We start from the raw sequence: 123662 nt of genomic DNA, 5'->3' as shown, positions 1-123662 counted from the left end.
CGGCAGACCAAGCCAGGAAGCACAACAATAATCAGGCACCTCCCCTACGAAGAGGTAGCCTGATATAGCACATGATCACGAGAGCTTCGTGGGTCAAGTCCTCCAGTACCATAGAAAGCCTGACCTGGAGACCGAACTGAGAAAAGCACGCAAGCGCAGACATAACATGGAGGAGACAGGGACCTAGGTACGAGAGGTGCGCGTGCACACCCGGCGGGACCCCCGGAGTGACCGCGGCTCCGGAAGAGATGACGTCGGGACCGAGGTCCCGCCCCCAGGTGAGCGCGGCGTGACACACAGAATCCTGTACGCAACAGTCCAGTGAGGACACGCAACATGGAGGGGAGGAAGAAGGGCTTGTGAGAGAACAGGACCTAGTGGTGAATATAGCGTCGTATATGTTATCTGATGCTGAGGTTAGTTTGTTATCCAAGGGATAACAAACAAGGGATGACGTTTTGTCCCATGAATTCACCAGATTGGTTTGAACTCGAAAGTGATCTCTTTGCCTTGTTTAGGAGACTTAGGTTGACCTCCTTTTTTTCTGATAAACAGCAGTTATCCACTATGACTGAGAATGCATTATCCAATTGTTTTACTTTACAGGGTGTCGGATTGTTTGGTAAAAGTAGCTTTCAGCCCCCTGTGAAAAATAATTTTGTGGAGGCCTATATTCAATTAGTTGAGAAGGATTTTTCCTTATTGAAGTAAGAGTCTCAGAGATTAAGTAAGGGAAATCTTAGTATTGCTGAAAAGCAGGCTTTGACACATTTATCCAATAACTCTGCAGTTACCATCAAAAGTGCAGATAAAGGTGGGGCAGTGGTTATAATGGACACCATCAAATATAAAGCTGAGATTTTACATCAATTATCAGATACTGCTGTCTATACGAAATTACCTGGTGATCCCACGATACAGTTTCAGAGAGAGTTGCAATTTCTGTTGAATGAGGCTTTGTGTGATACACTCATTGACCAGAAACTCTTTGATTTCCTATTGGTAAAATTTCCTGTTACACCAATATTGTACACATTACCGAAGATTCACAAGAATTTATTGAACCTCCCTGGACGCCCTATAGTGTCAGAGAGGGGTTCAATGTTTAACAATATCTCTATCTTTTTGGATAGGGTTTTGAGATAATTTGCTACTACAGCTAAGTCGTTTGTTTTGGATACTAATGACTTTTTGAACAAAATTTGTGATTTTGAAGTTACCTCTGACACGGTTCTGGCCTCATTTGATGTAGTCTCTCTTTATACATCCATCAATCACGATAGGGGTCTATATGCCGTTGATGTGGTGCTATCGGGCTCTGACATGGCGACTGGTTGTACACAACTGGTCCTTTCCCTGCTGGGTTTCATTCTCAGAAAGAATTTTTTTCTTTTTGGGGATGACTACTACCTGCAGGACAGGGGTACCGCCATGGGGTCCAATGAGGCCCCCACTTATGCTAACATCTATATGGCGGTATTCGAGGAACAGTATGTGTACCTTTCCAACTACTGGCGCCATGTTCGGGCCTGGTGGCGCTACATCGACGACATTTTTTGCATCTGGGAGGGTGGCGTTGATGAACTATTGAGCTTCCAGAGGAACTAAATGGTATATTTCCTGAATTAAAATTCACTTTGACACACTCGATGGACAGGGTCCAATTTTGGATACCATGGTATATAAACAAGAGGGAGTATTATGTACTGATCTTTTTGTTAAAGAAACGGATAGGAACAGTCTTCTCCTGTTTAATAGTAACCACCCAAGGAGAATTGTTGAATCTTTACCTTGGAGTCAAATGTTGCGTGTTAGGAGAATTGTGAAGGATGAAGATAAAATTGATTCTAGACCTGAGGAAATGTGTGAAAAAAATTATTAAAAGGGGTTATCCAAACAAGGATGTTAAACACTATAAAGAGAGAGCTTTGGCGTTGACACAAAATGAGGTTTGCCACAAATGTGACAGAGGGACCTCTAAACGGGTCCCGTTTGTTTCTACTTTTTGCCCGGTGAGTAATAGGATTGGCAGTATCTTAAACAGGCATTGGAATCTTTTACAAAAGGGTTTACCACAAATCATTGAGTTTAATAATAGACCTATTCTTTAATACAGACGGGGCCGTAATCTGAAAGACAAACTTGTTAAATCTGATATGGGTCCCACTAAGAGTCTGGTACAGCAGACTCTTTGTCCACCAAGATTGGGAAATTTTCCATGTTTGGGATGTGCATGTTGTGGTAATATGCTAAAGGGGGATAGCTTTAGTCACCCAAGGTCCGGAAAAAAATACTTTATAAGACAGATACACTTGTTCGTCTCAGGGCTGTGGAGTCGGTAAGCCACAGTTGCGACTCCGACTCCTGGATTTTATCAGGCTCCGACTCCGGCTCCGACTCCTTCATAAATGGCCAATTCATAACAACAAATTTACTGTTGTAAAATATTAAACATCGTGCTTATTCAGTTTCTCACCATCATATAAGTAATCAGACCACTTAGAGCAAAAACTACATTTATTAGAATACAATTAGAATATAGCAAATAACTTTTCTAAACTGTAAGTAAATATGCAATAAACACTTTTATGCAGTTAATAAGAAGAAATCTATAAATTTGTCCTCAGAAAAAGTATTGCCTCTGTCAGATCCTCCTTCATGGATGCCCTCAAATCTGATCTAATTATTTTGAGAGCAGAGAACAACCTCTCTACACTAACTTGTGTTGGTGGCAAAGCAGTAACCACTCGGGCAACATCTCTGACAATGTCAGGATACAGAGGAATCGCTTGTTGCACTGTTATTTTTGATGAACAGTCAAATTTCTCAATTTCTTTTAGTGCACATGAAAAATTCTGCTGAAATGTACTGGCTGTGTTCCTTGATGGGGATGACTCTTCTATGAGGGAACGCTTTGCACGGTCCTTGTGATCCAAATATTTTTTTAAATTAAATTCTTCATCAGTTGATGATGAGGGTTAAGATGTGGCAGGACGACCAAATTCTTCTTGTTCCTCCTGACTGTTCTGCAACCCTTTCATCCTTACTGCTATTTCAAACAGAGCTTCTTTTCCTTTACTTAGCTGTTGATCATCTAGAAGAATCCGATGCATTGGGTCTACATAAACAGCTGCCAAAAGAATGTTATTTTGTAATAGTAGCTCCTCTCTCCGTTTCATTGATGTAGCAATGCCACTTGCAATTAACCCTCCTCTTTGGGACAGGCGAAACATCAGGTTCTTCCACTCCTTTAAGAAAATACCTGGAGTTAAGTCCTCTGCTTGTAATTTTTTAGTCACTGTAAATGGGTGCTCTAGCAATTTTTCCAGCTCAGTCACCTGATTCCACTGACTTTCATTTAGCGTCAGTTGAGGGTTAGCCATGTCTACAAGAAAGGTTTTCAGTTCAACCAAGCGCTGAATCATTAAGTAAGTACTGCCCCATCGTGTGGCTTGATCAATAATTGCCCCTTTTCCAGCACGTCTCTTCAAAATTGAGTCAACTTTAGGGGTTCTGGCAACAGTAGCCAATTTTCTCACCTTGCCAATCAGTGCAGCAGCATGTCCTTCTTGCAGACTGTCTCTTATAGCCAGCTGTAGCGTATGCACAACACAGCGCATGTGATGAATGAAAGAACATATTGACACAGTTTCAACAAGATCATCTAAACTATCATGTTGCTGTTCATCTGAAGCAACTTCAGTTTGCTCCTCAGTTACAATACTGTGTTCCTCTATTTCAAACATTTCTGTGTCTGTGGACCCAGAATGTTCTTCTAGCTGCTGGTCACCATCATTACTCTCATTCATTAGCTTAATAGTACTTATCATATTTGAAGCATTGTCAGTTACGACAGAAAGAACTTGCTCTTTTTTAAGTTCATAGTCTTGCAGAACCTTTTCCACCAAGACCTGGAGAAACTCACTGGTGTGATGAGCTTTGGTGTCTTTTACTGCCAATGTCTTGGTAACTATTTCATTTTTGTCACAAACAAATCAGACATTGATGGCAAAATAGTTCACTCTGTGACGTGTGCAGGCATCCATTTTAAGAAACAGAAAGCATCCCTTGAGAGTTTTTTTTAAGTTCTTCCTTTTGTTTAAAAGCTTCTTCGATTACTAATTTTCTAATACTCTCTCTCTCCAGAGAAACACCAAGCTTGCGGGCCATTTCCCCATTCAGACACATAAAAGCTGGTCGTGAAAATAATGAAATAGGCACACTATCCTTTACAACAAGCTCTATGATCTGTTTTTTAAATGTATCTACTGTCATTGTCACAGTAACTTTGTCACTGACAAAATATCTTGCAACTGATGGCTGCAAAGTTCTCTGCTCCTTTGTTTGGCTGGAAGAGCTGGGCACTGGTTCATTGGTTTGGATGCAGTCTTTCTCATCCACTGCTTTCAGTACTTCTGGATGAAAGCGCTGTAAATGTCTCTTTAGATTAGAAGCTCTGGTAGGAGCATTTTTATCTTTGCCTGAATATGCACTCATCTTGGCTTCACAGCATTTGTTTTCGTCTGGATCATTTGTCATACACTGACAGACATAATGTTTTCTATCTTGAGTGATGGTGAAATGTTCAAATACAGCTGATTTAATGTGATGCTTCTTTGACATTCTCAGGTTTTTAATTCTGCATTCACAATCCAAATGACAATTGTTTTTCCTAAAAACAATTGTACAAAATTATTGCCAGGTCGTACAACTGATATAGTGGTCAGTAATACTGTTATTATTCCTCATGTACTCACAGTTAACTGATGCAAAGTTTGTTGAAAGGATAATACTTCTTACAGTCTTCCTCTTCTGAGTAGCAGGCAGCTGTGAGATGCTTGGAAGACGCACACCTAGTATGATCTAGTCTAGAGGAGGAGCTTTACTACTAAGAATTTGCAACACATTTTCACTTTCAGTTTCATACATTGTAAGTAGGGGGGTTGGGGCAGCATGAGGTTAACCAAGTATAAGATTAGATAAGGGCAGTGGAGAACAGTGACACACAAGAAGTAAGAAATGTCTCTATCTCCAGCAGAACTGCTTATCACTGTTGTTCATAGTTTGATAGAACATATATATTTGAGTAACATTTATAAAATTCATATGAAAGTTCAATTATGAAATATTAATACATTTTTTTTAAAGCTGGAGTCGGAGTCGGTACATTTCTACCGACTCCGACTCCAACCAAAACTAACTCCGACTCCACGACTCCGACTCCACAGCCCTGGTTCGTCTAATTTTGTTATCTACCTAATTATTTGTCCCTGCGGGCTGTTATATGTGGGGGAGACTTCCATGGAGATTAGGGCAAGAATCAGTAAGCACAAAAGTACTATTAGAACTAGATTGATGGATTTACCTGTACCCAAACATTTTATTGAATGCAAACATTTGGTTAATCAACTGCGCTTTAGAGTGATTGATGGAGTTCCGCCATTGAGGCGTGGAGGGGATAGGGTTAAACTTTTGAAACAAAAAGAACTTAGGTGGATAGCCACGCTGGATACACTACAGCCGAGAGGCTTGAATGTAGATTATAACCTACTGTGACGTCTGCCTGCGGTCTTGGCTGCAGCCAGACAACACCCCGAGAAACACTGATACCCTTTACCCCTATACAGGGATCTGGATTTATAGCAGAGCCCAGGAGGCGCTGTCTGAATAGGAGCAATGACCAGAGCAGGACGGTCGCCAGAAAGGTGTTCCAATACAGGACACAGAGGCAATGATATCCGAGACTAAACAAGTCGGGCAGAAATGGTATAAAGACAGTAGCAGAGTCAGAATCCAGGCCGAAGTCAGAGTCATAAACCAGGAGAGTCGCAGAGGTACAGAATCGTTAGGCAGAAGCAGAGTCAGAATCCAGGCCGAAGTCAGAGTCATAAACCAGGAGGGCGGCAGAGGTACAGAATCGTTAGGCAGAAGCAGGGACAGAAGTCCAGGCAAAAGTCAGAGTCAGTCAAACAGTAATTCACATAGTAACACACAGGGGAACCAAGAATATATCCGGCGGCCTGCAAGAGCAGTCCCAAGGTATTTGAGGGATCAGGTCATCCCTCACAGGCTCCTGGGCTGATGATGTCATCCGGACCGCCCCCAGGACCAGGCTGGATGGTGATGCACCAGCCCCTTCATGACTGACCGAGGAGCGAAGCCTGCGTCCAGCGGACGCCTGCGCAGGAGCCTCATAACTATCGCCGCCATCACTCGGGGTTGAAGCACAGCGCCTCCCAGAGACCGAGGCCGGAACCGCAGGCCACGAGTCAGACGGTGATGGGACAGTCCGGCGCCTCCTAGTGGCCGAGGCCGGGACAGCAGGCCCTGAGTCTGACGGTGATGTGACAGTACCCCCCCTCTAAGAGGGGCCTCTGGACCCTCAAAACCCGGTTTGTCAGGGTGGAGGAGGTGAAACCTTCTAATCAACCCCTTTGCATGAATGTCACTAGCGGGGACCCAGGACCTCTCCTCTGGGCCGTAGCCCTTCCAATGCACTAAATATTGCACAGAGTTTCTCACTAGACGGGAATCAAAGATGCCCTGGACTTCGTACTCCAAGGCACCCTTGACCAAAACTGGAGGAGGAGGGGACTGGACGGGACGAATTGGGGAGCGGTACACCTTGAGGAGGGACTTATGGAAAACATTAGGAATCTTAAACGACTGCGGGAGTTTCAACCGAAACGCTACCGGGTTAATTACCTCTAATATTTCATATGGGCCAATGAATCTGGGACCCAGTTTGGCAGACGGTACCTTAAGTTTGATGTTTCTTGTAGAGAGCCAAACCTTGTCACCCACTCCCAGGTGCGGCCCCTGGGATCGTCGTCTATTAGCCGCCGAAGCCTGCCTAATCTGAGCCCCTTTCAAATTTGAGTTTACTTCGGACCAAATTGTCTTCAGACGATGTATATTTTGCTCAACCCCTGGGAGTTCCGACATCTTGGCCGAAAATGATCCAAAGCGCAGATGTAGTCCAAGGTTACAGAAAAAGGGGGTAGTTTTGATGGAGTCTTGGTATCTATTATTGAGAGCGAACTCCGCCAATGGCAAATGTTCCACCCAATCTGACTGATGTGCTGAGACATAGCAGCGGAGGTATTGTTCCAGCGCTTGGTTGGCACGCTCAGTTTGACCATTGGTTTCGGGATGGTATGCCGAGGAGAAGGACAACTCAACACCAATACGTTTACAGAACGCCCTCCAGAACTTCGAGACAAACTGGGTACCCCTGTCGGACACAATATTTTCCGGAACGCCGTGCAAACGTACAACATGAAGAACAAACAACTTACTTAAAGTTTCAGAGTTAGGCAAGCCAGACAGGGGAACAAAGTGACACTGCTTACTGAACCTGTCCACCACCACCCAGATACAAGTTTTCCCATCGGAGGGTGGCAGGTCTGTAATGAAGTCCATGGAGATGTGGGTCCATGGACTCTCAGGGGTGGGCAAGGACTGAAGCCAGCCGGTAGGGCGATTATGGGGGGACTTGGAGCGGGCACAGACTTCACACGCTGAGACGTAGTCCTTACAGTCCTTGGCCACCGTCGGCCACCAAAAGTTCCTGGTTACCAACCAAGTGGTATTATTGAGACCAGGATGGCCTGCCAGGACGGAGTTGTGTGATTCTTTTAACACTTGTAAGCGAAAGGTAGCTGGAACGAATAATTTTTTGGGGGGTGTAGTGTCAGGAGCTCGTTCTGATGACCTACGGATCTCCTCCAGGAGGTCCAGAGATACTGCCGACACGACAATCCCATTAGCCAATATTGGAACTGGTAACAACAGTTTGGCCGCATTTGCGGGCAATACCTGGCCCCCAGAGCTGTCCAGGGGGTGATGATCCAGGAATGTGGATTTCCAACAGCCAGCATTTTCCTTGAAGCTTCCAGGCTGCAGCATGCTTGAGCCTGAGAGTGATCTTCCAGGCTGTGCAATGTAACAGGTGTTTGGGCCAAGAATCAGCTCAATCAGGAGGAAGAGGAAAAAAAAAAGGTAAGGAAAACTGCTTTTATATGTGTTAAGTATAGACACAAAAAGCAGTTTTATTTTTTGGGCCGGATATAATGTGACGTCTGCCTGCGGTCTGGGCTGCAGCCAGACAACACCCCGAGAAACACTGATACCCTTTAACCCTATACAGGGATCTGGATTTACAGCAGAGCCCAGGAGGCGCTGTCTGAATAGGAGCAATGACCAGAGCAGGACGGTCGCCAGAAAGGTGTTCCAATACAGGACACAGAGGCAATGATATCCGAGACTAAACAAGTCGGGCAGAAATGGTATAAAAACAGTAGACAATAGCAGAGTCAGAATCCAGGCCAAAGTCAGAGTCATAAACCAGGAGAGTCGCAGAGGTGCAGAATCATTAGGCAGAAGCAGAGTCAGAATCCAGGCCGAAGTCAGAGTCATAAACCAGGAGGGCGGCAGAGGTACAGAATCGTTAGGCAGAAGCAGGGTCAGAAGTCCAGGCAAAAGTCAGTCAGTCAAACAGTAATTCACACAGTAACACACAGGGGAACCAAGAATATATCCGGCGGCCTGCAAGAGCAGTCCCAAGGTATTTGAGGGATCAGGTCATCCCTCACAGGCTCCTGGGCTGATGATGTCATCCGGACCGCCCCCAGGACCAGGCTGGATGGTGATGCACCAGCCCCTTCATGACTGACCGAGAAGCGAAGCCTGCGTCCAGCGGATGCCTGCGCAGGAGCCTCATAACTATCGCCGCCATCACTCGGGGTTGAAGCACAGCGCCTCCCAGAGACCGAGGCCGGAACCACAGGCCACGAGTCAGACGGTGATGGGACAGTCCGGCGCCTCCTAGTGGTCGAGGCCGGGACAGCAGGCCCTGAGTCTGACGGTGATGTGACAGTCCGGCGCCTCCTAGTGGCCGAGGCCGGGACAGCAGGCCCTGAGTCTGACGGTGACGTGACACCTACATATTTGTATATGTTGAATCCCCTTTGTCCTCTATGTAGTTTGACATCTTCCTCTTTTTGGTCAAGTGTATTTTTTTATATACTGATTTTAATGCTATTTTTTATTGTTATAGGTGGTGTGAAGAGTGACCGGAGGTCATAGGGACTGAGCAGTCCCAGAAGCACTTATATCTTATGTGGTGTATTGCTCTGTTCGATCCCTGTGTCCTCTGTTGTTTTCTCTGTATACCACTATTATTTGAAAAGTCGCTCTAATAAAAATTATAAAAAAATTTTTTTGCAACATGGATACTTTATATATTTAAATAGCCCTTATGTTGCCATGGATTTGGCTATATCCTGTTTATTTGACTTGGCGATCTGACCTCTGGCGGTGGTTGCGGGTCGGCGGTGGGATGTTTTGTTTTCATGGGAGGTCATGTGACCTGTCATGTTGCATGCTCCCCTCGCTGATTGGCCCCTGCGATTGGCCGATATGGCTGAGTCAGATACTGGGCTTACATGTGGACTTGTGCGCGTGCGCCATTGGGGGGCGATGCCTCTGCTGATGACGTCCCGACGGTGATGTCGCGCGCAGGCGCGGGATCTCTGACGGTGACGCGTCGCAAGACTTCGCCCGGACCCAGCCATCCTTCATGGTCGTGCGGCGCAATTCCTCTGTGAGGCATTATGGTGGCAATGGATTGGTCAATGTGGCGTATACTATCTGTGTTGCATGTGGAGATTGGCTATGATTTTGACGCAAACGCTATATAGCATTTTCATTGGCTTAGTGATTTCCTATACAAAAGAGTGATTATGATTGGTGAATTATCACCATGGTGATGGATACACAATAAGATGATTGGCCTTTAATATATGGCCCATGTTTAGGGATATTAGTGCTTATGTGTATAAGAGTAATTTTGTATTTTTGTACCTTTGTAAACTTTTTTATGTGATGTATTTTTTATTTTATATCTCTGATGTTTTGTTTGACCTTTTTTTATGTATATTCATATGGGGGCGTAGCCAGAATGGTGATTGCTCTTTCCACACTATATATGGCCGCTCCTTGTGTCATGAGTTTGTACTTGATAAAGGTCTCATAGAGGTCGAAACGTTGTATCTGATGATGGCAAAATAAAGCTACAGAATTTTTCACCTGGAGACGGATGCTGTTCCTTTTTCTTACGTTTGTACACAGTGTTGGACTCGACGGGCCCCGGGGCCTTTGGAACGTGCATCTATGCATCTGTGTGCTGTCGGCTGTTTTTCTTATTTCCTCCATGGTGCTGTCCGGAGCGACGTAACGGAAAATTGTGTTAAAGTGTTACTTCTGTTTCAGTAATAACACACTTTGACATCATCATGAAGAAGATTCTTCTGTTTCAACCTAGATGCAAGAAGTTCAGCTTTATCTTTTGACAATGAAAGGTCTCTGATAAGATCATTTAATTCATGTTGAGTAAAGCGTTCTGGCTGCTCAGTTGCTCCATCAGATACATACTCATCTTGACTTGAGGTCTCCATGTCTTTGCCAGTAGCTTCAGCTTCATATTCTACTTTGTTTTCATCTAATCCAGACAACGGTGGTACAGGAACTGGCAAGGTACCATCATGTTCCATACCTGGAACTGGCCTAATCGCAGATTCAAGCTCAGGGAAAGTAATCTTATGTTTGTTCTTTGTAGAAAAGCCCTTCAGTTTGACAAAACAAAAGTAGCAGTCATCACCATGATTTGTGGGTTCTCTCCAAATCATGGGAAGAGCAAATGGCATAGCTACTACTTTCCTCATATTCAAACAGTCACAGAAACCATTTGAACAACTTGAACACATCACGAGGAGCCCATCTTTTGTCTTGATTACCAAGAGGACACTTAAAGTACATCTGCTACATCTTTTTAATATCATGAGTGATTGAACGTACTTGGCCTTTTGGTGTAAAAGAACCACACACATAGAATCTGTTCGGATGATTGATACACTGTCGGGGCAGTTTTCTCCTTTAAATCAGGTCAAGTAGTAGAGTAAGTTCAGTTCATTGGTGGTGACAAACTAAAAAAAAAAAATGCAATGAGTCGACAGGCTATATGTATATATTTCCCCAGAGATGACAGATTTTACTGGAGGTAATCTGGTATACAACTAAAAACAGTTGTATATGTGATATGCTTAGTTTTGCTCTATTTTTTGAATCAGTGCAAACTCCATAAAACAGACATATTTCCTTTGCTGATGATTTTTTGTGTTGACCAGTGGAGAGCTGTCACACAATCTGGACATGGGCACTGAAAGAAAACACAATTTTCGCTTAGTAAAACAAAGTTTTCTCTCCTTCTGTAAGTACACATGAAGGAGAGAAGATTTTATACGGTATAGCTATACATTTTACTGAAAGTAATATATTTAACTCCTTACGGCCTACTTCCTTTAAATGTATGACTAATTGTAGATTATTTTGCGATCTCATCAGCTGCATTCGCCGTCATGACAGATCAACTCTTTAATGTGACAGTCAAGACAAATGCAATTTTATAGTCTGCAAAATTCCTGAAGGCAGCACTCATACATTAAAATGGCAAGAAAAAAGGAGGAAAGAGCACCTTGTGCGGATCAACAAAAGGCGGGTGTGAGGTTAAAAAGGGGCTCACGTATAGTGGATGTGCAGATGAGGCACAGCACTGATTAAAGCTGGATGAGGGCTCTGATACCTGCTGGTCCACCTGCAGGATCCCAATGAGGTCCAGAAACAGAATTGTAAAGGAAAGGATATAGTCAGGTGATTCAATGTGAGCTCCCCAGAGTCATCTAATATCCCATCAAGAGTGAAAACGTGAATATTAAAAATGTTTTAAAAAATGTATTGCTACGCGTTTCGAAGTAGAACTTGCGCCTTCATCAGGCTAAACATATACCATATTCAATGAATCCAAGCCATTATATACACCCTTGTGAGTGTCAGCAGACAAATCAGATGTTGACACATTCAGGTGGTAACTAGATTATGCAAATGGTCTTAAATGACCTTCACAGTGATTGTTACATGATATTAACCCCTTAGTGAAAAAGGACATGTCTAGTGTCATAATAATACAATAAAAAAGTGTAAATACTTATACCGTATATACTCGTGTATAAGCAGAGGTGCCTAATTTTTCCACGAAAAACTGCAAAAACATTGATCCGAGTATAAGCCGGGTACATTCTCCCCTCATCCCCATCCTTGTCTGCATGACTCCTCATTCCCATCCTTGTCTGCATGACCCCCATGAAAGAATAAAAAAAAAAAAAAAAAATCATCCTACTTACCGTCTCTGCGCGCCCTTGCAGCATCTTGTTCCGATGCCAGCAGCTCCTGCGGCGATCACGTGTCCCCACTCATTAAGGGAATGAATATTCACCTCTCTCCTTGCCTATGGCAGTGGAGAGCGATGAATATTCATTACCTTAATGAGCGGGCACCCGTGATAGCCCGGCAGCTGCTGGAAGTCGGACTATAAGAGAAGTGAATATTCATTGCTAGTGAAGTGAATATTAATTTCTCTTTAGCAGCGGCACAGTTACAGCTGCCCGCTCCTGTGACCTGAAGATCCCCCCCAACGCTGTCTTCTGTCACAATGACTCATGTATAAGCCGAGGGGGGCATTTTCAGCACAAAAAAAGTGCTGAAAAACTCTGCTTATACACGAGTATATACGGTATTTAAGTATATAACCCCTTTACGACATGTGCAGTAGATATGCCACGAATAACACCACTAAAAAGCTCCGGCAAGTGTCCAGGGCTGTAGAGCGGCGTTGGAAGAAAACAAATTTTCAAGACGACTTCACTGCATTTAAACAGGCAACACTCACTTTCAAATCTGCCCTCAACAGGCCTACTTCACAACCCTTGTATTTTCCCTATCCTACAACCCGGTATTCAAAATTTTTTACTCCCTTCTCTGCTCACCACTGCCCCTCCAACCTCCCACACACTTCAAAAAAAAAAAAAAAAAGATCGACCAATCTAGGCAAGTTTTTATTGTTCAACCACCTCAACTCCTTTGCATACCAGACCAATGCCCAACTCCCATAACCTCACTCTCCAAATCGCACCTCACCACCTGTGCATTCGACCCCATCGCATCTCCTCCCCAACCTCACCACCACCCTTATCCCATCCCTAACCCACCTCTTCAACCTATCACTAACTTCTGGTACCTTCCCTTCGGCTTTCAAACATGCCACAATCAAGCTTATCCTTAAAAACCCAACCATCGACCCAACCGCTATGTCCAGTTATTCACCCAATATCGTTGCTCCCATTCACTTCCAAACTCCTGGAGCAGCATGTCCATGCTGAACTTTCATCCCACCTCTCATCTAACTTGCTCAACAATCTGCAATCTGGTTTCCGCCCCATCACTCCACTGAGACAGTCCTGACCAAAATTATTAACGACCTACTGACAGCCAAAGCTAACGGACAATACTCCATACTCCTTCTAGACCTGTCCTCTGCTTTCGACACAATTGACCACTGCCTCTTACTACAGATTCTCTCCTCCTTTGGCATCATAGACCTCACCCTATCCTGGATCTCCTCATACCTTTCCAACCACACATTCAGCGTCTCCAACTCCCACACTACCTCCTAATCCCACTCTCTCTCTGTTGGAGTCCCCCAAGGCTCTGTTCTAGGACCCCTACTCTTCTCAATCTATGCACTTGGCCTGGGACAACTCACAAAGTTCCATGGATTCCAGTACCACCTTTATGCTGATGACACTCATATCTACCTCTGGCCCAGATGTCACCTCTCTGCTGTCCAGAATCCCAGAGTGTCTATCAGCCATATCCTCCTCCTTCTCTCACTTCCTCAAACTCAATGTGGACAAATCTGAACTCATCATTACTCCATCTCACAGATCTTCCTTACCTGACATATCACAATTAGCGACATCACGCTTTCCCCCATACCAGAAGTCCGCTGCCTCGGCATAACCCTTGACTCTGCCATGTCCTTCAAACCGCACATCCAAGTTCTTTCCACCTCCTGTCACCTCCAGCTCAAAAATATTTCCAGAATCCATCCCTTCCTCAACCCTCAATCTACTAAAATGCTTGTGCATACCCTCATCATTTCCTGCCTCAACTACTGCAAAATCCTTTTCTGTGGCCTCCCTGCTAACACCCTCACACCTCTCCAGTCCATCCTTAACTCTGCTGCCTGACTAATTCATCTCTCTCCTCGCTTCTCCCCTCTGCAGATCTCTTCACTGGCTCCCATTCCCTCAGCGTATCAAGTTCAAATTATGAATACTGACCTACAAGGCCATTTATAACCTGTCTCCTCCATATATCTCTGAACTAATCTCCCAATATCTTCCCTCACATATTCTCTGGTCCTCCCAAGACCTCCTTCTCTCCTCCACACTTATTCGCTCCTCACCCAACCACCTCCAAGACATCTCCCAAATATCCCCCATCTTCTGGAACTCTTTGCCCCAACACGTCCGACTACCAACCACATTCAGATCCTTCAGACAGAACCTGAAAATCCACCTCTTCAAGAGAGCTTACAGCCTGCAATGACCCCACTGCCTCCTCACCACTACCAGAGCTACTTCCTCACCATCACTAGAGCTGCTGCAACCCCCCAACATACTGTCTCTTTCCCTACCACCCTGTAGATTGTAAGCCCGCAAGGGCAGGGTCACCTCCCCCTGTATCAGTCTGTGATTGTTAGTTTACTGTGTTGTGAGTTCATTTTCCCCTTCACCATTGAGGTCTGATGAACTCCCTCTTCTGGTGAAGGAAGGTAGTGAGGCTGATTACCAAGCACCTGAGCTGGATGATGATGACTGGAATTGCTGACTGGATATAAGGCAGCTGATGCCCTTCTGCCTTGCTGGTGATTTCCCTGAGGGATTCTAGGAGACCAGTCTGATTCCTGCTCCTCAAAAGCTAAGTTTTCTGCTCTGCTTTTTGCATTTGTGTTTTGGTTTTGTTTTGCCTTGTTTTTCTGGATTTCTGCCATTCCCTGCTGGGGTGAGCTGAATTCCTTTTTGCTCTGTCTTCAGAAAATACCTGAGTACTGATATAGTCTTTTTGAAGCTGAGCGTCTTCAGGGCTTTTTTCCCTATCAGTCTGTTGGCTCTTGTTTTGATAGGGTTTTGGCGGCTTGCAGACAGCAGCTTTTCTATCCTGTCCTATTTAGTTAGCTTTGGCCCCATCATTTGCTCAGCCTATCTTTCTATCTGTGTGAGTGCTGTTTCATCTTGCTTCACCGTCATTGTATGTTGGGGGCTGCCTATTGCTTTGGGGTCTGCTCTGGGGCAGTTTAGATTTCCCTTTCTGTCCTTAGGCTATTTAGTTCTCCGGCTGTGATCGAGGGGTCTAGGGCACCGTAGGAACCCCCCATGGCTACTGTTGTTGCTGTTAGGTTCAGGGGTTTGCAATCCGATAGCTGCCAACTTCTCTGGTTTTCTGGACTTAGCTAGTATTTCTGTTTTTGCCTCCTACGGTGACTCATTCATAACATTACTGTAAGTGATATCTGTAATTTGTATGTAACCCCTTCTCATGTTCAGTACCATGGAATCAATGGTGCTATATAACCAAATAATAAATATACGGCACATGTTGTGTCTCCCCCTTTGATGTGGGCTCCGGCACTGAGCTCGCATTCTTCCTGGCACATGACAGCTGATTTGATCAGCTGACATGTGCCCATAACAGCCGCAGGTGGAATCGCGATCCACCCGCGGCTGTTAACATGCTAAATGCCAATGTCAATCTCTGACGGTGGTATTTAAATTGCACGCACTAGCAGCGCGTCACAAGCCCTACCCATTGGCTCCCCTGTTATATGATCGCAGGGCACCGATGAGTTGGCATGACAACCTGGGGTCTGCAGGAAACCCCTGTGGTTGTCATGACTGATCTGCTACGAGACCAATCATTCCTGGTACACAGAGCAGAGCTTCATCTCCGTGTAGCACAAACGATCAAAAGATCGCAGCTTCAAGTCTCCTATGGAGTCTACTGAAGCATGTAAAATGTGAAGAAATGTAAAAAAAAAAAAAAAAATTAAAAAAAAAATAATAAAAGTTCAAATCACCCCCCATTCAAAATAAAATTAAAAAAATATAAAAAATACACGTTTGATATTTCCGCATTCATTAAAATATAAAAAGAATTAATCAGATCTGTAAACGGCGTAATGAGGAAAAAATTAAAAACGACAGAATAAAATGAACTAACAGACGATCAAAACATCGTATCTACCCAAAATGGCATTGATGAAAACGTCAGCTCGGCTTGCAAAAAATAAGCCCTCAACCAGCCCTAGATCTCGAAAAATGGAAACACTACATATCTCGGGAAATGGCACAATTTTTTTTTTGAAACACACTTTGGACTTTTTCACCAATCAAAAAAGAACATACACAGGTTTGGTATCTGCAAACTGGCAATGACCTGGAGACTCATAATGCCAGGTCAGTTTTACCATTTTGTGAACATGGTAAAGAAAAAACACAACCAAATAAACAATTGTGGAATTGCACTTTTTTTTGCAATTTCACCACACTTGGAACTTTTTCCAGTACATTGTAAGATCAATGGTGTCGTTCACAAGTACAACTCATGCTGTAAAAACAAGCCCTCAGATGGCCATATTGATGGAAAAATAAAGTTATGGCTCTGGGAAGAAGAGAAGCTAAAACAGAAACGCAAAAACAGAAAATGGCCTGGAGTGACAAGGTTAATACTACTGCTTTTACTTTAGTATTAAAAATATGATTAGGCTAACACTATTTAGAAAATCACACTTAAAAATATGATGCCAAGGAGAGCCCAACTTGAATCCTTGTACAAATGTAAGCAAGAACTCAAGTAATACATACACCTTGTTTGAAAATTTTATAACATTGTTTTTACAAAATTGCGCATCAAAATTTTGAATGTGACTCCTCAAAAACAAAATATCAAATAATCTTGTGACATATCAAATTAAAACCTTTACCGTTCTAAACAAAACAATGCCTGGCTAACCTGCACAAAGAACAGAAGGATCAGCTGCCCCGACATCAATTATCAGGTAGACCTCATTCATACTAGACGGTCAGCAGATATCAACAGGTTTGGCCATTTTAGTTTAATGTGTATGACGACCTTAAAAATTCCAAATGGAGCTGGTTCCTTTTGCCACAGTTTCATTTTTAAATGCCAGTCAAACATGAAAGCGGTATTTAAAGGAAATCTGTCACCCTATTTTTCGCCTATCAGCTGCCAGCACCGACATCAGGGGCTTATCTACAGCATTCTGTAATGTTGTAGATAAGCCCCCCAATGTAACCTGAAAGATAAGAAAAAAAAATTAGATTATACTCACCCAGGGGCGGTCCTGGTCCGATGGCTGTCGCGGTCCGGCGCCTCCCATCTTCTAACGGTGACGTCTTCTTCTTTCCTTCCCATCACGGCTCCTGCGCAGGCACACTGCTCTGCCCTGTTGAGAGCAGAGCAGAGTCCTGCAGTGCGCCGGACCTCTCCCGGCGCCTGCGCACTGCAGGACTCTGCTCTGCCCTGAACAGGGCAGAGCAGTGCGCCTGTGCAGGAGCCACGACGTGAAGGAATGAAGACGTCACCATTAGAAGATGGGAGGCGCTGGGCCGTGATGCCCATCGGACCCGAATCGGACCGCCCATGGGTGAGTATAATCTAAGGCTATGTGCACAAGTAGTTGGAAGTGCTACGGATTTTTCAGCGTCGATTATGAAAAATCCACAGGTCGTAATACTTGTGGATTAGCCTGCGGTTTAGCCCTGCAGTTTCACACCTCACTTTCATGATCTCAGTGCGGGTTTGACTCGCACATGTGGGGTTAATGTCTGGAACCAGTGCTGATGACTGGCATTTCTGGGGTTAAAGGTTGTGATCCCAGTGCAGGCTTACCTGCACACCTGGGGCTTATGATTGTGGCCTCTCCCTGGTTCTGGGAAAGGCTTCTTATAGCCTCAGGAAGCTCCTATCCCCGTCAGTTATACTTTTGCCCTTGGCATAGTGTGGTGACCCCTGAGTGTGTTTGCGCTGTGTTCTTGTTTATCTGATACTCTGTGTACGACTCGGTCTGTTCTCTGGATACTGCTTGTTGGATTCTGCTTGGTACCTTCTATCTCTGTTTGGCTTTGATCACTGCCTGGCCCCGACTCTCCGTTCTGTCTCATCCCTGGTACTTTACTGTTATCTCTGTGTATGACCCGGTTTGTTTGACTTTGAGAATTCCTGTATTAGTGTTCTGCCTATCTCTGACAGCAGGACGCTAAGCCCCGCCCCCTTGCGGTCACATTACCGTAGGTCCTTCACTGCTGACTGACTTTAGCTTCTCCAGTAGTGATGGGCAGTCTGGCTCTATTTGGTGATCTGGCTCACTCGGCTCCACTCTCCAAAAAGAGCCGGCTCTTTTTGGCTCAAAAAGCGGCTCTTCTTGCATAAAGTGCTACTTTCCCCACTTTTATCACTCCAATCTCTTAACTATAAAGCCTGGGCCTCATTATACAGCTATACAGGTGTCTAGTGAAGGCTTTTTAGTAATTTTCTCAGAGTGTAAGCTCCTGGGATCAGGCTCACTCCTATCCGTATTGCTGATTTGTGTTATCCTCTAATATCTGATATTTGTCCATGTGTTCTACATTAGTCAGTGCTGTGACATCTGCCAGCACTGATTATTCCAAGGCTATGTGCACACGTTGTGGATTTGCTGCGGATCCACAAGTGATTTACAGTACAATGTTATTCTATGGGGAGAAAACCCGCTGCGGAATCTGCACAATGTATTGACATGCTGCGGAAAATAAATTGCTGCGTTTCCGCTTGGATTTTTCCGCAGCATGTCAATACTTTGTGCAGATTCCGCAGCGTTTTTACACCCATTCCATTATAGGAATCCACAGGTGTAAAAACGCAGGCGAAATCCGCACAAAATCCACAATAAATCTGCATAAAAACCTCACGGATTTAGACCTGCGGATTCTGCCAAGAGATGAAGATTCCGCACAGAAAATTCCACACAGCAATCCGCAACATGTGCATATACCTTTATAAGTAAATCCTTGGAGACATGTTCCAGGTTCTTACAGAGTAACTCTGATATCTGCACCATACATGGCACCCCTTACCTACCAATTCTGGTATGCATGGTGCTCTCACCCCCCTATCCTGGTATGCATGGTCCTCTCACCCCCCTATCCTGGTATGCATGGTCCTCTCACCCCCCCATCCTGGTATGCATGGTCCTCTCACCTCCCCTATCCTGGTATGCATGGTCCTCTCATCTTCCCTATCCTGGTATGCATGGTCCTCTCATCCCCCAATCCTGGTATGCATGGTCCCCTCACCCCCCCAATCCTGGTATGCATGGTCCCCTCACCCCCCCAATCCTGGTATGCATGGTCCCCTCATCCCCCAATCCTGGTATGCATGGTCCCCTGTTATGAGCTCATTTTCTCTTTCACCTTTGATGTCCGATGAACTCCCTCTGCTGGTGAAAGGAGGTAGTGAAATTGATTTGGATGGGAAAAACCTGTCATCTGAACAGGTGGAGTGTGATTGGACATCCGGAATCTCTGAGTGGATATAAGGCCGCCGACGCCCTGCTAGGTTGCTGGTGATCCTCTCTGCTCTGAGCTCTGGCCTCCAGTTTAGTCCTGTCTACTAAAGCTAAGTTTTTGCTCAGCTATTGTTCCATGAGATTTTGTCTGGTTTACTTAGTGTTTGTGTTCAGCCAGCCCTGGTTGAGACTGGCTGAACTCCATTTTTGTCTCTGATCAGTTGATCTCTTTGCTCTGTTTTCAGAATATACCTGAGTGCTGATATAGTGATTTTGAAGTCTAGTGACTTCAGGGCCTTTTCTATCAGACGTGTTGGACATTATTTTTGGCAGGGTTTTTGCGTGATTGCAGACAGTTGCTTTTCTTTCCTGTCCTATCTAGTTAGTGAGGGCCCCATCGTTTGCTCAGCCTTTCTGTCTGTGTTTGTGTTTTCATCTGTTTTCACCGTCAATACATGTTGGGGGCTGTCTATTGCTTTGGGGTCTGCTCTGGGGCAGTTTAGATTTCCCCTTTCTTTCTTTAGGTTTATTTAGTTCTCCGGCTGTGATCGAGGTGTCTAGGACCACCGTAGGAACACCCAACGGCTACTGTTAGTTGTTGTGCATAGGATCAGGGGTCTGCAATCCACTAGCTACCAACCTCTCCGGTTTTCTGGACTTAGCTTGTATTTTTGTTTTTTCCTCCTCCGGTGACTCATTCATAACAGAATCACCAGCCATACCACAGATTCTAGGGTACTCAATAGCAGGAAAGAATTGTAAAAAAAAAAAAAAAGTTTCAGAATTTTTTTTGTATATTTTTTCCTCTTTTTCTCTGGGGCCGTAGGAGGAATTTTCTTAATGGAGATTAAGCAATTGTCTGATCGTGTGGAGCAGCTGGCTGCTGAAGTGCGGGGAATTTCCGCCTATCTTGCTCATTCACATGCTGCTGAACCAAAGATTCCTACTCCTGATGTGTTTTTTGGGGATCAGTCTAAATTTTTGAATTTGAAGAATAATTGTAAATTATTTCTTGCCTTGAAGCCTAACTCATCGGGGAGCTCTGCGCAGCAGGTTAAAATTGTCATCTCTTTGCTGCACGGCGATCCCCAGGATTGGGCGGTTTCTTTGACACCTGATGATCCTATTCTAACTAATGTGGACACATTTTTTCAAGCCTTGGGGTTGTTGTATGATGAACCTAATGCTATTGATCAAGCTGAGAAAGCCCTGTTGGCATTGAGCCAGGGTCAGGATTCTGCAGAGTTATACTGTAAAAAATTCCGAAAGTGGGCGGTCCTTACTACCTGGAATGATGGTGCCTTGGCAGCTCTCTTTCGGAAGGGTTTGTCAGAAACTGTAAAAGATACTATGGTGGGATTTCCTGTTCCCTCTGGTCTTGACGATTCTATGTCATTAGCCATTCAGGTTGATCGGTGTTTACGTGAACGTAAAAGTACACGAGAAACGTTGCCACCTGTTGAACAAATGTCTGAACCTATGCAATGTGATAGAGTTTTGTCTAGGGCGCAACGTCAGGAGTTCAGAAGGCGTAATAAGCTGTGTTTTTCTGTGGAGATGCCTCTCATATGATTTCTGTCTGCCCTAAATGAGAGAAACGTTTTGCACACATATTTGCTGTGGGTGGTGTTCAACCTAAGTTTCTTCTGGCAATTACTCTGATCTGCTCCCTGTCCACATTTTCCGCTAAGGCTTTTGTGGATTCGGGAGCGGCTCTGAACCTGATGGACTTGGATTTTGCTAAACGTTGTGGGTTTCCTATGACACCTCTGCGGACGCCTATCCCTTTGAGGGGTATTGATGCTACTCCTTTGGCGAAGAATAAACCTCAGTTTTGGACCCAGGTGGTAATGCGGGTCGCCCCAGACCATCAAGAAAATTGCAGATTTTTGGTGTTGCATAATTTGCATGATACTATTGTTCTGGGATTTCCCTGGTTGCAAATCCATAATCCAGTTTTGGATTAGAAATCTGTGTCTGTGGTGAGTTGGGGTTGTCGGTGTGCTCTTAGTGACGTTCCTGTTTTCTCCACCTCTCCCCAGTCGCATGACGTTCCTGACTATTTGGCTGATTTTTATGATGTATTTAGTGAGAATAAGTCTGCGTCTTTGCCTCCTCATAGGAGTTATGACTGTGCAATTGAGTTAAGCCCTGGGTGTGAATTTCCCAAGGGTCAACTTTTCAATTTATCTGTACCCGAGCACGAGGCTATGCGATCTTATATTAAGGAGTCGTTGGAGAAGGGTCATATTAGACCATCCTCTTCACCCTTGGGTGCTGGGTTTTCTTTCGTGGCCAAGAAAGATGGTTCATTAAGGCCTTGTATTGACTATCGTTCCCTCAACAAAATTACTGTTAAATATCAGTATCCGTTACGCCTGATTTCTGATCTATTCTCTAGAGTTAAAGGTGCTTGCTGGTTTACCAAGCTTGACCTCAGGAGGGGCGTATAATCTTATTCGCATTAAGACAGCGTTTAATACTCCAGAGGGACATTTTGAGTACCTGCTGATGCCTTTTGGGCTCACTAATGCCCCTTCTGTCTTCCAGTGCTTCATGAATGATATTTTCCGGGACTTTGTGGATACATTTTTGATCATCTATCTGGATGATATTTTGATCTTTTCCAGGGATTGGGACTCTCATGTGGAACATGTTCGGACTGTGTTCCGGATTTTGAGGGAGAATTCCCTGTATGTTAAGGGATCGAAATGCCTTTTTGGTGTACAGAGGATTTCATTTTTGGGATTTAGTTTGTCTCCGTCAACTATTGAAATGGACCCGGCCAAGGTACAGGCCATTTATGATTGGGTTCAGCCCACTTCTTTGAAGGCCCTCCAGAAGTTTTTGGGTTTTGCTAATTTTTATCGTAAATTTATAGCTAATTTTTCTGGTATTGCCAAATCATTGACTGATTTGACTAAGAAGGGTGCTGATGTGCTGAATTGGTCTCCAGAGGCTGTTTCTTCCTTTCAGGAGCTGAAGCGGAGGTTCACTTCTGCTCCGGTTTTGCGGCAACCTGATGCCTCACTCCCATTTCAGGTAGAGGTGGACGCTTCTGAGATTGGTGCAGGAGCTGTTTTGTCCCAAAAAGATCCGGTAACATCTAAAATGAATCCCTGTGCTTTCTTTTCCCGAAAGTTCTCCCCATCCGAACGCAACTATGATGTGGGGAATCGGGAACTGTTAGCCATGAAATGGGTATTTGAGGAGTGGAGACATTGGTTGGAGGGAGCTAAACATCAAGTTGTGGTCCTTAGTGACCACAAGAATTTGATTTACCTTGAGTTGGCCAAACGCTTGAATCCTAGACAGGCTAGGTGGGCCTTGTTTTTCACACGTTTTGATTTTGTGGTCTCTTTTCTTCCGGGCACTAAGAATTTCAAGGCAGACGCCCTCTCTAGGAGTTTTTTTGCCGATTCTCCTATTGTGACCAAGCCTGCTACCATCTTAGGCGAGGGGGTAGTTCTTTCTGCCATCTCGCCCGATTTGAGACGTGCTCTGGAAGAGTTTCAGGAGGACAAACCTGAGCGTTGTCCCATTGGAAAATTGTATGTTCCTGACCAGTGGAGAAAGAGAGTAATGTCTGAAGTTCATTGCTCCGCATTGGCTGGTCATCCAGGTATTTTTGGTACTAGAGATTTGGTGAGTCGGTCTTTTTGGTGGCCCGCCTTGTCTCGTGATGTCAGGAATTTTGTGCAGTCCTGTGGGACTTGCTCCCGATCTAAGCCTTGTTCTCGTTCTAGTGGGTTGTTGATGCCTTTGCCTGTGCCCAGGAGGCCATGGACCCATATTTCAATGGATTTTATTTCTGATATGCCTGTGTCTCAGAGAATGACTGTTATTTGGGTGATTTGTGATAGATTCTCTAAGATGGTCCATCTTGTACCACTCCCTAAGTTGCCATCTTCCTCAGAGTTGGTGCCCTTGTTTTTGCAACAGGTGGTTCGCTTGCATGGGATTCCTGAGAATATTGTGTCTGACAGAGTTCAGTTTGTTTCTAGATTTTGGAGGACTTTTTGTTCCAAGCTGGGAATCCAGTTGTCCTTCTCCTCTGCGTTTCACCCTCAGACCAATGCGCAGACGGAGAGAACAAACCAGACTTTGGAGTCTTATTTGAGATGTTTTATTTCTGCTGATCAGGATGATTGTATTTCATTTTTGCCCTTGGCCGAATTTGCTTTAAATAATAGAGCTAGTTCTGCCACCTTGATGTCACCTTTTTTTTGTAACTTTGGGTTTCATCCTCGATTCTCTTCAGGGCAGGTGGAGTCTTCTGCCACGTGTTGACTGTGGTGAAGAGAATGCACCAGATCTGGGACCAAGTGGTGGATAAGTTGTCTCTCTCCCAGGAAAAGGCCCAGCGGTTTTCCAACTGGCATAGGACCATTGGTCCCTGGTTTAAGGTGGGTGATATGGTTTGGTTGTCATCAAAGAATATCTCTATGAAGGTGGCTTCTCCAAAGTTTAAACCTAGATTTATTGGACCTTACAAGATTTTGGAGATTCTTAATCCGGTCTCTTTTCGATTGGCTCTTCCTGTTACATTCAAGATCCATAATGTGTTTCATAAGTCTGTTAAAGAGGTTTATTGAGCCAGTAGATCCTGTGGTGGCACCTCCTGACCCTGTATTGGTTGAAGGTAATGTGGAATATGAGGTTGAGAAGATACTGGATTCTCGTCTGGCTAGACGGAGACTCCAGTATTTGGTTAAGTAGAAGGGTTATGGCCAGGAGGATAATTGTTGGGTCTCTGCATCCGATATTCATGCCGAAAGATTGGTTTGTGCTTTTCATCGGGCCCATCCTGATTGCCCTGGTGGCGTGGATGAGGGTTCGGTGACCCCTCCTCAAGGGGGAGGTACTGTTATGAGCTCATTTTCTCCTTCACCTTTGATGTCCGATGAACTCCCTCTGCTGGTGAAAGGAGGTAGTGAAATTGATTTGTATGGGAAAAACCAGTCATCTGAACAGGTGGTGTGATTGGACATCAGGAATCTGAGTGGATATAAGGCCGCCAACGCCCTGCTGGGTTGCTGGTGATCCTCTCTGCTCTGAGCTCTGGCCTCCAGTTTAGTCCTGTCTACTAAAGCTAAGTTTTTGCTCTGCTATTGTTCCATGAGATTTTGTCTGGTTTACTTAGTGTTTGTGTTCAGCCAGCCCTGGTTGGGACTGGCTGAACTCCACTTTTGTCTCTGATCAGTTGATCTCTTTGCTATGTTTTCAGAATATACCTGAGTGCTGATATAGTGATTTTGAAGTCTAGTGACTTCAGGGCCTTTTCTATCAGACGTGTTGGACATTATCTTTGGCAGGGTTTTTGCGTGATTGCAGACAGTTGCTTTTTCTTTCCTGTCCTATCTAGTTAGTGAGGGCCCCATCGTTTGCTCAGCCTGTCTTTCTGTCTGTGTTTTCATCTGTTTCACCGTCAATACATGTTGGGGGCTGTCTACTGCTTTGGGGTCTGCTCTGGGGCAGTTTAGATTTCCCCTTTCTTTAGGTTTATTTAGTTCTCCGGCTGTGATCGAGGTGTCTAGGACCACCGTAGGAACACCCCACGGCTACTGTTAGTTGTGAATAGGATCAGGGGTCTGCAATCCGCTAGCTACCAACCTCTCCAGTTTTCTGGACTTAGCTTGTATTTTTGTTTTTTCCTCCTCCGGTGACTCATTCATAACAGTCCCCTCATCCCCCAATCCTGGTATGCATGGTCCCCTCACCCCCCAATCCTGGTATGAATGGTCCTCTCACCTCCCCCTATCCTGGTATGCATGGTCCCCTCACCCCCCAATCCTGGTATGCATGGTACCCCTCATCCCCCAATCCTGGTATGCATGGTCCCCTCACCCCCCAATCCTGGTATGCATGTTCCCCTCACCCCCCTATCCTGGTATGCATGTTCCCCTCACCCCCCTATCCTGGTATGCATGCTACCACTCACCCCCCAATCCTGGTATGCATGGTCCTCTAAACCCCCTATCCAGGTATGCATGGCGCCACAACCCGCCCTCTACTGACTTCACGGTGAATACTCGATCGGTAATCTTTTGTGCCGTGATGTGAGGAGAGGGTGGGTTGTTGGGCCGGAATTTGCGCCTGCACATTCCTGTTTCTGGCGCCATTTTCTTGAAGACACACTGCAGTGTCTTCCACAAAATGGCGCCAGAAAGCGCGTAATGCGCATGCGCCGATTCCGGCCCAAAGCCCACCCTCTCCTGTCATCACCGCCAGACGCAAGACCCCGCCGGCAACACCGAATCGGTAAGGTGTTGTGCCGGAGATCGCGGTATGCGTTCAGTGCTTACACATACCGCGATCTCCTGGGGGGAGTGCGTCTACCGTGATCTCGTGAGGGTTGCGTCACTCTGTCTGGAGCCAGACTGCGCAGGTGCGTCGCACTTGTGCAGTCTATAAAGGCTTCAGACAGAGTGATGCTTAGAGCGTTATATTATACATATATACCCCAGATCTGTCCACAGAGTTTCTCCGCCTCAGATTTATGATTACTTTCCCACTGTAGAGCAGCAGGAACTACAGAAAATAATGAGAGGGATAAGATGGCTGTCAGTGCCTGACCTCAGTGCCTCTGCTCATCCTGCAGATACCGGACATCCACTGTTATGTCAGACAGTGACAGTCTGTGTGACTGCACATTGTGATCTATCACAGATCATGTGTGTGCACTCACTACACTGAGCAGCCAATCACTGTACAGCTATGTGTTCATGTGGGAGGAGCCCAGTCGCAAGTCAAAGCCTTGCCAGTCATCCCCCACTTGTACTCTCTGCTCTAAGTCTCCTCCTCAGCTCCTCCCAGCCCCCAGCCAGGCAGGAAGAAGATAGGCAAACAGCAGGGGGAAAAAATTTTGGCTCAGCTCCCAGTGGTGAGCCGACTCCCGTCGGTCACATGAAAGAGCCGGCTCTTTGTCTCGGTTCATTCACGAACGACATCACTATTCTCCAGGTCCCGTTTGCCTGAACTATCCGGCCGTGTCTGACCCCGGGCCCCTCTGCAGTGTGGATGAGTCTTTGCTCAGCGGTGGCTGCACACCGGCCTTAACAGGACCGTGACACTCATAATGGTGAAGGTGTGAATCCGCACAAAGAATTGACATGCTGCGGATTGTAACCCGCTGAAAAATCTGCAGCATGTGCACAGCGTTTTTGGAATTACCATTGAAAACAATGGTACTGTACAACGCAGCAGAATGTGCAAAGTGTGCACATAGCCTAACTCTTTTTTCTTATCTTTCAGGTTACATTGGGGGCTTATCTACAGCATTACAGAATGCTGTAGATAAGCCCCTGATGGTGGTGCCGGCAGCTGATAGGCGAAAAATAGGGTGACAGATTCCCTTTAAAAGGCATCCTGCCCCTGCGTCTCCTGTGATGTATCTGCTCCTGCCCCAGCATCTCCCATCTGATTATTATGCTCTTGCCATGTCTCCTGTGATCTATATTCTCAAGCCCCAGTAACTTCTGTGATGACATATACACTCCTGCCCTATTGTAGCCTTGTGATGTATATACAGCAGTTTCTTGTGTGATGCATATAAAGCAGTGTCTCCTGTGATGTTTGTCCAGCAGTCTCAGTGTCTCCTATGTGTTGTATATACAGCATACCTCCCTCTGCTTGAGTTTGGATACGTAAGAAGTGATGAATTTCACATTGTGAGGAGACCTGCAGTGTAATATACATCTGTGTAGGAACAACTTACTGCTGTGGGTTCTTACAAAACTTATGTGCACCAGACTGTGATAATGCAGTATCATCATGATCATCAATCCCACCTTTCATCAAGAAGCAGCTCCAGCCATTGAACGACTGCAGACTTTTCATTTTAGACCTAAGAAACCCTTTAAATCAGGGGTCTCAAACTCGAGGCCCGCGGGACAATAGTTTGCAGCCCTCACCTTGGCCGGGATCACACATACGAGAAACATGGCCGAGTCTCGCATGTGAAATCCCAGTCACACGTAGTACCGCTCATTAAGGTCATGAATATGGATGCTACTCCACTCATAGGCGTGGCGCCCATATTCATGAGCTTAATGAGCGGTACCAGGTGACATGTGACTGAGCGCTCATGCAGGAAGATGTCGGCGCTGGACCATCGGAGCTGCAGCAGGAAGGGAGTATGATGTTGGCTAGACAGTCACAGCAGCCTGCTGTCAGCAGGCAAGGCGTATGAGTCACACTCACAACACATGCAGCATGAGCAGTCAAGCAGGGACCGGACCATGTCACAGACTCAGGTGCGCCGGGTTCAGAATGAGCGTTGGGGCGGTGCGGTATATTGCTCTCGGAGGCGAGACATCAGCCGGCCTTATTGCAAACTTGCGCCATTACCCTGGGCTCAGAAGCGGAGGAGGCCGCGGAAATTGCTGCTCAGCGGGACAGGAAAAAAAAGCAGAAAAGACGCATCAGCTAACACTGAAACAGTGACACCAAGTGGAATTATCTATTACACAGCCCCAAACATGTCTTTTTCAAAGCCTGCAGTGAAGAGAAAGGTTGGTGACGAGCACAGACAATTTCAGGAAAAGTGGGAAGTGCAATATTGCTTTGTTGAGCACAGGGGCATCCCGAATGTCTTATTTGCACAGAGAAAGTTGCAGTGCACAAAGAATACAATTTGAAACGTCATTACATAACTAGACATGCTGAGGAGTTTGCAAAATTCCAGGGAGATGAATGAGCCAACCGGGTTGCTAATCTTAAAAGATGTCTACTGAGGCAACAAGATTTCTTTAAGAAAGCAACTAAAGAGAATGATGCAGCAGTCGAAGCTAGCTACGTGGTTAGTGAGATGATTGCTAAAGCAGGAAAGCCATTCAAAGGTTAATTTGTAAAAAAAAGTGCATATTACAGGCTGCAAGTATTGCCTGTCCAGAAAAGAAAGGTCAGTTTAGCAACATCAGCCTTTCTGCCAACACCGTAGCAGAGCGCATGTCTGACCTGTCAAGTGACATTTATGATCAACTGTGTGAGAAAGCAAAATGTTTCAGTGTATACTCAGTCGATCTTGATGAGACCACAGACATCACCGACACTGCACAGCTCGCAATCTATGTCCGTGGTGTTGATGACAATTTTGAAGTCATAGAGGAGTTGCTCACAGCGATTCCAATGCATGGCCAGGACCACCGCTCAGGAGATATTTCACCAGCTGTGTGATGCCATTAAGAATGCCGGTTTAGCTTGGAGGTTTGTTGGAATAACTACTGATGGAGCGCCATCAATGGCAGGGAGGAAAAATGGACTGGTGACACTTGTTAAAAAAAAAACTGGAAGAGGAAGGTGTGGAGGACAACATTGCTCTGCACTGCATTATCCATCAGCAGGCTCTTTGCAGCAAATGCCTGAAGTTTGACAATGTGATGTCTTTCGTTGTGAAATGCATCAACCAAAATAGATCCAGGGGCTTAAACCACAGGTTTTGTGCTTTTTTAGAGGAAATGGAGTCAGAATATGGGGATGTGCCCTACTTCACCGAGGTACGTTGGCTCAGCAGGAAAAACATATTGAAGAGATTTTTTTGAGTTGAGAGCGGAAGTGAAAGCCTTCATGGAGAAAGATGTTCCTGTGCTGTTCCTGTGCTAAGTGATCCAAAATGGCTCATGGACTTAGCTTTTTTGTTGATATCACACATGAGCTTAATGTACTGAACAAAAAGTTACAAGGCCAGGGGCAACTTGTCAGTGCTGCCTATGACAAAGTGAGAGCATTCTCTACAAATTTATGTTATGGAAAACCCAGCTTTCTCAGACAAACCTTTGCCATTTCCCATCATGAAAGGCACTCATGGAAGCAGGCACACCATTCAGTGGTGAGAAGTTTATGGATATCATTTTGACGCTACAGGAGGAATTTGATCACAGATTTGCAGACTTCAACTCGCACAGAGCCACATTTCAAATTTTTGTGGACCCCTTCTCCTTTAATGTGCAAGATGCCCCTCTTGTACTTCAAATGGAGCTCATTGACCTGCAGTGCAACTCTGAACTCAAAGCCAAGTTCAGGGAGGTGAGTGGAAAAGCAGACAAGCTAGGGCAATTTTTGAGAGAATTGCTCCCCAGCTTCCCTGAGCTTTCCCGAATGTTCAAGCGGACCATGTGTCTTTTTGGGAGCACATACTTGTGCGAAAAGCTCTTCTCTACCTTGAACTTCAATAAGTCCAAGTACAGGTCCAGACTTACTGATGAGCATCTTCAAGCCCTACTGAGGATCTCAACTGCTTCCTCCCTTAAGCCAAATGTGGCTCGGCTATGCGAGAGTAAGCGCTGTCAGATCTCTAGCAGTAAGTAGGCAGAAAAAGCCATGTTCAAAACAGTTTATGTTCAATGTTCCATTCATGTTCAGAAAGCTAAATGTTAAAGAACTGTTAATACAGCCATCTGAATAATAATAATTACACTTCTCTAGTCAGCAACTATATGTGGTTTCTTCAGTCTTCTATATCTGCTGTATTATCATTCATTTTATTTATTACTGATTTTTTTTTCTTATGATTTTGTTCATTTATTTTTTAACACAAAATAAGATGAATAAAGACATTTGATAACATTGGAATGTTTTTGTAAGAGCTTTTCTTGTGGAAAACCTGATGCGGCCCAGCCTCACCCAGATTCTACCTCCAGTGGTCCCCGGTTAAATTGAGTTTGAGACCCCTGCTTTAAATGTTTGACCTAATATAGCAGGATCATCTTTAGTTTGATAATTTTGTGTGGCCCCTGAATGTTGTAAATATCCAAATAGCCTTTGGAAAAGAAAAAAAAAAATTCCCACTCCTGGTATTGACTATCAAATTAACATTATTTGGCATCACCATGTGCAGAATTGCATAAACTATCTAAAATATTTATCCCCCAGAAAGAGAACTACAAAACTACATGCCAGTAGTGCAGTCAGTGGTGGGATTTCGCCAATAAAGAGATCAAAATGTCATATACACCACAAAATGGTATGAATAATAATAAACCATCACTGGAACTATATATTGAAAAAAAAAAAATGAAACGCTAAAGCAAAATGGCAACACAAGCGTTAGCTACTAAAGCATTACAAAAAATAAAAAGGTTGGTATTGCCATTATCACATGGGCCTGGAAATTTTTTGCATCCAGGTCATGTTTAAGCCTATGAATGCCTTACAAATAAAACCGGAAAAAAACTGTAGCGTGTTGTTTCTTTCCACCACATCCATCTTTCTGGACACACAGCTATGACCACAAAAAAGTATTGGCTTGAATAACAAAAAAAAAACAAACAACATTTAAGTGCTCAGTTCACAAGGAGTTAAACGTGTCGCAAACCTTGTAGTCACATTTGTGCAAAATCTGAGTGAAAAAGAACCGGGGAGGCCACAGGGTGAGGCCGCTGCCTACCGACACTCGGCGGAGAGTGCGCTGAGCAGCACGTCACACCGCCTCAGCTGTATCCCTCACAACAGGCACCGGGCGCCAACATCAGGCACCGCTCAGTTCCCGCCTCTCACACTCCGGAAGTCTCGCGAGAAGAGTCAGCCGCGCGAAACCCAGGCCACGCCCCTGGATTAAGCGCGCCACTCAGTCCCGGCAGACTGGGTTTTGTGTACTGCTCGTGCCTCAGTGACACCGCGCTGCTATAACATGGTATCCGACGGCAAAAGTCAGCCCGGACAGAGCAGAAACCTGCCATGGTACGGAGCGCGGTATTACCGGACGTCATGTTGTGTGTGCTGGGACAGCGTACTTATGGTGGGGAGCCATGTCACGTGTTACATGTAATGTCACTATCGGCGGGGCTAGAGGCAGGCGGGCAGCCATGGGCATCCTCCGGTGTGACAGGAGCCTTATGTCACTCACCAGGGGGCTGTAGTGGAACCACGGTCTATACCCAGCACAGTCCGGCTCTTGTAGTTGCATGTCCCTATGTGCCAGGTACTACTTTATATGGCACTACTGATGTGACCCAGAGGGTCCTTGTGTAACCACCTGTATGCTGTGGTTGCTGTTGACCTTGATATGTAAAGTCTTCAAAATGGTTTTTCCGGGCTGCTGATAAGTTTGCACCCAATTGGGACACTGCACTGTGATGTCCCCACACAGCTGGCTTTGGCCACCTTGTTATGATGTGCCCGCCCAGCCGCCTTTGGGCACTGTTATGATGTGCCCGCCCAGCCGCCTTTGGGCACTGTTATGATGTGCCCGCCCAGCCGCCTTTGGGCACTGTTATGATGTGCCCGCCCAGCCGCCTTTGGGCACTGTTATGATGTGCCCGCCCAGCCGCCTTTGGGCACTGTTATGATGTGCCCGCCCAGCCGCCTTTGGGCACTGTTATGATGTGCCCGCCCAGCCGCCTTTGGGCACTGTTATGATGTGCCCGCCCAGCCGCCTTCGGGCACAGTATTCTTTTCCAACAGTGTGCGATCAATAGAAAGGAAAGTTATTCTCCCAACTCTTTTCCCCGCTGTTTCTGACTCCGCTGGTACGCTGTAGTGATGTCATCATGGCTGCTGCTTTTTTTGGACTCCCAGGCACAATAATGGAAGAGGCAGCTGAATACTCTTTCATTACTGTATTCACCAGTGTCTCCATCTGGAGGATGTGGCTACCAGTGAAAGTGAGACACTGGCCAAAGGTCAGCCCTTTGCCACAGGATGCCACTGTTTCCTGCCCTTTGGTTTCTTGGTCCTTGGGCTGCATGTGGCACGTTGGCCGCACTTTTGCCTGGGTCTTTTATAGACCTTAGACATTGTTTTCCAGTCATACCTTTCATTTGACAGTAAGGGGCACTCCATGTGTCCATTCCCTCTGCCTCGGGTCGAGTGATCTGCACAAAATCATGGGTTTGTCTGATATTGATTTGAGTCTCGTATCAATATTGCCAGCGCAAGTCTGAGTCAATTAAAAAAAAAAAATCAGATAGCACTTGGATGACCTCAATATGTCCTGTTTTCATGGATTGTTTGATAGGAGACATTTTAGAAACTTTTTCCCATCCAAGAAAAACTGGTGAAACTGACCAACAAAACTGCCTGGAGAAAAAAAAAACTTTGAAAACAATGCCTTTATTTTATCACTACTAAAACAGTTTTTATAGTATAAATACAATAGCAATATGGAACAATAAAACAAAGAATAGAACAATAATGAGAAAGCCCCACTGTTGTGAATTCCCTTTCTGGGCTCCCTCTGGTGGTTACTGGAGGTAGTGAAGCTGGTCAGATTGACAGAGGCTTGCCACCTGATAATGATGATGTTGATTGGAGATCTGGGGTTTCTGACTGGATTATTTAAGACAGCTGACTTCCTTCAATCCCTGCTGGTGATTTTCTTCCTGTGTTTCTGAGGTCTGATGTCTCCTGCTCTGTTCCTGCATGGTTCAGCTAAGTGGTTCATCTGCTAATCTTTTTGCATTTGATCTGGTTTTGTCTATCTCTGCCTTGTGCGGTTCAGCTTGCTCCTGCTGGGGCTGTGCTGAATCACCACCCATATGTTACTGCTTGTGTCAGTTTGTTCTGTTCCCTGTTATATTGGTCTCTTTTTGCTTTGCTTTCAGTATATACCAGAGTGCTGATATAGTGGGGGCGAAGTCGTGCGACTTCAGTGTTTTTTGTGCATCAGACGTGTTGGATTTTTCAGGGTTTTTGCGTGATTGCAGACAGTCTTTCCTGTACTGTCTAGTCAGTGTGGGCCCCGTCATTTGCTCAGTCTATTTTCCTGCCTGCGTTTGTGTTTTCATCTTGTCTCACCGACAATATATGTTTGGGGCTGTCTATAGTCCTTTGGGGTCTGCTCCGGGGCAGTTTAGATTTCACCTTTCTTGCTTTAGGCTGAGTTAGTTCTCAGGCTGTGCCGAGGCATCTAGGGCATCATAGGTACGCTCCACGGCTACTTCTAGTTGTGTGGATAGGATCAGGGGTCTGTAATCTGCTTAGTTACCAACCTCTCTGGTTTTCTGGTCTCTTAGCCTGGTCCTGCTATCCTCCTCGGTGACCCATTCATAACACCCCACTGCCATATGACCAGTATGAGCATTTTGCTAATAATTGGGGGTATCACTAGCACTAGGTATACAGGGGTAACTAGGCAAAATGTATCCTCCATCTAACAGGCGTGTAACTGTTACCCCACAATTGCGCTGCCTGTCACCTGGAGGATTCATGTTATTTTCGTTGGTAATACTCCAGCGCTGGTTTTCTAAACTAGCCCCCTGAGGAACTTTCACATGTCTGAGGGAAAACATATTGGACACAATTCATCAGATTTATGTGGAGAGTATTTACTTTATATGGTACGTATTTCTATGGGACACAGTTTATTGGGATTTTTTTTTTTTTTTTGATTTTCTGTATTCTGCAATATTGAGCAATACAAAATCACTATTATACTGGGGCAAAGTTTATTATATATACTATTGACTGTAGGACATCACATTCTTAATGTAAAAAAAAATTGGCATACAGACCAGCAGTCATGAGATTTAATATTTTTGTTAGGGCTTCACTGGGGACAATTAGGGATAGATTACTTTGAGTGGTGTCGCTGTATATCATTTAGCCTGCCAACCTTCATAGTCTGGCAGGATCATGGGATTGAGTTTAGTAGGGATAGATTTTACCACTCTTCCTATTATTTTTTTTTTTTTTAAAACATTGAGTGAGCCATATATAATATATTGGAATTCTCTATACTGATCCCCAGTACTTGGGCACATCTACCTGGATATATCTATTGATGCCCCTAATTATGTGTTAAAGCTCATACTCACTGGCGAGAAATACGGACGAGTGCAATCCAATAAAATATTGGATTGCACTCGGACCAACGTTCAATAGGTGACAGCTCATTTGCAATTTTTTTTTTTTTTTTTTTTCAGCTGAAATCGGACTGAGAAAAAAATCGCAGCATGCTGCGTATTGCTGTGATTCTCGGACGAGACTCACCAATGCAAGTCAATGGGTTCGAGAAGAAACTCGGACAGCACTCGCACCATGCGAGTGCTGTCCGATTTTTACGCATTGGTGTCCTTTAGAAAGCCAGCGACTCATGCGGCTATACAGTAAAATCACACTGACATGTTAGAATACAAAAGATAGAATAGGTGTGTGGTTGTGTATATGTATATATATATATATGTGTATGTGTATATATATATATATATATATATATATATATTGTGTAGTGACCACTATGTGCGCTAGGGGGCGCTGTGTGGGTGTCCCTGGACGGGCCTACTGGCATATCCCTTGTGGTAATGGGTATAGGATGCTGAATGACCGTTATGTATCCCAAGGTAGGTGGCGTTGGGATGGAAGCTTGAATATGTGTGTTGATCAGCAGAGGCACTGCTGAGCTGTTATTACACTGTGTCAGCAAGAGCTTTCCAGGTAGCTGGTGAGACGGGCAGAACCAGCTACCTACAAACCCACCCAGGGGCATGTCAAAAAATGCCCATACTAAGCTGTATGTGTGTGAATCTGATATAGGACCTGCATTGAGGTCATAGCTTTGTGATCCAGTGGGCATGGCTACGGACCATATTAGGTAACAGTAGATCACATGAGAGAGCGCATGGATTTGACTGGGCCATGTGTAAGGTCCTGGCAGGCCTAGGTGGAGGAAGGTGTGCTACCTTCCTAAAGACCACGTGCTGAGGCTGCTGACTCAGTGAGGCCTGTGGATATTGGCTGTATGTGAGGACGGATAAGCCCACTGTGTTTGCTGAGGCTCCAGGAATGAGCCTGAAATCATGGACACTTATGTTTTCTTTTGCCTGAGCTAAAGGCGATTCCTTGTGTTATGTGCTGGTTTATGGGTTATGAAGCAATAAAACCTATGAACTTTTAAAGGAACGTGCCTCCTGATTGACTCCCGTGGCTCCTGAGCGAGTCGAATCCCTACAATTGGTGACAGACTGCGGGCAGTGGTTCCAAGAAGCATATGTTGCCGTACTGGCGGCTCTGAGCCAGGAGAGCAGACTATCTTGAAAACCGTGAGTAATACTGACCAGGGTCAGAGAAAGTGACACTATTGATATTTGTGGGATACCTCTGAGGAGAAGACAGGAGTCTGTGGTATGCTGACCGGGGTCAGGGAAAGACTATTTGAGAAGTCGCTATAGGGTGCTTCTGTGGATGAGAGGTACCCGAGAACCTGTGTGGCTGACACCAGCAGGTAACGGACAGGAATCCGTGTTGCACTGACCAGGGTCAATGAGAGACTGTGCATGTTTGTTTTTTTTTTTGTTTTTTTTTTCTTCTCTTTCCTGTAAAGCTGAAGAGGTGTTGCTTTGACTCGGCGGGGTCACGAAGTTTTTCAAGGTAGCTTGCGTGGCTCAGTGGGGTCACGAAGGTGGCTAGCGGTAACTCGGTGGGGTTACGAAGATTGCGGTGGATCGGCGGGTCCACGAAGACGGCGCAGCAGGAGCTGCAGTGACACCAGCAGCTGCTTTTGAGCGGCAGCCGGAGGTGCCGGTGATTTGTGACAGCAGGAACTGTGGCGGTGCCAAAAGGAACTGGTGTGGTGTTTGCTTAAAGGGCTAGTACCAGCCCAAAAAGACATAAACTGTACTGTATGAACTGTGGCATAAGAAGCCCTGTAGAGCGGACATGGGGAAATCCTGAAAGGGGGTGGTATCACACAATGGAGTAGTTTCCCAAAAGGGGGAGGGAACCCAAATTGGCATGGTGGCAAAAAACGGTGAAGGCGCCATTGGACTGTAGCCGAGAGCAGTGAAGTTCCTGCTGTACTGTGGGTAGCTCGGTCAGTGAACCGACACTACAGTGCCCCTTCGGCCTGGATGGAGAACGGGTGATGGGATTGTTAGACCCGGGGAGTCGGGTGTCTGCAAAGAACCACACCTGGACGTTCTGTGTCGCCTGGGACGGGGACGAGAGTGAATGGCTTTGGTGTGGACGATAAAGAACTATTGACACGACTGAGGGTTCCACGTACCGTTTAGTGACAGTAGTCCCGGACTTACACTGTACTATGGTAATAGGGCAGGACTTAGAAGCCCTGTGGGACTGGTGGACAAAATAATGTGTATGGGAGGTAATGGTGTGGAACGTCCGCCCCCTAAAGTTGACAGTCCGGAGTTAAGCATGGTCAGAGAGAACAGTGCGTCGGCCCAACCTACGGACATGTCACCTGACGTGTACCACAGGGGGACGGATAGTGGTGTGGTAATTAAAAAGAGGACCTGACACCCGAACAGAGAGCAACATGAGCGTTTCCCATATGGTGGGGTGTGACACAGGTACTGGGCATGACTGTAATATGTTATTGCCAGTAGCAACCACTAGGGCTGAAGACAATGTTTGTCAGACAGAAGCACGAACCCAGTGTAATGACAGTGCTCCACAAGGTGAAGCCAGCTGGACACTGGTAGTCATACCAGAATATATGACCATTGAAGAGGAAAAGCTCTCGAAGTGGACCGCTATCACCAGACAGCTAGAGGGTCAAGTTGACAAACTGACCAAGGAAGTGGGCACGTTGAAAGAGCGAGTTGACAGTTTTCACCAGGTAGAAGCGCACATACGAAACTCTGAGAGAGAGCGCGAAGAGATCTGTCAACAGCTGGCGAAAGAATGTTTAAAGGTGGCGAGCATGGAAGTCGCCAATTCCACGCAGTTGGAGCGGCTGCACCACCTAGAGTCCGAACTCTCGGCAGTCAAGGCACTGAGACAAATGGCCGAGCGCAGAGTGGATGAGCTGGAGAAAGAGGTCTTGGAGCTCAGAGGTCACCTGACCACTTGGCAAGGTGGGAATGAGACCCTCAGAGAAGATGTGGGAGTGCTTCAAGAAACTGTAGGAGGTCTTCTGCGCAAGAAGAAGTTGATGGGCGAAGACTTTCAGCGGCCGTGCCTGACTGATAGCAAGGCAGAACTGCCAAAGCCCATCTTGGAAAAGGGTCCTGAAGACTGTAAATCTCAGGAAGATTGTGAGCCAAGAGCTGAACAAGACAGTCACCCGGTCGTGGCAGATATCTTGATGGAGGTGTCCATGGTAAACCGTCTGTCCATGAAAAGAGTGAGGCTTCGCTCTTCAAGTATGTGATGGAGGTTCCCGAAGACATACGAGAAGCGTGTGCCAGTGAAGGGGCGCATGAGGCCTTTAAAAAGGCAATAAAAGCCTATAGTGTGAACTGGGCCCCTGAGACGAACCAGTTGGTGATACTTGCAGAAAGGGAAGTTGCAGAGAAGCAGGTGACTGTCCTGAGGGAGATGCACCTACAATGTCTCCGTACGAAACAGATGGTCGTGTTAAGGAATAAGAAAGCCGCTTGACGGCTGGAGCTTGCGAGGGAAGCTCAAAGTCGGCTGGGCTTTGTGGAAGACATAATTCCGGTACCCAGAAATCTGGTGGGGAAAGTCGTTGGCAGACTTGGAAAGGTGATGCAGGAGATGGTAAATCGATCCAGTGTGGAGAGTGAGGATCCCACCTGCTGGGGAAATCCAAGAAGCTGTTGAAGATGACATGGTTTCAGTCATTGTGATTGGCTCGATGGAAAGCATTGGGAAGCTTCGCATGCTCCTGGAATATCGGGTAGCGTACCAGAAGGAGAGTAGCTAAGACAGGACCGACTGCAGATGAATAAGCAGATACAGCTGATTTAATGTGATGCTTCTTTGACATTCTCAGGTTTTTAATTCTGCATTCACAATCCAAATGACAATTGTTTTTCCTAAAAACAATTGTACAAAATTATTGCCAGGTCGTACAACTGATATAGTGGTCAGTAATACTGTTATTATTCCTCATGTACTCAGTTAACTGATGCAAAGTTTGTTGAAAGGATAATACTTCTTACAGTCTTCCTCTTCTGAGTAGCAGGCAGCTGTGAGATGCTTGGAAGATGCACACCTAGTATGATCTAGTCTAGAGGAGGAGCTTTACTACTAAGAATTTGCAACATATTTTCAGTTTCATACATTGCAAGTAGGGGGGTTGGGGCAGCATGAGGTTAACCAAGTATAAGATTAGATAAGGGCAGTGGTGAACAGTGACACACAAGAAGTAAAGGGGGTTTTACACTAAGCGATATCGCTAGCAATATCGCTAAAACGTCACTGGTTTTGTGACGTTATAGCGATATTGCTAGCGATATCGCTATGTGTGATACTTACCAGCGACCGGCTCCCCCGCTGTCCATCGCTGATCACGCGAGAATGTCCGGCTCCATTTCTCGTCGGGCGCTTCCTGCTGAGACTTCCTGCTGTGACGACGAGCGACGCTGGAGGCGGGCGGGAGGACGCCAGGATCGCTGCGTGTGAATGGTAAGTATCGTGCGCTGCGTCGCTGCTGAATCGCTGTGAGGTCTTTCTGTATGAAAGCTCACTAGCGATCATTTAGCGATGCACCAGCGATCCTGACCGGGTGGGATCGCTGGTCGGATCGCTGGTGCATCGCTAAATGTAAAAGGGCCTTTAGAAATGTCTCTATCTCCAGCAGAACTGCTTATCACTGTTGTTCATAGTTTGATAGAACATATATATTTGAGTAACATTTATAAAATTCATATGAAAGTTCAATTATGAAATATTAATACATTTTTTTTAAAGCTGGAGTCGGTACATTTCTACCGACTCCGACTCCAACCAAAACTAACTCCGACTCCACAGCCCTGCTTTTTATTACATTCCAGAGGTTTTCAATGGAGTTCAAGTCTGGAGAATGGGCTGCCCATGACAGGGTTTTGATGTGGTGGTCTCTTAATTTTTTCCGGTTTGTATGTCCCTACCTAATAATGTTATTAGTGTGTGTAAAATTTGGGAGCTGTAGGTGTTAAAGGATTAATTCACGGAAAATAATTGCGTGGGCTCCCGTGCAATTTTCTCCACCAGAGAGGGAAAGCCTGTGACTGAGAGCAGATATTAATAGCCTAGAAAGGGACCATTGTTATTGCCCCCTAAAAACATCTGCCCCCAGAAAACGAAAAAAAATACTGTGAAGTCAGCTCACCACTGTGTAGACTCCTTGTTAGACAGCTGGCACTCAGCACGGTTCCATGGAAGCAAACATATGTAACCGGAGGGAAGGATCCAGCAAGAAAATAGCAGTCTAAAAAAATAACTTTTAAAAACATGGACAGCACATTGTTGTCAGATCAAGATCTTGACGAAGACTGCAAAGTCGAAACGTGTTGATCTGACAACAGTGTGTTTTTTTTTGCCTGACAACTTTGTGCCGTCCATGTTGGATTAAACGTTATTTTTTAGACTATTTACTCGCTGGATCCTTCCCTCCTGTTACATATGCCCCCAGAAAAGGCACAGCTGTAAGATGCGCCCATTCCGGCACTTAGCCTCACTCTTCCCCTGGCCCTGTAGCGGTGGCATATGGGGTAATAAGGGGTTAATGTCACCTTGCTATTGAAAGGTGATATTAGGCCTGGTTAACAATGGAGAGATGTCAAAGACACCTATCCATTATTAATCCACTAGTATGAAAGGGTTAAAAATAACACATTAAGAATAAAGACTTTTACTGAAATAAACACATTAAACACATTTTTTCCATCTTTATTACACTCCCAATCCAATCGAAGCCCTTGTTCTGTAAAAAATCCAAAATAAAAAAGCAATATCCCATATCTGTCCGCCGTACAGTCAAGTCCCACTCTGCAATCCATCTGAAGGGGTTAAATAGTTAACAACTGGAAGCGGTGCTACTGCTGCCGTACCGGCTGTAAACCACGGAGGAATGAATGAAAAGCAGCCTGCGCAGCTTCTCCGCCTGACCGGACATGAACTTATTATCGTGGCAAAGTTTCTGAACATTTTTCCATGAAGTCAGTTCACCGCGGGTCAGGCTTGATGTCACCTTACAATAGCAAGGTGACATTAACCCCTTATTAGCTCATATGCCACCTCTACACGGCAGTGGGATGAGAGAGGCTAAGTGCCAGAATTGGTACATCTTACAGATGCGCCTTTTCTGGGGTGGCTGGGGGCAGATGTTTTTAGCTGGGGTGGCAATAAACATGGTCCCTCTTTAGGCTATTAATATCTGCCCTCAGTCACTGGCTTTCCCTTTGTGGCGGAGAAAATTGCGCGGGAGCCCACGCAATATTTTTTCTGTGATTATATTTTCATTTAACACCTACAGCTCCAAAATTGTACACAAACACACTAATAAAATTAGTAGTCACTGTCATATAAATCTCCATGATATGCAATGGTTTACTATATGTAAATCATGTCTCCTATCCTGTCGGCTTTTGCAATTATTTTACAAAAGCCGACAAATGAATTGACGGCTATTCTATCTCTCTCAAATAAATATATATATTACTGTTCAAAAGTTTAGGGTCACTTAGAAATTTCCTTATTTTTGAAAGAAAAGCACAGTTTTTTTCCAATGAAGCTAACAGTAACTGATTCAGAAATATACGCTATACATTGTTAATGTGGTAAGTGACTATTATAGCTGCAAACATCTGGTTTGTAATGCAATATCTTCATAGGTGTATAGAGGCTCATTTCCAACAACCATCACTCCAGTGTTCTTATGGTACTTTGTGTTTGCTAACTGTGTAAGAAGGCTAATGGATAGTTAGAATTCCCTTGAAAACCCTTGTGCGAGTATGTTATCACAGCTGAAAACAGTTTGGCTGATTAGAGAGGCTATAAAGCTGACCTTCCTTTGAGCTAGTTGAGAATCTGGAGCATTACATTTGTTGGTTCCATTAAACTCTCAAAATGGCCAGAAAAAAGAACCTTCATGTGAAACTCGACAGTCTATTCTTGTTCTTAGAAATGAAGGCTATTCCATGCGAGATATTGCCAAGAAACTGAAGATTTCCTACAATGGTGTGTGCTACTCCCTTCAAAGGAGAGCACAAACAGACTCTAACCAGAGTAGAAAGAGAAGTGGGAAGCCCCGCTGCACAACTGAGCAACAAGACAAGTACACTAGAGTCTGTAGTTTGAGAAATCGACGCCTCACAGGTCCTCATCTGGCAGCTTCATTAAATAGTACATGCAAAAACGCCAGTGTCAACGTCTACAGTGAAGAGGCGACTCCAGGATGCTGGCCTTCACGGCAGATTGGCAAAGAAAAAGCTATCACACCATTTTGCAATGCCATACACTGTGGACAGCGCTTGATTAGAGCTAATTTCATCCTACAACAGGACAATTACCCAAAGCACACCTCCAAATTATGCAAGAACTATTTAGGGAAGAAGCAGGCAGCTGGTATTCTATCTGTAACGGAGTGGCCAGCGCAGTCACCAGATCTTAATCCCCTTGAGCTGTTGTGGGAGCAGCTTGACCGTATGGTATGCAAAAAGTGTCCATCAAGCCAAACCAACTTGTGGGACGGGCTTCTGGGAGCATGGGGCGAAATTTCCTCAGCAAATTAACTGCTTGCCAAAGGTCTGCAATGCTGTAATTGCTGTAAAGGGAGCATTCTTTGACGAAAGCAAAGTTTAAAGGAGAAAATTTTTATTTCAAATAAAAAAATCTTTTTTTCGAACCTTGTCAATGTCTGGACTAGATTCTAAATTCTAAATATAATATTATATATTGCCTAATAGAGGCGGCATTTCCAATAAATTCAGAAATCATACGAAAGAAACAAAGCGGAAACTATTTGCCATAAAAACAATAGAATTTTATTATAAATCAATTAAAAAGCATTCAAGTGCAAGGCAGTATTTTTTGGGGCAATAAATGCAAAAAGACAAAGGCCTATAAATCTGGTACAATCAATTTCATGAAAAAATATATGCACATATAGTAATTCAATAATCTCTATATGGAGCTTTCCTTATATATAAAGCAAGCTTCCCGGAGGGATAGTTCCTAAAATGTGCAGATAACAAGGATTATATAAAAAATTCTTTACATGCAAAATCCGCAAAAAGCCGTAATCAATATAGTAATTTAATAGTACATATGTGGAGCTTTCTTTATATATAAAACAAGCTTCCCGAAGGGATAGTTCCTAAAAATGTGCAGATAACAAGAATTATATAAAAAATTCTTTACAAGCAAAGTCCGCAAAAAGTGGCAAATATATATATAATCTCTCAAGAAAAAAAGGCAGCACTACCAAAATAATACAACAGGTGCAAAACCTATTCAGCAGTGTCCAAACAGCCAAAATGACAAAAGGAAAAAAAATAGGCAGCACTCAAATTAAATGTGAAAAAAGTGGATACTTTACTGATCCTCAGATGGCAACGTTTCAACGGTGACCCGTCTTTGTCAAGCCTTGACAAAGACGGGTCACCGTTGAAACGTTGCCATCTGAGGATCAGTTAAGTATCCACTTTTTTCACATTTAATTTGAGTGCTGCCTTTTTTTTCCATATATATACTATTCAAAATAAGTGCTGTACAAAGATAAGTAAAGTGCGCCAAAAAAATAAGTTAGTATTTAAATTGCCTGCATGAATAATGGCATACAGCAGTAGAGCAAATCCTCAATCCCTAATAAATGTAAATACTTAATCCTGAGCATAATGCAGCAAGCAAATAGGCTAAGAGGAGAGGCATAATGCAGTCATAAAAGCCAAAAAGCTGCTTACAAACAGTATAAAGTAAACCAAGGGGAAAGGAAAGGGTTAAGAGCTGCCGCTGCTAGATACTATACCTGGATGGCCGAAGCACCCCTTAAAGCTTGTTTTATATATAAAGAAAGCTCCACGTATGGACTATTGAATTACTATAGTAAGGCTTTTTGCGGATTTTGCATGTAAAGAATTTTTGATATAATCCTTGTTATCTGCACATTTTAGGAACTATCCCTCCGGGAAGCTTGCTTTATATATAAGGAAAGCTCCATATATAGATTATTGAATTACTATATGTGCATATATTTTTTCATGAAATTGCACTTAGGGGCTCTGTATATGGAGTCCACAAACTTACAGAAAATTCTGCGCTCCAGGATGCCTCCTGTCTAACAGTACTTGGCCATACACCGAGAGACTTGAGGGATGTAGCGCTATTTGCCAATAGCGCTCTGTCCTTTCAGAGTCTCGCTGTATGGCTATGCAGTGCTGTCTAGCTACATATGGGGTATTTCTACATTCATCAAAAATTGCGGGACAAATTTTGGTGCCATTTTTACCCATTTCCCAGTGTAAAAATGTAAAATCTGGGGCTAAAACAAAATTTTGTTGGTAAAAATATAATTTTTTTTCTCCATTACCCAAATGTTATAAAATTCAGTGACACACCTGTGGTGTCAATATGACCACTGCACCCTCTTGATTAATTTATTGAGAGGTGTAGTTTGTAAAATGAAGTCTGTTATTAGGAAGTTCCTCTGTTCTGGCACCTCAGGGGCTCTGCCATTGTGACATAGCACCCTCAAACCAGTCCAACAAAATGTGAACTCCAATATGGCGCTCTTCCCTTCTGAGCTTTGCACTGTGCCTCAAAAGTAGTTTTCGACCACATATGGGGTATCTGCGTACTCGGGAGAAATTGCACAACAAATTTTTGGGTCTGTCTGCTGCTATAATAGTCAATATAAAAAAATTGGGGCTAAAATAACATTTTTGTTGAGAAAAATTTAGATTTTTTTTTTTTTTATTTTTTTTTTTTTTTATTTTCATGGATCTACATGATTAACTGTGAAGCATCTGGGGGGTTTAAGGTGCTCACCACACACCTATATAAGTTTGAGGTGTCTATTTTCCAAAATGGGGCTCCCCAAACGCAACATGGCATCTGCTAATTATTCCAGCAAATTTTCCATTCAAAGAGTCAAATAATGCTCCTTCCTTCCTTCCTGATCTGTTCCGTGCGGCCAAAAAGTGGTTTCCCCACACATATGAGGTATCGGCATGCTCCGGAAAAATTGCATAACAAATATTGCGGCCCATTTTTTCTTGCTGCCCTTAATTTTTTCCTTCCACATTCCAAAAATCCTGTGAAGTGCCTGAATGTGGTTTTGAGCACCTTGGGGGATGCAGTTTTTAGCATGGTGTATCTTTTGATTATTTTAGGTCATACAAGCCCCTCAGTCACTTCAAATGTGAGGTGGTCCCTAAAAAAATGGTTATGTAAATTTTGCTGGAAAAATGAGGAATCAATCGCTGGTTAATTTCTAACCCTTATAACGTCCTGACAAAAAAAAATTGTTTTGACATGTAGGAAATGTTATGTATTAACTGTTTTGTGTGATATAACTGATTTAAGGGCATAAGTTTGAAAAGTGCAAAATTGAAAAAAAAAAAATTTTTTGCCAAATTTGTCACGAAAAAAAAAGCATTCTCAGTACCATGGGATCCGTTGCAGGATTCCAGGGTTATCACTTCATAAAGTGACAGTGGTAAAAATTGTAAAATTTGGCCTGGTCATAAAGGTGTAAACAGCCTTGGTGGTGAAGGGGTTAAAAGGGTTGTCCACACAATTTTTCTGTCCAGTGGATTCTACTGCATGAAGATAACAAACTAAGCAGTTATTTTCTTTTCTGTGCTCCAGTTACACATCTGCGGCTGCATCTCTGACTTACCAAGTATGACTAATAGTTCAGCCCGGCTCCAGTTTCTCATATGACCTCTTGGGAAAAATGAATTGTCCACCCCAGGTCTAGATGTAGATGCACACAATGGTAATGCCGGAGGTCATATTTTTAGTGCGGTGCATAGTCCTATTTAGTTGTCCCATGGATTACTTAGAACTGATCCATAGGCTATATCATCCTGGAATAATTTTAAATACATGCGTATTAGAAAATGTTATGGTTTCCTTTTTTTATAAATCCCAGTGGATTGACCATATACAGCATCTAACATCGTAAAATATGTATCCCCACAGGGTGGAAAAGTATCGACCCCACACACTCGATGATTTGATCTCCCATCAAGATATCCTCAGCACAAGTAAGTTGTATGTGTTAGATCAGGTTATGTTTACAGTTTTTCTCAGAAATTTTCCTGCATACAAAATACCTTCTATTGTTTTTAAAGGGAAACTGTCACCCCCCCCCCCAGGCTTTTTTAACTAAAAGAGCCACCTTGTGCAGCACTAATGCTGCATTCTGTCAAGGTGGCTCTTCTAGTTGGGGTCCCTTCCACCGCTGAAAGAATCGTTTTTATAATTTGTCACTCATACCTCTAGATTGTCCGGGGGGTAGGTCTTTTCCCCCCCTGGACACAGACGCCTCACAGCCATCAGTCATTTCCTCCACTCTTCTGGACGCCGCCTCCTCAGCGTTAAGTTATTTACCCGGTGCCTGCGCTGTAATCTTGTTTCTTGGGCATGCGCAGTTAGCGCTGCCCATCCACTGACATCACATGATGTCTTCGGCCCGAGATCCCATCCTGCTATGTGAATAATTCAGAAGAGACTGATGAAGGCAGACGCCGAAATGCGTGTCGGGGTCGGGTGCATCCTGGGGATCCTGCACACTTAAGGCACAAGGTACTGGGCATAATGGCCGGACACGCTTATCTATAACCAGGAAAATTGATATATGCTATATCTATCATTGAGCTAATATCCTTAGTATTCGGCATGTCTGATTTCAACTATGTGTATTGTTGCTTAGTACTATATGTGCATATGTAAGGCACAAGTAAATGGACATGCTTATTTATAGCTACGAATATTGTTCTATCTGCCATTGAGCACATACTCCTATTACTGGGCATGTCTGATTTCAACCATATGTATTGATTGCTAGCATTATAGTTGCTATTCAGCATATACCTCCAATATTGATTTCTTTGATTATAACACATGTTAATTCATCACACACGGCTGCACTTTTTAGCTACTCTTTTGATTGCATTTGGTATTTGCACCTGTAGCTTTACCTCAAAAAAATCCCTTTTTTCTTGTCTTTATTCTTTTTTTTTTTCTTTTTGCAATTTCGCACTTTATATAAATATTTTTCTTTTTGCACTAAATGATATTTGAGCCTATTTTATGAATTTTCTTTTGCACAAGCACTTTATATATGTTTGCACATTATATTTAAATATTAACCAATATATTAACTATCCTTTGGCTAGTCAATACTTTTTTTGTGATTACATTATATCTTACAAAGCCATACTATGTGCAATAGATTAGGTGCCATTTGATCCCCAGTGTTGCCCTTCTTTTGGTATTTTGTTCCCACCCTCCTTTTTAGTGATTTTTTTTTTTTTAATTTTCGATAAATATTGTGTTCAATTATATTGGAAGTTTCTTTCGTTTTTTTTCTCGTCGTGCAATTATTTATTTTCCGTTTTGTCCTTTGTCGTTCATTTTGTCCATTTGTGCACTACCTAGGTTATACATATTTCCACATTAATGTACATTTTGTTTTGATATGCACTTTGACCTTGGTACTTTTGGTTTTGCTACGTCGTTTAATCTACCTCGTCACCAGCAGCTTCATGTAACGAAGTCTGCCAAGATGCTCCAGTGCTGGTGGATGGGACCGAGGGACCAGATATGAGGGAAGGTGCAGGTGGGTCGGGTCTGTCGAAGTGGTCCCGGTTGGCGGACTCCTGTGGGATCTCTCCAGAAGGGTTCAACTCTGCAGGCTCCCGAGTGCTGCAGACGGTGCTGTGGTACAAAGAAAAAAAAATGCAATTAATATATTGCTATTGCTTGGCCCTGGCTGAAATAAAAAAAAAGGTTACACATGTAAACATTTTTACTTAGTAATTGAGGTGCGGAATATTTACCTTCTACTCACCGTAGTCGACCGGAGGAGCGACAAGGCTCTAGCATACTTATACTTCGAGCTCCTGCGTCCTCCCGATCCACTCGGGGCCTGCATCTCTTTGTTGAATTCCCTGAATGACCACCACCGCTTGATGACGCTGTCGCCTGTAAAGTGAAAGCGCAAATTGGTTAGTATACAACACATTACATCCTGCAACATAACTTACTGAACTGTGAATACTTATGTGCTTGATTTTGAGCCCGAGCATCAAGGTCCTCCCAATCTTCAACAACTTTGTGGCTGTGAGGGACTGGCGGAACACACCTAATTAAACGTAGAGACTAGGTGTGTTCGCAGTCCGGGGTCCACCGTGCAGAGGTGTTAACTGCTGCTAGACAATAATGGACAGTGTATGGTAGGGAATAGCCGAACTCACACGAGTTCTAGTCACCCGGTGTGTACTGAGGCGTACTCTGTTACTTCACAGAGGCTGCCCTAACAGGCGTAGGAGCCGTAACCTGTTCCGCATCACAGACTACGGCTAGGAGAGCGCTAGTGTGACGTCACAGGATGCTGCCACAAGACATGGGGTCCGCGCCCCTCTAGACCCACTCGCACACGGAACCACTACTGCATCGCCAGGGGTAGACCCTTAAGGAACGCTGTGCCCTGTTAACAGTCACATGGTGAAGCGGACAGTTGCTTACCGCACTGAGTGTGTACAACGCCGCACTGGCGGACGCCACTAACCAGCCTAAACTTAGAGCTGGAAAGCGCACTATCTGCGCACAGCGCCGTTCTGACGGATGCTGCGGTACCGAGGTGCCGTGTGCTGAATGGCAACCTCAGGCGCTAATATGTGAGAGGAGCTGAGAGCACTGCGGCGCTAGGCAGTGCCAGTACTCGGTGCTGACTTTAAAACCCTAAACCCTACAAACATGCGTATCAAAGGGAGGGGAATTATAATGAGTCATTCACCAGTCTCAAACATCCATCATCATACATACCGCTTTAGCAACAAGTCTCTATATTAGCACATGGCCGGGCGGCCATGCAAACCTTTTATAGTTGCAGCCTTCCGGGACCTTCCTGGTGGTCCAATCGGAGCAGCAACAGGACCTGAGCACGTGACCTCCGACCTCCAACGAGAGGTCGTCCCACGGGCATGCTCAGTAGGAGCAAAGCAGGACTTAGTCCCAGGAGTGTCTGCTCGCCGCTGACTCAAGCATGGTACAATAGCTGAGCGTGGAAGAGCAACCAGACGCCTAGCATTAGCCTGGGCAACACGCTGGGACCGACGTCTCTGCTGAGCAGGCTCCTCTGCGGCTGGAGAGGAATGGTAAACCGCAGAAGGCAAGGCTCGGGCTTCCTCCTGTGCAGGGGCAGGAACCCGACGCCTAAATTGGCACACTTCCTCCCAGAGCCGATGAGTCACAACAACATCAGCGTGGCGGCGGTCCCCCATGTTCCACAGCGGCTCTCGGACTACATCGATAAGGAGGTCGATGTCTAGACCTGCCTCCTCACTGTCCGAGTCGGGAGCACGCTGTGAAGCCTGTTAAAAAAGACCAAAAACATTACACTCAAATCATCCACAGGAAGTTGAAAAATACAAGCAAAAGGTAATTACTCTCTGCTGACTGCCCCGACTCTCACGCCGACGACCCCGGGAGGCTCTTTGAGGACCTCAACGTAGAGCCCCAGAATTGGTAGAATATAAAAAAAAAAAATGCTTGCATGTAGGCTTATGTGATGTGTGTACTGTGATGATCTGTTTGTGTTGGGTGTACTGTGATGTCTGTGATCTGTTTCTGCGATGCATGTAAGAAACTTACACTCTGAGAGCCCGTTCCGGGTCTTTCTCCACCCCGTCTGTCTCCTTCTGGAAGCACCTCTGATGCTGCAGCTTCCTGTTAACCCTATATGCATAAATTCTTGTGTACAAAAAATGTTAACATCACAAAAAAGAGAGAAAAAAAAATATTTACCTCAGTTCGTTGACGATGTGAGGGAGGGCTCCCAGAAGAAGACATGTTTACTGAGACTGGCTGGCCTGGCTGGATTGCTGGACACTGCAGCTACTGCTGGCTGGACTCCCGCTGGCTTTCTTGCTGGGACATGGATGAGTGAAGCCCGACCTGACAGGTTTATATACCTTTCCTAATTGGGGGCTGGCTAATTGGATCCTAAATCGGAGCATGCTCAATTAAAAAAAAACGGAATTTTCCGTACACAAAAAGCGTTACTTTGTCCTACATCTCCGGCCGCTGAATAAACAATTTTCGACGGATCCAGTGAACGACGGGTAAAACGTGAGGCCATCCGTCACTAATGCAAGTCAATGAGAAAAAAACGAATCCGGCAGCATCAGTCGCCGGATTCGTTTTTTTCAAACTTAGACGGCTTGCGACTGATAGCAAAAAATCTGATATGTGAAAGGGGCCTTAAGGAAAACAACCACCAGGAAGAAAATTTGTCAAAATCGCTGATCGGCTTACAATTTAATCTCTTTCCGATATCGGGCGTATATTTACACCAATGTCGGACTCCCTCCCTTTGATGTGGGTTCCAGTGCTGAGCCCTCATCTTGCCCGGGACATGTCGGCTGTTTTGAACAGCTGACATGTGCCTGCAATAGCCGCGGGGGGAATCGCGATCCACCTGTGGCTTATGCTGCTGTCATGCTGACAGCAGCATTTAAATGGCGCTTCCGGCAATCACACCGGTGACCCGTGTCGCGTGATCGTGTGTCTGTATGACAACCCAAGGTCTCCTGGAGACCCCTATGGTTGTCAGTGCCAGATTGCTGTGAGCGTCACCCAGTGGTCGGTGCTCATAGCAATTTTAGTACATAGAAGGCGATCTGACTATCTCCTCTATGTAGCAGAGCCGATCAGGCTATGGCAGCCTCAAGTCTCCTATGGAAGCTATTGAAGCATGCCAAAAGTTAAAAAAAAAGTGTGTGTATGTATGTGTGTATATATATATATATATATATATATATATATATATATATATATATATATATATATATATATATATATATATATATATATATATATGTGTGTATATATATGTATATATATGTATATATATATATATATATGTATATATGTGTGTGTGTATATATATGTATATATGTGTGTGTGTGTATATATATATGTATATATGTGTATGTATGTGTATATATATATATTTTGAAGTCATCCCCCTTTCGTCCCATTCAAAATAAAACAAAAATAAAATCTATATTATATATTATATATCTATATATTATATATCTATATTATATCTATATATTATATATCTATATATATGTATATATGTATATGTATATATATATATATATATGTATGTATGTATATATGTATGTATGTGTATATATATATTTTGAAGTCATCCCCCTTTCGTCCCATTCAAAATAAAACAAAAATAAAATCAAAACTATCAATAAAAAAAAGATTAACCTGATCGCTAAATGGCGTAGCAAGAAAAAAAGTCAAAACGCCAGAGTTACGTTTTTTTTGGGCGCCGTGACATTGCATTAAAATGCAATACCAGGTGATCAAAAGATCATAACTGTACTAAAATGGTATCATTAAAAACGTTAGGTCGACACGCAAAAAATAATCCCTCATCCAAACCGAGATAACGATAAATGGAGACGCTACGAGTATCGAAAAATGGCGCAATTATTTTTTTTTCTATTTTATTTTTTTTTTTTAGCCACGTTTGGAATCTTTTTTTTTTTTTTTTTTTTTTTTTTTTTTTTAACCACTTGGACAAAAAAGAACCTAGACATAGTGACCTGGAGAATCATAATGGCAGGTCAGTTTTAGCATTTAGTGAACCTAGCAAAAAAAACCAAACAAAAAACTAGTGTGGATTGCATTTTTTTTTTTTTTTTTTTTTTTTTTTTTTGCAATTTCATCGCATTTGGAATTTTTTTCCTGTTTTCTAGTAGGCGACATGGTAAAACCAATGGTGTCGTTCAAAAGTACAACTCGTCCCGCAAAAAATAAGCCTTAATATGGCCATATTGACAAAAAATAAAGTTATGGGTCTGGGAAGGAGGGGAGCGAAAACGCAAAACCAAAAAAAGCTTCGAGGGTTAAGGGTTTAATGTGCATGGGGCCTCCTGATTCTCTGGTGATGTTGGGTGAAGAGAGATCTGGTCTCTTAAATTTCAATGACATCCTTTTCTGTGGCACAAAGATATAGGTGCCTGGCATTGGCTATTATAGAGAGCACAGGAGCTCTTGGGTAGGTGGCGCATTCATGTCATGATATGTGCATTGCCACCCTTTAGGGTGTGTTCATGTTACTTTTGCTTAAGGCCTCTTTCACGCATCCTGATATTTTCAGTACTGGAAAAACCAGTACCAGTGCTGTCCGTGACTGTCATCCGTGTGCACCTTCAGGGTGACACGTACTGGAGTAGAATCCAGAATAGAAATGACGGATGTTTAGGTAATAGATGTGAATAGATAGATGTCTCTGAGATGTATAATTAGTGCCGTGCGTGTGTAGTTTACTGTACATGTATTTAGGAATGAAAATATGGGGGTCCCCATATTTTAATAACCAGCCAAAGAAAAGCATACATCTGTAAACTGGTCTTGCTATGCTGGATAAGGCCCAATAACCATGGAGCTTCTTAGCCTATTAAAACCAGCTTACAAAGTGGCTTTTTTTCATTTTTTTTTTTTTTGCGAAATACATGTATTGTAAACTACACACGCATGGCACTAATTGTATATCTCACGGACAGCTTTCTATCTAAAACCTAAACATCTGTCATTTCTATTCTAGTACGTGTTATATGGACGTGCACACTTTGTGTGGGACGTATTGACGTCTTTGCTGTCGGAAAAAACGGGCATGTGCACAGCCTCGTAGATTGTAATGGGTGTGCATGTGTAAGGGTAAGTTCACACAGGACTTTTTTGCTGTTTTTTTTTTTTCATTGTTTTTTATGGTAATTTTCAGCTGCTTTTTCCATTACGAGCAAAGCCTATGAGATTTCAGAAATCTCATGCACACACATTGTTTTTTTGTGTGATCAGGATTTTGTGCTTCGCTGCATTTTTTGGACATAGAACATGTCACTTCTTTTAGCGTTTTTGCTGTGTTTTTTCAGCGTTTTTTCACCCATTGACTTGAATGGTGTTGAAAAAACGCAGAAAAAACGCAGGTGTCATTATTTGCAGTGTTTTTGCTGCAAAAAAAGTCATGGACATTAGCATGGACAAAGAGACAAAAAAAGCAACAAAAACGCACCAAGACTTGCGTTTTTGCCGCAGCTTCTTTCCTGCCAAGAAGATCAGGTTTTGCTGCAGAAAAAAAAGCATCAAAAAAGTCCTGTGTGAACTTAATCTTAGTGTCTCTAGTATGTGGGAAAGCTATCACCACATGTACTGTAAACACTGACATGGCCTAAGACATACTTGCACTTAGCAGTGTGATGCAAAAGTATTTTCCAAGGGCTTTTATCGTTTACAAGCATAAATACCTACAAAAATGGTGTGAAGAAATGGATTGGGATTGGAAGGTCATGGGAGAATTATCAAGCTAAATTTGACAACTTTTTCATGATTTGGAGCATATTTGTATTTTAGATATTTTTTTGCGCCTTGTCAAATAGGTTATGGTCTAGTGTGCAATACTGTGGACCAGAAATTCTGATTTGATCTCAACTTTGTGGCACAAAGTAATTGTTCTAATATAAGGTGGAAAATTAGATCATACAGTGTAAATGTTCTCCAACTTTAGTAAACATCATAAACTAGTGTGGTAAATGTTACGATAGTCTAATCTAAGTTTGTCCTTTTACCCCCCACCGATCTGTAAAACAAAAGCATGGAAGTACTTAGTTGAATCCGGTGCCTCTTTCACTGTGATATTTCCTCAAAAAAGTGCATTCTATGAACTCTTATACTTTCAGTCCATACTATACCATACCTTGTCCTCTGAGGAGAACAGTACACAGCAGGTCTTGAGTTGATGGCTCCTGTTTCAGCAATCAGTGGGCATCTTAGAAGTTTCAATCACTTAGGGTCCGGGTTAAGACGGCCACAAGTTAACTGAAATTGGAGGAACAGTTGAAGTGAAGTTTTTAATTGTAGTGTAGTGACTTGCACAACAATGAGGACCATTTAACCTGGGTTGTGATATTTTGGCCAAAATATTGCCAAATACCTCATGCATTTCTTATATCTTTTGATCAGGGCTGTGGAGTCGTGGAGTCGGAGTTAGTTTTGGTTGTAGTCGGAGTAGGAGTCGGTAGAAATGTTCCGACTCCAGCTTTAAAAAAAAATAATGTATTAATATTTCATAATTTAACTTTCATATGAATTTTATAAATGTTACTCAAATATATATGTTCTATAAAACTATGAACAACAGTGATAAGCAGTTCTGCTGGAGATAGAGACATTTCTTACTTCTTGTGTGTCACTGTTCTCCACTGCCCTTATCTAATCTTATACTTTTTTAACCTCATGCTGCCCCAACCCCCCTACTTACAATGTATGAAATGGAAAGTGAAAATGTGTTGCAAATTCTTAGTAGTAAAGCTCCTCCTCTAGACTAGATCATACTAGGTGTGCGTCTTCCAAGCATCTCACAGCTGCCTGCTACTCAGAAGAGGAAGACTGTAAGAAGTATTATCCTTTCAACAAACTTTGCATCAGTTAACTGAGTACATGAGGAATAATAACAGTATTACTGACCACTATATCAGTTGTACGACCTGGCAATAATTTTGTACAATTGTTTTTAGGAAAAACAATTGTCATTTGGATTGTGAATGCAGAATTAAAAACCTGAGAATGTCAAAGAAGCATCACATTAAATCAGCTGTATTTGAACATTTCACCATCACTCAAGATAGAAAACATTATGTCTGTCAGTGTATGACAAATGATCCAGACGAAAACAAATGCTGTGAAGCCAAGATGAGTGCATATTCAGGCAAAGATAAAAATGCTCCTACCAGAGCTTCTAATCTAAAGAGACATTTACAGCGCCTTCATCCAGAAGTACTGAAAGCAGTGGATGAGAGAGACTGCATTCAAACCAATGAACCAGTGCCCAGCTCTTCCAGCCAAACAAAGGAGCAGAGAACTTTGCAGCCATCAGTTGCAAGATATTTTGTCAGTGACAAAGTTACTGTGACAATGACAGTAGATACATTTAAAAAAACAGATCATAGAGCTTGTAGAAAAGGATAGTGTGCCTATTTCATTATTTTCACGACCAGCTTTTATGTGTCTGAATGGGGAAATGGCCCGCAAGCTTGGTGTTTCTCTGGAGAGAGAGTATTAGAAAATTAGTAATCGAAGAAGCTTTTAAATAAAAGGAAGAACTTAAAAAAACTCTCAAGGGACGCTTTCTGTTTCTTAAAATGGATGTCTGCACACGTCACAGAGTGAACTATTTTGCCATCAATGTCCGATTTGTTTGTGACAAAAATGAAATAGTTACCAAGACATTGGCAGTAAAAGACACCAAAGCTCTTCACACCAGTGAGTTTCTCCAGGTCTTGGTGGAAAAGGTTCTGCAAGACTATGAACTTAAAAAAGAGCAAGTTCTTTCTGTCGTAACTGACAATGCTTCAAATATGATAAGTACTATTAAGCTAATGAATGAGCGTAATGATGGTGACCAGCAGCTAGAAGAACATTCTGGGTCCACAGAAACAAATGTTTGAAATAGAGGAACACAGTATTGTAACTGAGGAGCAAACTGAAGTTGCTTCAGATGAACAGCAACATGATAGTTTAGATGATCATGTTGAAACTGTGTCAATATGTTCTTTCATTCATCACATGCGCTGTGTTGTGCATACGCTACAGCTGGCTATAAGAGACAGTCTGCAAGAAGGACATGCTGCTGCACTGATTGGCAAGGTGAGAAAATTGGCTACTGTTGCCAGAACCCCTAAAGTTGACTCAATTTTGAAGAGACGTGCTGGAAAAGGGGCAATTATTGATCAAGCCACACGATGGGGCAGTACTTACTTAATGATTCAGCGCTTGGTTGAACTGAAAACCTTTCTTGTAGACATGGCTAACCCTCAACTGACGCTAAATGAAAGTCAGTGGAATCAGGTGACTGAGCTGGAAAAATTGCTAGAGCACCCATTTACAGTGACTAAAAAAATTACTAGCAGACGACTTAACTCCAAGTATTTTCTTAAAGGAGTGGAAGAACCTGATGTTTCGCCTGTCCCACATAGGAGGGATAATTGCAAGTGGCATTGCTACATCAATGAAACGGAGAGAGGAGCTACTATTACAAAATAACATTCTTTTGGCAGCTGTTTACATAGACCCAATGCATCGGATTCTTCTAGATGATCAACAGCTAAGTAAAGGAAAAGAAGCTCTGCTTGAAATAGCAGTAAGGATGAAAGGGTTGCAGAACAGTCAGGAGGAACAAGAATTTGGTCGTCCTGCCACATCTTCACCCTCATCATCAACTGATGAAGAATTTAATTTCGAAAAATATTTGGATCACAAGGACCGTGCAAAGCGTTCCCGCATAGAAGAAGAGTCATCCCCATCAAGGAACACAGCCAGTACATTTCAGCAGAATTTTTCATGTGCACTAAAAGAAATTGAGAAATTTGACCGTTCATCAAAAATAACAGTGCAACAAGCGATTCCTCTGTATCCTGACATTGTCAGAGATGTTGCCCGAGTGGTTACTGCTTTGCCACCAACACAAGTTAGTGTAGAGAGGTTGTTCTCTGCTCTCAAAATAATTAGATCAGATTTGAGGGCATCCATGAAGGAGGATCTGACAGAGGCAATACTTTTTCTGAGGACAAATTTATAGATTTCTTCTTATTAACTGCATAAAAGTGTTTATTGCATATATACTTAGTTTAGAAAAGTTTATAAAAGTTATTTGCTATATTCTAATTGTATTCTAATAAATGTAGTTTTTGCTCTAAGTGGTCTGATTACTTTCATGATGGTGAGAAACTGAATAAGCATGATGTTTAATATTTTACAACAGTAAATTTGTTATTATGAATTGGCCATTTATGAAGGAGCCGGAGCCGGAGCCTGATAAAATCCAGGAGTCGGAGTCGCAACTGTGGCTTACCGACTCCACAGCCCTGCTTTTGATACCTATTTTTTCATATCTTTTGCATTGCGTGGCTGTGCCCTTTAGTGTTAGCTGAGGGAATTTGCTATGCCTGTCGTGTGGGGTGCATATGTATATATGCAGCACCATGGAACCAAATGCCCTTTATAAATATATAATAATAATAATATGCAATCGGGCACAAGTTTGGGCGCTCATTGTCAAAATTACTGTTATTTATTTAGACCTAAATTTAACAATAAAATATATATTTTCATCTTTTACATTTTAAACATTGCAAAAAGGAAAATGGGCCGATACAAAAGCTTGGGCATCCTGCATGGTTAGTACCTAGTAGCACCCACTTTTGAAATTAGCACAGCTTGAAATCGCTTTTTGCAGCCAGCCAAGAGCCTTTTTTTTTTTAGGGATTTTCATCCATTCTTTCTTGGAAAATTCTTCCAGTTCTGTGAGATTCCTGGTCATCTTGCATGCACTGCTATTTTGAGGTCTGGCCACAGATTTTCAGTGATGTTCAGATCATAGGACTGTAAAGGCCATTGTAAAACCTTCAGCATGTGCCTTTTGTGGTAGTCTATTGTGGATTTTGACATGTGTTTAGGATAATTATCAATTTGTAGAAGCCATCCTTTTTTCAACTTCAGCTTTTTTTTTTTTTTTTTTTACAGATAATGTTATGATTGCCTCAAGAATTTGTTGAAATTCAATTGAATCCATTCTTCCCTCTAACCATGAAATGATCCCCGTGCCATTTGCTGCAACACAATCCTAAAGCATGATTGATCCACCCCTATGCTTAATAGTTGGTGAGATGTTCTTTTCCTGAAATTCTGTGCCTTTTTTTTATCCACACATACCTTTGATCATTGTGGCCAAAGAGCTCTATTTAACCTTATAACCTTATCAGTCCACAGGACTTGTTTCTAAAATGCATCAGGCTTGTTTGGATGTTCTTTTGCATACTTCGGATTCTGAATTTTATGGTGAGGACACAGGAGAGGTGTTCTTCTGATGGCTCTTCCATGAAGGCCTTATTTGTGTAGCTGTCTCTGAACGGTAGAACAATGTATCGCGACTCCAAGGTCTGCTGAATCTTTCTGAAGGGCTTTTGCAGTCAAGCGAGGGTTCTGGCTTGCCTCTCTGGCGATCCTACAAGCAGCTTTCACGGAAAATTTTCTTGATCTTCCAGAACTTATCTTGACCTCAACTGTTCCTTTTAACTGCCATTTCGTAACAACATTTAGTTAAAAGAAAAAAGGGTTTGGTACCGTGCACAAAAAACAGAGGTATGGTATAATAAATTAACATTTAAATAAACAAACTGAGCTCAGAGAATGAATCTTTAATTGGAAAAATTAGTGGTGTCAAAGTTTTAGGCTATATGCACACGATGCGGATTTGTTTTTCTGCGCGGAAATGCACCAAAAATGCAAAGGATTGAGTCACTCTAAATCTGCAGCAAAAACGCAGGTGTAAAAAGGGTTGCGGATTTGGTGTAAAAAAAAAAAAAAGCCAATTTGTAAAAGGAAATGATGTCAGAAGGAGAATGAGTGTATGGGCAGATAATCTAGAATAGAGCCTATCTTGGTTGAAGCACATCAACAATGGAGGTTGGACCTGAAAATGACATCCTTTTTTTTTTTTTTTTTTTTTTTTTTTTTTTTTTTTTATACTATATCTTTATTTAGCTAACAAATCCACATAGAAATCTGCACAAAAAATGCACGGCATTTCCACAGCATTTTCTGCCAAGAGATGCAGAAATTTCCGCAAGCAAATCCACAACGTGCGCACATAGCCTTATAGTCCTAATATCCAAGTAAGATCGGTGGCATGTTCTCATTGTCTCTGGAGTAGTTTCCTCAGATTCTATAGCAAGTCAAAAATCCTTGGTCCATTTACATGTTACACGGATTACATCTTAATAATCAGGACTGAGTCTGAACAAGAACTTCTAAAATTCAGTTTGTTTATTTAAATGTCAATTTATTTTTGCCATGCCTCTGTTTTTTTGTGTGCATATATTTTTCTTCAGAAACCTTTTTATACCATGCATGAAGAAGAGACCTATAAGAAGTATCTAAAGCTTGCTTTGTAACATCATTTATTTTATTTTTGTTAGCCATTAAAAGTTGTCATAACTACAAGATTAATTTGTTTTTCCCACTGAGGGCATTCTTTTAATAACATTTCAAATTGAGGAAAAGGCAGCCTGAAAACGCTTTGCTGTTTTATAACCTTCTCCTATTTTCTAGGCCTACACCGGTTTCATTTTCAGATTGCTAGACGGCTGCTTAAAAGAACCCATAGCTGCTGTTTTTTTGGAGCAAGGTTAGAGGAGGCTGGGTTTTTATAAAGCCGGGAAATTTGCGTCACTTGGCCTTTCCTAACCATGATGGTGAAAAAGTCATTACCCTAATGTGCTACTTATGGTCTGAAACCTTGGTCAAAGTTATCTGAGCACACAAATCACCAAACTGCTGCATTGGTCCATTTTCAAAACTAAAAAATGATTATATATTTTTCTGCCCCCCTCAATCCTGCTGGTGCCACTGTTGTTCACTGCATAGAAAAAAAACACAAACACTCCCACTTGCGTTCCTTCCCTCTCCCCTGCTGCACCGTATTGTCTTCTGAAGCCGGCAGCTGAAATCACTGCAATGCACCCAATCATGTATACGCAGTCTTCAGTTGCTGGCCTGCGTTTGACCAACAGTGTGTGTTGCTGGCAAGTTTGTGCTCTGCAATACATTTCAGATGGATGTGCTTCTGAGGATGCACATCCAGCTGAAGTAGGGAAAGCGTCGCCAGGCTCCTCACCCTCACGGGCCCGATCCACTGATGCGAAGCTTAGCTAGTGCTGAGGCGATGGCACGCCTGCCAGCAGGGAGGGCTCTGCATGCCACAACTGGTGTACAGTATCAGCTGTATGACACCCACCCCCTCAGCCAGTACCATCATCAAGCCCTACATATTAAGGTAGTTTGCAGTAAGTCACATTCCACTATTACGTGTTTGTACGGTGGACGTCAGGAAGGGGTTAAAAAAATCATCCTCCCCATTTTCGCCTACCAGCAGCAATCCCACAACTCAGGAAGGAGCCGCCTCCACTTTCACATGCTGTGCTCCAGCATGATGTCATTAAGGGGTGCCAGGGCACTCCTCTTTTTGACTGCACTCTGCTGTCCTAAGGGTTTCTCTGTGCCACACGGATCACAGAGAACAGCCTCAGGGGCCACATGCGGCTCCAGAGCTACAGGTTTGTGACCCCCTGCTATAATGTATTAGTATTGTGACCTTGTGTTGGTAAATGCAGCTGCCTATTTTTCTGAAATTTTTGGAATTATATGTCGTTATCGGTGAGTTTGTGGTTACTGTACTTGCTAAGCAACAACCGTTTATTTTTTTATATCCACCTTTAGTTCAAAGGTTTATAAGTGAAGACAAGCTGCCTCACCTTTTATTCTATGGACCTCCTGGAACTGGCAAAACTTCCACAATACTGGCTTGTGCAAAGCAGCTTTATAAAGATAAAGAGTTCAACTCAATGGTATTAGAGGTAAGACTATTTCATTGAACCCTGAGAGAATCGGGAATGCATTGTCTCTTGCTGCCCCTTTCTCTGTTCCTTTACCAACAGGTAGGAAATAGTTGAGGAAGTAAAGGTGGCTAGGAATTTAGGAGGCAGCAATCATGCTGTCCTCGAATTTTGCATTACAAGAAGAGGAAGAAAAGTAAGGACTGACTTGCAGGTTAGACTTCACAAAGGCAGATTTTAACCCCTCAACAACCGCTGATACGCCTTTTACGGCGGTATTTAACGGTACGTATGCCTCAGTGACGCTTTTTAACGGTGCTGAGAAATAAGTGTATGGTGCCTCCCTCAGTGTCGGAATTTCTCCGGGGTCTCTGCTACGGGGGTAGCTGAGACCCCAGAGAACATGATTCGGGACGGTTATACCCACCCCAGTGTTGCGATCACCGTTATTAACGGAATAAAGGCGATCGCTAAAAATTTAGATTTACCATTTAATTTCTCTCTCCTCTGATGTGATCGCACATCATAGGAGGGAGAAAAGGGGGTCCCCCGATTCATCCCCCCCAGTAGCTCCAGTGTCCCTGGATCCTCCTGCATCCCCTCCGTGATGTCCCCCGGCTGGCGGCGTCTTCCAGGAAGAAAATGGCGGGAGCACGCTTGGGCGCCCGCCAAGATCTGCTGGCCGGCAACGATAGGAAATTTTTCCTGTTGGTTCATTTTGATCACTGTGATAGACCCTATCACAGTGATCAAAATATAAAAAATAGTAAATCAAACCCCCCCTTTATCACCCCCTTAGTTAGGTAAAAATAATAAAATAAAAAAATGTATTTATTTCCATTTTTCCGTTCGGGTTAGGGTTGGTCTAGTGTTAGGATTATGGTTAGGGTTTGAGTTAAAATTGGGGGGTTTCCACTGTTTAAGTACATCAGAGGGTCTCCAAACGCGCCACCATTGATTCCAGCCAATTTTGCGTTCAAAAAGTCAAACGGTGTTCCCTCAATTCTGAACCCTGCCATGCGCCCAAACAGTGGCTTTCCTCTACATACGGGGTTTCGGCATACATAGTAACATAGTTTTGAAGGCTGAAGGAAGACCTTATGTCCATCTAGTTCAGCCTATTTTTAGTGCAGCTGTTCTGCATTGTTGGTCCTGGGGAAGGCAAAAAACCCACAGAGTAGAAGCCAAGTTTCTCCATTGGGAAAAAAAATTCCTTCCCCTAAGCTGGGTCAACCATCTACCTATAATATTATGTTATTCGTAACCTTCTATACTGTGACTCACAAAAGCATCCATTCCTTTCTTAAATTCATTCAGTGAGTTGGCCATCACCACTTCCTCAGGAAGAGAATTCCAGAGCCTCACTGCTCTTACCGTGAAGAACCCTCTTCTATGCTGGTGCAGAAATTCTTTCCTCCAAGCGAAGAGAATGCCCCCTTGTTCTTGTCACAGTCCTTGGTACAAACAGTTCATTGGAGAGATCTCTGTATTTTGCCCTCTGATATACTTGTACATATATACGGTATTAGGTCTCCCCTAAGTCTTCTCTTTTCTAGAGTAAATAGACCTAATTTTGATAACCTTTCTGGGTATTGTAGTGAACCAACTCCATTTATCATTTTAGTAGCCCGCCTTTGAACCCTTTCAAGTTCAGTAATGTCTTTCTTGAGCACCGGCGTCCAAAATTGCACACAATACTCCCAAGTGTGGTCTGACGAGTGATTTGTACAGAGGGAGAATTATGTTTTCATCTCATGTCCCCAGACCTCTTCTAATGCATCCCATGACCCTATTTGCTTTGGTGGCAGCTGCCTGACACTGGGCACTCCAATTTAGCTTCTAATTGACTAAGATGCCTAAGTCTTTTTCCATGTCTGATTTCCCCAGCAGTTTCCCATTTAGTAAGTAATTGTAGCATCTGTTTCTCCTTCCCATGTGCATAACCTTACACTTATCTGTGTTAAACCTCATTTGCCATTTTTCAGCCCAATTCTCCAATTTACTCAAATCTGTCTGTAGTTGCAAACTGTCCTCCTTTGTGTTAACTACCTTACATAGTTTTGTATCATCTGCAAATACTGATATTTTACTGTGTAAGCCATCCACTAGATCATTAATAAATATATTAAATAGCAGGGGGCCCAAAACAGAACCCTGTGGTACCCCACTAGTAACCCTGGCCCAATCTGAGTATGCACCATTAATAACCACTCTTTGTTTTCTATCACTAAGCCAGCTACCTACCCATCTACACACATTTTCCCCTAGCCCAAGCTTTCTCATCTTACTTACCAATCTTTTATGTGGGACAGTGTCAAATGCTTTAGAGAAGTCGAGATAAATGACATCCAATGATTCTCCTTGGTCCATTTGAGAGCTTACATCCTCATAGAAGCTGATCAGGTTAGTTTGACAGGAGCGATCCTTCATAAATCCATGTTGATATGGAGTTAAACATTTAATAACATTGAGATATTCCATAATGGTATCCCTTAGAAACCCTTCAAAAATTTTACCCACAACAGATGTTCAGCTTACCGGCCTATAGTTTCCAGGTTCCTTTTTACACCCCTTTTTGAATATTGGTACCACATTTGCTTGCCGCCAATCAAAAGGAACAGACCCTGTTTCTACTCAGGAAAAATTGTACAACAAATTTTGTGGTCCATTTTCTCCTGATACGCTTGTGAAAATAAAAAATTTGGTTCCAAAGTAAAATGTTCATTTTTTTTCCTTCCACATTGTTTTAGTTCTTGTGAAGCACTTGAAGGGTTAAACTTCTTGAATGTGGTTTTGTGCACCTTGAGGGGTGCAGTTTTTAGAATGGTGTCACTTTTGGGTATTTTGTGTTATATTGACCCCCCAAACTAAATTCAAATGAGAGGTGGTCCCTAAAAAAATGGTTTTGTAAATTTTGTTGGAAAAATGAGAAATCGCTGGTCAACTTTCAACCCTTGTAATGTCCTAACAAAAAAAAAATTGTTTTCAAAATTGTGCTGATGTACGGCTACTTTCACACTAGAGTTTTTTTGCCCTGCGTTTGGAGCGCACATGAAACGCATGTCAAAAGCGCCTGCAAACGCTGGTAAACGCTGCGTTATTTTGTAGCTTTATTGTGCGCATTAGAACAAAAAATCGCAGCGTTTTTATGCATTTGTAAGCGTTTTTCATGCGTTTGCATTTTTTATGCGCAATAAACTGGGGAAAAAATCCTTGAAAAATTCTTGCAACACACTCCACCAATGGGACACAAGTGGGCGTGTCTATGGAAATTCTTTATATAGACCCTGTTTACACCTGAATTCTTCACATTTGCTTGCATTTGCCTTGAGAAACATGGATCTGCGCTGGAAGAGCTTTTACTTTGACTTGGATCTGGACATGAGGACGGCTCAGGCTTATGCCGTTACTTGCCATGAACAGAGGGAGAGAGGCAGCGAAGACGGCAGCAGCGGCGTATGTGGATACATCCCATTATGGATCTCCGGGAGAGCCGTGGAGCGTACCACACCCTCTACAGCGAGCTCCAGGCAAACCCGGAGAAATTTGCGGATTATACCCGGATGACCCAAGAAACCTTTCACTATTTGCTTGGTTGGGTAAAAGAAGTCATCCGGAGACAGGACACGCATCTCCAGCTTGCGATTACTCCTGAGGAACGGCTCCTGGTCACATTAAGGTACGTAGTTTTGCTAAACCAATGTCTGCTGAATTTTCTTGCTTGTGACATGTACTCTTCCAAATCTGGCAGAATTACAGTTCTGCCATGTCGGTAACTACAAGCTGCGTTAATTTTTGGATGGCATGTATTGAAACAAAGGCTGCAGAATTTTTTTTTTTTTTTTTTTTAAATGTAACGTGTGTAAAAAAATTACATAAACACAAATATTAATTTTTGTTTTCTTTGTGTCACAGATTCCTGGCTACTGGAGAGACCCTCTCGTCACTGCACTTCCAGTACCGGATTGGAATCTCCACGTTGTCTGGAATTGTAGCGGACACCTGCCGTGCTCTCTGGAACGTTCTTTGTCCCGATTTCATGCCCATGCAGAAAAGTGGTTGGATATCGCTGAAAGATTCTGGACTGTCTGCAATTTCCCTAACTGTTTGGGAGCGGTGGATGGGAAACACATCAGGATTATCAAGCCCAAAAGGACTGGCTCTGAGTTCTTTAACTACAAAAAGCACTTTTCTACTGTACTGATGGCCATTGCGGATGCAGACTGTACGTTTATTGCAGTGGACATTGGGGCATTTGGCCGTGGGAATGACTCCCAGGCTTTTAAGACATCGGACATGGGCAGGAGGTTGTATGGCAGCAACTTCAATTTCCCCATGCCACGGCCTCTTCCCAACACCGAAGGTCCGCCACAGCCATTTGTAATGGTTGGTGATGAAGCGTTCCAGATGTGCCAACACCTCCTCAAACCCTACTCCAGCTGGGACTTGGACCTACAAAAAAGAATTTTCAATTACAGGCTGACCAGAGCCAGGAGAACAGTAGTGTGCCTTCGGTATACTTGTATCTAGATGGCGCATTCTTGGCACAGCTATTAATCTGAAACTGGGAACAGTGGATGAGGTGGTCAAGGCCTGTGTTGTTCTACATAACTTTGTACTTTCTCGAGAGCACCCGAACTTTGATCTTGATGATGATCGTAATCCATTGCCTGAATTTGCACAGCACCCTCTCAGGTCATCTGTTGAAGTTGGCCAAATGAGGGATCAATTTGCGGCATACTTCAACTCAGATGTAGGATGGGTGGAATGGCAAGAGCAAATGGTTTAAAAAATTTGTCTTGCATGTTGTTCGTATGTTAATAAAAAAAAAAACGTTTTGATACCTGTACTGAGTGCATTCTCTGTTTTTACACTCCCAATAACATTACCAAGTAGCCAGGTGTATCAGTGAATTTATGATGCTGTGTTTTGTGCATCATGAATTCACTAATACTCCTGTGTTGGTGACTATATTATGTGGTTATTTGCAAGGTATATCTATAGTTCCTTGCATTTTTTAAATGAGAACAATAGATATACCTTGCACTCAACACCATCCTCTATAGCAAGGGTTTTAAAAAATTACTCCTAATGTCAACCAGCATATCATGTTTAAATTTTTTTTTTTTAACTCCAATGTAATTACTAAAGACATGCTATGTTGGTTTGGTTTGAACACTGTATTTAGGGAAACCAACTCTATTCAGTTTGCAATATACCAGATATCTCGATTACTGACGTTTCTTGTGTCAGGCTTGGAGATTGGTTTCGCTGACAAAACATATCTACATCTTCACCAACTCCACAAGGTTCAACAACAGATCATGTTGTAATGAAATCCATTGCTCAGTTGCTAAAAATTTTTCAAACAGAGGATACCATACAACATGATCTTTTGTTGGACCTTGAGGACTGGAGTTGGGGAACCCTGCTGGATACACTCTGTGCAATATTCCTAGAATGTAGAGACTGTTCTGGAAAAGGAAAGTCATGTAGATTTGGTTTGTTGACAACACATATCTCCAAGACTGACACAAGAAACAAGTCTCACACAAGAAACCGTAATGGAGATATATGTTTTTGCAAAAACCCTAAGTGTATGGCGCAGTGTGTGTAGTCGGCGATAGACACAGTAAACCCATACCAATTTTTATAAAGCACAAGTGCACATTTATTTTGAAACCAAAAATAAACAAGAAAATTTTTTTTATGAATGACGTTTGGGGGAAGATTGGGAGACTTTGGGTGTGTGGAGAGACGAGGAACGACTGGAGGTAGAGGATGGGGTTCTAGGAGAAGGGGCGACAAAAGTACTCGGGGAAGGGAGCTCTGGAATGGACATTGAGGCAGGTTGAGACACAATAGGAGGAGACGGTGGATGGACAAACAAAGTTTTTTTTTTTTTTTTTTCGTTTTTTTCTTTTTTGGCACAGGCATATCCTGCCCCGACCTACTTGCAGCCTGTGACCGCCTTTCTTTTGTAGACCGCCTGGTGACTGTGGCGTTGCCCTGTAAAATAGGGAATGCGGATCACCCCTTTGCTGCTCTGTGGTGGCAGTGACGGTGCCCCTAGAAGGGGAGCATGTTGGGTCAGTACTACGTGAAGGAGGCTGCGTATCAGGTATCTCAGCCAAAGTTCTTGGGGGACTACGAGGAGGAGAATTGGTGGCAGTGTTCCTTTGATGAGAATTGGTGGCAGTGTTCCTTTGATGAGGAGTGGTGGCGGTGCTCCTTTGATGAGGAGTGGTGGCGGTGCTCCTTTGATGAGGAGTGGTGGCGGTGCTCCTTTGATGAGGAGTGGTGGCGGTGCTCCTTTGATGAGGAGTGGTGGCGGTGCTCCTTTGATGAGGAGTGGTGGCGGTGCTCCTTTGATGAGGAGTGGTGGCGGTGCTCCTTTGATGAGGAGTGGTGGCGGTGCTCCTTTGATGAGGAGTGGTGGCGGTGCTCCTTTGATGAGGAGTGGTGGCGGTGCTCCTTTGATGAGGAGTGCTGGTGTCGGTGGCCCAAGCAGGTTCTGTGGTGGTTTGGCTGCAAGCTGGTGGTGCGGTGGTGGTGCTCCATACAGGAGCAGCGCTTGCCATAGTGGTGGTGGTGAAGGAGTGTCCGGCAGTGCCTAGACTTGAGGTGGTGTAGTGATGTCCGGCTTCGCTGGGAATGCAGGTGGCCGTGCAGTGGTATGCAGCAGAAGTCGGTAGTGTGGTTAAGCGAGTCAGCGGTGGAACTGTTGGAAGTGACACCACTGACTGCTGAACATACCGATTCTGCTGCATAGCCTGCAAGTAAGTAGTGTTGCAGGCCTGTAACACACTCAGCTGTTGCTCAGGACTAAGGTGTTCCACCATGCCCTGTTCAATTTTACTGAAAAAATGGGGCGCTGGTCTGTTGAGGTCGGCCTCCAGACGGTCAAGGCACTGGTCGACAGAGTGGAATCGGTGTTCCATGTGGTTAAAACCACGCTCCATCAGGGAAAAACCGCTTTCGGTTCTGGCGGCCAGCGCCTTGAGGCTGGCCTTAAAGGCCTCGCTCAAGTGCATGAACTCGGGCATGACATTCCTGTCCAAGGCCCTCTGCCGCTGGCGGGTAGTGCCCCCATAACCAGTGACAGAGATCTGGGACAGGGGAACACCTGATGGACCAGCTTCCTGGTCACCAGCTGTCTGTGTTGCTGACCTGCAAGATGCTTCCTGGCTTTCGGATGGCTGGGATGGGTCCGAGGTCGATCGATGAAGAACCGCTTCCGGGACAGGGTCAGGTTGCAGGGTGCTGCTCCAAGTGCTGTGGAAAGAAAGGGAAAACATTAGTATCATGCATGTACAATAAGTATCACCTGTGGAATAGAAAAGCACATATTAAGAACAGACGAAAAAAAAAAAACTTGCGCTCTGCTGGCGAGGACCGGTCTCATGAAAGCCAACTCGCGATGGTAGCGGTACTTTCTTCTGCGCCTTGCTGCAGAACCACTCCGAACCTGTCCCTCAGCACGAACATCAGTGTTGAAGCGGTCCTTCATCGAGCGCCAACGTGTGTGGATTTTTTTTCACTGTTGGTAAAAAAAAAAAAAAAAAAAATTAAAAATGCACTAGTTTAACGTCATTCTCACCACACACACCTGATTGAACTTTGAAAACACTCACTGCTGCAGCACCAATAAAATTCTAGACACAATACAGTCGCTGTTGAGACGGAGGACACTGTTATGTTTCCTGCTACAATATATGTATCAGCAAAAACAACAGTATCATCAGGAACAAGAGTGAAAACAGGATCAAGACAGCAGTTGAAAAATCAATCACAGTTCTCAACAAGGCATTGGTGCTTTTCATGCAAGAATATATCTTGCCAAAAAAACACCACCACCGTCAGGTCCACAAAACAATGCAGCAGTTGAAGACACAAATCAATCACAGTTCTCAACAAGGCATTGGTGCTTTTCATGCAAGAATATATCTTGCCCAAAACACATCAGCACCATCAGGTGCAAAAATCAATCCAGCAGTTCAAGACACAAATCAATCACAGTTTTCCACCAGGCATTGGTGTGTTTAATGCAAGAAAATATCTTGCAAAAAACACATCAGCACCATCAGGTCCAAAAATAAATGCTGTATCACAGAGCATCTTTATACTTACTGAACGCCCTTTTTGAAGCTGCAGAGGTGCTGTCCCAGCCATCCTTCATCGCTGCGGCCACCTCATTCCAGAGCTGCCGGGTCACCACTGTGTCTTTGTACTGCTGGTCACGGCTGTCCCACAACGGGATGCGCTCCTCAACGAGGCAGATGAGGTGCTCGTTATCTATGTAGACTTCTTTGTCATCCCGCTGTGGAACCTAGAAAAAAAAAAAATAGAATGTTTAGAAGTTTGGAAAAGATACCAAAAGAAACAGAAAAGAAGCAAGAGAAAGAAAGACAAAAAATATATATATATACTCACATTGCGTCTCCTCGCCACGACTTGACTACGCTGCTCCTGCTCAGAATCCTCAGACGGCTCCCACTCAGACTGCTCCCACTCAGACTGCTCCCGCACTCCATCTTCACTGCCCGTGTCCGATGTCTGTAAAGAAAGAAAAAATGAAAACACATTTCTAGAGGCAGCTATACTTACCAAAAGGCAGCAAGATTCTCACCTCACGATCAGCTTGGGCCAGTTCTTGCCGAGATGGCGAATAGACCGATCCGGAAGAAGACATGCTGAAAAGAAAACAAAAAATACATTAGTACATAATAAATTGTACAGGACACACAGACATTATTTTTATGAATACTAACATTTTGGCTCCTGAAGCTTGAATCCACAGGTAGAAGGCTCTTGTAGAATGCTTATCTGGTCTCTGCAAGGCTGTATGTAGAGTAATTGTCTGACCCTGAAGACAAAAGTTTGTCCAGCTCCACGATGTAGTGAAAAATATTCTTTATTCACTCAGTAGAAATGAGGTTTAAAAGCCAGCATGAGGTACAAGGCATGCGATCGATCTACGCGTTTCGAGTGGCTAGGCACTCTTAATCATGATGATTAGTTCATGATTAAGAGTGCCTAGCCACTCGAAACGCGTAGATCGATCGCATGCCTTGTAACCAGGGCTGTGGAGTCGGTAAGCCACAGTTGCGACTCCGACTCCTGGATTTTATCAGGCTCCGACTCCGACTCCGGCTCCGACTCCTTCATAAATGGCCAATTCATAACAACAAATTTACTGTTGTAAAATATTAAACATCGTGCTTATTCAGTTTCTCACCATCATATAAGTAATCAGACCACTTAGAGCAAAAACTACATTTATTAGAATACAATTAGAATATAGCAAATAACTTTTCTAAACTGTAAGTAAATATGCAATAAACACTTTTATGCAGTTAATAAGAAGAAATCTATAAATTTGTCCTCAGAAAAAGTATTGCCTCGGTCAGATCCTCCTTCATGGATGCCCTCAAATCTGATCTAATTATTTTGAGAGCAGAGAACAACCTCTCTACACTAACTTGTGTTGGTGGCAAAGCAGTAACCACTCGGGCAACATCTCTGACAATGTCAGGATACAGAGGAATCGCTTGTTGCACTGTTATTTTTGATGAACGGTCAAATTTCTCAATTTCTTTTAGTGCACATGAAAAATTCTGCTGAAATGTACTGGCTGTGTTCCTTGATGGGGATGACTCTTCTATGCGGGAACGCTTTGCACGGTCCTTGTGATCCAAATATTTTTCGAAATTAAATTCTTCATCAGTTGATGATGAGGGTGAAGATGTGGCAGGACGACCAAATTCTTCTTGTTCCTCCTGACTGTTCTGCAACCCTTTCATCCTTACTGCTATTTCAAACAGAGCTTCTTTTCCTTTACTTAGCTGTTGATCATCTAGAAGAATCCGATGCATTGGGTCTACATAAACAGCTGCCAAAAGAATGTTATTTTGTAATAGTAGCTCCTCTCTCCGTTTCATTGATGTAGCAATGCCACTTGCAATTAACCCTCCTCTTTGGGACAGGCGAAACATCAGGTTCTTCCACTCCTTTAAGAAAATACCTGGAGTTAAGTCCTCTGCTTGTAATTTTTTTAGTCACTGTAAATGGGTGCTCTAGCAATTTTTCCAGCTCAGTCACCTGATTCCACTGACTTTCATTTAGCGTCAGTTGAGGGTTAGCCATGTCTACAAGAAAGGTTTTCAGTTCAACCAAGCGCTGAATCATTAAGTAAGTACTGCCCCATCGTGTGGCTTGATCAATAATTGCCCCTTTTCCAGCACGTCTCTTCAAAATTGAGTCAACTTTAGGGGTTCTGGCAACAGTTGCCAATTTTCTCACCTTGCCAATCAGTGCAGCAGCATGTCCTTCTTGCAGACTGTCTCTTATAGCCAGCTGTAGCGTATGCACAACACGGCGCATGTGATGAATGAAAGAACATATTGACACAGTTTCAACAAGATCATCTAAACTATCATGTTGCTGTTCATCTGAAGCAACTTCAGTTTGCTCCTCAGTTACAATACTGTGTTCCTCTATTTCAAACATTTCTGTGTCTGTGGACCCAGAATGTTCTTCTAGCTGCTGGTCACCATCATTACTCTCATTCATTAGCTTAATAGTACTTATCATATTTGAAGCATTGTCAGTTACGACAGAACTTGCTCTTTTTTAAGTTCATAGTCTTGCAGAACCTTTTCCACCAAGACCTGGAGAAACTCACTGGTGTGATGAGCTTTGGTGTCTTTTACTGCCAATGTCTTGGTAACTATTTCATTTTTGTCACAAACAAATCGGACATTGATGGCAAAATAGTTCACTCTGTGACGTGTGCAGGCATCCATTTTAAGAAACAGAAAGCGTCCCTTGAGAGTTTTTTTAAGTTCTTCCTTTTGTTTAAAAGCGTCTTCGATTACTAATTTTCTAATACTCTCTCTCTCCAGAGAAACACCAAGCTTGCGGGCCATTTCCCCATTCAGACACATAAAAGCTGGTCGTGAAAATAATAGGCACACTATCCTTTACAACAAGCTCTATGATCTGTTTTTTAAATGTATCTACTGTCATTGTCACAGTAACTTTGTCACTGACAAAATATCTTGCAACTGATGGCTGCAAAGTTCTCTGCTCCTTTGTTTGGCTGGAAGAGCTGGGCACTGGTTCATTGGTTTGGATGCAGTCTTTCTCATCCACTGCTTTCAGTACTTCTGGATGAAAGCGCTGTAAATGTCTCTTTAGATTAGAAGCTCTGGTAGGAGCATTTTTATCTTTGCTTGAATATGCACTCATCTTGGCTTCACAGCATTTGTTTTCGTCTGGATCATTTGTCATACACTGACAGACATAATGTTTTCTATCTTGAGTGATGGTGAAATGTTCAAATACAGCTGATTTAATGTGATGCTTCTTTGACATTCTCAGGTTTTTAATTCTGCATTCACAATCCAAATGACAATTGTTTTTCCTAAAAACAATTGTACAAAATTATTGCCAAGTCGTACAACTGATATAGTGGTCAGTAATACTGTTATTATTCCTCATGTACTCACAGTTAACTGATGCAAAGTTTGTTGAAAGGATAATACTTCTTACAGTCTTCGCTTCTGAGTAGCAGGCAGCTGTGAGATGCTTGGAAGACGCACACCTAGTATGATCTAGTCTAGAGGAGGAGCTTTACTACTAAGAATTTGCAACACATTTTCACTTTCAGTTTCATACATTGTAAGTAGGGGGGTTGGGGCAGCATGAGGTTAACCAAGTATAAGATTAGATAAGGGCAGTGGAGAACAGTGACACACAAGAAGTAAGAAATGTCTCTATCTCCAGCAGAACTGCTTATCACTGTTGTTCATAGTTTGATAGAACATATATATTTGAGTAACATTTATAAAATTCATATGAAAGTTCAATTATGAAATATTAATACATTTTTTTTTAAAGCTGGAGTCTGAGTCGGTACATTTCTACCGACTCCGACTCCAACCAAAACTAACTCCGACTCCACAGCCCTGCTTGTAACTCATGCTGGCTTTTAAACCTCATTTCTACTGAGTGAATAAAGAATATTTTTCACTACATCGTGGAGCTGGACAAAGTTTTTTCTCATTGCCTTGGATTGTGCGCTTTGACACAGCGGTCTCGTGCTCCGATGTTGGAATGCTGTGTCTGGTGAGCTGGATTTGTATCCTGATTTATTGACCCTGAAGACACCTTTTATGTACAGTCCTCCCAAAACAATGTTGCTTGTTTAGGGGGAGTTCTAGACAAGTGTGTAGACATTGTTTACTCAAATTGCGTGCGCGCACAAGGCGCTGACGTGCGCGGTGTCAAGCGCTCGTCAGCGACCACATAGACTGTAATGCTATTTTTGGGCGCACACGTGCGAGCGCAATTTTTTTAACGATGCCGCCGGGAAAAAAAATTCAACATGTAGCGTACGGCGCGTCTGGGGGCACACCTGTAAAATGCGCAGCGCACGCTAAACGCTGAAGAGTGCGTCCATTCGCAAGACCCTGCGATCACCATGTTAAAGATAGGGGGACATTGCGCGTGCGCACGATGCGCTGCGCGATCGAACGCTAGTGTGAAACCAGCCTAAAGTTGACATGTGGGAAATGTTATTTATTGACTGTTTTGTGTGACACCACGCTCTGATTTAAGGTACAAAAATTAAAAGTTTGAAAATTGCCAAATTTTGTCAAATTTCCGTTTTTTGTTTTTTTTTGTTTTTTTTCCATAAGTAAACGCAAGTTAAAACGAAGAAATTTTACTATTAACATGAAGTACAATATGTCACAGAAAAACAGTCTCAGAATCAGTGGGATCCATTGAAGCGTTATAGAGCTATAAGCTCATAAAGGGACAGTGGTCAGAATTGTTAAAATTGGCTTGGTCATTAAGTACCAAATTGGCTGTGTCACTAAGGGGTAAATGGACTCAGAAAGAAGGTAGGGAAGGTCCAATGGCTGGATGTTCGAAAGGACAGAAATGTCCAAGAAGGATGGCCGATTTTGCGAAATTAAATTCTCGCTGCACAATTGGTAACAATCCAGAAAAGGAAAAATTGGAAGCATTTAAAGAGACCAGTATGGATGAAAATTGAATGAAAAAAAAACTTGTTGAAATGGAAAAAGAAATGTATATTAAGTGGAAAGGAATAGGGGGCATATCTGAAAAAGAGTTTAATGTTGTCTGCAGGGAATGCAGGGCAAGTGTTAAAAGAGCTTAAGCCAGTAATGAAGTTAGGCTTGAAAGGAAGAATAAAAGCAATAAAGGATTTTGGTGGTGTGTCAGAAGCAAAAGTCAAAGATGCTGTAGGATTTTTACAGGATGAAAATTCCTAGTTTGCATCTGTGACAAAGTTTGTGCTACGAGGAATGGTTAAAGGATCTGGGAATGTATAGAAAGCTAAGAGGAGACTTTATAGCTGTGTACAAATATCTGAAGGGCTGTCACAGTGTAGAGGGATCATCCTTATTCTCATTTGCACATGGAAGCATGAGAAGAAATGGAATGAAATTGAAAGGGAGAAGATACAGATTAGATATTAGAAAAAAGTTTTTACAGGGTGATAAACAGGCTGTCACAAGAGGTGGTGAGTTCTCCTTCAATGGAAGTCTTCAAACAGAAGCTGGACAGACACCAGTCTTAGATGGTTTAATGAATCGTACACTGAGCAGAGGGTTGGACACGATGACCCTGGAGGTCCCTTCCAACTATAACATTCTATACAGCCAAAACGTCCCGCTGTCCAGTGCTGATGGTGAGGCACTGTACCATTATGGAGATGAATTGACGGAAAGGTTTGCTACTATAGGAATGTAGATAAGGGAAAGCTAATAACATAACTATGGTAAATTACAACGAACCCTGTGTAAATATACACAAGATTATGTAGAAGTGGGTTATAATTGGTGATCAACATGGATTTTCCAAACTTTTCAAATAAGTTGTTTAGGGTCACAGAACATGTCTTTTGCTGCACTGGACTTGAAGATACTGGGCTCTGTGTGATGCACCGATATTGATAAATAGCCTCCATTTTAGTTTTGTTATGACAGCTTCCGTGTGTACTTGTCTAAACGTTTAACTTTGCAAATTTTTTTTTATTACTAGCTGAATGCATCTGATGATCGTGGTATAGATATTGTCAGAGGCCCAATATTGAGCTTTGCCAGCACAAGAACAATATTTAAGTAAGTGGATTTACAATTTGTTATATCCCTGGCGTTGTTGATTATTTTTTTTTTTGTATACTCTTACAGATGTCCCTAGTAAACAGACAACTCCCTTTCCGCCTCTTTATTTTTTAACTCTTAATTCACACAGGCCAAGCACTTGCTGTAATTGACTGTTGGTGAAATCTGCCAGGAGTGCCAGAAAAAAAGCGGGCAGAAAAAAAGCAGCCCCCTGGGAGCTAGACAGGCTTACCTACATAGTTTTCAGCTACATTTGTTCTTTGCAACAGACCATGGATGAAGTCTGGAGCACATATACTGATGAAGACTCAATAGAAATGGCACATACTTTACTAGGCCATAAGACTCTAATGGTGGTACATTTTGATGTGTTTTGCAGAAAAATGAAACTACGAGATCAACCCATAAAAAAAAAAAATTCTGTATGTAATGTATTTAGTGTGGCAATATTTATGTAGTGCATTCATGATCTAACTGCAGAAGATAAACTGCCATTTTTGTGATGAGCACCATGGTTAGTTGTTAAAATGTTTTGCCAGCCCTGGGGACATTTTCATGTAGCACAGCATCTTGCTGAATTCCAGCAGTGTGTAGTGTACATACCGTTAGGATTCTGCTCTTCTAGTTGGTTTGAGCAGTTCTCACATCACTGCAAATATGCAACTTTTCACATGCCGATTGGCTTCTGTCAGTGGGTCAATAGACCATTATATACCCTGTTAGTATTTGGCACTGATTGAACATTCAAAGACGCAAACTGCTCGAACGTACTGACAAGCATAGCCGAATCATATTGGGTATGTGCACACTTTGTGCAGAAATTGCTGCATCTCTTCGTCAGCCACATTTTTTTTAACAAGTCTTTTGGGGCAGATTTTTCTCCACTCATTAGTATGAGTGAAATCTGCTGCAAAAACACTGAAACAATTGACCATACTCCAGGTTTGTATCTGCTCCTAATCTACAAGTCACAAATAAGCAATGTGTGCATGAGACTTCAGGATTCTTATTCACTTTGCTGGCAACAGGAATCCCTCAAGGTTTTGACAGATTTGCTCAGAAAAAAACAAATCTGCAATCTGTCCACAGGTCCTAACAGGGGGTGCAGGGTTTTTTTTTTTATACTTACCAAGTTTGCTTGTGCCTGTTGGACCTTACACTGTCACTTTAGTTGGCATTTTGGCCTCTGCAGTGCCAGGATGTTTTTCTGTATTTTGTTACTCTAGTGCTCAATTTAAGCCATGTTTATATTATTTTGGTGTTACATCTGCCTATTTGTGTTGCAGAAAAGGTTTTAAACTTGTGATCTTGGATGAAGCAGATGCAATGACTCAAGATGCACAGAATGCTTTGAGGCGAGGTAAAGTGGCACACTACTCATCTGCCATATTCCTGGAAGCATTACAAAATTACCAGGTCTTCTGAAAATCCTAGATAGACATAACAATCTGCCACGTCTTTATGCTACAGCAGCTGAATTTATGCAGGCAACCTGTCTGTCGTGCTTATTTCTACTGCTGCCTGCTGGCTATGAGTAATGTAGTTGGGTTTAGAAAGGAGATCTTGTCATTGCTTTTATAGGTTTTAATGTTGGCTTGGCACTACTGATTTTGGAAAAGTATAGAGTTGACCTATTGAGCCACATGGATTCTCTGAAAAACAATATACCTTTTACAGGGCCTCCCATTATTACTCTAAGTGCCACATGTGACACTACAGCTTTGATATGTTGGACATCTATCGTTCGTTTTTATATAGTGGATATTGTACCCCACTGCTGAATGACCAAGTGTGGAAGCACCCAAAATGACTGGTAAGCAATGAAGGATGCAGGCGACCACTCCGTGCCCTATACCTGCTCATCCATTGTTTACTGAAGTGTAAATGTAGATCAGTTATCACAATTAACTATATCTTTTGATAAGTAGCATCTTTTAGAATATTCATGTAGCAAATGGAAAAAAAACCCACTGCCATATATTTTACCGCAAAACAGCTTTCAACTTAATATTAGCTACAAGTTTTGCGGGTGAAACTGTATAGTTGCACAGTCCACAAGCCATTTGAAAACCAAACCTGCATGTTGACAGTTTTCGGCTGTACCTCAGCTGCCAGTTAAGTGTGCATCTTTTTCTTGTTGAGACTGATTGGCTTCGAGCAGCCGACTGTCAGACAGGTCCTTGATCACAATGTCTTCCTAAATGTGCCTTCATCTGGATGTCAGGTACGGTACATCTCTCCCAATCTCTCGACATGGGAGCCCTGTACCCTTTTTAGTACACAAGATACCTGCAAGTTTATAAAAGTAAATTGCAAGGAATAAAGTAAATCCTCTGTTCTCAAGAACCTGCCAGTCAGAACAGTAATGGTGTTGAGACTGCATCAGGCTTCAATACCATGTAGATGCACGCAAATCAAGATGGTGGTTTCAGCATCCAATAATGATTTGGTTTGCCATTTTATTATGGCATCACAAAAACAGTAGCAACACTTCATCCACTAGTCCTCATCCTATTTAACCCCTTCATGACATTAATGTCCTATATCTTGTCCCTGACTTTCATGCAGACTCTCACACACAGCTCGCATATTTCCTGGCAGATGATACCTGATTTAATCGGCCATCATGTGTCTTTAACAGCCACCTGAATTATATTGGGTTTTTTTTTTGGCTGCTGCTATATTGCAATAAGAGGCGATTGCCCAGCACTATATCCCGAAAAATAAAAGCTTTACAGTATCTGCGTAATCATAATGATCTGGAGAATCATATTGCCAGGTCAATTTTACTGTTAAATGAACATAGGGTAAAAATAAATCGTGAAGTTGCACTTGTTTTGCGATTTTAATGCACTTGGAAATTTTTTCCTGCTTTCCAGTGCATGACATGATAAAATGAATGATGTCCTTCAAAAGTACAACTCATTTTGCAAAATAGTCAATCATACAGCCATGTGAACAGAAAAATCATATTGTCTTAGGAAAAGTATAACCTGATTGGTTAAAACTGCAGTGATAGTTACCGAAGCATCGACATTGGACAACATAAACTGGTTCCTCACGTCTGATTGGCTGCAGTCAGTATGTGCCCTCATCCATTCATGGCTTAGAAAAAAATATGTGGCTACGCTGTTGTACATAAATCTCATCCACGGCACCATTTATATATTTGCGTAATTGAGCGCTACATTAGAGCCCATTTCAGTCTCGAGACACTAAATAAAAATCCGCCACAAAGAGCATAATTATTGAACTTGAAGGAAACCTAACAGTTCCAAAAGAAATTGTGTCTCAGGTGCACATCCAGTGCTGACTGAAGATAAAGGAAAGGTAATCTGGAAGCTCCCTGTAGCTATTAAATAAAGTGGATCCCACCTTCAACGTGGACTTTGTCGTATGAATGTTACATAAAATATTGCCAGTGATCGATTGTGGGTCTGTTAATAACCATTATTAATTGTACAGTGGTGTGAAAGTGTTTGCTCCTTCCTGATTTCCCATTCTTTTGCATGTTTGTCACACTTAAATGTTTCAGATCACCAAACAAATTTAAATAATTAGACAAAGATAACTCAAGTTAACACAATATGTAGTTTTTAAATGAAGGTCTTTATTATTATAGGAAAAAGAAATCCAAACCTACAGGTCCCTGTGTGAAAAGGTGACTGCCCCCTCCCTCTTAAAACATAAATTAACTGTGGTTTATCACATCCTTAGGAAGCTGAGTTCAAATTCCATAGCCACACCCAGGCCTGATTACTGCCACAGCTGTTCTCAATAAATAAATCTCTTAAATAGGACCAGCTGGAGAAGTGAAGAAGACCAAAATATACTCAAAAGCTAGACATTATGCCGAGATCCAAAGGTTTTCTGGAACAAATGAGAAACAAAGTAATAGAGCTCTATCTGTCTGGAAAAGGTTATACCGTATTTTTCGCTTTGTAAGACGCACTTTTTTTCCCCCAAATTTGGGGGGAAAAAGGGGGTGCGTCTTACAATGCAAACATACCTTTTATTGTGCTGCCGCTGCGGGTGTCCGTTACTTGCCGCCACAGCGCTGGGTCCTCTGGGTGCTGCCGCCGCGCTGGGTCCTTTGGGTGCTGCCGCCGCCACGCCATGTCCCCCCGGTTTCTGCCTCCGCCGGGCTCTGTCCTGTGCTGCGTGGGGGGCTCTGCCGTTCCATCCATGCCTGTGCGGTGGCTTGCTTCCTGGAAAATGGCCGCCGCGCAAGCGCAGATGGAGATCTCGGCACTGAAATCTCGGGAGATGAGATGCCTGGAGCAGGCACCGGGAGACACAGAGATGCCTGGAGTTTTGTGTGAAATGATCAATGTTTTGCTTTTTGCTTCATTCTCGTTTGTGTTTTTTCATTTAAGACAAATTAAATGAAGATAATACCAAAGAATTTGTGTTTGCAATCATTTTCAGGAAGAAACTGAGTATTATCTGACAGAATTGCAGGGGTGTCAATACTTTTGGCCACAACTGTAGCTGAATTACAACAATTCTGCAAAGATCAGTGGGCCAAAATTCCTCCAGAGCATTGTAAAAGACTCACTGCCCGTTACTGCAAACTCTTGATTGCAGTTGTTGCTGCTAAGGGTGTTATTTTTTTTTTTTTGTTTTTTTTACATTTTTTAACATTGAATACAAAAACCCATTAATTTTTTTTTTTGTTCAGTATTTACTAGTCACACAAGGAGACTTAAGATACCATATTTTTCGGACTATAAGAGGCAGCGGGACCATAAGACGCACCTAGGTTTTAGAAGAAAAAAAAACTGAAGCAAAAAAATGTGGTCAATTCTGTACTTAATATCCGTTGTCCTGGTAAATATGGTCCCCTCTTCACCATCCTGATACACATGGCCACTCATCCCTATCCTGATATGCATGGCTCCCTCATCCTAATCCTGGTATGCATGGCCCCCTCATCCCCATCCTGATATGCATGCATCCTCATCCCTAGCCAGGTATGCATGGCTCCTCATCCCTATTTTGGCAGGAATGGTCCCTCTCATCCTTATCCTGGCAGGAATGATCGAACTCATCATCATACTGGTATGTATGGCCCCATCCCTATCGTGGAATTCAGGGCCCCATCCCTAACCTGGTATGATTGGCCCCCATCCCAGTCCTGGTATGCATGGCCCCATCAGAAAAGATAAAAAAAAAAAAAAACATTACACTTATCTTCCTCCGTTCCCTCGCAGTATCCTGCTCCGTTGCCAGCAGCTGCTTAATGCTTGTAAGCAGTGCATGACAGGGACGTCATGCGCTGCTCACAAGCAGAGCAAAGCGTCTGGAATACTCATCGGGACTGTTTATCACGGAGAGCAGTGAGTCTTCAGTAGCGCACGCAGTGTCAGCCATCGATTTCCTGCTGCTACCGGCGGTCATGTGTGCTGATACTTAAGAAAAATGAATGTTCAGAATATTCATTTCTCAAGTATTGGCACACATGACCGCCGGCAGCAGCAGGAAGGCTTCGGATGACACTGCATGCTACTGAAGAGCAATGAATACTCACTGCTCTCTGCCATGAACAGTCCCGGTGAGTATTCTGACAGCGCATGACATCACTGCCATGTGCTGCTTAGAAGCATTAATCAGCTGCTGGCAATGGAGCAGGACACTGCGAGGGAGAGGAGGAAGGTACCGTATACACTCGCGTATAAGCCGAGATTTTCAGCCCATTTTTTTTGCCATATACCGGGGGTCGGCCGGGGAGGGGGAGCGGAGGGTGTCGGAGATCACTCACCTCTCCTGGCATGTCTCTGCAGCCCCCCGTGCTTGTTCCATGTTATCGGCGCTCTGTTCTTCCTGCTTTCAGCGGTCATGTGGTACTGCTCATTAAACTCATGAATATGTGCATATACATGAGTTTAATGAGCGGTACCACGTGACCACAGAAAGCAGGAAGAACAGCGCGCCGACAACATGGAACAAGCACGGGGCTACAGAAACATACCAGGAGAGGTATGATGAGGGGAGCCATATTCACCTGTCCCCCGTTCCACTGCTGCGCGTCGCTCTGCTGTTTTGCGTCCTCTGGCAGTGACATTCAGGTCAGAGGGCGCCATGACGTAGTTAGCACGCGCCCTCTGCCTGAACAGTCACTGCAGAGATGGCAACACTGATGAGCAGCAGCGACAAGGTGAGTATATAGGCTTTTTTTGTTGTTAGTTTTTTTTTTTTTTAATTGAGGCAGCGGAAGCAGCTAAATGACTGGATTACCTTAGCTACCTGTGCAATATGAGAATGCATTGGGGCCACTCACTGTGCAGCATTATAAGGGGCCACCAATCACTGTGCAGCATTATAAGGGGCCACCAATCACTGTGCAGTATTATAAGGGGCCACCAATCACTGTGCAGCATTATAAGGGGCCACCAATCACTGTGCAGCATTATAAGGGGCCACCAATCACTGTGCAGCATTATAAGGGGCCACCAATCACTGTGCAGCTTTATAAGGGGCCACCAATCACTGTGCAGCTTTATAAGGGGCCACCAATCACTGTGCAGCTTTATAAGGGGCCACCAATCACTGTGCAGCTTTATAAGGGGCCACCAATCACTGTGCAGCATTATAAGGGGCCACCAATCACTGTGCAGCATTATAAGGGGCCACCAATCACTGTGCAGCATTATAAGGGGCCACCAATCACTGTGCAGCTTTATAAGGGACCACCAATCACTGTGCAGCATTATAAGGGGCCACCAATCACTGTGCAGCTTTATAAGGGGCCACCAATCACTGTGCAGCTTTATAAGGGGCCACCAATCACTGTGCAGCATTATAAGGGGCCACCAATCACTGTGCAGCATTATAAGGGGCCACCAATCACTGTGCAGCTTTATAAGGGGCCACCAATCACTGTGCAGCATTATAAGGGGCCACTCACTGTGCAGCATTATACGGGGCCACTCACTGTGCAGCATTATAAGGGGCCACTCACTGTGCAGCATTATAAGGGGCCACTCACTGTGCAGCATTATAAATATTATACTGATGTCTCAGTTTTACTTTTATTGGTATCTATTTTTATTTTTGAAATTTACCAGTAGCTTCGGCATTTCCCACCCTAGGCTTATACGCGAGTCAATAAGTTTTCCCAGTTTTTTGTGGCAAAATTGGGGGGGGGTCGGCTTATACACGAGTATATACGGTAAGTGTAATGGTTTTTGTTTGTTTTTTTTAAATCTTTTCGGATGGGGCCATGCATACCAGAACCAGGATAGGACCACTCATACCAAGAGCGGGATATACCAAAATAAGGATGGAACAAGTTATACCAGGATGCCAAATAGAAATTAATATTAATTGCCCTCCACACCCATGGGCGTGGAATGCAGTGAATATTCATTTCTCTTTAGCAGCGGGCACAGGAGTCGCTTGCTCCTGCATCTGACCCGCTGCTCCTCCGATGCTGCTTCCCCACCACAGCCACACCCAGTACATCCGGACTATGAGTATGAGACGCACCCCCCATTTTCCTCCACATTTTGGGAGGAAAAAAGTGCGCCTTATGGTGCGAAAAATATGGTATATGATCCTTTGATTGCATAGATTATACACTACTTATGTAGTGCATTAGCCTCTGCCAACATCTATTAGACTCTTGATCTATGTCACACCAGAGGCCATTTTTAGGTCTCTCATTGACATTGCAACCATTGGTTTCCCGCGATTGTGCTGTTGAAGGTCGATGTAGTGATAGTGAGATCGATCTCTTATCTTGAGTTAGATAAACCGTTGCAGAGGGCTAATTCACTGCTGCTGTGTCTGATTGCAGTGGGGAGTGAATACTATAAGACATGATTCACACAATCGTGTGAGTGTTAACATTCGAGAGGAATGGACCAAAGTTTTTCGTTTTTTTAACAGCTTTGTATTTCTCATAAGCTGTTTAGTTTACCAATAAATATATAATCTGCATATTAATGTAACTTATGTAATATAAAAGCCTGTTCAATATTTTTTTTCTCCCTTTTAGTGATTGAGAAGTTCACAGAAAATACCCGATTTTGCATGATTTGCAATTACTTGTCAAAGATCATCCCAGCTTTACAGTCCCGATGCACAAGGTTTCGCTTTGGTCCCTTGAGTTCAGAGATGATGGTGCCCAGACTGGAATACGTAGTTCAGCAAGAAAAGTATATCATTTAATGTATTTATTGATCAAGTGTTCTCTAAACTTCTAAAACCACATTACAAAATGTACCTTTTTTTCCTTCTGAAATAGTGTTGATATTGCTCCAGATGGGATGAAGGCGTTAGTGACCCTGTCTAGTGGAGATATGCGTAGAGCTCTGAATATATTACAGGTAAGATATAAATTGTGTTACATTTTTTCTGTTAAATAGGCATTCATGTTTGGTTTCTTTACATAGGTCAAAAATTCATTGTTGGTTAATATTGAGATCTTTTTAAGGCCAGGTTCAAATGACTGTATCTTACATTCCGTAAGTGGACCACAATGCCTGGACTGACCGTGGGTCTCCTGACCAAGGCATATAAGAAATTATAAATTTGGGTCAGGAGACTCGTAAACATTCGGGGCATTGTGGTCCATATACGGACCGTACAATCCACCCAAGTGAAGGAGAGGGTTCATCCTATGTGACAACTTCAGTGGTCTTTGTCAAACCTTGACAAAAACCATTGAGGTTGAACTGTTGTATGTCTGGTGAACAAGCACCTTGGGTGAAGCTGAAGTGCTGTCCATTCAGTTTATGTATGAAAATCAATGTTATCCTCAGACCCATAGACTTGAATAACATGTGGATGAGTGCTATACGCCAAAACGACTGATGGCACTTGTCCAATTTTTACTGCGCACAAGCCTTTAGTTTGCTGCTTGTACCCTTACTGTGGATATGTAATTGGGGGGAGTGTGCTGCTTCTTGCTCATACTACTGAATTCAGCATAGGTCATGTCATGTTCTGTAATCTTATAGGGTATAATTTTGCTTGTTTGCTTTAATATTTTTCCTATGTTTGTTTGCCTGTGTTCTTCAGAGTACAAATATGGCTTATGGAAAAGTGACAGAGGATACAGTATATACATGTACTGGTCATCCGCTGAAAGTGGACATTGCCAATATTCTGGATTGGATGCTAAACAAGGATTTCACCACTGCATATAAACGTATCCTTTCTTCTAAATGTATTCACATAAGGACAAATGTTGTCCTGATGGTATTTACTGGCTGGATCTTCTTCCTCCAGCAAGAACGCCTGCTTCCCCGAGATCTTTGAATCCCCTAGGATTTTACTGTAGCAGCTCCCGTATTAATGTCTTCTTTCATACAAGCCCTTTCAAAGAAATTGTCCAGTTTAAAAGGAATATCCTGAAATATTCTTCACATTGTAATTTAGACAATTTACGAATACACTTTTATTATTTATTTATATAACACTATTAATTCCATGGTTCTGTACATGAGACAGAGTTACATCAAAATGTAAATATCACAGTAAACAAACTAACAATGACAGACTGGTACAGAGGGAACAGGAATCTGCCCTTGCAGGCTTAGGGTACCGTTACACTAAGCGACGCACCAGCGTTCCCGACACGATCTGGTAGGGATCGCTGGTGCGTCACTAAAATGGTCGCTAGTAAGCTGTCAAATTCGCCCAAAGATGCAGCAAAGATCTCGGCGGGAACGCTTGTGCATCGCTTAGTGTCACACAGCGATTCTGATGACTCCCGCCTGCGTCCATGATTTCTGAGTCGCTAACGAGGTCGCTCGTCGGTTTCAAACACAGCGATGCATTCTGGCCAGCGGGACACCAGCGATCAAAAAATGGCCCAGGACATTCGAGCACGATCAGCGACATTGCAGCGGGGGCCTGGTCGCTGCTAAGTGTCACACGTAACGAGATCGCTGGCGAGGTCGCTTTTGTGTCACAAAATTGGTGACGCATCAGCGATCTCGCTAGCAATATCGCTTAGTGTGAAGTACCCCTTACATTCTACAGGATTATGGGGAAGGAGACAGTAGGTCGGGGGTTGCAGTAGCTCCGATGGTATTGAGGTGGCCGCGTGGTCATTACAGGTTGTAAGCTCTTTTGAAGAGATGGGTTTTCAGGTCCCGTCTGAAGGATCCAAATGTGGTGGATAACCGGACGTGTTGGGGCACAAAATTCCAGAGGATGTAGGATATTCGAGAGATATTTTGGAGGCGATTATCCAAGGTGCCTCAATCTTCTGATTTCTTCTTCAGTCTGGGTAGCTCCTACATCTTTGGTTCAACAAAAGACAGCGTTTCCTGTGGCAGTATGTCATCATTCCTCTGTGAGAAAGGGTGTGGCTGTCTGACTTACTTTAAGAGCTAGACCTGTCCTTTTTTTCTTTGTATACTTTAACAAAAATATAGGCTGGCTTAGATATTGTCTCCATGTCTGTATAGGCACTTGTTCCACATAAAAATTACAACTTGTTGGTAGCGATCCCATGTGCCAGCCATGAAAACACTAGTGAAGAGGTCATATTGAAATTAGGTTGGAAATGCATTACCAAGTCCCAAATGCACTCCAGTCTGAATTTATATTCTCTGCTAGATTTCTCACTTCTTCCACCAAAATGCAATCAAACCACATCATATCTGCCACAAAATTACACAAAAAAAACCTACAGCTTTTCACTCAAAAAACAACGTTTCACACGGCTCCATCGATAAGGAAGAAATATGGATCTTGGAAACACAAATCAAATTTTATAGAAGTTTGGTATCTGTCATTGTACTAACTGAATGAATAATGTTACCAGTTCATTTTTACTGTTGACTAAATGTGGTATAAACAAAACCTATAGAATAATAGCAAATTTTTTTTTTCACCATTCAACTGCACTTAAGTGACTCCAAATTCATTAAGTGACGTGTGCCTCTTTGTGAACTTGAACTTCATGAACTCCATTTACTGTGTCAAGACTTGCGTAGTGTGAGATTGAGCTATACCAGTCTTGATGATTCGGCCACCTATATATTGTAGAAAAAGGCACATAAAAACAAATTAGTAGCATAGTAGCACCACAGTTAACTGATTTTTTTTTTCCTATTGAAAATGTGAGACTCCTTAAAGTATTTTATGCAGATATCATGGAACTGAAAACCCTCAAAGGCCTGGCGCTTCACGACATTCTCACTGAAGTGCATGTCTATGTTCATAGAGGTAAAGAAGAAAAAAAAGCTAAATAATTTGGTTCTACTTAAAAGCTCTATCTTGCGTAATGATCATGAATTAAGCCTGTAATAAGTTGTAATATGTTTTATAAACACACACTGAAATAAGTATTTGATCCCTTGCTGGTTTTGTAAGTTTTCCCACTGACAAAGACATGAACAGTCTATAATTTTAAGCATAGATTACTTTTAACATTGAGAGAGAGAATATAAGAAAAAAAATAAAATCCAGAATATCACATTGTATAAATTACATGAATGTATTTGCATTTTGCAGTGAGAAATAAGTATTTGATCCCTTTGGCAAACAAGACTATTATAATACTTGCTGGCAAAACCCTTGTTGGCTAGCACAGCAGTCAGATGTTTTTTGTAGTTGATGATGAGGTTTGCGCACATGTCAGGAGGAATTTTGGTTCACTCCTCTTTGCAGATCATCTCTAAATCATTAAGATTTTGAGTCTGTCTCTGGGCAATTCGGAGCTTCAACTCCCTCCATAGGTTTTCTGTGGAATTAAGGTCTGGACACTGGCTAGGCCACGCCATGACCTTAATGTGCATCTTTTTCAGCCACTCCTTTGTTGCCTTCGCTGTATGTTTTGGGTTATTGTCTTGCTGGAAGACCCAGCCACGACCCCTTTTTAATGTCCTGGCGGAGGGAAGGAGGTTGGCACTCAGGATTTTACGGTACATGGCTCTATCCATTCTCCCATTGAAGCGGTGAAGTAGTTCTGTGCCCTTAGCAGAGAAACACCTCCAAAACATAATGTTTCCACCTCCATGCTTGACAGTGCTCTTTGGGTCATAGGCAGCGTTTCTCTTCCTCCAAACTCTGCAAGTTGAGTTAATGCCAAAGACCTCAATTTTTGTCTCATCTGACCACAGCACCTTCTACCAATCACTCACAGAATCATCTAGGTGTTCATTGGCAAACTGCAGATTGGCCTGCACATGTCGTAATACGACCTTTACGTCGTAATGTGTTACCAATAGTTTTCTTGGTTATTGTGGTCCCAGCTGCCTTGAAATCAAGTTCCCCCCTGTGTAGTTTTAGGCTGATCTCTCACCTTCCTCATGATCAATGGTACCCCACGTTGTGGGATTTTGCATGGTGCCCCAGATCAATGTCAAATGACAGTCATTTTGTATTTCTTCCATTTTCTTAGTATTGCATCAACAGTTGTCTCCTCACCCAGCGTCCTACTTATGGTTTTGTAGCCCATTCCAGCTTTGTGCAGGTGTATGATCTTGTCCCTGACATCAATAGAAAGCTCTTTGGCCTTGCCCATGTTGTAGAGGTTAGAGTCTGACTGATTTATTGAGTCTGTGGACAGGAGTATTTAAAGGTGACTAAGTGAGGCAGCTGTCTTTAATGCAGGTAACGAGTTGATTAGGAGCGTCTAAGGCCTGTTTCACACTTCCGTTTTTTCAAATCCGTCAAAATCCGTTGGTTTCCGTAAAAAAACGGATCCGCCATTTTTTGCAGGATCCGTTTTTTTTTGTCCCATAGACTTCCATTAGCGGTTACCGCGGATCCGTCAAAAAAACGGATCCGTTTTTTTAAAAACGGATCCGTTTGCATCCGTTTCCGTCAAAAAAAAGGAAACGGATCCGTTTGGCGGACACAAAAACGGAAGTGTGAAACAGGCCTAACTGGTCTGTAGGAGCCAGAGCTCCTAATAGTTGGTAGAAGATCAAATACTTATTTCTCACTGCAAAATGCAAATAAATTTATATAATTTATACAATGTGATTTTCGGGATTTTATTTTAGATATTCTATCTCTCAAATGTTAAAATTAACCTACCCTTAAAATTATAGACTGTTCATATCTTTGTCAGTGGGCAAACTTACAAAATCAGCAAGGGATCAAATACTTATTTTTTTTTTTTTTTTAAACAATGTGTTAATTCAAAAATATATAGGGAAATTTAATGATATCCTATCCTTTTGTGTATGTGGTTAAAACTAAAAGAGAGCGCAATAGGGTCTTACCCAGGTAAAAGAGATATAGTTCAAGCTGTTATACTCACCAATAGCAGGAGAGTTGGAGGCATAAAGGAATAGAAGTCAAAGCTGCTGCACATCCAAATGGCCACTCCGTGACCATAAAAATGTTTAAAACTGCATTGTTTCTACCTTAATACATTCTGAATGTATTAAGGTAGAAACAATGCAGTTTTAAACATTTTTTTGTACATTTTTTTGGTACTGATGACCTTTGACATTCTTTCCCTGTAACATGTGACCTTTGGCGCCAATATTTGAAATTTGTATGTATAAAACTGGGAGCTACTCTGTCTGTTTGTACATATCATCCCCTGAGGAAGAAGTTTGAAACTTCGAAACGCGTTGGGAAAATAAAAGTATACAAGTACACAATCTGGAAAGGAGTCGTTTTGTCTAGCAGCGCACGGTTAATCCGAAAATTATTTCTTTGATATCTGATCCTTTTGTGTATACAACTCTTATGCAGACCTATTACCTATGCGTGTCCTCTGAGCAACACCCTTTTGGAAAAGACCATAATAATTAGCATATTGGGTACTCTAGAAAAAGGCCCATGTCTCTGAAACCATATGACGGATTAAATTAGGAATTAACAATAAAATAACACCATTTTAGATCTGGTGACATTTTTCCTGTAAACTCAAAACAGTGTGCAGGTTCCTGGTGACAGTCGTTAAGAATCATTGGTCTACAGTAGTTCAACTTCAATGATATTTCCTACAGTACAAATAAAAAGGTTTAGCACACCGGATAATGCAATGGTGCTATTTTCTTATTGAAATGTGCAAATTGTACAGTAGATTCAGACTATAGGCAGCAAAAACCTAAAGTAACACACATGGAAACATGATTCCTCAAAATACCCACCATTTTACTCTGGTGACAGCTTTACAACCCTTGGCATTATCTCAAGCAGCTACATCAGGCAGTCACCTGGAATGGCTTCCAATGAACAGGTAAGCCTCATCATGATTTAATAGTGGAATCACAGGTCTTCAGCCAGTGTTTGCGACTTCAGGTGTGTTTTGCAGAGTCGGTGCTCTTACAGAGTTCCGTACAGTGCTGTCCCTATTCTATATCTGTTCTGAGTCAGAATATGGCAAGAACCACTCAACTGCGTAAAGCAAAATGACAGTCCATTACTTTAAGATGTGAAGGGCAGTAAATCCTGCAAATTGCTAGAAGTTTCAAGGTATCCTCAAGTGCAGTCATGAACACCATTAATCGATAGTGAAGCTAGCTGTCATGAGACCTTCCCCAGGAAAGGAGGACCTAGAATTGCTTCATCAAAGTTACCAGCCTCAGAAGACGCAAAATACAGCACCTTGGGTAGCATATCTCATAAATGATGCACAGACATCGAGTAACACATCTCAACATCAACTGTCCAGCACAGACTGCGATGAGTAGGTTTTTAATGATGAAATTGCTGCAAAGAAGTCACCACTGAAGACCACAATCCTGACAACACAAGGACTGACCTTACATAAGTGGAAATCTATTGTGATCTGATTTATAGCGCCCTTAGCTGCATGGCTGACACAGCATTCTGCAATGACATCCTATCTGTCTGCCCTTAGTGGGACCATAATTTGTGTTTCACCAGGACAGTGATCTAAAACACCAGACTATGTGGCCAAGAAGGAGAGGGATGAAGTGCTGAGTTAGATGATATGGCCTCCGCAATCACCTGACCTAAACCCAATTGAGATGGTTTGGGATTAAGCCGGACCATCAGTGAAGACAAAACAGCCAGAAGTGCTCAGCACCTGTGGGAACTCCTTAAAGACTGTTGGGGAAGCCATTCCATGTGACTACCTGATGAAACTGCTTGAGATCATGTCAAAGGGTTGTAAAGCTGTCAACAGAGTAAATTGGGGTACCATGAGGAATCTAAGGTGTAACACATGTTCTGGTTTGTTTCTTCTCTTCCTGTTTCCATATTTGTAGCTTTTGTGGTTTTGCTACCTTCATTTTAAATCCACAATGTGCCCATTTCAATAAGAACGAGGAAAATTTTTGACCTGGCCTCCACAGTCCCCAGACCTGAACCCAATCGAGATAGTTTGGGTTGAGCTGGACCGCAGACTGAAGGCAAAAGGGCCAACAAGTGCTAAGCATCTCTGGGAACTCCTTCAAGACTGTTGGAAGACCATTTCGGTGACTACCTCTTGAAGCTCATCAAGAGATTGCTAAGAGTGTGCAAAGCAGTAATCAAAGCAAAAGGTGGCTACTTTGAAGAACCTAGAATATAAGACATGCAGTATTTTCAGTTGTTTCACACTTTTTTGTTAATTATATAATTCCACATGTGTTAATTCATAGTTTTGAAGCCTTAAGAGTGAATCTACAATTTTGATAGTCATGAAAATAAAGAAAACTCTTTGCATGAGAAAGTGTGTCCAAACTTTTGGCCTGTGTGTGTGTGTATATGTGTGTGTGTGTGTATATATATATATATATATATATATATATATATATATATATATATATATAAAAATATTCAGGATTGAGAGTCCTCAGTAGTTGATACCTTTTAATGGCTAACTGAAAAGATGGTAATACATTGCAAGCTTTCGAGACTACTCAGGTCTCTTCATCAGGCTAGACTAATACAAAATCTGAAGTCACATATTTATGCACAATACAGCCTAGAAAAAATGCAATAGATAAGACAAGTGACGTGAAGCAGAACTATCAATATGGGAGTGGGAGAAACATAAATATAAACATTGGAACAATTCATAGATAAGGAGTCTGGATGTTTTATGGTCCTCTGATTGGGGTCTAGTTCTGTGTTGCCCCGCAAGGTTTTAAAAGGAAATTCCTTAATTGATGTAAAAAGACATAAATCCATGCGACACATTCATTCCAGCACTGAGAGTGTCAAAGTTCGTCATAAATTTGTACTCCCAAATTTAAATTTATGACGAACTTTGACACTCTCAGTGCTGGAATGAATGTGTCGCATGGATTTATGTCTTTTTACATCAATTAAGGAATTTCCTTTTAAAACCTTGCGGGGCAACACAGAACTAGACCCCAATCAGAGGACCATAAAACATCCAGACTCCTTATCTATGAACTGGTCCAATGTTTATATTTATGTTTCTCCCTCTCCCATATTGATAGTTCTGCTTCACGTCACTTGTCTTATCTATTGCATTTTTTCTAGGCTGTATTGTGCATAAATATGTGACTTCAGATTTTGTATTAGTCTAGCCTGATGAAGAGACCTGAGTAGTCTCGAAAGCTTGCAATGTATTACCATCTTTTCAGTTAGCCATTAAAAGGTATCAACTACTGAGGACTCTCAATCCTGAATATTTTTCTATCTACTGGCTAACACGGTACAAAGATATACATCTTTCCTGTGTGTGTATATATATGTATATATATATATATATATATATATATATATATATATATATGTATGTGTGTGTTTGCTACATGTGGATAAAAAAAAAATCCCGCTGTAATGTAACATAGTTATTGAGGTTGAAGGAAGACTTTAAGTCCATCTAGTTCAACCCATATCCTATCCTAAGTTGTCCAGACATGTTGATGCAGAGGAAGGCAAAAAAAACCCATGTGGCAAACAGTAAGCTTCACATTGGGGAAAAAAATTCCTTCCCGTCTCCACATACGACAATCAGACTAGCTCCCTGGATCAACGCAATATCAAGGAAACTAGTGTATATAACCTGTAATTTATACTTTTCAAGAAAGGCATCCAGTCCCTTATTAAATTTTAATAGGGATTCACTCATTACAACATCATATAAGAGTCAGTGATAAGCGGTCATAGAGGAACGCTTAGGAAGCAACCCAGGGGCAGACAAAAATGTCAGGTCTCCACCGCAGCTCTTTTCAATAGAGAAAGCTTTTGGATATTCAAGCTTGGTACACTTGCCCCTGAAGGTCTGAATTTAACTATAGATAAAGTGACCAGATAACTTTATTTGCCTTTTTATCATCAGTGCGTGTTACCTAGATGCTATTGTTTACATGCTTTTACAGTATTATTAATATGGGTTCTCGCTTTTTTTATTGGTCTTTTTAATGGTCTATTAACCCGTTAATAATTTTATTCATTTTTATCTATTTTATTGCTCCTTTTTGCACATTTTATACATTTAAAACTTGTTTACCTCATGCTGTTTTATCTCACGTTTTATATAGGTTGTTTTTATCTTTTTTTTTTATATTATAATATATGATGTCATCTAGTCGTAACATGTGACTATCATAACATGTGACTGTTTTGACTGTTGTGATGGGCTGCTTCCCATTTAAACACCCCATCCCCTATGTCATTAATAAACTTCCACCTGATGAAGACGGATCCTCCGTCGAAACGCGTTGTGGTTTAAACCCATCTCTTGTCTGCGATCCTAAGACCGTTTCCTTTTTCTCATTACAACATCATATGGCAGAGAGTTCCATAGTCTCACTGCTCTTACAGTAAAGAATCTGCATCTGTGAGTATGCTTAAACCTTCTTTCCTCCAGATGTAAAGGATGCTCCCTTGTCTCCGTCACAGTTCTAAGGCTGCGTTCACACGTTGCGTTTTTTTCGCGGCGATTTTCTGCTGCGAAAGCGCTAAGAAAACGCATCCCATACAATCCTATGGGATTCCGCATTGCTGTGCTAATGCTGCAGATTTTACCGCTGTGGAATCGCATTGCGGTAAAATCCGCAGCATGCGCTGTTGTGAATGGGTCACCAAGGAGGAAAACAAGACCAAGCCAAGTCACAGAAAACCAGAGAGGTTGGTAACTACGCGGATTGCAGACCCCTGATCCTAACCACACAACTAACAGCAGCTGTGGAGCATACCTACGATGATTCTTGACGCCTCGTCACAGCCGGAGGACTAAATAAGCCTAAAGCAAGAAAAGGGGAAATCTAACACTGCCCCAGAGCAGAATCCAAAGGAATAGACAGCCCCCACACATGTTTTGACGGTGAGACAAGATGAAAACACGAACACAGGTAGGAAAATAGGCTGCGCAAACTATGGGGCCCACACTAACTAGAAAGGAAAGGAAAGATATTGTCTGCAATCACGCCAAAAAACCCTGCAAAAATGTCCAACACTTCTGATAGCAAAAAATACCCTGAAGTCACTAGACTTCTCCCACTATATCAGCACTCTGGCATATTGTGAGAACAGAGCAAAAAGAGGCCAATCTGATAAGGGACAAAAAGCAAATTGGCACAGTGACATAAGAGTGGAAAATTCAGCACAGCCCCAGCCGGGGCTGGCTGACCACACAAAAAAACTGAATAAACCAAATCAAATGTGAACATTAGCAAAGACAACTTAGCTTGAGAAGGCAGGAACTGAGCTGGAAACTAAGACCTCAGGAGGCAGGAAAACATCATCATGGGAATAGGGAGTCGGCTGTCTTAAATCCTGTCTGAGACTCCAGATGTCCGATCCTCTTCCTCATTATCAGGTGGCAGGTCTCTGTTAATTAGATCAGCTTCACTACCTCCTGCCACCACCAGAGGGAGCCCGGAAAGAGAACTCACAACTCCTCTGTCAGCACAACCAGCTCCCTCACCAGAAACCAGAGGCAGACCAGAAAATGAGTTCACAACAATGCGCATTCTTTTTGCGGAATCGCTGCGATTCCGCGCCCATAGAAATGTATTGATCCGCTTACTTTCCGCATGTGGCTATGACCACCATGCGCAAAGTAAGCGGATCATGTGCGGATGGTACCCAGGGCCTGGAGGAGAGGAGACTGTCCTCCAGGCCCTGGGTACCATAATCTTGTAAAAAATAGAATAAAAATAAATTGTGATATTCTCACCTTCCGACGGCCTCCCAGTGGAGGTTAAACTTACTGGCCTATAATTTCCAAGTTCAGTTATTGTCCCCTTTTTGAATATTGGCACCACATTTGCTTTATGCCAGTCCTGTGGTACAGACCCTGTTATTATGGAATCTTTAAAGATTAAAAATAATGGTCTATCTATGACTCTACGTAATTCCTGCAGTACTCGGGGGTGTATCCCATCCAGGCCCGGGGATTTGTCAGTTTTAGTGATTTTTAGACGCCGCCGTACTTCCTGCTGGGTTAAGCAGGTGACATTTAATGGAGAATCTTTATCATTGATCATGTTATCCGTCATGGGATTTTCTTGTGTAAATACTGTTGAAAAAAAGTCATTTAGCATATTGGCTTTTTCCTCATCCATCATTTCTCCCAGACTATTTTTAAGGGGACCAACACTATCATTTTTTAGTTTCTTACTATTTATGTAGTTAAAGAATATTTTGGGATTATTTTTACTTTCTCTGGCAATGAGTCTCTCTGTCTCAATCTTTGCTGTCTTGATTTGCTTTTTACAGAATTTATTTTATCTTCTGTATTTATTTAATGCCTCATCACTACCTGTAATGTGAATGTTTGCAAATCTAAGTCTCTGAATAACTTGCCATGTTCTTCCAGGATGGTAGTCCTCATAATCCTTATTTAGTGATACAGCCAGGGGTGTAAGAAAAAGGCATAAATGTCAAGAAGGTGGAGGTCTCACCTCCTCGACCTGCATGTGTGTTGAGAACCCCAGAGCCCCTTCACTCGCCGTCCTTCTGTTTTCATAACCCCAATAAAAGTGAATATAGAGAGCTGTGCACAGTTCTGTTTGCTTCCACTATTTCACACACAGTTAGTTGACAGTCTTGGAGCTTATTGGTTTCAGATGTTGCATTTTGAGCATGATTTTTTTCTTTGTTACGGTATCGCCCCTTGGGTATACTACTTCTGGGGCTTGTGTGTATGTGTTGTATTTTCAAGATTATTACTACAATAGAACTTCTTTGATATTGGCTTTGCCAAGGTGAGTTGTTTTTTCTCTCCCATGAGTCAAAGCAATGACGTCTGTGTGTTTCTCCTGGGTCCAGCTGGTGCAAAGTGCATACCTGATATCCTTGTTGTGCTGTGCTGAAGAGGGGAAATAAGCAATGGGGACTCGGTGCTCAGTCAAATGCCATCTGTTTGTGACTTGTTTCTCTGGTGATTTTCCCCTATCTCAGAATGGTTCCCACAGCAACTGTATAAAGTTAATTATCTACCTGAATGGTGTAAGAAATCATTAGTTGTCCACCAGGGGGCACTAAACACAAAGCTCTTATCTGAGCTAGTCTTATGTGCACATCAAGCCATCCATCCTCTACTGTATAATGTCTGCAATATAAAGTACATTAACTGTTGTACTGCGCTGTATAATCATATGTTGCTACCCTGCCTCTGAAATCGAGCAATATTTACAAAAAGTCTTGATTTAAAAATTTCAAAAATTATTTTTTAACTGTGTCTCCATGATGATATAAACTCAGATTCCAGTCTTCATGATTTCTGTCCTTGTGTATTTGATTAGGTATAAGGCAGTGTGCACCCTGCCCCTGCGGAAGCGCAGCAGTTCCGCTGACCAAGTACAGTACAATGAAACCCTATGGGGTTTCAAAATCGCTGTGCTCACGGTACAGTTTTTTCTGCGTGGTTTTGCTGCGGTTTACAAACCGCAGCATGTCAATTGGGCGTTTTCCGCAGCTGTTTCACACCTTTACCATAGTTCTTGGTAAAAAGGTGGGAAGAGGAGTATGACTGCAGGATGTGTATGTAGTATCCTGCAACTGTAAGCTGACAAGATGTGTGGAGAGCATTGGACTAAGCTAGTATTTCTTAGAAAACACCCTAGCTAAAATGACCCTTTCTTACTTTTATTTTTTCCCCAGTGGATTTTCCTCCATCTGTTCGAATGCATTTGTTAACAAAGATGGCTGATATAGAGTAAGTACCATGCACCTTTTTAACCCCTTAGTGACGGGGCGAAATTTTTGAAATCTGACCAGTGTCACTTTGTGGTACTAACTCTCTGGAACGCTTATACAAATTGGAGTGATTTTGAGAATGTTTTTTTCGTGACACATTATACTTTATGATAATGGCAAATTTAGTTTGATATGTTTTGAGTTTATTAATAAAAAAAAATCAGAAATTTGACAAAAATGTAAAAAATAGCAATTTTCACACTTAGATTATTCCTTTAATTCACATAGTCATACCATAGCAAAACATTAATAAATAACCTAATGCCTGCTTTACATCTGTACCATTTGTAAAATGTTATTTTATTTTGTTAGCATTTTAGGAGGTTTAAAAATGCAGCAGTAATTGTTTATGGAAATTTACAAAATTATTTTTTTTAGGGACCTCTCCATGTTTGAAGTGACTTTAGGGGTCCTATATATTGGAAAACCCCCAAAAGTGATACCATTTTAAAAACAGCACCCTTCGACATACTGAAAACTGTCAGGTAGTTTATTAACCCTTAGGTGCTTTTCAGGAATCAATACAAAGTGGCATGATAGGAATGAAAAAGTTAATTCTTACCACCTAAATGTCAATGACTTTTGAACAGGTTACTATAGATGGCAGACTCTAAGGTCGCCATTTGGCAGTGAATTGCCATGGCAAACATCAGGACCACACAATCATGATCTCAGGGTGCCGATGGGGAATAGTGAGGGAGAAGCCACTCTCTTTTAAACATTTATATGATAGTCATAATTGACAGCAGCATCTAAGGGGTTAAACATATGGACGGTGACAACACTGATCATGGCTGCTGCAGCAAGTTGTCAGCTATAGTGTACAACCGACAGCTACTGAATTGTCACCTGTATGGAGATGCTATTCTTATATCGCAGGTCAGTTAAAAGACATATATATTGACGGTCATTAAGAGGTTGAAGATAATTACACATTTCAGATGAATTGTTACAGAGAAGAATTGTGTATATGTACATATATGTGTAAACCACATGTACCACTGTGTGTGTATAATATATATACACAAACATACGTTATACGCACATACATACGTGATACATATATATTTTACACGTGTGTGTACATATACACACAGTGCTCACAAAAATAAAGGGAACACTTAGGGTATGTACACACGTTGCGGATTTGCCCTTGCAGATCCACTGCACATTTGCTAGTGATTTACAGTATAATGTAAATCTATGGGAAATAAAAAACCGCTGTGCACATGATGCAAAAAAATCCGCACGGAAACACAGCGGTTTATTTTCTGCAGCATGTCAATTCTTTGTACGGATTCCGCATCGTTTTTACACCTATTCCATTATAGGAATCCACAGGTGTAATAACGCATCCCAAATCCGCACTAAATCCACAGAAAATCCGCATAAAAAACGCGCAGTTTTTGACCTGCGGATTCTGCCAAAAATAGCAAATTCCGCAACGTGTGCACATACACTTTATAGTGGCTTCTTTTTGTAATAAAAACCACAACTCTCGGATTTTCAGGTGCTTGTTGGACTTCATTAACTTCTTATGGATTCTTTAGAATCTGTTGAGGTTAGTGGATGTGCCTGAGAAATGATGAAGCGCTATAGAGTTGGTAGTAGCAGGGAAGAAGTACATTTTCCTATTGTAATACGTTGATGGCTTTTTTCAGGTTGATATTTTTGACACACATTTCGAGTGAACATTACCTTTAGAGAACAGTCAGTTACACCTCTATAAGCTAATGCTAATTCGAAAATTGAACTAAAGAAAATGTTGGTTTACTGTATTTTTATTTTGCTCTAGCTGTTAGGGTGAGTCCTGAGTGTTTTTTTTGTTTTTATTAAGTTTTTAAATTTTTTCAGATAACTAATCTATTTTCATAATGATATATTCCCTTCCAATGATAACTTAAGACATTTTAAGAATGAAAGCAGTGAAATGTTGGCTTCATACTAAGTATGGTAGTTTTTCTCTTTCAGGTACAGATTGGCTTCTGGGACTAGTGAGAAGATTCAGCTTAGCTCCCTAATAGCTGCATTCCAGGTCACTCGCGATATGATTGCTGCGGAATCTTAGAGTGGGATGTGCAACTTGATAGACATATGTGGTCAAGGTTACTCAAGGACAGAACAAAAACTATTTAGCAAGAACATGCATGAGTTGTTCTATTTTTGGAGCACACACTGGATGATTGCATTTTTTGTTACAACATTGGTACCGAATTGGTCCCTGGGAGAATGAATGATAGACAACCTAAGCGTTTTACTGCAGAAATAAACATCCTGAATATTTCTTGTGCTTTCTGTTTTTAGAATGTATGGTATTCTGAAGTAACAAACATTATGGCTTGACTGTGGAGTTTTGTCGTGAGAATTCTTTAACACTTTTTCATTGCTGTAACCCTTTACCGAAATGATATACTAGTTGCGTCATATGCTGGCTCCCCAAGCCCGCTTTTTTCCCAGCAAGTGGTGGCTGTGTTATTTAGCCATCTTGTGTCTCTAACAGCCATGAAGTCTCTGACAGCAGCGTTTAACACACCATTAGGGAGTGCCTATTTCCAAGTGCCCACCGGCACGCCCATGACCCATGACGTTGATAAGTTGCCATGACAGCCAGGGGTCTGCTAAAGACCAGGGCTGTGGAGTCGGAGTCTGTGCTTATTTTGGTGGAGTCGGTATAAAATGGACCGACTCCTTATATAATAAATTGGGTACAGTAGTTCAATGCAGAATGTGCTGAATATTTTTTCATAGGAATTTGGGAAAGTTATGAAATGTCCTATAAATGGCTTTTCTAGTCCTGATCTAAGGCTACATTCACACACAGCGTTTTTGCTGCGTACTTTTTTCAGCTGCAAAAGCAGATCAGCTTTTTAAAAAAACCGCATCACCTGAAAAGTTTTTGAGCTCATAGATGTTTTCAATAGCAAAAAGCAGATTGCAGATTAGAAAAACACCACACAAACGGACATGCTCATTCAGCCCAAAAACGGATCCTCACAAAACAATGTGTCTGAATGTCATATCTTGAAACCCATTGACTTTGCTGGGATGCCCAGAGTCACTGCATTTTACTGCAAAAAACGGATCCGCAATAATGCTGTGTGTGAATCATGGCCATAGCCAGCGAGGGGCAGGGGGGGCAGCTGCCCCCCTCCCTAGAAGCAGGGGCACGCACCTATCAAAACTCGTATGCTGTAGTGCTCCCGTCCTGCACCGGCTGTCTTCACCAGAGACTGGAGGGGGAGGGGTGCCTGCCGTGCACAGGATCCGATTCCTGTGCCCCGAGCTGGAGAAAGTGAGACAGTTGTGCACACGCTGCAGCTGGCAATAAGAGATAGTCTGCAAGAGGGACATGCTGGAAATCTGATTGGAAAAGTGAGGAAGTTGGTTATTGCCGCCAGAACCCCTAAAATTGATTCCATCTTGAAGAGACGTGCTGGGAAAGGGGTAATTGTCGATCAAGCCACTCGGTGGGGAAGCTCTTATTTAATGATTGAGCGATTGCTTGAACTAAAACCGTTTCTTATAGATATGGCGAACCCTCAGGTAACCCTAAATGAAGGTCAATGGACACAGGTGGCTGAATTGAAGGAATTGCTTAATCATCCATTTACCATGACTAAAAAATTACAAGCTGAGGATTTAACTCCTGGCATTTTCATAAGGGAGTGGAAGAACTTGCTATTTTGCCTGTCCCAAAGAGGAGGTTTAATCGCAGATGGCATTTCTGCTTCAATGAAACAGAGAGACACAGCTATTGGAAAATAAATTTTTTCTGGCAGCTGTTTATGTGGACCCAAGTCATCGTATACTGCTTGATGATCAACAGCTTACTAAAGGATAAGAAGCTCTGACTGAGGTAGAAGTTAGGATGAGTGGCCTACAGGAGGACTGCCAGGCGCAAGAGGGCTTGGGTCCTGACAGTGCTACTGCTGCCATATCGTCATCCTCATCAGATGAGGCGTTTGACTTTGACAAGTATTTGGATGACATGAAGCAGGCAAAGCGTTGCTGCAAGGAAAAAAATTTCACTCCGTCTCCTATAGCAAGCAGATTGACCATATTTCAGCAAAATGTTTCACTTGCTCTCAAAAAAATAGAAAAATTCAACCGTTCATCAAAACTGTGCATGAGGCAATTCCTTTATACCCGGAAATTGTTAGAGATGTTGCCCATGTGGTTACGGCTTTGCCTCCAACCCAAGTTAGTGTAGAAAGGTTGTTCTCTGGCCTTAAAATTATTAGGTCAGGTTTGAGGTCATCTATGAAGGAGGATCTGATGGAGGAAATTCTATTTCTTAGAACAAATTCATAGACTGCACAAATGTTATTTAGTATGTTTTTGTTAAACTGTTTTTGTGCCACTTACATAGTTTATTACATATACAGTGTATATATACATACAATATATATGTAATCGATATTACATATTAACAATTTTAGGTTTTTTTTGTTCTAAAGTTGTATTCCAATAAATATATATTATGTTCTATCTAAATATCTTGATTATTGTATCATAAAAATGATTAAATGTCTGATGTTCACATTGTACTACAATAAATTTTTCACTTAGATAAAAGCAATATATGTGAGAGTCGGAGTCGATGTAAGGGAAATTGAGGAGTCCGAGTCGCAGGTTTGGCTTACCGACTCCACAGCCCTACTAAAGACCACTGTTCCTATCATGGTACTCCTGTGCATATCAGCCAGTGGCTGGCGTTTATAGGAAACTGTGATTTTCACTATTGCACTGCTGTCTATAGCACAAGCGACTGGACGATCACAGCTTCAAGTCCTCTAAGGGGAGTACAATTCAGTAAAGAGTAAATATAGAAGTTTTACAAAATATTAAGTTCAAATCACCCCCCCCCCCCCCATTTTCCCCTATTAAAAATTTATATATTTTTTTAGAAAATACACGTCATCGCTGCTTTCGTCAAAGTCTGATTTATGAAAATATAAAAAAGTAATCCGATCAGTAAACTGCGTAAGAGAAAAAACAAAAATTTTTTTTTGGCCTCCACAACACACAAATTTAATAACATTCAAACCAAACATTGTATCTACCCTAAAGTGATATAATTAAAAACATTGCCTTTAGGCGCAACGAAAAAAGGTCCATGTCCCAATAATTAACAGGGATTTTTGTGTGTATTCACCGTAAAATCCTTTTCTCCGAGCCAATCATTGGGGGGACACAGGACCATGGGTGTTATGCTGCTTGCCACTAGGAGGACACTAAGTGAACACAAAAATTAATTCCTCCTCTGCAGTATACACCCTCCGCTGGCTGAGATTTCCCCAGTTCGGTGAAAAAGCAGGAGTATTAAACAAGGAACAATAACTGTCAAAAACTAAGAACTAGACAACAAGCCCATAGGCTTACAGGGTGGGTGCTGTGTCCCCCAATGATTGGCTCGGAGAAAAGGATTTTACGGTGAGTACACACAAAAATCCGTTTCTCCTACGCCTCATTGAGGGACACGGCTATGGGATGTCCTAAAGCCGTCCCTGGGTGGGGAGCATACACCTGCTAATATCCCATGTACCACTTGGCTTACCGCTGTGGTACTGTCGATTGCAGAAAGTGCCTGCCAAGAGCTGCAGAGGCGTGACAGTGAATTTGGTAATTTTTTGTAAAGGTATGCAGACTGGACCAAGTCACAGCCTTGCAGACCTGGTGCCGAATTGCCCAAGAAGTGCCCACTGATCGGGTAGATTGCGCCTTAATCCCTGCTGGGATAGTTGTGCCCCTGACAGGATTCCTGAATAGCCAAGCGAATCCACTTGACTAGTGTGGCTTTTGAGGCAGCTAGACCCTTCCTATGCCCCTCTGGAAGCAAGAACAGGGCATCTGACTTGCGGAAGGGAGCTGTCCGTGAGATGTACTGTCTAAGAGCCCTAACCACATCCAGGGTGTGGAGGGCCTTCTCAATACGATGGACTGGTGCCGGACAGAATGAAGGCAAAACAATTTCTTCATTGAGATGAAAGGAAGACATGACTTTGGGCAGAAAAGACAGATGTCCTCAAAACTGCCTTGTCCCGATGAAAGTTCAGGAACGGAGAACGGCAGGACAGGGCTGCCAACTCCGAAACTTGTCTGATTGATGTAATTGCCACTAGGAAAACCACCTTCCAAGAAAGAAAAGTTAGTAGTACGTCCTGCAGTGGTTCGAAAGGGGCTTCCTGTAAGGCTCCGAGGACCAAGTTAAGATCCCTTGAGTCCAACGGCTGTTTATAGGGAAGTGCCACATGGGAGACTCCCTGAATGGACGTCTTCACCTGCAATTTGGTGGTGATTTTGCGTTAGAATAGAACAGACAAAGCCGAAATTTGAGCCTTGAGCGAGCTAAGCGCGAGACCTGACTCTAATCCCGATTGTAGGAACTCCAATATGGAAGGGATGGAGAACACCAGAGGGGATCGTCCATGATCCTTGCACCATGAAAAGAAGGTTTTCCAGGTGCTGTGATAAATGCGCATGGACACGGGCTTCTTAGCACTAATCGTGGTGGAGATCACCTGAGAAACCAGCTTGTGCTAAAATCCAGGATTCAATAGCTATGCCGTCAAAGACAGGTCTCGAAGTTCTGGTGGTAAATCGGGCCGTGAGAGTAGATCCATGCGATCTGGAAGTCGCCAGGGAACCTCTGCAACAAGTTGGACTAGTTCTAAGTACCATGCTCGGCGCGACTAGGATCACTGGTACCTCCTCTGCTCTGATTTTTTGATGACCCTTGGAAGCAAGGGAAGAGGGGCAAAATGTATGGAAGTCAAAACTGGTGCCACGGCAGAACTAGGACGTCTGCTGCAATGGCGCATGGATCGCACGATCGGGCAATGAACTGGGGAACCTTGTTTAGTCTTGAGGCCATGAGATCCACATCCGGAGTCCCCCAGCTATGGCAAGTCAGCCGAAAGACGTCTGGATGAAGAGACCACTCCTGAGGCGAGGCCCTGACTGAGAAAATCCGCCGCCCAATTCTCTACCCCTGGGATGTGAATCGCCGAGATGGGCGAATGGTTGGTCTCAGCCCAACGGAGGATGTGACTCACTTCGTGCATGGCCATCCTTCTGCGGGTACCCCCCTGACGGTTGACATACGCCACAGCCGTGGCGTTGTTTGATTGGACCCTGATGGGGTGACCTGCGAGATGGTGGAAACTCAGTAGGGCTAGCCTGATCGCTCGTATCTCCAAGCTGTTAAGGGGGAGACGCGACTTAAATGGACCAATGCCCCTGTGCCGTGTGGTGGTGGAAAACCGCACCCCAGCCAAGAAGACTTGTATACTTAGGGAGGTTTAGGGATTTTTAGGGATACCGACGTTGAGCGGGGGCGCCATATCGTCAACAACTAGGGTGCCAACCTCCGCAGCTAGGAAGGGTTGTAATAGGGTGGACTAGGGCGATTTAGCCTGTGGCCCATATTTTTGTCATAACTGAATAGATTTAAAACAGTAATTCTGCTACCCTTCATAATTTGTGCCTTATCCCTCCCCTTTTTAGTCATTACTACTGTTTTTAGTGATTGAATTAAAAGCTATATTTTAGGGGGTTTTTTGCTTTGCTTCTGGTGTTTCCGTCGGTGGTCAGCACCATCCAACGTACTGGGAGAAGAGGACTTTTCTTGAGTCAGGGAGGATTTCAGAGTCCACCACCTGAGGGTCTGTCTGACCAGCCGGGACAGATGGAACCGACGGTGTAGGGAAAACGGGTTCTTGTGCCAGGCCAACAGCAGCGCATGTTGCAAAGGGCGGAGATGGAACTGTGCAAATGGGACCGCTTCTATTGCTGCTACCATCCAAGAATCGCCATGCTGAAACATTGAGTGAGGAACTGGTCGGGAAAGACTCCGTGCTCCTTGTTGTACGGCTTGGGCCTTTTCTGGAGGGAGAATGACCAACCCGTGGGAAGTGTCCAAGGTCATTCTCCAAAAGGAGATCTGCTGAGCTGGTGCTGGAGAGGACTTTTCGGAGTTTATCTTCCAGCCCAGGCGAGAAAGTGTATTGACTGATACCTACGGATTCCTCGCAGGATAGAAAGGACAGGCCTTTGATCAGTAGGTCGTCCAGATAGATATGGAAGTACCACAACTCCCCGAGCGTGAAGAATGGCCATGACAGCCGCCATGACCTTGGTAAAGACTGGTGGCGAGTGCGAAAGGCAGGGCAATGAACTTCCTCGCGAATTGCGAAGCGCAGGAACTGCTGGTGGGATGGACAGATTGGGATGGGAAGGTAAGCATCCTTGATATCGATGGATGCTAGGAACTCTCCTCTTTCCATGGAGGCGACGACTGAACAGAGATTCCATTCTGAATCGCCATACCTTCACAAACTGATTTAACAGCTTGAGGTACAGTATGGGCCGCATCGTTCTGTCCTTCTTTGGAACCACAAAAAGGTTTGAATAAAAACCCTTGAACCTTTCGTGTTGAGGGACCGGAATAATGTCTCCGTCCCTTTGAAGCAGGGCCCGAAGGAAAGCTGTTGTCTTTGTTTTGGGAGGCAAGGACTGGAAAAAATGCATTGGGGGGAAGAAAACTATTTTGTAGCCGGAGGACACCAGCTCTCTGACCCACTAAGTCTGGACAGGCGCGAGCCAGGCCTGACTGAACGATAGTAGACGACCGCCTACTTTGTTGGTGTCCGCCGGATACCGCAACAAGTCATTGTGTATAGGATCTATGGGATCTGGCTCCACTATTTCCAGATGCCCTCGGCCTGTGTTTACAGGAGCGGTTAGGTCTGTATGAGACCTGGGAACCTCTGTCTCCACGTGGGGAATGACCTGATCCAGAAGAGAAGGTTGTGGAAGACTGGAATTGTTGCGAAAAGGCCGAAAATGAGTTGGCTGTTGATTTCGAAGCGACCGGACGGGTCTTTGTTGGGGAAGGACTCTACTCCCACCCCCCCCCCCCCCACAGTAGTGTCAGAAATGAGCTGATCCAGTTTATCTCCAAATAGGCAACCCGTTTGATAAGGCAGAGAAGTCAATGATCCTTTGGAAGTGGAATCCCGCACGCCAGTCGCGGAGCCATAGGGCCCTTCTAATGGAGACTGCATTTGCGACTGCCTGTGCAGCGCAATTGGTGGCATCTAAAGAAGCGTCCACTGCAAAGTCCCCTGCGTGAATTATCTGCCTGGTGACACTGGCTGCATCCGGAGGAAGGTTGCTATCCTGGATAGCAGTAACTAACACTTCTACCCAAGCGGCCATTGCCTTAGCCATCCAAGTCGCCGCGAAAGATGGAAAGAGTGCCGCTCCTGACGCTTCAAAAAACTGAGCGGGCAAGGTAGTCAATGTGACGATCAGAGGGGTTTCTGACTGAAGAACACTCATAATCGGATAGAAGCAAGATGCGATATAGGAGGGTCCACAGAAGGGGACTAACCAATCCTTCATTAGTTCTGGAGCAAAAGGGTATTTAGCCTCGATAGGCTTTTGACCTGAGAACCGTTTATGTGGTCGGTCCCTATGTTTCTGGACAATGCCCTTAAACTCCGGATGGCTGGCAAATACCCTGCTTACATGTTTAGTCTTAAAGGAAATAACGTGTTCCGGAGCGGGAATATTTTCCTCGTCCAACGTCAATCTTGTTGACTGATCCTATAAGAGAATCAAGTGATTCTTGGTCATTTGGGGGATTCTGAGGTACTGACGTGTCAGACTCATATTCAGAGTCATGTTTGCTGCGAACATTAGGAGAGGGAGAGCGAGAGTCAGCTCGCAGATGCTGAAAGCGCGAGCGTGACTAGGGGACAGGTCATGGGTCCGCTTTCTAGAGACCTGAGGATCCCTTGAACGAGTACGGCCCCTGCTGGTGGACGGTTCCCGGCCGTTGCCAGAGCCCTCTTCAGGCGGTAAAGACACGTTCTGACTTAAAGAGGAGTTCCGCAGGGAGTCTATAGCTTTGGTCAGTGACTCCACAGACTGTGACGCAGCCCCCTCAGGGGGACTTAACTCGGGGAGCATAGTAGCAGCAGCGGTGGATGGCGTTTGAGCACAAGCCGGGTCGCAATCCATGCACAATGGATTAGTTTTGTCACTGGGAAAGGCAGTCTTGCAAGTGGCACAAGAGGTAAAGAACACAGTGTGTTTCCTGGTAGCTCTTTTAGCTTCCTTAGATTGAGACAGTGCCCCCAAAGGGTTACAGGCAGAGCCTGGGCTGCAGATAATGTGAACGTGCAGGGAAGGGGTTAATGTCACTGCTGTGGCACAGTGCGGTCCTGGTCCTGATATTTCCAGGGGAGATTGAGGGTGTCCACAGTCTTTTTTGAGGCTCCTTTAAACGTTATTCATGGAGCCATAAGTGTCAGCTGTCAGGAAGCAGGCGGTATGGCCACCGAGATTAGGAAAAGCGCTTCTCGTTCAGAACAAGAAGCGCCAGTAATGTGGGCGGTACCCACTCGCGGTGAGCAGATCAGTATGATGGCCGTCAGCGACGCGCTCCGGCTGAATAGAGGCACGGCCGGACACAGCGCAAACGCCGGATTAGCGCTCCCCCTGCCCCCCCAGAGACCAGGACCCCCTGCCCGTGGCATCGGACATGACAGCTGTGCAGTGACAGGCTGTCCCCTGTCATACTCATGGAGGTGGCATAGCAGAGCTGTTTTTCAAGGTATATGCTCAATCGATCCCGCTTTAGAGGGGGATGGAGAGGCTGCCGCTTGCATCCGTGGACTGCAGGATGGATTCGGGGGAGGAAACCTGAAGGAAAACCTCCATTCACCTCTGCTGCCGTTGGGAGACCGGGGCCGGCAGGAACAGTCGCCCTAAATGAGTCTCGGCATGACCCCTTCGTCGCAGGAGAGAGTACGGGGAGATATACTCCACGTTCTCGCCGCTTGATGTTTCAGGGGAGATCGGACCCCATATAAAAAGGGGTGGTAGCCCTCTTCACTCCGTTAACTTAAAAATAAAAATTTACAGAAAAATCGAAAAATTGAAAATAAAAACGGTGGAGTCTGAAGCCAGACCCAAGTGCCTCCTACAAACACTAAGGCCTCTTTCACACATCAGTTTTTCGCCGTCAGGCGCGATCCGGCTTTTTTTTGTAAAACCGGATCCGGTGAAATGCAATGCCGGATCCAGTTTTTCCCCCATTGACTTGCATTAGCGCCGGATGGCATTACGTTTCATCCGTTTTTTGCTGGATCCGGCTACTTGTCTCATTCAGGCGTCTGGAAAAAACGGCTACTGTAACGTTTTTTGTCTCTGGCGAAAAAGCCGGAAGCGCCGGATCCGACACTTCCGTTTTTTTGCCACAATGAAAGTCTATGGGCGCCGAATACAGAAAAAGACGGATCCAGCCACCGGATCCGTTTTTTTAAGTCTGCGCATGCTCAGATCCAATTGGCCAGCCCCCAGGAAACAGATATAACCTGCTAGACGGATCCGGCAGAAAAAAGGATCCGTTTCTACAGTTCTACAAAATTTATGCTGGATCCGTTTTTTCTAAAAATAGCCGGATCCTGCCTGACAGCAAAAAACTGATGTGTGAAAGTAGCCTAAGCAAGAACTGGGGAAATCTCAGCCAGCGGAGGGTGTATACTGCAGAGGAGTTAATTTTTCTGTGTTCACTTAGTGTCCTCCTAGTGGCAAGCAGCATAACACCCATGGTCCTGTGTCTCCCAATGAGGCGTAGGAGAAAACGTTTTTAGAATTAGTTGCTTTTTTTCACAGCTTAAATAAAATAAAAAATTATGCATGTTTGGGGTCTTTGTAATCGTACTGACTTGGAGAATCATATTGCCAGGTCATTTTTACTGTAAAATTAACTCTGTAAATAACTAATTGCTGAAATGCATTTTAACTATGTTGCTGCACTTGGAATATTTTCCCCGCTTTCCCGTGCATCACATGATAAAATGGATGGTGTCATTCCAAAGTACAACACATCTCGTAAAAAAAAACAAAAACTGACACTGCCAAGTCAACTGAAATATAAACATTATGGCTATTGGAATAATGGGAGGAAAAAATAAGTGCAAAAATGTAAAATCGCTTTGTTGGGAAGCAATTGCCATAAAATAAAAATGAAGAGTTCTATGAGACTCATTGAACCATCAAAATAAAGATTTGGATGTTCGCTTTGCGAGGGATAGATATGATCTTGATTTAAAACAAAAAAAAAAAAGTTTATTGAAACAACTAATCACATTAATAACAGAACAATTTGTGATCAATAGAATATTGTACATTGCATATATACGAATTTAAAACTTTCAAAATTTCACCTGAATATTGAAAAGTTTACATTTTTTACCCCCAAACAGCTCCCAACTCACCCATATGAGTGTGCTATAAACAGTGAATATACTAGCAGAACGGCTTGTACATATTCATTAAAATACCTGTAAATTAAAAATCGCCTCATTCACCAGTTCCTAAGAAACCTACTGTGGAGTTTCTAATCCAATCCCCCCAGTTTCCCAAATTCAGGAATTGCACCCCTTAATATTTTTTTTTCCCATAAGGATTTTACATCAGTCGGTTTATGAGGAATCGTTAATATCAAACCAATCTAATCAGTTTTTATGAAGAGGTAAGCTATAGACTGGACCAAGGTGAGTCATTGGACGTGGTATATCTTGATTTTTCCAAAGCGGTTGATACCGTGCCACACGAGGTTGGTACACAAAATGAGAATGCTGGGTCTGGGGGAAAATGTGTGTTAATGGGTAAGTAACTGGCTTAGTGATAGAAAGCAGAGGGTGGTTATAAATGGTATATTCTCTAACTGGGTCACTGTGACCAGTGCGGTACCGCAGGGGTTGGTGTTGGGACCTATTCTCTTCAACATATGTATTAACGATCTGGTAGAAGGTTTACACAGTAAAATATTGATATTTGCAGATAATAGAAAACTATGTAAAGCAGTCAATACAAGAGAAGATAGTATTCTGCTATAGATGGCTCGGGATAAGTTGGACACTTGGGCCAAAAGGTGGCAGATGCGGTTTAACAATGATAAATGTAAGGTTATACACATGGTAAGAAGGAATCAATATCACCATTACACACAGAACAGGAAACCACTGGGTAAATCTGACAGAGGACTTGGAGATCCTAGTTAATGATAAACTTACCTGGAGCAGCTGCCAAGGCAAAAAGGATCATGGGGTGCATTAAAAGAGGTCTGGATACATATGATGAGAGCATTATACTGCCTCTGTACCAATACCTGGTTAGACTGCACATGGTACAATTTTGGGCACTGGTGCTCAGGAAGGATATAATCGAACTAGAGCGAATAGAAAGGAGGGCAGTAAAATTATTAAAGGGGATGGGGGAACTACAGTACCCAGAGAGATTAGTAAAATTAGGATTATTTAGTCTAGAAAAAAAGACGACTGAGCGGCAGTCTAATAACCATGCATAAGTATATAGAGGACAACACAAATATCTCTCCAAGGATGTTTATACCAAGGAAGATGGTGCATTCTCTGCGTCATGAGGATTCTTTACTGTTAGGGCATTCCTTGCTTGAGGTAGTGATGGCAAGCTCAGTTGTGGGGTTCAAGAGAGCCCTGAATGTCTTCCTGGAGCGTAACAATATTGTATTGTACAGTGATTAGGTTCATTAGAAGGACATAGATCTGGGGATTTATTCTGACGGAATATAGGCTGAACTGGATGGACAAATGTCTTTTTTCGGCCTTGCTAACTGTTACTATCTTATCACTTCATCTATTTATGGAGGAACATTTGCCAGCCCATGTTTGCCAAAATATTCTACCAAACATGGAAATCTATATAATACATGCGACACGGGAGTCCATATCTACTAAGGTAAGTAGATCTAACAATGTTTCTTAGAAAATACAATACATGCCAAGAAAAAACATAATAGGGCCTCCTCTTATCAAGTGAACTTTTGCGAAGATCACTTACCACTTTGACTCAATCAAATGATACCGGATTTGGGGAAGGACCTTTCTCAGCCGGGAGATTGTCCCTGGAGGCTGCAGATTCGTCCACCTTGCTGGATCTTTGCTGACTGGACCTGCTTCCTGATCCACATCTCTGTGAGGTCTGCCCACCTCCACTGACACGAAGATGATGCTCCTGAGGCTTACCATGCAGCATCTGCTGTTGATCTACCGCCATCTCCAATATCCACTAGAGCAGGGGTCTTCAAACTACGGCCCGCAGGCCACATGCGGCCCGCCAAGGACTTTTATCCAGCCCCCCGCCAGGCCGACATTGAATTTATGAACTGCACTACAGTTCAATGCCGGCGGGCCCTGTAATCGCGGGCGGGACGAGGCACCGAGGAAAGGCGTTACGCAGCCCTCCGTATGCAGCAGAGCACAGTGCACACAGACGGCCTGATTATCATCACGCCGCCTGCGCGGCCTGATGACGTCACGCCGCCTGTGTGTCTGCAGGAAGAAGACTGAGATGAGCGGGCGCCTCTTCAGAGCAGCGGGGGACATAGGTGAGTACTTTTTTTTTTTTTTAACGCTGGGTCCTATTGGGGTCATTTACCTGCCTAATGGGGACCTGTGCTGCCTAATGGGGACATTTACCTGCCTATTGGGGACCTGTGCTGCCTAATGGGGACATTTACCTGCCTATTGGGGACCTCTGCTGCCTAATGGGGACATTTACCTGCCTAATGGGGACTGTGCTGCCTATTGGGGACCTGTGCTGCCTATTGGGGACATTTACCTGCCTATTGGGGACCTGTGCTGCCTAAGGGGGACCTGTGCTGCCTATTGGAGACATTTACCTGCCTATTGGGGACATTTACCTGCCTAATGGGGACCTGTGCTGCCTATTGGGGACATTTACCTGCCTATTGGGGACCTGTGCTGCCTATTGGGGACATTTACCTGCCTACTGGGGACCTGTGCTGCCTATTGGGGACATTTACCTGCCTAATGGGGACATTTACCTGCCTATTGGGGACCTGTGCTGCCTGTTGGGGACATTTACCTGCCTATTGGGGACTTTTGCTGCCTATTGGGGACCTGTGCTGCCTAATGGGGACATTTACCTGCCTAATGGGGACTGTGCTGCCTATTGGGGACCTGTGCTGCCTAATGGGGACTGTGCTGCCTATTGGGGACATTTACCTGCCTATTGGGGACCTGTGCTGCCTAAGGGGGACCTGTGCTGCCTATTGGAGACATTTACCTGCCTATTGGGGACATTTACCTGCCTAATGGGGACATTTACCTGACTATTGGGGACCTGTGCTGCCTATTGGGGACCTGTGCTGCCTATTGGGGACATTTACCTGCCTATTGGGGACCTTTGCTGCCTATTGGGGACATTTACCTGTCTATTGGGGACCTGTGCTGCCTATTGGGGACATTTACCTGCCTTTTAGGGACCAATGTTGCCTATTTGGGATTCTTGCACCACACTAGTCTGAGCCTGAGGTAAAAGTGGAGTTCCACCAATATGGGCACTGGTGAGACTGCATTGATGGGCACTGATCAGGCTGCATTGATGGGCACTGATCAGACTGCATTGATGGGCACTGATCAGGCTGCATTGATGGGCACTGAACAGGCTGCGCTGATGGGCACTGATCAGGCTGCGCTGATGGGCACTGATCAGGCTGCGCTGATGGGCACTGATCAGGCTGCGCTGATGGGCACTGATAAGGCTGCGCTGATGGGCACTGATCAGGCTGCATTGATGGGCAGTGCAGTTTATATGTCTCTGTGTGGGCAATTTTATTGCTGGTATATTGTTTTTGTAGCGCTGTATATATGTTGGTATTTTACTAATAGCAATTTTGAATCCCTAGGAAACAATGATATCAAGAAAGAGAAAAAATTGACTCGAAGTGTAGGATATTCGAAGAACCCAAAAAATCGGTAAGTTTGATGACTTAACTTCATTTTTAATATTGTATTTGTTCCTATTTTTGTTTTATTACCTCTAAATAAGATATGTGCAGTGTGCACAGGAATTTATTCATAATTTTTTTTAAACTATATTCCGGCCCTCCAATGGTCCGAGGGACCGTGATCTGGCCCCCTGTTTAAAAAGTTTGAGGACCCCTGCACTAGAGGATAGATGGGCAGGGAAGCACCTGAGCAGTGGTGCCAGCATTCTATATACAGACCCCTGCTCCTGGTACCTTGTTACTTCCGGGTCATCATTACCAGGACTACACACCCCTCCTTTTCTCGGCAGGGAACACCTCCTGACTATCTCTAATGCTCCAGGAGTGATGCAGCAGGTGCGTCTGCCCTCTGGGTGCGTCACCGGTCACATCAAGGGAGCTTCTAAATTACGTAATTGGCCGCAGAATAAAATCTTGATTGGAACATCAACTTTTTGAGCTATATCGTTCACAAGTGGTTTATTTGGATTTTGCGCCCCAATGAGAGTGCTGGGGGCCATATCTAGAATCTTCAAAGCATACACTACTAAATTCACAACTCCTTTTTAACACTTCTCTAACCAAATTTCTACACCTCTTATACATGGACCTTTCGCTGCATATAAGTTATTCTTGAACCGCATGGAAAACTTGCGCTAATAGGAGACAGATGCTATATTTAAACCCTAGTTATTCACTACCAATGACACAAGTATATAATCCCGTATTCCAACATGGGAAACTACACTTACAAGCTGTGACAATCGGGAGGATTGGATCATCTAGTAACTTTTGTGGCCATGGTCCAAAAGCAAATAAACTTTTAATCAACTCGAATTACAAAATGATATATTATTATTATGCATTTATATAGCACCATTTATTCCATGGCGCTTTACATGTGAAAAGGGGAAATATAGACAAGTATAATAAACGTGTAAGACAAGGGACACACAAATACATAAGGAGAGGGGACCCTGCCCGCGAGGGCTCACAGTCTACAGTCATGGCCAAAAGTTTTGAGAATGACACAAATATTAATTTTTACAAAGTCTACTGCTTCATTTTTTCTAATGGCAATTTGCATATACTCCAGAATGTTATAAAGAGTGATCAGCTTAACAGCAATTACTTGCAAAGTCAATATTTGCCTAGAAAATGAACTTTATCCCCCAAAACACATTTCAACATCATTGCAGCCCTGCCTTAAAAGGACCAGCTAACATCGTTTCAGTGATTGCTCCATTAACACAGGTGTGGGTGTTGATGAGGACAGGGCTGGAGATCAATCTGTCATGATTAAGTAAGAATGACACCACTGGAAACTTTAAAAGGAGGCTGGTGCTTGGCATCATTTTTTCTCTTCTGTTAACCATGGTTATCTCTAAAGAAACACGTGCAGTCATCATTGCACTGCACAAAAATGGCCTAACAGGGAAGAGTATCGCACCTAGAAAGATTGCACCTCAGTCAACAATCTATCGCATCATCAAGAACTTCAAGGCGAGAGGTTCCCTTGTTGCCAAAAAGACTCCAGGGCGCCCAAGAAAGACCAGCAAGCGCCAGGACCGTCTCTTAAAAGTGTTTCAGCTGCGGGATCGGGCTACCAGCAGTGCAGAGCTTGCTCAGGAATGGCAGCAGGCAGGTGTGAGTGCATCTGCACGCACTGTGAGGCGGAGACTCTTGCAGCAAGGCCTGGTCTCAAGGAGGGCAGCAAAGAAGCCACTTCTCTCCAGAAAAAACATCATGGACAGACTGATATTCTGCAAGAGGTACAGGGAGTGGACTGCTGAGGACTGGGGTAAAGTCATTTTCTCTGATGAATCCCCTTTTCGATTGTTTGGGACATCTGGAAAACAGCTTATTCGGAGAAGACCAGGTGAGCGCTACCACCAGTCTTGTCTCATGCCAACTGTCAAGCATCCTGAAACCATTCATGTGTGGGGTGGCTTCTCAGCCACGGGAATGGGCTCTCTCTCAGTCTTGCCTAAAAACACAGCCATGAATAAAGAATGGTACCAGAATGTCCTCCGAGAGCAACTTCTCCCAACCGTCCAAGAGCAGTTTGGCGATCAACAATGCCTTTTTCAACATGATGGAGCACCTTGCCATAAAGCAAAGGTGATAACTAAATGGCTCAGTGAACAAAACATAGAGGTTTTGGGACCATGGCCTGGAAACTCCCCAGATCTTAATCCCATTGAGAACTTGTGGTCAATCATCAAGAGACGGGTGGACAAACAAAAACCTTCAAATTCAGACAAAATAAAAGCATTGATTTTGCAAGAATGGACTGCTATCAGTCAGGATTTGATCCAGAAGTTGATTGAGAGCATGCCAGGGAGAATTGCTGAGGTCCTGAAGAAGAAGGGTCAACACTGCAAATATTGACTTGCTGCATTAACTCATTCTAACTGTCAATATAACCTTTTGTTACTCATAATATGATTGCAATTATATTTCTGTATGTGATAAAAACATCTGACAAACACATAAAAACCAGAGGGCAGCAGATCATGTGAAAATATATTTGTGTCATTCTCAAAACTTTTGGCAATGACTGTACAGTCTATATTGGGACCTCATCTGCCTTTCTACTCCTTTACAAGTTCTGAGCTATATTAGAAATGTTTTAAAAAGCTTAACAGAGACTGGGATGACCCTTTTTATCGTTAATGCAATTATGCCAGCTTCAAATAAAACAGATAGCATTTTAAGGCTGGAGTCACACTGCCGTATTTCTCGTGCAATAATCGCACTGCACGGACTGGCCGGCACCTCTCCTGACCGGAGCATGACAGCGTGATGGATTACTATGCAGCTGACAAGCTCAGGTCAGCAGAGCCGTCAGCCAGTGCAATTCTTGCACAAGAAATATTGCAGTGTGTCTCTGCCCAATACAGACTATTTATGGAAAAAAAACGGATTACTTACCGGTAATACTCTTTTGTAGAGTCCACGACAGCACCCACTGAGAGAGGGGATCCGCCCCCGGAACAGGAAAACTACAGAGAGATAAATGGGGCGGTCCCCCTCGCTCCCTCAGTTTGTGTTACCGAGAACAACGGAGGAACCGCCATACATGTTTTAGTCAAATTGTTTGGGCGATTCATCTACTTTACCCCTATGTAGTTTTATGCTTATTAAGTTTAATCACATATCTAACTTAAATCATAATCTCCACCACCAAGGAGACCCATGTGAAAAAAGTTTTATGGGAGGGAAGTGAGCGGGTGCTGTCGTGGACTCTACAAAAGAGTATTACCGGTAAGTAATCCGGTTTTTCCTCTTCGCCACGACAGCACCCACTGAGAGATTTCCAGAGATAATCACTTGGGAGGGCACACCGTGTTAAGGACAGATCTACCAAAAGTTAGATCCTCGGTAGAGGACAAATCTAGTCTATAGTGACTATAAAAGGTAGACTGAGAAGACCAGGTTGCAGCCTTACATATTTGTTCAATTGGGACGTTCGCCCTCTCGGCCCAGGAGGATGATATGGCTCTAGTAGAGTGCGCCTTAATCCCCAGTGGAGGGTCATCTCCTTTTGCCAAATATGCCATTGTGATCGCATCTCTGATCCACCTGGACAACGTGCCCGTTGTAACTCTAGCCCCCTTCTTGTTACCCTGGAAGGAGACAAAAAGAGACCTACTCTGCCTCCAGGGACTGGTCCTATCTAGGTAGGCTAGCACAGCTCTTTTCACATCTAATGTGTGATATTTCACCTCGTCCTGTGTTGACGGGTTCTCATAGAAGGAAGGTAGGCATATCTCCTGAGATCTATGAAATTTAGTTGCCCGTTTGGGAAGGTAGGATGGGTCTGTCTTTAAAATCAGACTGTCTCGTGTTATTGACAGGAACGGAGGGTCTACTGATAGAGCGTGGAGATCACTCACTCTCCTAGCTGATACTAAGGCTACTAGCATAGCAGTTTTCAATGAGAGGCACTTTACTGATGCTGAGCTTATGGGCTCAAATGGTGCCTGAGTGAAAGCATCCAAAACTAGAGTAAGGTTCCATGCTGGTAGCTGAGGCATATGGACCGGCTCTGACCGTTGACAGGCTGAGATAAAACGGGACACCCATCTATTTGCTGCCACGTTATAGTTAAATAGGGCTCCTAGGGCTGATACGTGGACCTTTAGAGTGCTTACTGAAAGCCTCAATTCTTGGCCTCTTTGCAGAAATTCTAGAATGGCCGTAATGGGTACTTCACCGGCTAGTTTTGCTGGGTGAAAGGCCAGGAACTTTTTCCACACCTTGGCATTTATTCTAGTTGTGGACTCCTTCCTACTTTGTAGCAGGGTATTGATTAGGTTCTTTGAGAAACCCTTCTGCCTCAGTAGCTCCCTCTCAAATTCCAGGCCGCTAGGTGCAGGGCTTTGGCCTGTGGATGGTAGCAGGGTCCCTGCGAGAGAAGATTCTGGTGCAGCGGTAGGATCCATGGGTCGGTTAGTGACATGGCTCTCAGCCATAAAAACCACAGTCTTTTTGGCCAGAACGGGGCTATCAAGATGACCCTCGCCCTCTCCTGTCTTATCTTCCTGACTACTGTTGGCAGTAGAACCATTGGAGGGAAGGCATAGGCTAGCTGGAATGTCCAGGGTGCTTGGAGGGCATCTAGAATGTCTGGGTTGTCTGACCTGTAGAGCGAAGCAAACCTTCTTACGCGCCTGTTGGCTCTGGTCGCGAATAGGTCTATCTCCGGTCTGCCCCATTCTGACGCTATCATTTCGAAGACGTGCCTGCTGAGGACCCACTCGCCCTGATATAGGGTCTGGCAACTGAGATAGTCTGCTCGGGAGTTGTCTACTCCCCTTATGTGGAGTGCTGACAAGGAGAGAAGATGTACTTCGGCTATCTCTAGGATCTTTCCCGCGATAGACATCAATGGTCCTGACCGCGTGCCTCCTTGCCGGTTTATATAGGCCACTGCGGTGGTATTGTCTGTTTGGATTCTCACGTGGGTGCCCCTTAACTGCGGGAGAAAATGAGATATCGCATAAAAAATCGCTGTTAGTTCCTTTGCATTAGAGGAGGCTTCTATTTCATCATTACGCCACCAGCCTTGTACCATGTGCTCCTCTAGGTGGGCCCCCCAACCTAAGGGGCTGGCATCCGTAGTGAGTATTTTGGAGGGAGTCACCCACCATTGTACTCCCTTCGATAAATTGGAAGGGTTTAACCACCATTTTAGGGATTTAACCACCTCGGGCGATAGGGACATCTTCCCTTCCAACTGCCCCTGCAGTCTATCTGTTTCCTGCAGAATAGCCCACTGTAGTTCTCTGGAGTGGAACTGGGCCCATTGCACTGCTGGGATGCACGATATCAGGGACCCCAGCAAGGACATACCCTGTCTCAATGATATTACGGGTCTTCCTGTAGTATTCTGTATCTTATCAATTATGCCCATCGCTTTGGCGTTTGGCAGAAAGCACTCCTCAGTTACGGAGTCCACTTGCAGGCCTAGAAACCTCTGACAAGTTACAGGTTCTAGTCTGGACTTCTCCCAGTTAATTAGCCAGCCCAGTGCTTGTAGGGATGAGATAATCTTAGCTATTCTCGCTTCGCACTGTGAAACAGAATTTCCCACTATGAGTAGGTCGTCTAAGTAAGGGACAACTAGGGTGTCATTCAACCTTACATACGACATCACCTCCAGCATCAATTTGGTAAATACCCGAGGAGCCATGGATAGCCCGAATGGCATTGCCGTAAACTGGAAATGCTGAATCCGACCTTTGAACCAGACTGCTACCCGCAGGAACCTCTGGTGCCCTCGATATATGGGGAGATAGTAATAGGCGTCCTTTAAGTCCAAGACTGCCATATAACACCTGGGGAACAAAAGTTTTATTGCAGACTTAATCGACTCCATTTTAAACGGCCTCAGCTTCAAGAAGGTATTAAGCTTCTTTAAGTTTATTATAGCCCTATAAGAGCCATCTGGTTTTGGAACTAAAAATAGAGGAGAATAAAAGCCCATTCCCATTTCGTCCCCTGGGACCTCTACCAGGACCTGTTTAGTTAGCAGTACTGCAATCTCTATCCCCAGTGCTTCCTGCTGTGCCTGGGACTTCATGGAAGTCAATAGGAAGGAGTTCGGTGGATACCGAACGAATTCTAATTTTAGGCCTTATGACACAATACTCATGGCCCATGGGTTTGATGTTACCTTTCCCCATTGGTGGCTGAATTTTAATAGTCTGCCACCTACCAGTGTAGTGGTTTTATCGGGACCTGTCTCCCCTGAAGGGACGTTTCCCGAATAGGTTGCCCCTTTGTTTGGGGTCCTTATTTCCCCAACGGTCCTGGGGTCTAAAGTCCTTCTTTTTGCCAAACGGCGGCTTCCTGTAGGTCCTCCTGTTAAACGGAACATACGGGTTAGGAAACCCTTTTTTTCTCTCCCCCGCTTTTGTTAAGATCTCATCCAGTTCCGTGCCAAACAGGTACTTACCCTGGCAGGGTATAGCACACAGTCTAGTTTTTGTTTGCGTGTCTCCTTCCACCCTTTCAACCATAAGGCCCGCCGGCCTGCATTGGTTAGCCCTGCTGCTCTGGCCGACAACCGGAGAGAGTCCGCGGAGGAGTCTGAGAGGAAGGCCGCTGTTCCCTTAATGAGGGGTATCGAGGAAAGGAGTCTATTTCTAGCTACTCCATTCTTAATATTGTCCTCCAGGTCATTCAGCCACACCAACATGGACCTTGCCGTACACGTGGCTGCTATTGCGGGCTTAAAGGCTGCCGTACATGCTTCCCAAGACCGTTTAAGAAATGTATCGGTTTTGCGATCCAAAGAGTCAGCCAAAGTTCCCGAATCCTCTACCGGCAGGGAGGATCTACGAGAGGTAGAGGCCACTGCCGCATCCACCTTGGGGGCTCTCGACCAGGCTGTTAATTCCTCGTCGTCAAATGGATACTTACGTTTTGACGTTAAGGGGAGGAAGGTTCTCTGACCCTGTTTTTCCCATTCCCTTTTAACTAGCTCTTTTACAGCTGGGACCACTGGGAATGCTCGGACCTTTCTACGGGAAATGCCTGCAAACATTATGTCCTGTGGAGTTTTGGGGTCCTTACTTTCTGGTAACCCCATGGTATTTCGGACAGATTTCACTAAATTACTGACACTGTCCGTGGGAAAACACGTTTGGTCCTCGTCCTCTGAGGAAATGTATTCTTGGGATCTATCGGAATCTAGTTCCCCGGTTTCTGACGGCGATTTTGACGCCGGCGAGACTCCTCCTCTTGACGAATATATGTCTCTCACGGAGGAGTGGCCCCCCAAACTACTGGAACCGCCTAAGGCCCGTAGCTCCTCTCTAATCATTGCCCGGATATCCTCCTTCTTTAGTGAGGATTCCTCCTGTAAGGCCTCCTCAATACATGATTGGCATAATCTCTTAGGGTGGCCATCTGGGAGGGGCTGAGAACATAAGGCACACTCTCTATTTTTCGCCTTCTCCGTTCTTTTGGCCTAAAGGGGGTATGGACCAGAAAAAGAAGGCCATCAATTATTTATTCTGACCAAAAAACACTCACCCGTGAGTTTCGTCAGCTTCTTAAAACTACCGGCTGCAAGGTCCGCGACCCCGGCTGAGGCGAGGCGTGGGACGACTTTTTTTCTTTACGCTTTTTCTCCAAAGGCTCATCTTGCCTGGAAGGTCCACCAGGTTCCTTCCTGGAGCTGCCACTTCTTCTGGTGCTACTGCTTCTCCTTGTAGCACCGCTCTGTCTACTGCCATGTGGGGATTCCACTGGCTGACCTGACGGGAGCGAAGCTGGGTCATCTATGGATGACATGACTGCGCACTAGCGCTGTGTCTGTGGCTTCTTTTTATAGCCTCTACTATAGCTGCTCCCTCTTCTTCCTCCCTTTTTTTTTTTTGTCCACCTTTTTTTTTTTTTTTTCTTCTGCGCATGCGCGGGCGTTCTCCCGCGGTCTCTGCCTCCTGTCCTGACCCCGGAAGTCCTCCTACCGCTTCCGGGTCGCCTCTCCTGGGGAACGCTCGCTCACAGCGGAGTACTGATGCGGCGGCCGTCTGGCGGTGCCCACCACGTATCTGCTCCCCGCCACCAACACACGGGGTCTTTCTCTATTAACCCCTGCCGCAGGTATGACCCCCGACAGCACTGCCCAGCACAAACGCTCGAGCTCTTCTGCTTCCTTTTGGGGGGGGGGGGGGGCGGCCATCAACCCCGGTATCTCATTATTTGTAATGCGCCCCCCTCAGGGGGGGGGGTATAGCCATGTTCTCCCCAGTGAGCCTTGGCACCATTCTCACCTCCGGCCTCACCTGCATTTCCAGCTCTGGGGGGGGGGATACCCTCTCCGCCCGACGCTGCCTCCAGTCCTGGGGCCCCTGCTGCTCATATTCTGCACGCAGGCGGCTACCAGACCAGGTATCCTCTTCTGCGGGTTCCTTTCCAGGAACAGGAAACGAAACTGAGGGAGCGAGGGGGACCGCCCCATTTATCTCTCTGTAGGTTTCCTGTTCCGGGGGCGGATCCCCTCTCTCAGTGGGTGCTGTCGTGGCGAAGAGGAAAATAGATACTAGAAGCCTATTAAGGCTCGCTAACACAACCCTATGTATCGGATGAGTGCTATCCGTTGTGTTATTTGGATAGCACTTGGACCACTGTTATTTTATAGGGCAGTGCTGATCAACATTTTTTTTTTCTCATGCAGATACAACCTGACACCTAATAAACAACAACGGCATGGATGAATAGTATTGCGGAGTCAGATCACCCAATGGAACAATAGCAGATGCACAGCAAAAAATATTGCAAGGAAAAGATATTGTATCTGTGGGAAGTGACTGGAAATGAAACCTGCTGGTATCAAATTGAGAAGACTGCAGCTGAGGCCATGTAGACCAACAAGAGCTTATGGATGAGCAGACCCCACGCGCATCGCCACCAACATCTGTGGCTTTTTCAGGGAATGTGTCTCCCGCTTGCACTTATGCACTTCATGGTTATCACATGTTCTAAGCCTTATATTGTCATTTACTAGGTGTCAGGTTTTAAGCATGGTGATAGGGGTCAATACTGCTTTAGGCTGCCTATACAAATCTATATTTTTTTAGTTATAGTGATATATTGTACGCTGTTACATTGAGTACGGTTATGTCCATATGTTTAAATCTGTGTTTTGACTATCCTTGAGAGACTAGTGGAGGATTGTTATTGCCATATTGTGGGCATAACTTGTTATCTAACCATGTTTTGGTTTATTAATGTCTTTTTTCATGTGTTAATGAAATACATTTTTTGCTTCACTTTGAGTGATCCCTATTTTCACCATGTATCTTTTCCTGTAGTTGTCTAACCATATTGCACGTCAGCATGCTTTAGGAGATCCCCTTCTTTCTTACCTTTATTTGGCACTGCCCTCCCCCCTTTTTCTAACCCTTGCTGTGAGTTGCTGTGTAAATTGAGTCACACTCACCCATCCCAGTCTATGGGTGCGTGCAAAGCATTGGACTGCACTCAGAGGACATCCGCCGGCAGTCTGATTTACGCAGACTCAGACAATTGAGAAATTAAGTTCTCCATCTTCTCCTCACCTGTGCTGAGGGAATAAGTTCACACTAAAGCCCCCGTTACACACTGCAATATCGCTAGCAATATCGGTGTAAAGTCACCGATTTTGTGACGTTGCAGCGATATTGCTAGCGATATCGCTGCATGTGATACTTACCTCCGACCGGCTCCCCCGCTGGTTATCGCTGATTGCACGAGAAGCTCCTGGACCATTCCTCGTCGGTCACTTCCTGCTGGGCTTCCTGTGGCGCCGACGAGCGACGCATGGAGCCGGGCGGGAGGACGCAGGATCGCCGCGTCTGACAGGTAAGTAGCGACCCCCGACCACTGCTATGTCGCTGGTGAGATCTGCCTGTGTGGCAGCTCACTAGCGACCACCTAGCGATGCACCAGCGATCCTGACCGCGTTATATTGCTAGTCGGGATCGCTGGTGCATCGCTAGGTGTAACGGTACCCTAAACTGACACTCGGTTCAAACTCTGATAAGTTTGATCTGAGTATCACTTACATAATTGATCCGATTATCTTGTATGAGAGAATCTACACTCATGTAACCCAGGCCATAGACTGAAGAGACTAGATCCTTCAATTCCCAGAAATAGCGACCAAATACTTACCCATCAGCCAGGTACTAGGAAATGGAATATAAAATAGCACATAGAGCTTATATATCACGTAGGAATTACCTAATACCACAGGTCATACATGTCCAAAATGCTAGGCACCTCTTATAGGCCTACATTGTATGCGGCCCTGCCCTGCAATAGAGATGTTCTGGAAGCAGGATTGCCATAAATATAAGCTTAGCGCAAACTTTCCTGAACACAATACATTGGACCCTGCTGGGATTTCTCCTCAAAGTGACGGAAAATAGAACAAAACATGAAAAGAAATTACTACTTTATATCTTTGCAGCTGCACGTAAGTCAATATTGTTGGATAGCGTTTTTCCCCCACTCCCTTCATGAAAGGCTGTTCCTCGAAAACATCTTTTTTTTCGTAGTACCTGGATTGAATGATCTCTTAAAAAGAAAGGCGAGTTTAATATTTTTTTTGAGGATTTAAAACAAATTTACATAACTACTTCCAGAACATGTTAAAACCAAAACTAAAGTAATGGTTTGGTCAAACGACCAGGTATCTTGAATAGATTAGAAATGGTGCCAACTTAATTGTATGTATATTTTTTTTATAACTTTTTAATTTTTTTTATAATAAAAACATAACAGAAAAAAGTGAAACGGATATGAACAACCTACATAAGGTGCATTTGTCAATTTAACAGTTTGATAATGGGAACCAACCTTCTCCGCAAGATATAGACAAATGGAATAAATATACATGCAGAATACACGAAGGCTACCATTAAGAGGCAGATATCAAAGTAATCCAGGAAAAAAGGAGGATTCACAGCTACCACAATGGTGGCAATTCCAGACCAAACACTTCTAAACATCCACACAAGCAGACCACCCATGTATACACATTAACACCTACTCATTCACTCCTCTGTTTACTACCCCGAGTAGAAGATGCCAACTGTAATAAACCCCATTAGCTAATCTAGGTGAATGCATCAACGGAACCTGTAGTCTCAAACGCAAGCCAGAGAGACCGGACCCTCTGACATTTGTTTGGACATTTCCAGGAAAAATTAAGTACTTTGTAGAAGCTAATATATTTGTTAAGGAGATTAAACCAATGAGACAGGGATGGAATGTCTGTCAACTTCCACATCATTATGACCACTTTCCTGGCACAGAAAAGAAGAATACGTAAGAGTTATTTGCAGGAATTCTGGATCAAATTACCCAAGATCTCCAAGAGACACTTGTGTGGAGAGGACCCTAGAGAATGGAAAATGGACAGTACTAGGCGGCATGTAAAACGGAGCCTTAAGACACATCTAATGCAAATATCTGAATCAGACATTCCCATTTTCTGCAGTCTAGCGGGGGTGTAGTAAACTTTATGTAGTCATCTATATTGTTGAAGAATATCTTTTGAGAGCACTACCAAAGACAAAAAGAAGTCCTCCACTTTTCCCCAATCATTATCCTCAAACTCCGGTATATGACCCCTCCCCACTTAAACAGGGCTTTTGCAAAGGATGTAGATAAATAATAAATACACGTGAAAAGTTTAGCCATGCTGGTCGACCTCAAACTCCACTCTAGCTTAGTATAACCTAGCGCCAAATTCAGTCACCTCTTCATTGGCAGGTATTACTCTAAACTCACCTTGACATCCCTTCATCACCCTTTGGAGGAAGCGGAGCACGAAACGCACATCAGGGGTGTTCCTTGGCTACCACACAGGTTTAATCTTGCCTCCTATGCATTTTCTATTGGGCTTGTTATTCTGAACAGGGCTGTGTCTCTATTATTGCAGCATTACTATTTTTGGTGTATTCATGTCTAAACATTAATGTACTTGTGTTCTCTGGGCATAAGTGATATTTACCAAGCTGAACATTACCCTCTGTAAATTTAGTCATATTTCGATACTGCTTTGCCTCATTATTACTACCAATATTTGGTTTTATTAAATATATCAAGACAGCAGTCTGAAATATTTTTCATATACAGAATAGAATTTACCCACACTTTATTACTATATATCTTGGATATCACTTTTACTGCATTTTATTAATTTCCATCCCTGTATATGCTGTACTTTTGTAACTTTTTTCATGTTTTGCTACTTCAGTTCAGTTATAGCTATCCTTATCTAAAGCACTGTAGATCTGCAGCACTGGGGTGCTGGGTTCATATCCAACCGAGGACAACATCTGCAAGGAGATTATATGTTCTCCCCGTGTTTGCGTGGGTTTCCTCCCCCACTCTAAAGACAGACTGATAGGGAATTTAGATTGTGAGCCCCAATAGGGACAGAGCCGATAAGGTATATAAAGTGCTGTGGAATTAATGGCGCTATATAACTGAGCGAAATAAAATAAAATCTGCTGGAGGACAATAATTGTTATGTAGGATTTTTTTATCCACAATATATTTACTTCTTTTATATTATTCAATTTCTGGACATGACCAATTGATTTTGACTACTGCTTTTTGTGGATAAAAGATGTTTTGTGCATCATTTAGCTCTGCAATTGGGGGGCTTGTGTGGTTTTAGCATATGTCTGACCTTCTATTATGTATATACTTTTTTTTTACTTTGTCTGATATTTGTTAAAGAGAAAACTTCCCTATTCTTGGCTAGTGCGCCTATGTTTCTAGGTTTCCTTGATTCACGGGAGAGCCCT

At 43.4% G+C, this 123662-nt stretch overlaps 1 protein-coding gene across 6 annotated transcripts; it reads left to right on the top strand.

Annotated features, from left to right (window-relative positions):
• The first annotated feature begins 30898 nt into the window (after window positions 1–30898).
• RFC5 (replication factor C subunit 5) lies at window positions 30899–97281 on the top strand. 6 transcript variants are annotated; one of them, XM_073559733.1, is made up of 12 exons: window positions 30899–31201; window positions 45290–45354; window positions 59672–59808; window positions 73864–73943; window positions 75233–75306; window positions 81946–82105; window positions 82195–82276; window positions 82971–83100; window positions 85053–85130; window positions 94902–94956; window positions 95376–95482; window positions 96969–97281. In XM_073559733.1, exons 1-11 carry the CDS (start codon window positions 31152–31154, stop codon window positions 95446–95448), a joined length of 984 nt encoding a protein of 327 aa, XP_073415834.1. In that variant the 5' UTR covers window positions 30899–31151; the 3' UTR covers window positions 95449–95482; window positions 96969–97281. The 6 variants fall into 6 exon arrangements, with proteins under 6 accessions (XP_073415834.1, XP_073416018.1, XP_073416065.1 ...); XM_073559917.1 differs by lacking the exon at window positions 95376–95482 and adding an exon at window positions 56918–57055; XM_073559964.1 differs by lacking the exon at window positions 95376–95482 and adding an exon at window positions 56918–57055 and having other exon boundaries at window positions 30899–31259.
• Window positions 97282–123662: the final 26381 nt, after the last annotated feature.

Source organism: Dendrobates tinctorius, unplaced genomic scaffold, assembly GCF_039654945.1.
Source record: "Dendrobates tinctorius isolate UK_male_01 unplaced genomic scaffold, ASM3965494v1 ptg000003l, whole genome shotgun sequence".
Lineage (NCBI taxonomy): Eukaryota > Metazoa > Chordata > Amphibia > Anura > Dendrobatidae > Dendrobates > Dendrobates tinctorius.
Note: the sequence above shows the minus strand (reverse complement) of the source record. Positions and strands in the feature narration are given on the sequence as shown.

Bases quoted from the DNA above. Each gene is read 5' to 3' on its own strand.
- RFC5 (XM_073559700.1), top strand. From the start codon at position 31,152: ATGGTATCCGACGGCAAAAGTCAGCCCGGACAGAGCAGAAACCTGCCA. The intron at 75,307-81,945 runs GTAAAGTGGCAC...TCTCCCTTTTAG, and splicing joins ACAGAATGCTTTGAGGCGAG to TGATTGAGAAGTTCACAGAA. The intron at 83,101-85,052 runs GTATCCTTTCTT...TATTTTATGCAG, and splicing joins TTTCACCACTGCATATAAAC to ATATCATGGAACTGAAAACC.